The 121,896-nt window shown below is 38.2% G+C and overlaps 2 protein-coding genes across 4 annotated transcripts in view; both read right to left on the reverse strand.

The window, feature by feature from the left end:
• Window positions 1-1,780, reverse strand: part of SERTAD4 (SERTA domain containing 4) — a 5,158-nt gene extending 3,378 nt beyond the window's left edge. The window contains exons 1-3 of the mRNA XM_033056435.2: window positions 1,702-1,780; window positions 1,184-1,376; window positions 794-909 (exon numbers count right to left, since the gene is read on the reverse strand). Of these exons, the coding sequence (XP_032912326.1) occupies window positions 794-909; window positions 1,184-1,361 (294 nt within the window). The 5' untranslated portion in view covers window positions 1,362-1,376; window positions 1,702-1,780. The remainder of the gene's footprint in view (window positions 1-793; window positions 910-1,183; window positions 1,377-1,701) is intronic.
• A 25,706-nt stretch (window positions 1,781-27,486) lies between these two features.
• Window positions 27,487-110,311, reverse strand: SYT14 (synaptotagmin 14). Of its 3 annotated transcripts, XM_033055119.1 has the most exons (9): window positions 110,226-110,311; window positions 98,236-98,283; window positions 80,960-81,124; window positions 74,413-74,631; window positions 49,100-49,368; window positions 46,786-47,235; window positions 32,207-32,396; window positions 29,379-29,435; window positions 27,487-28,264 (listed from the first exon to the last, which is right to left on the reverse strand). In XM_033055119.1, exons 1-9 carry the CDS (start codon window positions 110,236-110,238, stop codon window positions 27,951-27,953), a joined length of 1,725 nt encoding a protein of 574 aa, XP_032911010.1. In that variant the 5' UTR covers window positions 110,239-110,311; the 3' UTR covers window positions 27,487-27,950. The 3 variants fall into 3 exon arrangements, with proteins under 3 accessions (XP_032911010.1, XP_032911012.1, XP_032911011.1); XM_033055121.1 differs by lacking the exon at window positions 74,413-74,631; XM_033055120.1 differs by lacking the exon at window positions 29,379-29,435.
• Between the last annotated feature and the right edge of the window lie 11,585 nt (window positions 110,312-121,896).

The following is a 121,896-nucleotide window of genomic DNA, read 5'->3' on the forward strand; positions in this document are numbered from 1 at the left end:
GCCTGCTTCTCCTCCACAGAAATCCCACTCCATTGCCAAGAGAACATGGGTTAGCACTGGACCTCCATGGGCCAGGTAGGATTCAACAAGGCAAACATGGTGTCTCAAGGCATGAGCTATCCTTATGCACTTCACCCCAGGCATTCAGTTCCATACAGAACTGAGCCCTTAATGAAGAGGAGCATAAAATCTCGCCAAAGAAGTCAGATTTCAATTTATGTATTCACTGGCCTGGGAAACGTTTCCTCTAATCTCTCCCCTGACAACTTTCATTAAAAAAAAAAAAAATCTTACATTTGTTAATCTGTTCTTTGGGAGTTATTAGCTTTTTAATAAACACGATTAAATACTGAAGGAACTTGTACTCTCTTTCCAAGTAAGTCTGTTTTTTTTAGAGGATCTGTAACCAGTCTGGGGTATGTGGAACATCTTACTATTTTCCCCCCTGGAAAACAAGTTTTATATGAGTGGGAAATCTTTTACTTTTGTTCTTCCCTTCTGTTGTTCAAATGCATGACATGAACTAGCTAAGAACAAAATAATCTGAAAAAAAACCTTATTCTCAGCATTTCCATTTGCAGTTGTTATAAATGCAGAAACGCCTTTGCTTCTTTTGCAATTGATGACAATACAACAATAAATGTGAAGAAGTGACAACTGTTTGTTTCTGAGCAAACAGCTGGATCATTCTCCTAATTTCAGCAGAGTATTTCAGCCTTGTGGAAATGGGTCAATCGAGTGTTACAAAGCATCTGAAACTCTGAGTAAAAATAATGACTATTAGAAAACATACTTTATGTGTACAGCTGCTGAGTGGCGGATGAAAATCCTCTTCTTCCACATATTTCCTTTTAAAGTATGTGATCTTGGATGTTGTTACAGGATTCGAAATTCCCCTGTAATGCGATCCTGTGGGTAATAAATCAGATATGACAAATGACATGCGGTTTGCCGGAGGTTCTCCAAACAAAATACTTTTCATTTCCCTTCGCGCTACAGGAGAACGCCGCCGCATATTTTCGCATCTATTCGCGGCGATCAGGACCAAACGCGGGGCCGGTGCGAGCCGCGGGGCGCTCGGCCCCGGACCCCTCGGCGCTCCGAGCGCGGCCCCGGCACCTGCGGCCCCGCCGAGCCCCCCGCCCCCCGCGGTGCCCGCAGCGGTGCCCGGAGCGGTGCCTACCTGCGGCGGGGGGGCCGGGGGCCGCCGGGGCCGGGGCCGGGGTCGGGGCCGGCGGGGCGGCGGGGCCGGGGCGGCCGCAGCAGGGCGGCTCCCAGAGGGCGCGGTAGGCGGCGAGGTCGGCGGCTCCCTCGGCGGCGATGGGGCGGCCCAGCCGCTGCATGGGCAGCACCAGGGTCATCGCGGGCGCCGGCACCTGGAAGCGAAGCAGCGCGGTGAGCGCCCGCCGCCCTCACCTGCCCCCCGCCCCGCCGCGTCCCGCCCCCCGCGGCCCCCGGCGGCCAGACCTCTGCGCACACGGATATTAAAAACATACGCGTATCGATCTCAGAGACACACGTTTGGGGTTCCCCCGCCCCCTTCTTGTGGCAGGAGAAAGAGCGGAGCCCTCTCCCACAAAGGGCGCGGGGTCCCCGGCTCCGGGAGTTGGGGCGCGCTGCCCCCAGGCCGCCCCCAGGCCGCCCCCAGCCCCGCTCCCGCCGCTCCCGCCGCCCTTCCCGGCCCCGGCGGCGCTCACACACCGGCACGGATCCGCTCACTGCCTTGCCATGTCCTCCCGGCGGCGGTGGCACGGCGCGCTCGGCACCGGCGGGTGCGAGTCTGCCTGTCTGGGTGCGTGTGTCTGCGGTGCGTGTGTGAGAGAGAGAGAGCGCGCCCAGCAGTCCGGGATCGCGTTCCTTTCTTCTTTCTTCCCTCCCAAACGACACAGACAGCGGAGACTTAGGTAGTTGTTTCCACTAGCCCCGATCGGACTGAACTGGATCTGCCTCCAGTCAAAACACTGCGAGACTAAGACAGAAAATTGGCTCCGGTTTCACGCCGTGAGTTGCGGTCCCACCGGAGCCAAGCACAACATCGGCGGAGCGGGCGGAATATTAAGCAGGAGCGGGGACTCCGGGGCCAGCGCCGGGCTGCGAGCTGCCTCCTGCCGCGCCAGCGGGCGGGAGGGGAGGGGAGCAGGGGGGGAAGGCGGCAAACTTTCTGCGAGGGGCGAGGGATGAGTTCATAGTCACCTACTTCTTGGCAGAGGAGCGCGGAACAATGCGCCCAGACACGGCCCGGCCCCTCCCTCGCCTTCCTCCTCCTCTCTCTAAGAAAGCGGGATGTAGTTTCCCCTCGGCGCAGCCCTCCCGGAGGAAGACGACGGCCCGAGCAGGCGGCTGGAAGGAGGGGCTGCAGGTGGGCAGGTGGAATTTCAGCAATTGTTTGTGTTAGCAGCTGAGCGCTCTCGAACAAGAGGAAAAAATAAACCGCAGCAGAAGAGGGAGGAAAAATAAATCGTTCACATCTGCCAGTTGTTTTCTTAAATCCTAGCACAAGGCTGCTACTTTATTGAGAAACGGCTTCCAGCGTGCGCTGTTTGCGTCTTGGATGCCTGCGTGCGTGGATCTGCCTTGCCTCCTCACCGGGGCAAAAACGGGAGCTGAAGGCACAGGCAGCAGAGCTCCCCGAGCAGTTTGCCTCAGTAAAGGCCACCAGCCTCGCTGCAGTCGGACTGACAGGTGCCTAAACCCCTTCCTCAGAGCCAATTTACTGCTAATGCACTGCATATGGCCCTCAGTCATTTTCCTTGCCATCTTGCTTTTCTTGGACCAAGAAACAGCCCAGGGAATGGCAAGCCACTGGAGTGCTCTGTTGAAAGTTATCCCTGACATGGCCAATATATATTACTTATTCACCACACCTTTTCTTAGCAGCTGAGTACCAACACATGGAAGGAGTGGTCAAAACAAGTGAGTCAGTCTGCTGACCCAACAGCAGGGCCAAGAAGTGATCCAAGAACCAGCTAAAAAGGCATATATTTTGTGTCTGAAAAGATTACACCGTCATTAGAAAGCAGCAATGGACTCTTCTCATTAATCCAGATGGAGGAATCATTCACAGGAGCACATCAATCTTCTCACATTGGCAAGATGTCAACACTCAGTGCTTGTCCTGAGAGAATAAAAGGTTGGAAGAAACTCATTGCTGCTTCTGGAAGTCAGGATTCCTTTGCTCATAATGAATTCTGCATCTCTGTATGAATTCATTTTTTTCTAATGAGAATCAGAGATTTCAAGTCTGCATCTTTTTCTTACCATATTTCATCACAAATAGGTCTTTCTAAGCTCAAGCAGAAACATGCAGGAAGGAAGGAAGGAAGTGTTGGGACGCCTTCTGCACAGTGCTGCTAATTTATCTTGAAAAACTGAGTTCTCTGGACAGCCATGAAAGTAAATGAACTGCTTCTGCTATTTACAACATGCAAAATTAATAGAGGCAGGCCAGTTCACTTCCATAAACAGCTACTGTCCGTGCACATTCTCCATGTTTCCAAACTGTATAAAAACAAGGCATAAATAATACAGCTTCCCTGGGAGGAAAAAAACCCCAATCACCAGAAAACCAAAGCCCCAAATAAAGCTCCTAGGTCTCAGCATGTGTTACAAAGACTTAGAGGTGGCTCTCAGCTACAAAATAAATCCTATTTTGTGGCAGAGGAATTGCTTCAGCACACAGAAGCCGAGAACCAGGCTTTTAAAAGGGCTCGTGTCTCTGGGCGGGTTGTTTGCTCCCCTTGGATGTTCAGGAGCGCTGATTTCCAGCTGCTGCAATTGAGTGGGAGGAGAGCTGCAAGCACCCAGCACATGGGGAAAGTCGGCCTCCTTGAAGGTAGAGCTGGACACGGCAGAGCTTAAGCCGGTGTTTACTGAGGAAGCACCACCGGACCCAGCTCTGCAAACAGCACCTCTGGCACTGCTCCCGAAGAGCCAGCCTACTGTTGTTCCCCGTTAAGGGTGGCAAAATCCATTCCTGAGTATCTTGCCAGAAGTCACACAGCAAATCAGTGTCAGCGCCAGAAATAGAACCAGATCTCATCGTCCTCCAGCCGTAAGCCCAACCCATTTATATTACATTATCTTATGCAATGGAGGGATTTCATCCAAAATCCCGTTGGTTTCAATGAGACTTTGCAGAATAGCACACACATTGTTACATTTCCATTAGCGCCTCTGGAAATAAAGGATGAAAGATGTACATTTGAGCATACAATACATTTACTATACAAAATTACAGAAAAAGGTTGACACTTAGGGCTGGATTCAATTTTGAAAAATCCATTTGGGAGCCTTGTGTGGGCTTCAGTGGCATGGAAGCCAGGCACAGTTCTTTATTGAACCCAGCCCTCCATCCTTAGGCTACCACAATTTTTCCATTTTGTCAGCCAAATGCATTGAGTGTGAGGACACCCCGAGGCATCTACAGCAGCCTGAAGGTTAAAATGTCAAACTTTTTCCGTGTTCAGTTTCACACAGTAAGACGACTATACATTGCCACGCTACTCCATTTGCTGGGGTTTTCACTCCCTATTCCTCCAGTGCCATTATGATGTTAATGAGAGAACTGTAATGATGCCATTCACATTACAAAAAGCCTGATGCGATGTCAGAGAAAGGGGCTTTTTATACAGTTCCAGAATGCCTCTAAAAACCCAAACTTAAATATAAAATGCCCATGACTATAAAACTGCAAGTCTCACTGAGACCAATAACAGCAAGGGGATAGACTTTGGATGGCTATTCCTTGTTTAGCCCTGGGTTTGTACCCAAGCACTGCAGCAGGTTCAGTCTCCATCACATAGTGCAGAGCATTTCCATTGCATAACAGCATGGCTTGGGGAGAGAACAGCGTTTCTTAGCTGTGCTATACCATTGTTAACATCTGGATTGCAGTGCTTAGAAAACAAAATTGCCATCGTTTTGGTGGCTGTTACCTTTCTGGCGTTTCAGGAAATTTGCAATGCAGAAGCAATAAGGAATTCCCCTGCACACAGGCTGTGCAGACCCACTGTCTAAGGAAGCAATGACAGCTGGCGAGAGGAAGGGGAAAGGCACAAACACATACTCAGACTGATGTACCTCCCTTAAAAACAAAAAACCCAACTGTATCACCTGTAATCTATTCCAGGCTAACCTCATTGCAAACTATCTGCTCTTTATGGTTGATGCAACAAAGTTTGGTGTCGCCAACTTAGCTGAGGGAGGCAGGGCATCCTGTGGAAAAGAGCGTCATGGAAAAGGGCATAAAGGCTCCCCTGGGAGCAGCAGATAAAGGCATGAGGACGCCAGCATCACTGGCAAAGAGAGCAGAGCCATGCTGTAGAGACAATGGTGGAGTGATGACAGCTATGGCAGAACTGTGACAACCTCACATGGGAAAATAAAAGAGTAGATGGAGGCAAAAAAGGAGGACAGGCAGGAGGTGGCTTGGCTCTGACCACAGCAGCGGACAGGGAAGAGGATGTTGGGAGCTTGTGTTTAAATAGATCAAACTGGCTGATATGTCACAGGTTCAAGGAGGAGGAAGTTCCAAAAAGAGATGGGAGATAACAAGGGCCTTGATTAAAATGTTTATTGTTTGGATAGATATGTATGGAGTTGCAGTAATGTTATGAATGAAGCAGTGGAAATGCAGGGGACACCTAATCACAGCACACTGGGGCAGCCCAGTCACAGGAAACGAAAGCAAAGGATCAAAGACAATCCCTGCACTCAGGGCTTTGGAGGCAAGCTGAGCAGCAAGGCTGCAAGAAGTGGAAAAGCCTCTAGAATTGGCCATGATGGATTTAAACTGAAAACTGGACTTCCAAGAGACAGCCCATGGTTGGGAGCAGACAGAGAGATTTCTTCCTTCTCTTACTGATATAAAATGGCTGAGGAGAGCTGCATCATGCCAGGGCAGAGCAGTCCCTGGTGTGTGGTGAGGGAGAGTCACCAAGCCAGAGTCATCAGAGAGGCAGCAGGGGGAAGAGGGGAATGAGGACAGGTGCAGCGAGATGGTCTGGGACTGAGGCAAGGATTATTTTCTGTTTCTTCAGCTGTACCGCTACCAGAAATGTATATAGCACCATCTAACAGAAGCAGGATCCAAGGTGAAATGAAAGGGTTAAGGCTGGATGAAATAACTAGACTGGTAGAACAACAGGTCTGTGTGCCAGCAGGGTCAATTCAGCTTTTCATCCTTTGGAGGTATAGATAAACTACAGACCTGCCAAGTCTAGTGTTTTTCCCTGTATTTCTTGGCCCTTGCTTCAGGGAATTTCAAGGAATCTACTGTGTTTTTTCCTTTTTGTTTCTTTTTTTTCCCCCTCTACTCTTCTTTTTCTAGAGCTGGACTTACTGTTTGGTAGAAAAGGAATTTAATCAGAAATTTATTTCGGTGTCAAGATACAGCCCTTTCACGGAAGTTTTTCAAAGGTATCTTCACTTAACTTCTACCCTAATTTAGATTTTACAACTCCAGATGCTTAAGTGTCTCTTTCTCCAGACAGCATTCAAAGCAAATATTTCTCTAACTTTTGTAATTCCCACATGCTATTTTTTTTCTTTACATACTTTTCAATTGAATTGTTTCCAGAAAGATTTTATGGAATTACTCTGGACCAGTATGTCGGAGACCCCTGGGTTTCACTGAATAAAAAGATTTAAAAGAAAATGTCCTTTTGGATTCTTAACACTTTTGCTTACTCCTGCTTTTGGTTTCTATGAGACAGAACAAGAGAAAGTTTCTGTTCTGACAGAAAAGATGTTTCCTCTGTTATTTCTTTGTAGGTATATGTCACCTATCAGAAATCTTGGTAGCCAATATGCAATGAACTCTTAGATGCTGGTTCTAACAGTTAAAGTTTTCCCCAGGATTTATGCAAATATATGAAAATGAAAGCAAAATTGCAATTTATTTTGCCACAGGGCTCTGGCAGATATGAGAAAAGGTGCCATCACATTTACTGCAGCCATCTCCCTAAGGCTGCTTTGCCTGCCTGGTCTGGGAGAACAATAAAGCCCCGTGGTATTCATTTCAGTAAGCATAAATATTTTTTCCAGCGTTCTTAGCCAAAATGTCTCATATGCTCTCTGCCTCCACCCCGCTGGTGGCTGCGTGGCCTTGCCCGACATAAAAAACTCCTTCCAGGATCCCTTAGCTCAGTGGGGGTTTAGTTTTCAAAACGCTTCAGTATCCTGAGGGCAAAAGGTGCTCCTCTTGCTGCAACCTGTGACCAGCAGCATTTCTGGTTAGTTAACCTTTGTGAGGGGCTTTAACGCTGAGTAGGTGCTCCCGGTGTTATTATTGGGACTCAAGTCGGAGAGAAAAAGGAGTCCCGGTAGCCAGGCGGGGCTGGGAAAAAGCAAAGCCCTGCTGTTACATAAGGAGACTTCCCAAATCACCAGGCAGCTCTCATCACTTGTTCTGGAAGAGAGGTACCAATTAAAACCGCTTCCCCGCTCAACTTTCACTCCGGTGCACAGCACATGCATGTCACTGGCACCGTAAATGAGATGGTTTATGGAGTTAATTATATTGCATTCTTCACTTTTTGTCTGCTGAGGAAAGTAAACAAAACAAACACAAAAGTGTTTTGGAACAAAGAGCGAGTTGTCTCCCACTTTGCTGTGTGCTACTTTCCACGAAGAATGAGAGCTATTGTTATTCTTTTACAAGTTTCCTTCTAAGGGAAATAAACACCAAAGGTAGGATTCCAAGGAAATGACTCACAAATATTGGCAACAGGCTCTGAAAATTGGATCCAGTCTTCGCAAAAGCCTTTAGCAGAATACTAAACCCTCTTATTGCAAAATAAACTTTTCCCAGATGAGCTCCACATCAGCTCTGCGAGTGTGTGAGTGAGTGTGTGAGTGTGTGAGTGTGTGTTAGCACTCGGAGACAGGAACAGAACCCATTTCTCACGTCTCCCCTTCTTCCCTCTGGGGCACGGCTGCTGATGCCATTTTTAGCTGGAAGCTGGAAATCTTTAATAACCGACTGAGTCATCCTCGGGAGAGGCAGGGAAGGGATGTGCCTCACCTTGCCGAGCAGCAGGCTGCCCGCCGGCCGTCCCCACCCAGAGACCCCCGGCAGAGAGGGCCGGCCGGGCGATCTCCTGCAAGAACTGGCAGGAACATTTATCCTACAGCTGGAAAAATGAAGGGCAGAGCAGAGAAGGGATTTTTTTTTCTCCCAATCCCTTGACATTGCATCGAATTCAGCAGGGCAAGATCAGCCTCTAATAATCTGTTTTCAGTCACTGAGTTAGCCTTTCAGATGCGCAGAAGGTAACCATGCACCGTGACTCATATTTTATTTCTTAATCAGGAATCCCAGGAACCAGGAATGCAGACACTGAAAAATCAGACAGCTGAGCAAAATCAGTGCGGCAGGATTACCATCTGCAAACAGAACAATCTACTTTGCATATTTATTTCTCAGCTGTTTAAAATTTTGAATCATAAATGCATATTCTGTATCACTTGTAAGGCATACAGACTAAATCGCTCGCGCTTGCTCATGTTGGTTTGGGGGGTTTGTTTGTTTGTTTTGTTTTTGATGATTTAAATCTGGTTAGACAAGAGCAACAGAAATTGCAAACCTTACACAGAATTCCTTTGTTGCTTGGTTCTACTTAGACAAGCCTATTAAATGAAAGAAGCTGGTCCCCTCATTCATTTCCTTTGCAAATTCCTATTTAACCACTCCAAATCGAGATGAAACAAACAGTGATGCTGGTCCAGAGTCAGATTTTTTTTTTTTTAGAAAGTCCCTTTACAGCGTGCCTGAAAGCAACTGGCAGCCAAGTACCTACTTAAGACTCTAAAGGTTGCATTAGTGGAAGTTTTGCGTCTGGTTCGAGGCATTGCCAGGTAGTTTCTAAAGCCTGTAATTCACCAAGTGTCCAACAGAAACAGCTTCCAACAGGACCTCTAAGTAAGGAACGATGTTTATATAGACTGTCTGAGACATTTGAATTGTGCTGAACTCCAGCCATCGCTCAACCAGTTATAACCAGCTGTCAGGGCTGGGAAGGAACCCAGGATAAACCAGTGTGGTGTCGCCTTCCCGAATCTGCTGGCAGGGTGGCACAGCAGGCTGGGAGGTAGGAGCTGCTCGGACCCCACCTCACTGCACTGCTAGTGGGTGAATTTTAATATTCATCACTGCGAGGCTGCTCATTTTAGTGACAGAAAGGAGGGATCGGCTGGGAAGCCAATGCAGAGGGATAAAGCCAAGCACATAATAGAAAACATTTCGAGATCCACAAGTCAAAAATCACTGTAATCACTTTGGCTGCCCCCTTTCTCAGCCTTTTGTTGTGCTCAGCTTTTTCCACTTTCCGGAATCCTCCTAAAGCAGCCAGAGCAGCCACAACCACAAGAGGCCAGCCAGGATCCAATCCTGCTCAGGCACCACTGCTTCTACCCCTCTGTGTTTGAAAATATCCCTGATCGTCTGCCTGGGCTGAGGCATCTGCAGGAACCACCTTCCAGGAATGACTCTCACATTTTTGTAAAGATTAGGCACAATTAAGTTTAGTTACAGGATAAAAACCTCTCAGCCACAACAATGTGGCAATACTGCAGTGAGGAGCTGGAAAGGAAAGAGAATGGAGAGAGCTCACCTTGCTATGGGACATGGGGGGTTGATTAAAAGCATATTTTAAAATTTTTTCAACCTGTAGTAAATACTTGCAATGCCCATAAAACACCTTAGAAAAAGAGCAATGTCTAAGTAATGAAAAGATTACTAAATTATTGTACCACTGCTGTTGATTATCCATTTTTTATGCTCAGTGTAGCTCATGAGGCAACCAGGCAGCACACATGACCTGTAATCAGCAGGAGATGCTTTTGGCAGGGATGGAATAGTCATTCACCCTGTGCTCTGGTGACATCTCCTCAGAGAAGAGTTTTCTGGGGTCGCCTCACAAGCTACAGTGCTAAGATGCAGAACTTCATATTTGACTGAATTTAATTTTTTTTAGAATTTCAGCATTTGAGTTGATTCTTACTTACATGACTTTGCCTATTCATTTCTCAGTCTCCTTGCCAGTGTCCCTGTTTTCAGACTTTAACTTTTACAACCTGTAAGAGCAAGCAAAAAAGGATCAAAATCTAACAGGCTTTTTTTAATGTTTCAATTTACACTGCAGACACAAAAATACTAAGATTTTTAAAAATCAAGCATTTTAAATTCAGTTTTGTTTTAAAGTCCAATCTATTGATTTAATTGCTAAGGGAAAAATAATCTCTAAATATTTATATTATATTAAATAATTATGCAACCACTGTCCTTGGATGGATAATATTCTGCTAAGATCTGCATTCAATTATTTAGCTGGTGCTACAGAAAGTGATTATTCCTTTTACTTGAGCAGTAGCTTAAAAAAACTCGAAGTTGTTCTGAGGATTAATTTTCAATTAGAGAACTGTTTTGAGGCCTCATGGAGGCTGGGAATCGTAGCTCTCTGATCCACACCAGTGGTTCTTCCTCCAGCACTCGCAGTCGGTTTCTGCTAACACCTCATTTTTTAGGACCACTCTTACTGCCATGAGCAGGGTCTGTCTATAAGGACAGTGCAGCCCAATGTGGATGACATTCCCAGGGACCAGGAAGGACCAGGTGTCCTGGCAGAGTCTCCAGTGCTTGTTATGGGCAGGAAGTGCAGATCCAGGTGTTTGAGGAGAGGGGGAGCACATGGGTGTGCTCCAGCTGGAGCAACCCAGCTCCCTGCAGGATACTCCCCCTGCTCCACACGGGTGAAAGGGGCTCAGGAAACCAAGTGAGGGCCCTGCACTGATGATGGGAATTTACTTTCCTCTGTCCCAGACTCGGGTAGTCTCCAGTGTCCAAAAGGAAGACAGTGTTATGTGTGGGAGGGACAGCATTTCCAGAGCAGGATCTGGTGCAATGGCAATTACCCAAAGCTGTTCCTGCTTGCCAGCTCCAAAACCTCCTCATAGCTCCTGCACAGCTGTGTCAACCCTCTTGTTTATCCACATGGTGTGTCCTGGACTACATCTAAGCTCCAGGGACTGGGAGATACCTAAGTCAAGTCCTGTGAAGTTTTCTCACTGCTATGAGTAATGGCTAGGGACAGGCAATTGCTTTGGTTTAAACAAACCTGTGCAGCAATAGTCATGGTTTCAGTGAAATGCACTGCTCTCCAAATTTTACAAAAAAACCAAAAAACCTAGAAAAAATAGAAGAGATGGAGAGGCAATTGTGTATTCCTTTATATTTTTAAGGTTTGTACAGTATATTGATACTCACTTCAGTGTCCATATCCACATTCACCTACATCTGCAGCATGAACAGCAAAGACACTGTATATCCAGTGTCTCTCAAGCATGCACTCTGGAGCAGAACAGTGACTCTTTATTTTTGCTAAAAGGAGAGAGATTTTCAAACTTCAGTATCAGTTCATCCATCAAACCACCAAGAAAAACTGAATAATGATCAGCTTCAGTTCAATTATTCAGTTTAATCATTTTTGTCATTTGCAATGAAATTGCAGTATGAACTCTAAAATAAAATTGAAATCTCATGTTAAATCTCTCAAGTATTTTTTGGCTCCAGCTTAGCTGCTGTTGGTGATAATGAAGATTCATTTCCTTCCCATGTCTACTTCTTCTTGACACATTCCTGCTCACCATCCCTCTCAGTTACACACGCTCTTTGCTTTTCACAAAAGGAGGAAAACACTTTCCTCTCTCTGCTTCCAAGGGCCAGGCAGTGCCAGCCCAGCTCCCATTGAGCAGTTCCTCAAGCTCACCTCGCTCCATGAATAGTTTCACTGAGCACAGTGGGAACGCTCAGCCCGAATAAAGCTGGCACAACCTGGCCTCCAGAGGAAGGAGCCAATCAGTCCAAAGATAAAAACAAGCTCACAGCAATGGTGCAGGGCACAGCTCCGAGAGGCGCCAGCCCAACTTGGGGACAGCCAGAGGAAGGTGCCAAATTTCTGTTACATCCCAGAAGTTTGCACAAGGTTGCTGGAGGATTATGCAAAACTCTAAGGGAGACTCTGGGCAATTCTGAGCTTGGGTAATAATTATCGTGAGCTTGGGAAATACATCCTAAGTTGTCTTCAACAGGAATGCGTTGCAACCTCTGAAGGATTTATCATCTTAAAAAAAAAATCTCAACAGCTAAAAATCTGGATGCTGAGAAATGTACCATTCAATGACAAAGCAAATTATATGGGTCTCCTATGTGTGGTTCTGCTCTCAAAAAGCATCAGCAGCTTTCTACTGCTTTACAGCCATGAGAGTAATTCCTTTACTTAGAGAAGCACATAGTACATCAGAAATAAAAGGTCCTCAAGAAAAATATCTCGGCAGCAAATCCAGATCTGAGGGGCACAAAAGGAGTTAAAAACCAGCAGAGCATAGCCAGCAGTTGAGAAATGAGTTGGTAGAAGTTATTCTGGGAGCCAGTGGGCTGCAGTAAGTTAAACTGTGTACTATATTTGTTGTCTGAAATTATTCCAAAAGCAAAATTATTCCAAGAGAGAAGGATAAATATTCTGGAATAATCCAAACCAAAAATCAAATATAAAGAATAATATTTCATTGGATTCCAAGTCCATGTCATCTTGAAGGAATTAACCACTTGCCCAGGTTTTGCTGTCTATTTGTTTCTAAGGACTGAGACTGGAGAGGAGAACATTAGGGGAATGAAGGGAATCTCAGGGCACTAAAACTGAGTTACTTATTCAGTTTACATACTGTGTATGTTTTAAAATAAAAGTTGATTTTGCCTTCCAAAATCTAATCCCGGTAATACAGAACATATACCGTGTTTCAAAGTATGCTTGTACAAAGGAAATACTCTCTTTAATAGAAGCCCAAAGTTAAATATATAAATTTTAATGAAGATTTTGGCATTGAGGTTCACTCTCAGGCCCACTATACTCTGTAGCAGGGCACTGGTTGGCCTGAGTATGATTCACCCAGTGCCACTGGAGGTGTAAATGTTACAGCTTGTAATAATTCCAGAGTTCCTGGAGATTCTTGGTACGTCAGGTCCTTCTCTGTCAGGGTGATGGGAACTACTACTACCCACTATGAGCTTTAAATGAAAATCAAATGCATACTTAAAGAAGACACAAATAAACCATTATCTCTGCTAGTTTAGCAATAATTTAGCTTTAGCAGGTAGCATCACAAAATCACTGCTGCTCTGGGGGGCTGTCCTGATGCAAGGCAGCAGAATATATCCAGCATTTCAAGTTCTATATTGAAAAATTTAAGCACCTATATAAAGTTTGACTTGCATGTTTTTTTAATCTCTGGAGTAAATACCTTCATAGGCATTTTAAAGGCTGTTGCTTTTAAAGGGACTTCTCTGATTCAGCTGATAAAGTATCCCACACTAGATGTGGTTTAAAATAACAAAATGCAACCCCCTCTGTGCACACAGTAACTTACATTTGGGCTTCAGCTGGCTGACACAATTCTTTTCACCCAGAGAGCTTCAAAGGCAAACAATTCTAGTGTCTGTAAGGCATCAATTTTCCCTCATGATTAGGCTGCCAAGGAGTTTTCCAGTCATGCCCCTTTTCCCAACCATTAGCTATATTTAGAAATACATATGTGTAAGAAATCCAGAAGAACTTATGGATATGAATATACCCATCTATAGAAAACAACAAGTCTGGAGACTTTCCTCTTGTCCAACCTAACTGAAGGGCTTAACAAATTTGTTTGAAATTATTCTGCAAACCAGCAGAATTTTTGAGACTAAAAAACAGCGAAGAAGTGTCCAATTAAGTTCAACCTAATGTAAGTCAATTCAAGTTAGTTAAGGATTTCTTTACTTGTTTAGTGGTTATTTTCCAATACTAATGTGAGGGTTATTACAAAAATACATGGGCCAGCTACTCCTCCTACAGGTCAACACACTGAGCTCTTCATTGGTAAGAAAATGGTTCTGGTATTTCAGAAGGTGGCATATTTTTCTTCAACGCCCCAGCCTGATTACAGGCACCAAACTATTTCTGGAGGCAAACCAGCATTTTCTGCTGCCCCTTGCAGAAGAGAAGAAACTGTGATCTCAATTGTTTGTACTAATTAAAGGTCCTCTAACACATTTCATAACGGTAGGTTCTTTAACCCCAAGGCTTTGGCCAAATTCCAACTCAATTACTGTCTACCTGAACATTCTCCCATTAAATTAGGATTGATGGGTTTGTCTCCTCCCTTAAACTGGTGAGCAGCCCCAGCTTGAACTGTGAAGAGCTTTCTAGGCTTCATCTTCAAACTGGCTGATTTCAGAGTTAGGTTAGGAACATCAATACACTCACCTGACCCAGGACTATAAACCAAAATTAGTACTTGTTATGTTTCAAAAGGATATAATTAATTAACGTGGAAAGCACAACTCCACACTGTGTCAAGAAAACAAACCAGGAAAGTTCATGTGCACTAAATTTGCTGAGAAATCCATTGGCAGATGGAGTCAGTGGATACAAGTGAAGGCTGAAGATCTAACTGCAGACCACCACGATGAGTTAACATTGTCTCAGATCCAACCCTGGCATAAACAAAAACATTCCCAGTTTTGGTACTAGGCAGAAATGTTTGTCATCCAGTGGTTACATGGACTACAAATTCATTGAATCACTTTACAGCTTTTGTTCTTTGATGGCAGCATTTGCTGGGGATGCTTAATTTGGTTTGTCCAGAATGACAGTGAGCAGTTGAAGTGCAGTCTGTATTTCAGGCTCTCTACACAGTCAATCTTACGGCACGTGTCTGCCTGAGAAAGCTTTCGGTGAAATGTTCTGCATAATTAGAGAGGGTGGGATATGAGCTCAGAGAACAATTCCTTGAAATATTTCTGGCAATGAAAGGTTTGCCTAAGGGTGGAACACTCCATTCCATGGAAAAGCCAATAAGGGAGGTCTGTGAGATGTGCAGTGATTTGGGTACCTGCATCCTTGGATCTTTACAGGTTGTCTGGAAACACCCGCTTCTGATTTACCTTCAGTAATTGCTCTCTCTCAGCTTCCTAGTGGTGCTGATGCTCCCACGTGGTCACACACAACCACCCTTCCTCCCAAAAGGCTCCCTGGGTCCAAGAACCAGCAGCAGCAATCCTGCTCTTGTGTCAGATAGCAAGGGCAACCTGTGACCTTGGAGGGGGTCCTGCTGTGGGGGTGTATTCTGGGGGTGGAAGATGAGGGGAAAAAAAGAGAGAGTGTTTTTGGAGGTTTAGGAGAACCCCCAAAATAACATCAACTATATTAAAAGGACTGAATTTTAAAATATGACATTTTCTAATTGATTTTTTAAAGGATGAATTATTATACTAGAAACAAGTAACCACTTCTGTCCCATCAAAATGACTCTCTGGTGTTCCAAAAGTATTTAGATCTGTTTCTGCCTGCACCTGTGGATTTAACTTCTTAACAACTTTTACAAGCCTTTTTTCAAAGTAAGATGAGAAGTGTTTGGTTATATTCCAACAGGCAACAGTCAGCAGTGTAAAATGCCTCCATGCTCAGAACAGCTTCCTCAGGTAGTGATTTCCATGTCGTATTTAGCTGAGATAAGCACAGACTGCCAGGCAAGGACAGCTCAGCTCCAGCTGTGCACTTCCAGCCCCCTCCCTGTGCTGGCACTCATTTAGGTTCCAATTCAGTCACATCAAGGAGCTGATCTCACTGAAAACTAAAAAAGTCTTTTCAGGTTTTATCCTGATCCTTCAGTGACTTGCTGATAGTAAGCATAACTGAAAGACTGCAGAACTGGGGTATTCAGCAAACATATTTGGCACGTTTCAGCATAAGCACAAAAGCATTCCCCTGTATAATACTACAGGCTGCAATTTCTATATAGCAATGCTTTACAAAATATTTCATATTATCTTTCAAAGATGTGCTTAAGTTTCACTGATTAATTTACTAGTATGACAGGTCATCCACTGCCTGGGTATATCAATGACATGGAAGAAAAAGGGAATTTTAGCAGTGAGAATAAGAATGGCAGTGCTGTGGGTGACAGTGCTTTGTATTTGCTGGCAAGCCCCATGTGAAGAAGTTCAGTTAAAAACCCAGATGAGGAGACACAGAACGACTCCATCAGAAGTGTCTGCTTGGCTGCACGGTGACAGATGGTGAAGGCTGAATGGTTAATGCCATTTCTCAGCCTACTGGCCTGGCTTGTGCTCCCAAGTGTTTTATTCGGTCTCAGGAAACTGCAGCAAGCGTGTGAGATGATTTGCCACTGAGGCTTACTAAGATCCAGCTACATATTCATGACCTTTAGCCTAGCTGACTGATTTGGAGCTTTATCAAACAGCTGATTATGTGACTTTTCCTATTCGTGCCTATTTTTTAAAAATATAAATATGAATGAATTCTGCATTCTGTATCTCCCTGATTTCCTAAGAATACCAGACATTTTCTGGTGAAAGCATTAATTAGCAAAGGCTTGTGTGACAGATGTTTTAGTCCATTGGTACTTTAGGTCTCTGCAGATGAAAATGCTGTGGTATCAGGGGAAAGGTGTACTTGACTCTTACAGCAAATGGAGTACAACTCCCGTCTCCTTTGGCATGTTTAAGCCTGTTCCTTTTCCAAACTGCTGAGCCACTGCAACAAGAACTGATATCACATGATATAACTTCAGATTTCATTACTATTATCTCTTAAATCCACATTCATTACATTTGTAAAGCTCAGTTAGCCTGGTATTCTGAATTTCTGTTTGCAGTTAGCCTTTAATTGCAAACAGTGGGCCACAGTGACTGGACTCTCTTCATCACAGTTCTTGAAACCAGGACTTTCTCAGACAGGAATGGAGGATGAAATTTTCTTACTTCACACTAGCAAAATTAAAAGCAGAATATAATTTTTGCATAATGCAATGAAATAATGAAAGGCTACAAGGGGAAATTTTATTCTGCCTCTAAAATATACATATTAGTTCAACATGATCTTACACAATTTGACAAGAGGATTTTCATTATTAATAAGATGAAATGTAAGGCTTCTAATTAAGTGGAAAACAAACCAGTGTAAACTACACTCAGAACACACAAACCTATTATGTTTTAAATTTAATAATAAATCATTTATCTAAAGCCCAGCTGATTTGTTGCATGATGTTACTTGATGAGGGTTTATTTCATTTCTGCCATTTTTCTTCCTTCTATCCTTACTATTCTTATTCCAAAACAACAGTAAGTTTAGGTTTTGAATCCCTATGCTGAAATGCAGCTACTCAATACGCTTATCAAGCAACAAAATGCCTTAGCAAGAGTCTCATTCATTTGGGAGGGCTAATTTACAAGTAAAATGAAATGTCTAATATGAACAGAACACTAAATTAGAACTGCACTGTTGGACTGTAAAAACAAAAATACTAGCGAAAAAATAATTAAAATACCACATGGAAAAATGCTAAATAGCCCTTGCCCACAGGAACCTTCAGAACCAAGTTAGTAGTGACTTCCAAAGGATTTTAAATACTATCTAATGAGGAATTTGCCACATGCAGATAATTACTCAGAGAAAACCTTTGACAGGTAAAGAGTATCTGCCTAAAAGTGATGTAAGTTGGCTCTACTTGTCTGAAGCAATTACTGTTTCATAACAAACTAATTACCAACCATGAGCATTACACATAATTCTGCTCAGTTACTTGTATGAAACATGGGTGACTGCACAGTACCCCACATGCAGCTGAAGCTGTGTAGTAACTCTCTTTTCTGTGACCTTTGAGTAGGAAATGGCTGTTCAGAATTGGTGACCAACTATCAATCAACAGATTCTATTTCACTTATTCTGCCATGCTTTCACAGCTCCACAAATCCTCATTTTAAAGTGAATATTTTTCATATTATCACCTGTTAACAGATCTTATACAATCTAGACACCCCAGGGTTGCTATTTTTTTCTGACAGACAGGGTTACCAAAGGTCTTGCAACATCTAGAGAATAAGGTAACAAGTGCTCCATTCAAAGTTTCTCAAACACTAAACATGTAGCCATCTGCACATGGAATGCCACGTTATTTTTAGCTGTACAGCCTTTGGAAAATGCTAGCCTTAACAGCAGAAAGTACCATTTTATCTTATTTGCAGGAGTTGTAGGATTTGCACAGATGGTGATGGTCCAGAGAGTCAGGATCATATGGCAAAGAAATGCACCCCTCTCTCCATTTCAATCTGGTAAAAGTCACCGGGCTATGCTCCTTTCATCTGCAGAAATGGGAAGAAATGATAAAAGCTTTTTATACTAAGTGCTCCCACATTTAGGATAGGAAAAAATGCTTTAATTGTTCCAACAATTATTTTTCATGCATGCTAGTAGGTATTAAAACATACATATATATTCACCTCCTAAAGCTGAGCTACCATGAAAGCCCAGAGAGCTTTTTTTTCCTAACAGGTACCACAAAAATCATCAGAGGATAGTACAGAAGATCTAAGTTGGGTCACAGTAAAATTATCATTGTTACTTACAGCAAGTGTTCTTTCATGTTTAAATCAAACCTCAATTACTTCATCCTACTTATTCTTTAGAAAGCAGAAGTTGAGCATAAATATGTTAGATGAGATCTTTTCTGAGAAATGCATTTGGGACAAAGAAGCAAAGAACCACAGATGACCCCAGAAGGAAACTGTATAAAGTCAAACAGAATGATCACCTGAGTGTGTCTTTATTTGCCAGTATACACATCATATTTGTTAGAACATTGTCACACTGGTTAATTTAAAGTTCTCTAAGCAGAAGGTTCATGACATCAACAAAGAGTGTGGGGAGCAGAAAGGGAATCAGGGAAACTTAGGAAATTTGTAAACAGAGCCAAAATGTATGTAAGGGCTAGGATTACCTGGCCAAAATTAAAAACTATTTTTTCTTTAATAGAGACAGCAGTTCCAATGGTTGACCAAGCGTAATCTTCTGAACAGTGAAGTCTGGTCTTGTTTACAAGATAATGAATTCCAAAGGAAAGTGACAACAACAGGTTTTAAAAGTGATTTTTCCTTTTTTTTTTTTCCAAATACTTTCCAGCAATTAAATTCACATGCAAAAAGCTGTTTTCACATACAGAAAATACTTTGAAATATCCAAAGTCCTCAAACTGACAAAAATACATTTCACAGAGATAGAGTAAACAAAATACAAATCCACAGCTGCAAAGTTTCAGATATGCAAAATGACTATTTTAATGTTGTGACACATCCAAGGTTTGAAAATATACTATAGCATGTTTCAATCAAACTAACATGGGATTGAAGTTACCTGTGCTGTACAGGTAAATATAACTAAAACCAGCTGGTGGCATTCTGGCTCTCCCCAGAACAGGAAAGGGATGTGTATGCTGAAAGTCCAAGGGTTTTTTACAGAAAGAGAACTGACAACATTAAACTGATCTTGCGCACTGGGAACCCTCAAGGTTAATATACAGTAGCACAAAAATGATAAAAGCAGTTTTTTGCTAGGTAATAAGAAAGAAAACAAAACAACAAGTATCTGACAACACACGACTGGAGATACTGTAGATACAAGGTGACACTTAATTATAAATCCCTCTGGGGATTCAGAGTCTGACACCATGTGCAGATCTGCACGTTCAGCCAGAGCTCCTGCTTTCACCTGATGTGGACTGAAATGCCATGAAATGTATGTCTTCATCTGGATTATAATGACAGTTTCAAACAAAGTTCTCAGGCTTTAATAAGCTGCATAAACAGCTGCAAACAGTCATTTGCTCTAATTATGTTACTGTCAAAATGTTAAAAAAAAAGGAAGTTTTTTTTAGGGGAATTTTAATTACTGCTGATTCAATTTAAGAATGGAACAAAAAAAGAAAAGCAGCTCAAGAAACATTGAAAATCTGTGTGAATTCAGTCACAGGTATTAGTTAAGGGCACCAAGGTTCTGTACAGAAATTAAAGTACGAAAACAAAAACAAACTCAGGAAAGGAAATGAGCACTGGTACTTCATCTCCAAAACATTTAGCAAAAACGATTTTTTCTTTTTAGTGCATATAATTAGGAGCATGGTTGATAACACAACTGCAGTGTACCCATTTTCTACAATCTCTGACTGATATAAAAATAATTCTATGACTTCTGAGACAAACAGGACTTGCAAATATAACCTATTCTTGTTAAAACTGTGCTTGGTGTCTTAGATGTTTAAGGCTATACATGCATTGAAATTTAAGGAATTTCAGGTTGAAACAGTAGTTGAAAACTGTGTTATATTACAGAAGTTGTACAATGAAGGGACACTGGTACATATGATGCAGCATCAGTCTGCCCCCGTGAGACCAGCATACACCAGATAATTATTGTACAACATCAGGACTTCAGACACAGGAAAGCCAAATCTGTTCTCAAAGCAGCACACTTCAGATATAGGGAGACCAAGCTAATCTGACAGCACTTACTGATATTTTTGTTTGTGATAGGATTTTGATTAAAATGCACCAAGAAACACAACCCATACACTTTGCTACAGATACAACAATGCACATCCAATCAGAAAAGAGGTATTTGTAATTCTCAGCTGGGAGTCACATTTACAGAAGCCTATTCTATATTTGTTAACAGAGATCCATCATAACATTTTTGTCTTTCAGTAATTGCAAGTCCAAACATTATTTATCCAAATAATTAGAAACAGGCTTGGTTCTTTGGTTAACACCATGTGACTTACATCAGACACAGGAATCAATTAAGAATAAACAGCCATACGAAGTTTTTTGGACAGGGGGTGGGGTGGGGGTGAGGAAGGAAAGGGGAAAACTTCAAATTCAAAGAAATGCATTGTGTTAAACTGAACTGCCCTTTGAAACCTCCTGGACTGGGAATAATCAGTTTAAGACATCTCTTCAGTTGCAGTGACATTGCTTACACACCATAACTTCAGTTTCTCTACATATTAAATTTTATACAAAAGAAGGAAGGCACCGAGTGCATCGGTGACGTACAGGCAGTATAAAAGTATGCAAGAAAATGCTACATACTGTATATTTCATACCTTTTAGAAATGTGGTGAATGTGTGCTATCTCTCTGCAACATAATGCTCCACAAATCCAACTCCTTATACCCCAATGAAAGAATGAATTAAAATGTGAAACACATTTTAATAATCTTGCTGGTAACAGCACAATTCAATATTTGTATTCACGAAGAACAGTTATTAGCTTATAGTCACCAGAAAAACAAGTTCAAAATCATTGAAGATCAAGGGAACTATAATCTAAAACTATACTTTGGGACAGAGCCAGCAGCCTTTACTCATGACAGATGTCCCACTAAGAATGGAGAGGAGGCTCAGTTTTACCACTGTTATTCATGTTAATAGTGCCTTTCTCTGAGACATCCCCAGAATAGATGGAAGTGCTTACAGGGAAAGGTCCTACACAGCATGAAAGACATCTGGTTAAACCAGGACCTGAGTAAAAGGCAGAAGGTTCAGGCCCTTAGTCATTATATTAGCACTTTTGATTGCGTTAACAGTGATATAGCTTGCTCATAGAGCATTTAATTTTACATTGTTAAATCATCTTATATAAAAATAGGTAAGAAAGCTCTGTAAGAAAGTATATATACTATATAAGGAGAAACCTCTCCTTAAAAAAAGCAAATAAAGGGAAAAATTGAATAAAAGGTTTCACTAATTACACTTTGTTATGAAAATCACATTAAAAATATTTATCGTAAACGGAACAGTACTGAGCACTAATGAACCTTGTGGTTTACTGGAAAGGACAGCAAACTAGCTGTATAGTAAAAAAAGATCATTGCTCTATCTCCTTTTTTGTAAATATTCCCTAATACATTCAACTGCTTAGAAATTTTCTTAAAATATCATAATAAGCCATTTGCAAAATTGACAATCTAAACTGGTTCAAAGCCCTGCTCCTTGCTTGTACTATGGCCTAGAGATTGCATCTCAAAGCTATGATAATGCTTCCAGTTAATTCTGCACATTCATTCAAATTCACACTCTGGAAATGAACCAAAAGTTAAAAAGCAATCCATTTTAGACCCTCAGCATGCAGTCAGTGTCCACAGGGTTTGCAAAACACAGAAAAAAAATTATATTGATACAATGGGCAAGACTCTTGTCCTCAGACACAAGAGAGAAAAGGATGACATTAATTACATCCCTGAATGTCCATGAGGTATTCCTTCAGCGGTATGGTATTACTGCTTCTGCTCTCCTGAGTAGGGCCTTTATCCCAGCTCAACCAGAAGATGCTTCCAAGGAAATGAATTAATCCTTCTAGCTATAAAACAGCTCTGCCCTTTTTCTGGGCAGAGCTGTCTCCTGATCTTCATTCCTACAGGAGCAGTACCACCCACATTCCTGACTCCTGGCACATTCCTCTGCATAAGGACCATGTTTCTATATTGATCCAGCATAAGCCTGAACAGCAAAACTTGATCCAGCAAAACCTGATCCAGCATGTACCAGGCCCATCCATTACTTCAGTCACTCCACATAAGAACTAAGCTTGCCAGCACTAATAATTGTGCCATATTCAGGTAGACATAATATAAGTAGATACTGGTGCATAAGATTTCTGCATAGTCTGCAGAAAGGAAGAAACCCTGCTTGAATTTAAGGAGGGGCAGTGATAAGTTCTTAAGGCTAAACTAATCCATGTCACTGTAGGCCAGTTGGCACTTGCCCCACTCACCCAAGGTAAACAAAAAACCATCTACCCTCTGTAAAATACATTGGTTTAGAAGCCACACAACGTCCACAGAGACCAGCACTGCTCTGAATGCATGAACTCCACAACTAACATGTCACAGTTTGTCTGAGCAGGGCCCTCCAAGGGCCACAAGGTTCCAAGAGAATATGAGTCACTGCTGCTGCTACTGTAAGAAGCCATCTCTTCTTTTAATGCTCTTGCTCTCAGATGGCATCTCTTCAATGGGTGTTGGTGATTTCACCAACAAGGAAATGCTCCTGGGACTTTTCCCTCAAGAATACCATCAGAACAAAGTAGTCTGAAATCCAGCTGTGATATACTACAAAGTCTAGTAGTTGAGTTAAAGACCAAAAAACCACAACATTCTTGATGGTTCCTTCTAATAATAAACATTGCTGCATGTTCCAGGTAAAACGACCAAGATGTTTAGGGACTGCTTTAACATTTTTAATAATAAGTTTTAAAAATATTTCAAAAGCTGAGGAAAAGAAGAAGGGAGAAAAAAATAGATAATGAACAAATAAGAAGTTTGTGACAGCATTTGGATGTTTGGTTTTTTGCCTCCATTCACAAATGAAATCATAATTGACTGTGTTGCAGGTGCCAGGCTGTACCACCCCTGTAACCTACCAATCCTATTGCTCTTCACACCTTCAGGGTGAGATCTGCTCTCCTCTTGAAGCCTGTGGGCTCCTCTCACTAACACTAATGGCAGGCAGGCATTCACATCAGTGGGAAAATTAAAAGGATGTTTAACTGTTACTGAAAATTCAGCTTCAGAAGGAAGTCAGTCTGCCTTACAAACAAGTGACAAGACTGATTTTAAAGGCAGCTATAAACAGGACAGCTTTTTTTCTCCAGAAAATGTCATAAGTAGAGGGCTCAATACAACTCTGAGTTTAATGAAAGGGCATTCTGTTATTAGTTTCAAACTGGAACAGCTCAGGCCAAAAGGCCTCCCCTCAAACCTCATTCCCTGATCTTACCCCAGACTTTTTGTTAGAATTGGGATGTGTAAGAGTGATCTGTACTCAATTTCTACATGAAAACGTCTCCCTCAAAGAAGTTTTCTTCTTCTGGTTCACTACATCAAAACTGATGGTTTGCACTTCAGAAATCTTTGGGAGTTGGAGAGGTCAAATAAAATTTGCACCAGTACCTTAAAGTACAATGTCCCTGACATCTAAGGTCCAGTGACTGCCACAGGCAGCTTTTCAGGGCCATGGGGAGTTTGCAGGAGTGAGCCACTAGGGAGAAGAGAGAATCAAGAACACAAACACAAATTTTAGACAACAAAAGAATTGCTCCAAAGGTGTGAAAATGGGAAGGCACTGATGCTGACACTGCATCTGCCATCAAAAGTAATCACAAAAATTTACAGGTAAAAATATTTCCAACAGTAAATGCCATAAAATCTTTTCAGCTCAAGCATTTTCTAAATTGATAATAATGTTTCGCTCCCACAAAAGCACATACCTTCTTTCCAAGGGCTCCCCAAATTTCCAAATCTAATTATTAATGACTTCAGTGGACTTCCATTTTATTTAGAAATTGTGTCATATTTCTCCCTTAGCAGAACTTACACCTTGCCTTGCTTCTGCCTTTGCAGTCAGACCTCCCAGTGCAGCTACAACGTGGACGTCTCACATCCTGAGGATGAGGCAGTGGCAGGGGACCCAGCTTTGCATCTTTCCAGTGCTCCCCTCATTCCCTGTGTCCCCTGGCAGAAGGGGAGCAGTAGGATGGCTCTGCTGCCTTCCTGCCTCCCATGGGTGCGGGCGACAGCGATGTCCTGCAGGCGCCGTGCAACCTCTCCTCCTTCGGTGCAGCGATTTCATGCTTGGCTGTCCTGCCCTTCACAACCCTGCCCTTAACAGAGAGGAACTGACAAACTTTTTCACATTTATGACACTTTAGGATGACCTATGGGAAATGTTCTAAGCGCTAAAACCAAATAGATCATATACAGAAAGGATGCAACACTTCCAAGACTAGAATCTGTAGGAACATCACTGTTCTACAATTATTTAAGGCTACACTGACAGGAAACAGATTCAATTCAAGATCTGCAATTTCTACATAGGTTTGCTGGCACACAGAAAAGTAATTAATTTGATACATTTTTTTCAAGTACTTACTGTACTTTTGAACAAAGGCAAACAACAAAAAGCTATGAAAAAAACACAGCCAACTCTGGGGAAAATACAAGTGCCTCTAATCTGTCACTGATACTTTGTTCTTCAGCAACTCTGTTCCATGCTTAAGACCTAACTGAATGCACAAAACTGTGTGTGCAAGCCCTTATGTAGGGTTAAAAAAACCCACAATAGCTGAAGGCAGATTTCAAATACAAAGGTGTAGATTTGCATAAGCAATGAAAAACAAAATTACAAACAAATCAAAGAGTAAGAATAGGTTCTAGGAAGAAAAAAAACCCAACATGACAGCTATTGCTACTACAATTAACTCACAAAAATCCCAAGATGAATCCAGTTATTGGTGTGACTGGTTTTGCATGGCAAATCCATATTCTACTGCAATCAAAATTAAACATTTCCAATCTTTACACATTCAGTTCCTAGCCTTTGTACAGCATAAATCCAAATAAACCAATCCTTCTTCTGTGAAGCACAGACTGGTCCCAGACACTTTAGGTAAAGTCCTAGACAGAGATTCCTCTTCCCAAATGAGCCCAGCACAGAGTACCATAAATCTCTGCTGTGTCTAAAGATTTCAGTGCCTTAGAAATCTAAATGCTGAAATGCAAAGCTGAAGCAATGTAACCTACAAACAGAAACCCAAATCGTGACACAGTTCAGTTTAGTTTGGTTCTGTAAGAGATTATTTGCTGCACCTTCCAAACTGACTGCTTCATTTGTTCAGTGATGATGTTAAGTATGTTCTCCACTGGAATTACCTGATCCAATTCTTGCTGTTCATTATTTTACATTATTGTACATTATTTTAAATAGCAAAATCTGTACAAAGAGACAACCATCAAGAGACAAATTTCAGTTTCAGAAAAGAGCATCTAAATATCCACAAACAGAATAGATAAAACCATCTCCACATCCAGTGAAAAGCTGCTTTACAACAGCTTCTACGTCATTGCTTATTTTATATGGAAAGCTGAAAAGACTGTGAAAATCTGAGCATTTTCCTTATGCATATAAAATTAATGCTGATTTTGTATTAAATTCTACACTCAACATTACATTTCTCAAACTGGACTAACAAATATGAATGAGAGACAACCTGCATTGTATTACTATAAGACCATTCTTGTTTAAAGAAAGTTTTTGCATTATTTATATTTAGTAAATAAATCTTCTGTAAATGAAGCAGCAGCACAATATCAGGAGAAAAAAAAAAACAAAACCAAAGGCCTGTAATAATGTTTAAATCTTTAAATCAACAAAAACTGAAAGCCTGGCTCTGCAAATAAATCCCTCAAAAAACACCAAATAAACCAAGATGTGGAATTACAAAATCCTTTAAAAAGGACTTAGTGAAATTGTTAAACAGTGTGAGAATTTGAGAACCATGTGAAATACCTTTATTACAGCATATGCATCATCACCAGTCTCACTGTACCTGACTGTATACTCCAAAGCCAGGATTGTTCAAAGGTATTATAAAGGAATTCAAGAGGAACACATCTGTCCTAATGAGAACACTTTAGACTAACACAAATTGTCTCAACAAGATCCAACTTCACTCTTCTACCCACCAAGTGCTACAACAGTCATTGAGGTCTCATATTAGTAAGACATCACCACCATTTATAAGAAAAAAGAAATTGTTTTCTTCACAGGAACAATAAAAAATAAACAAAATTTGTAATAACAGGCAAAAAAAGAATATTTAAAATGGGAAGCTTTTAAAAATACTTTTACTAAGTAATGCAACATTTTAGCAATATGAATTAGATTTAGCAGTCAGTAAATTAGCGTAAGTCCAGCTAAAGGCTTTGGGACAAATAGGAACCTCAGAAGCACTGATATTTCCCCAATTTTGGTGGATGCCATGAGAGTTTATCTGGTGATACTGCAGCTTCTCAACTGCATCATTAGAAAGCTGTGTTTCCCAACCTGAACACAAGCAAAGCAAACTTCTATTTTGTGTATGAACATTCGTTCAATTGCTGGCAAATCACTACAAAAATAACTTACTGATGTTCTCTTCTTCAAGAAGAAAGGTAAAAACTCCTGGTCTGCCCTCTACTTCCAACAAACAGCATGTGGTAATGCATAAAACAGCTCACAAGAGACCTGAATGGGTACCAAAAGCAAAGCCATAGTATTCACTCAGAGTAGTTCACCTCCTGCCACTTCCTTCATAGTCTTTCAACCTAACTTCCAACTGCTGACATTTTAAAGAAACCTGTATCAATTTGTCTAATGAAAATATATTTTAGTAAAGTCGTGCTCTATGAGCTTCCTACATTGGAATACATGAATAGAGGAAGTGCTTTCAACAGAAAGTTACATAGTTTTACAGTACAACCTGTCTAAGGAGTTTTGGAAGGGACCAAACTAATGATCTGGTCTCTTTGGATTAGGCAGAAGTACAGGCAAGAGGGAAAACCCCAATTTTTGCCATATATAGAGCTCGTTCCTGTCACAGATTGAAGAAACATTAGTTTGATGTCAAAGGTCACCTGATGCCCAAATGCTAGTATTTTTCAAACCAACTGCATATCAAAAAGTGAAAACTTACTTTACCAAGCTCCTGGAAAGAAACTCAGTGCAAAACAACAGTATAGTTCTATTTGCTATATTATTAAGTGTTCTTTCACCAGTGGTTTTTCTTTTTTTTTTTTTGCTTTTGCTTTACAGACCATTAACTTTTTCTCGAAGTGCAAACTATTGACCTTTAATCTGAATGCAGGCAGGTCAGAAGCTACAGTATTAAAGCAATACAAAAGGTACACAAGGAGGAGCTTACATTAATTTGGAGAACCTCGCACAAAATGTTTCTGAATTGAAAACCACAAAACAAACCCAAACAAATACAGCATCAGGTGGATGGGGAAGGGACCGCTATCTGTGTACAGCAAGGCTCCTCTGACACCAAGGAAGTCCATGACACCAAGTGAAGATTCCGTTTTAAATCCCACCATGTTGCAGGTTGTGCATCCTTTGTGATGGAATGTTGACCGCAGTTTCCATTTTTCACTCCCACAACGCGTCTGCTGGCTGCGACCAGGGATGATCTTCCCGGGAGAACAAGCTCCCTGAGAACCACAGCTGCACTTTCTACCATCCCTTAGGATTCCAGCAAAGTGTGCCATCTACAGACTTGCTGTCCTTTCGATTCCTTCATCTCAGTCCAATGATTGAGCTCGTCTTCTCCCGAGCTGTTGAGCCCTAAGGAGATCCAGCCGATCATCTCTTTCCGCTTCATGCTGCGCTTGTTGTACACGGACAGGATGAGCGTCACGTCCGACAGCTGGAACAGGGCCACCTGGAACACGAAGGTCTCCTTGTACACGGGGTTCGGCTGCCCTCGGCGGATGGAAGTTTTGCACTTGGACATCTCCTGCCCCATCGAGTTCAGCAGTGTTAGCTTCACATACGTGTCTGCAAAAGAAGTCACGTTGTGGAGCGGTCAGGTACCTTGGAACGGAAGATTTGGGGGATGAGGTGTTTACAGAGGACAAGGATATGGTGTATACCAGGATGGCTGAACACAGCACAGTTTAGACACGTGGAGAGATGACAAGTAAACAAAATATTGCAAACACACCAATAAATGAACTAGCTCCAGTACTATGGAGTTAAAGGTATACCTCATAATCCTCTTCCCCCTTGTTTAGTCTAAACAAACTTACATTGCATTAACACTTAGCAAGCTCCAACTAGCCACAACACTGTAAAGCATACCACTGAAATTTCAAAGAATATGGATAAATGAAATGCAATTAATAAAGGCAATTAATGAAGAGAAAAAAAAATGATGCCAATATGCATGATATCAAAACAGCCAGGAAAAAATGCTTAAGAATAATCTCTGCATGGATGCGGTTCTTGTTTTGGGCTTTTCAGTTTTATTTATTTTGAAAACCAAAATGTAGCAAAGTGCATTCAAAGATGTCAGTTGACACAATACAAAAAACCCTATTATTTCCTATATCCATGAAGGAATACATTTAGTGCATGTTTAAAGAAAAGCAAGTTTTTGCATAATTTGAGATGACTGTTCAAAGAGTAGCTTGTATGGTGCTTTTAAGCATACACTTAAGAAGCTGATGTAAGTAATGTAGTTAGCACACATTTTGTGTTAGCATTTGGGTAAAAACCCTTATTTTTAAACGTCTATTTTCATTGGATCAAAAGCACCAAACCATGCTCCCACAGAAGGATGCACATTTCATGAAGTTAACCAATTACAGAAAATATAAAATTGTATAAAACAATCCTGTATTTAATTTTTACTCCTGTCTTCATATTCATATCAATTAAAGGTCGGAGTTTATGTTAAAAAAAACACATTGAGTACTTTTACTTTGCAGGTACACTGAAACTCCAACATCCATAATCAGAGACAAATGCAACTTTTGCATTAGAGAGTGCCACAAAAAATAAACATATACTTTTATAAACTGGTATGGTAGGCAGCTGTGGATATTTTATTGCTGGCAGGTTTCTTTTGCATGAAAAAGACAACATCCAATTAATTTCTACAGGAACTCACCTCGGATTATATAAACCTGTCCACCTATCAAGTGTTTTAGACAACAGAACAGTCCGTCTGACAACAGGGGGTGGAAAGCAGTAAAAGAAATAATGACCAGATGTCAATAGTTGGGTGAGAGAGGATCAAAGGTTAAAGTTTAAGAGGAAACACTATTCACTGGAGTGGAAGAACATGAAACCTTAGCAGCACAGATCAGAAAAAGGACTGAACGAAAGGATTGATAGGTAAAATTTAATGAAATGAAAATTTTGTGCAGTTTTTGTGTAATCTTTAATAAAAATCACATTGCTTACATAATGGGTTATCTTAGGACTAAGAGACACTGGATTCTAAGCCACACTTACCATAGCAAGAATCATGCAAATGATTAAGTTATAGCAGATTGGGTAAAAATCACTATATCCTTATCAAACCTTATGCTTTTTCATGCAAACTCCAGCATATTTAGAAAAACTGCACATTAAAGTACTTAAACTTCATATATTAAAATCAATAAAATGAAAATTTATTGAACTGAAAACCAAGCTGGTTTTGCCCTTAGCTTTTCTAGTTACTGATATTTGATTGTAGTGCTTCAGTTCTTGAGTAGTGATGAACTTGGGCACAAGAATTAGTCTGATGTCATCTCTAAAAAGAGATGAGGGACACTTATTTCTAATATTCAGCAATGACTCTCTATTTAGGATGTAAAGATCTTGCTTATTAAAAATCCACATATTTATGGATTTAATGTGTGTGTGCATGCATACACACACATGCATTTAACATGCAAAAAGCTCATACCCTGTTTCAACTAAACTTTAAAGAAAACTGAGAAGCATCTTTTTCTCAGACAAAATATTAACTGTCACACAGAGAAACAAAGACACATCCACTGTTATTGCTGGCAGGATTTGGCCTATTTGCCTGTACTCAATTGCTAAATGAGTCACTATGTAACATAAATAAGCAGTAGAAGAGTTTGTACTAGACAAAAGTTGAAATTTAGTGTTCAGCTCATATTTGCTGCAGAAGCACTTCACAAAAATTCCTAAGTTCCCAAGCCCTAGACTACATCATCATCATCATCATCATCATCCCTACAGGCCTTAGTTTTCATTTTGTGGAAATGATGGCACAGAGAGAAATTCGGGTTCCACAATATTCTGTGCATGCTTTTACCAGACCCAGAAAATTCCTTAGTTTCTAGTTTCCAGCTTTCTAGAAACAACAGAATTCCAAATCCACATTTGCTTAAACAGAACCGGACTACTGTTATTACAAAGGTCAAATCTTTCTGCCCATCCTTCACAGGGACAAAAGGCAGCATGGAAGCTCTTCCCTTCAAAAAGGTTAGACAGTACATGGTTTTACAGGGCTATGTGCCATATTCTATGTTCCTTTCTTATAATCTGAAACAGATTTTTGACCCCAGTGACACAACTGTTAGCTACACAGCATGGGCCCACTGAGTACATTTTGGGAATTAACATACTAGGGAATGAGCATCTTTTTTCAAAGCAAGTGCAGAACCCCTCCTAACTTGCATATTCTAAATATTGAATAAAAACTGGCCATCTCTGAGATCCCAGAAAGATAAGCATCTGGTTTTGCTTTAAGGGAACACAAGGTCTCTTCTGTCCCTTTCATTTCTCCCCACACCCCAGTGTCCTTGGACCTCTTTGGCTATTCTGTCTCCAAATAGGTGCCTCTGAGGCAGCTACCCAAGTATATAAAAGCTTTAGAGATTCATCTATCACCTTGCTTCTCTGGCCATGTTAACAAAGTCTGGCTCTGTCAGTGTGAAAAGTATAGAGAAAGCAAAGCAGAGTAAGGTGAGCCAATTATGAATAGAATAAACATGGGTCAAGAAAATGAGAAAGAGGAGAGAACATCAGTATCAAGTCTGGCTTACTTCCCAAACTCTGAAGATGAAGTGAGATGTACAAACCACTCAAAAAATGTTGGCAGCCTAATACATAATCCAGTGGCAGATAATCTGCTAGTGCCATACTAATCTGGGGTTTAAAAAACAGAAAGAGTAGCTAAAACCTGAGCCTCCAGACAAAATCAAAAGGAACAGGTAGGTATTTCTTATTAACACTTATGTAAATCAGACACAACATCTTAAAAACCAATAAAAAATATATTTTTAAGAAGTTTGTTACTGAACTTTCTCAAGCTGTGTCAAAGAGCTAGAGACAGCAATAACATTCTCTCCCTGTGACATTCCATCTGGCTCCACTTAAGAAGTAGATAAAGCTCACAGATATTTCAGACATGTATTTTTGAACAAATGCTTGAAGACACAATTCAAGTCCTTTTTGACGGTGAACATTCCTCCTGTACAGTAAATATGCCAGAGGCCTCAAGTGGTTGCTCCTTGTCTTTACTGACACTCCCAAATTACATATATTACCACATATATACAGGCACATCAGCAATTAAAGACTGCAGTATCAACCCCTCTAGGAACAGTAATAACTGTTCAGAATGTTTATATTAATATTAACTGGCATGTACTTTCTCTTTAAACACTGACTTTTTTATTCTTGGCCTGTGATGTGAGGCATTAGTAATTTAGCAATTAATCATTATGATAAAGGTAATTTATTAGTCAGTCATCATGAAAAATTAAAACAGGCTTGTCAACTTACAATTAATATTTTGAATTTTAGATTTTTGCTATTTCCCAACTGACTAGAAATACAAAACATGAAACAGATTAGTTGATGATTGCTCTATTTCATTTTGATTGGGTAAGACTAAGTGGTAGGATTGAAGTCCTTGCTACCGAGAGCCCCACCAGTACAGAAGCATTAGGATGAAAAAAGATTTTCACTCACTGGGTGGTCTGTTCGCTGCCAAGTTTTTGAAGTGGCTGCCTTTTATCACTTCTGCTGATAATCTTCCAGTTGTAGCATTATAAAGGAGGCCAATAAGGATTTCTGGAGCTGAGCCATGTACCAGAGACTGACAAGAGGAGGTACTTTCGCTGCAGGACACTTCTGACATGCTCATTTGAGAGTCACAGCCCTATAAAACAGATAAAAAGTTCTGCATGTTATGGAATGATGTTACTGGGAAGTCAATTTTTAGAATAATGCATAGAAAATTCTGAAAGCAACTTAGTGACAATAACAAGTTCCATTCACTCACTGAAAAAGAAGTGTACATTCTTAATATATACTTAATTTGCACATGTTAGAGGTAACAATAAAGTGAAATTAAAACAATTTTTAGGTGCTTCCATTATTCATGATTAAGGAGAAATAACACCAGAAGATGAAGAACAGCCTTTATGGTCCTCAGTTACTTCAATTTTTAAGGTAAGACCTGTAACATAATTTGTCAGCATCCTGGAAAACATTAAACCTTGGATTTTTACGTTCCAAAAAATGGAAAACAGTAGTGGAACCTTGAAGATAATAAAATGGAGAAAATTCTTATTCATCCTTTGTAAAAGTTATTCTCTAGACTGAGAATTTATGAGCAGTAAAATAACAGAACACACGCAATCAGAAAAGTGCGCTCTGTCCAGCATAAATTGGCTTACAAGGAATTTAATTGATCCAAGGATACAGAATTGCAATGGTCCCTTTGTTTTGGGTGGGAAAGGAAGAATGTCATCCAATGATCCAGAAGCAAAGCTTTAATTTCCACCCCGAAAGCTTCCAAAAATTTAGATCTTTCAAGCATTCTCACTACATCACATCTTTAATGGGAATTTCTAATACTAATTTTTATCATTTTAACTCCTCATTATTGGCCTTAAAAAAATGAAAAATACACACTTTCTTTTCACTGCCACACTAATCACACCATGGTTGCTTCTATTTTCATTTGCACTGACACATAAAGAGTGGAACAACAGAAAACAAAAAACTGGATGGCAAGTAGCCAATGGAATGGTAAAGTACTTGGTAGCTGAGGAGAGACTTTTGAATTATCAGCACATCTCTTTATGATTCTCTCAGAAAAAAAATGTAAATTGGGTCCACAGATTTTTCAAACATGGCTTGACTCATTTGGGAATCTGGCATCAGTCTTTTAAAGAGTCATGATGATATTGTGGAGCTGATCCTTCCAGATTCCAAATGTCTCTATGATTTCCAGCAACAGCTGACACGGGTATAAGATCAGACCTAAAACCTAAATAGCACAAATCCTCATAAAGACAAATGTTAACCTTATAAGCAAATAACTTCAGCTGACATATAAAGCCCACATGCATTATAGAATCTCAAATTATAGAAGACATGATACTACAATAATATCCTTCTTATTGACATTTTAACTAGTTCTTTTCAACAGAACATTTCCCAAAAGTCTAGCAGAAGTTTCAAGTAGCAATCCAGTTCCTCATTAATAAACATTCACTGTTGTTAGCAAATGTATTCTTACTACTGAAGAAGGACCTCAACAAGTTTCTCTGACTTCCTCCTCCCAAGCTGCAAATTCAGAATTTTAAATCTTTGGTTATTTCTCCAAAAGCTTTTTATTCAATGCCAAGAATAAATTTCAAACTGCTTGCAAATTGTTAATTGCTGAAAATTAATTACAAGTATACATTCATTCTCTGATTCTTGTCATTCATAGAACAGGAAACTTTTGATTCCTAACTTCATCAGAAGGAACAAAATGGAAAGTTTAAAAGAAAGATGATTTGATTCAGCAGTCACAGTGCACACAGCACACTCGGAAAGCCTCAGCCTCACAACTGCAGCTATTATTTAAGTTTTCTGGCATTTTAAAACTGTAACACATTATCCCTGTGGTGCTTATTCACCTTATTATTTTCTTGAGCCAGGAATTTTAGCACAGTCCACCTGACACTGTTCAAAGCTTAGGTCTCAAATTTGATTGAGATCATGCTACAAGCCCACAAAAAACAAGATGTAACACAAAGCAGGCAGCTGAGTAACACTGACACAAATCCTCAAGGGGCTTTGACATGCTGAGAGAAGGTGGTGATAGTGTCTTTGCCTAATTGGGATTCATTTGTACAGTTTACTGATGTCCTAAGAGGGACTTGGAAAACCAGTACATGACAGAGCCAAACTCACTACAATGGGTATCAGAGTAAAGTTTAACCTTTAGAAATAGTGAATAGTAAGTAAGTGACTACTGAGTGGAAATGACTCCTGAAGTATCAGGAAAGAGAAGACAAGTAGCTTCTGTGTAGTAAAATAGAGAAGGAGGAAAACAAAACCAAAAAATTCAATATGCAGTACTACAAAGTTACATAAGCATGGGCTAGCAATACCATTCCTTTACAGCAGAATCCTGAGTGGAGAGAGAAGGACAAGACTTTCTCAAGGCCAGGCAAGAGGATCTCAAGAGATGAAAGGTGGGTTGAGAAAACCAACGTGATGCTTCAGAACTCAAAGTGGACGGAAATGCAACTAAATGACTGTTCCTTAGAAGTGTTGCACAGAAAGAACTGGTAGACGTAAGCTATATGAAAATCTGGAGAGAGCATCTAACTTAAATATTCTGCTACAATATTTTCTAGACCAAAATATCTTCACAGGTTTGAGAAAAACAAATGAATGTTGTTTAACCCTTATTTTGTAATAAACTTATGGATCTCCTTCCTATGAAACTATGGGGACATAGACAAAACATTAAAATAAAGCTATCAAATTTACTGAAGAAAAAATCTAAATAGTACATTGTTTTCCCTTTCATTCTAAAAGAACCTCAGCTTCAATTCACTTTGTTTCATACTGTCCCAAATGGACTAAAAAAATACATTGCTTTTTAGTTATAAACTGGAAAATCCTAATATAAGAGAAAGTGAAACGTTAAGAAGGAAAGTGAAGCAGATTAAAAGACACAATGATATTACTGGGTAGAAAAAGATTAAACAACATAAACCAAAGTATACTTTCAGTGGCTAAAACAAGGAAGAAAACAGAGGATTTAGCGACAAGTATGTGAAAGACCTGAGGAAAAGGGGAGAGCAAGGTTGCATTTTGTCAGTTTTCTTTTTAAGAAAACAAAAATTTTATGAGGAAGAGAAGAAACCAGAATCAGGGATTGTGAGAGACAGCTGAGATCAACTGGGCTCAGACCAACAACTGCACAAAGACTTTCCTTTGCAGGACAAAGTTAAAAGCAGAGATACTGAGCATTATTAGATGTCTTCTCAAAAGTATTTTCTCCAGCACAGAGTTAATTGTTCACATTGTGGAAATGCATTGTTTTAAGGAACATATTCCATGACAATGACATCTGTGGGTAAGTTACCTGACTGCACTAGAACCGGAAATAACAGCTTTAATAAAGTTTCTCTTTAGAGGGTTTTTTCTGTTTACACAAGTCAGAATTCCAGAAGAGCACAAACAAACTCATCAAGAAAAAAGCCAGACAAGAAGTTATAACCTTAAAAATCAAGTGCCAAACTGTAAAATATTAACACTGAAATTGCTCATTGGTACAAAATGAATGTAGATGGAGCCCCAATGTACAACATCACGGTGCAACCAGATGCTTTTCATCTCCACTGCATTTAATCTGTCTGTAAAGCTATCCCTAGCCCACTTTGATACTTCCCTGTGGGAAACCTAAGATTCAGACCAAAAGTTACTATTTGTTTGAAATCATGTCTATGTAAGTTTATTTTCATAAACCTTTCCTCTCATCCTCTATAAACACTGTGTGTAATTTAACAAGCAAGGAAAAGGACTAAGGTTCCATAAGAGCAAAGGCTTTTCAAGGTCAGTGAAGCACCAGAAGAGCCTAGTGAGAGCTGTCACAAAACCCTGTATGTGGATTTTTAAGAAGCTAGATGAACAGTCAAAGTGTTACTGATCTGTCCACAGTGCAACAAACTGTCTCTTGAGGTTGTCTCCAGTATATTAATATTAAATCCTGAACCTTTTTTGTCAATTTAGCCATAAATACATCATTAACAGTAAGCACTGCAAAAAAAAAAAAGGTGAAGTCTATTCCAAATATTTGGTTAATATATCTGTATTACTGCAGTAAATAAAAAATGTTCAGCTTTTGAGTTGTTTAACACAAAGCTGTGTGCAAAAGACCTAAACCTTTTCCATATACACCATAGGACAGTACTTTGTAGTAAAGTTAGTCTGATTTTATTCAATCAACACTTACAAGAATTGCTGCTTTCCACTGGATTGTGAAAGTAATATGTGTAATATTCTACAAAAACTTAATGACTAATTCAGCAAACTATTGTCCTTCATGACTTCTTTGTAGAATCTTGGGAAAAGACATTACTTCTTAATAAATACATATTAAAAAGATTCCCATTAAGCAGGATTTGTATTTTGTATGTTCCCATTGTACAACAGTTGGCAGTCAAAAAAAGAACTCTTTTTTCCTCCTCATACCAATGGGCACGAACACACAGAATGCATGATGGCAGACTTCAACCCCTGAGAAGCATTTGCAATAGGATTTTTCTCTCCCCTCTTACAACATAGAGAATCATCTATTTGCATCCATGGTAATGTATGTAAAATGTATTTATTTGTCTTCTTTCCCTACAATTCCATGGAAACACTGTATTTGTTACTTACATATTCATCTCCTACTGTTATTTTTCTATACCCTGAAGTTCTGCTTATAAATTCTTCTCTTAAGCCAACTGGAGTTAATGACAGGGAATAATGTGGCCATGCTCCGAAGGCAGTTAAAAGTTCATTTTCCTCAATGCACAGGTAAAAATCACGTCTCTGTAGGCTTACCAAACAAGAGCATCTGATTCTCTTGGCTTTTCAAAATATACACAGAAAAGATGAAACCTTGCTGACAATCCTTCAGCAACAAAAATCTGATTCACAGCATGTTACTTGTCAAAATGTCTCTCTCCAATTTTAAATGTTAATGTTATACCACTAATCTCCTAAAGAACTTTTCTGCACATGACTTTTTATATTCCAGATCAATACGACTGAGAGGTTAGGAAAGGAAATGTGAATCCCAGCAGGCAAAGGAGGGCCCTCAGCCCAGGTCTCCAACAGATTTTAGATGAAAGCATTCATCTCTCAATCACCACCTCAGGGTTGAACCCTGAAGCTCCTGTTCCCTTCTGAGCTTGCTGAGGTGAGGAGAGCACCCAAGCCCCACAGGGGCTCCAGACCAGCTCTCAAGAGGAGAAAACCAAACTTAGGGGCTCCACATCCTTCAATAGTGGCTTCATTAGCACAAGATACTTTATAAAAACATGTTTCCAAGCAAAAATGCTGTTGACAAAATAGCAAGATCATTCTTGGGAAAGATAACTTAAACCACCTGAAGAACTCAGTCCTGAAAACAGAGTGATGTAAAATAATTAGGAATATCAAAGTTTAAAGCCAGCTGACCTGTACTGTAAAGCTAGGAAAACACACAGTTATCAGTATTTTGCTTTAAATTTATAACCTGAACTTTCAAACATTTAAGCATCTCACAAAGACTCAAGTTTAGGAAAGTATCATTATCTATGACAGGTAATTATTTGGGTTTTTGCTTAATAGCTTCCTTGAAGCATGTTCCAATTAAGTATAATGTGCATTTTTATTCATGTACTTAACACTTTACAGCATTACTAAGTCAACTTAAATCACAAACATGAAACTAAATAGTCTAATAATCTTTCCATTATGCAACTTGATCTTAGGGAAAAAAACCATTTATTTTGGGTAAAATGGCATGCTTTAAATATTATCAGGACTTCCTAGTCTAAGATTCCAATTTTAGCAAATAAATCCACTCAACATTAATGGTATTCACATCAAATATGGATTGTTTTGATTATTAAATAATATTAATGTAGTTGAAAATCAGATTATCTGAAGTGATAATGTTCCCATTTCTCATCAAAAGTTTCTGCTCTACCCTATTTTTTACTCTCAAGAGAGAAAAACTTCTAGATGCAGAATTCTAAAAAACACATTGTTTTCACACAGATGGAACACTGAAAATCTGAGATCAAATTAAAATTCTTTGAATCACTACATTCAAAGGACGAAAACTTTAAAAATTCTATACACACTACAACAAACTTCCTAAGACATGTTATGATAATACACAAATTTCCATTTCAAAATAATTTAAAATAATTAGTTTAAAAAAATAAAAATCTTTGCAGGATTTGTAATAAGAATACTGTATTGATAAAGAAAGGCTTGGGTTCAAATTTAAGATACTATAACTTAGCAGTAATATTAAAATAACAAAACAAAATGTACATATTCTTAATAATGGCAAATCAACACTCAACTTTCCTGAAAAATCTTGAACAAGTTCACAGAGAGATTTCCGTGTTGTTTTTCCTGCTTCATAAGAATTTGCTATCAGTACTTTGTGTCTAATTTTTTTTTTTACATTATCAGCTCTACAGAACAAAACATTAATTTTCTACTGAAAGGGAAACATTTTCTGTAACTTCTATTAGTCTGTACGGAAATAACACCCTTGGCAGATGACAAAAGGTGACCTGGTTGTTCCACAGACATAATGGGCTTGAAATTTGCAGAGCAAACCCAAGCAGCAGTTGGAGGAGGCAATTGGAAATGAACCTACAATGGAATTTACAGCATTTGCAAAAGTACTGTTTTTACACTGCAGAAGTCTAGCTGCTTTTTATGCAGCCATGGGCCAGGGGAGAAAAAGAGGCAAGAGGCCTTTCATTATCAAATTCTGTTTTCTGTGATAAGACAGGCGCATAAAGAAATATTCAAGCACTAAAAGCTGTTAGAGATTTGTGTTAGCAATTTAGGTAAGAACATCTGACACAAAACGCAGACATTTTACCTGCATTCCTGATGAAGCTATGCTAACAGCTCCCACCCAGATCCACTCACACATTCCCCTCCCTTTACTCCCTGTCAAATATGTAAGAGCATGGAGATGTGACTGTGGGACAGCTTCCAAGACCACAGACTTCTTTAAATGACAATGCTCTGTCCAGCTGGATTGAGTCTATGCTCATTGGGGAGATCAATGGCAAATAATTTCATTTTTCTCTTGATTACACCCTTTCAGTCTGGGAAAAGGGAACTATTCAGCAATCAAACAGTAAGCACAATTTATGAGTAGTCAATCTATAGATTAGTATTTGATTACGCAAACATACATGCAATTATTTTTCACAATGAACAAACTCATATCATTAACTGTACATTTAGAAAGTATTTGTCAGGTAAACTCTGTGATTAACAATTGCTAGTGGTGCCCTTTTGATTTGCTCAGGTCACGTTTAATCTCATGATCAGAGGACCACCAGGTGTTTCCAGTCAGAAGGGATCTGCTTCAGTTCCTAGAGCTGTCCTACACACAAAAAAGAAAGGGAAAAGATAAACTGGATTCTCCTGGGGCCAGCTGACAGCTGATTAAGCCCAATAGAAAGACAGGAACTGTGAAAGATTCAGCTCAAGGTCAAATGATCTAAAGGGCAAACCTGACAAGAGGCTGACACACTACAACTAAAAGGATCCCTTGCTAAAGGCACTCTATGAACAGAAATGCTTTTCTGATACCAAATACAGGCTGTTTGAATATACAAAAGAAGTGATTACCTGAAGCTCCTGAAGTCTGAAATGAAGAATGCTAATGAAGAAGATTTATATTATACTGCAAAGCCCACCAGAGTAATATGAAGAATCATCCAGTAAATAAATCAAAAACTAATTCAAAAGTTCCACAACCATGTACGTTATGAATTTGCAGACTAGGTGACTTCATCTGTTTGTGCAAAACCTTTGATTAGGATGTCCCTCAATGGAAATAAATCTAAGGAAAATGGTGCACATGCTTTTGCTGAAGGGTGCTCAAAACTGCAAATAGAACTACCTCTGTGTTTTAACCTTTCCTAGTTTTCTTGAAAGACAGAAAAAAATGTGAGAAGATATTTGTTTGTACATATAGACGCAAAGAAGAATATTCAAAAATTAAAGAAAAACAAAATATTTGGGAAATTTAGCATCTCTAATGGAACCAGAAATTTCTCTTGGATTGATAAGTTATAGAATGTATCTCTACTGAAAACTTGATTGAGGAAGATTTAAGCAGCAGCTCATAGTCTTCAAAGTGGAAATTTCATATGAGGGACAACCTTGATACTCTTAACTTTTAACTTCTAAAAAGTCTCTCCTGGGAAACTTACAGAATGATTATTTTCCTCACTGCCCTTAGAGATCACAATCCAGGTTGGAAGACCAGACTTTCACTACAGAGAATGATAGAATCTCACAGTTTCCTCACTTTTTTAGCTTTATGTATTGATAAGGTATCTCTATTTTATTTTTTAAAGGTGATCAAAAGGAGACATAGAATCCTGCACGTACGCTTACCACTGACGGACTGGCTTTTCTGACTAAGAGTATTGCTCAAGAGGATTATTTTGAGTTGATCTGCAACAGTCATTCACAGCCTGTCATCTGACTGGAAGCAGTTGAGAGACTGAAAAGCATCATTGTACACTCAAAATAGTAATACTATGTCTGAAACATAGCTTCCATTATTTGCAAATATCAAAGACTGTAGGGACCAAGTTGAGTAAGTAACTTCTTTGAAGCAACTCATTAACTGAAGGCAAAGCATGCCTGTTTTTGTATTGTTATTTTACTCCATGTGACCAAGTGATGACATTGACCACTAGATGAAATTGTTTACGTTGCTGACTTCAAAAAACCAGTATCCTACATTCAGGGTTATAGTAATAGATCTGGCTACCCGTAGGAGCTTGCTTCCCACCTGTGTATCGGCAAGAGAGTTGAAAGCCAACATTTTTACCCCCAGCCACAACACTGAGAAGACAATGGCTGCTTGCTGATACTGCCATGAAATGCTACAAGCAGCCACACACAGGGAGAATGCTTTGTTTGCCAAGTACTGTCAAGTTCTCCTGCAGCCTCACCAACATTATCATCTTCTTCCAATCTTCACTTCACTTTAATAACTTTCTTCAAAGAAATCAACAAGAGTCATCTTTCTTATTGCAGCAAAGGATCAATTCTGATTTTCTGGGTATTGCTATCACTAACTCAGAAGAATTAAATTATTCCTGAGATAAAATGTGCTCAGGGTTTAAACATAATTGCCCCTTACTTTGATAGACATAATTTATACAAGCTAACCAAGAGCATTTATACATCATCACAAAGGAAGTCTTCGTTTTAGGTAGAATTCCAGTTACAATACTAAAAACAAAATATTTTGTCTTTTTGTTTCTTCCCTAGACAAGACTGAATAATTTTTCTTATTAGCAGCTTAAGGTATCGTTCTTTTAATTTTAACAAATAATTTTATTTATTTAACAAAGCTCTGTTTATACATATGAATGTTTTAGCCTTCCAAATATAATCCTGGATAGATCATGCTGTAAGAACACAGTAGTAAAGTCACTAGTAGTGACTCTTCTACTTTGTTTGCACAAAACCTAACAGATTGACTCCATAATGGACCAGAATTCCCAAAAAAGAAATGCCACTCTGAAAGCTTTTATTCCTGCAAAGTTTATGAGCTGATAAACATTACAAGGAACACTGAAGACACACCACACATAAAGGGCAACATGAAATAAAGATCTTAAGCACAGTGTCTAAACCAGTGCACACTAAATGATTAACCACTGTCCTCAGAGTGGAGAGAGTGCATGTGTGTGTGTGCAAGGGTGAGCATCTTTATATACTGCATGCATAAATGTTTTCGCTCAAAAAAAAAATTTAAAATAATTATCCAGACACTCTGGAACTTTACTATAAAGATGTAAAAATTAATCTTTTAAACACCTATGATTCCCTACATCACCAGTTCTTTGTTATGAGGATCACACTGGGAGTTCAAGATGTTAGAAATAGAGAATGCTACAGAAAGAAAGAAAAATAAATTGAATTCTTCCCAGTAAATACCTTGTAATTTGATGATACATAATGAATGATTACTAGATTTACTTAACAGCAAGAGGTATGTTTTGGTCACCTAAACAGTACTTCCCAAATCAATTACAAAATAAAAACCACGATTGTTGTTATTCTACACCAAAAAGTAAACTATGGGATGGTGAAGGGGATTAAGCATGTTTCTTTGATCTTTTCCAAACAGATTTCACTCAATAAACTGCTTATATGTTTTTATAATCACATCATACTAGAGGCTGTTTTTCACTGTCAGGAAAATTTCTCTGGGTGAGAACGAAGAGTAACTAAAAACAGGTCCACAGGGATTTCCTGAAGAGGAATAAACAGCTTTCTAAACACCAAGATGGGTGAAGAAAAATTTGTCTTCTGCTGTACTAAAGGGAAAATTTCTCTGAAAGCATCAACAAATATCTTCCTACACAAACTACACTCTGACAAAACCACAGTGTACATCCCTGCTATTCAACAATTGATGCAATGGACAATTTCTATTAAATCCGAAAGGACACAGTCTCAGATAACAGTGACAACTGCACGCTGCCCAACTCATATTAGTTTCACTGCTTCCACCTCATTCAAACATATGCTGAATTTGGGAGAAAACGTGTGATAAATAAGGGGGCTGAGGAGGAATTCCCTGTTACGTGGGAGAACTGCAGCAACACAGGGCTGCTAAATACAAATGGCAACGGGACTGGGATAATAGCTGCTAATGCAAGTCATACACCATGTGGGAAGGAGAGAAACGGGGTGAAATCTTGGGTGAAAATGATATTTTGTGAATATATTTGTAAATTTGAAGGCATGTGTAGTTTTGAAACCTATTTAAGGAACATACAAGTATAATGTCTTCACCACAATATGCACTTGTTCACATTTTAACAATAACCAGAGACTTGCAGGCCCCACTCATGTCAACATTTGAAAGGCACTGAACTTGCTGATCTACCTTTAGCCAGATTCCCTTGTGTACAGCTTTAAGGTATCACTGAAAAAATACTGAACTTCACAGGATACAAACTGCTCTTAAACAACCAGAAGGCATATGATTAGCTAATAAAATACATTAATATAATATCAGGCACAGACAGAAGGAAATAAAATACATTTCTGCAGAAGAGATTAGCATAGATATTTCAATGGATTAGAAGTTTCAGTGACAGAAGGTATATTTAATATATAAAATCCATATAATGAGAAGCAGTTGAAAAAATAAGACAACTGTCATGTGTCCAAGAAATATCTTCATTAAAAAGCTGTCACATATAAACACTTCTCAGCAACAAAACCCTCTACAACTGAACAAGGCAAATTTAATTCTGAATGTACAATGTGCCTCATCATGGATTTTATAATTATGAATATCCTTGAGCAACTGGATATCTCCAAATTCAAACACTACTTACCTTTTCCTGTTAAATAACTCCTGCTTGACATTTATGATTAGTTGTACATAAAGATCATTGGTTTATTCTAGAAAAAGTACAGTTAAAAAGGAATACAATCAATGTGTATAAATATACCCAGAGGCAAACACCTGAGAAGGGTAGGAACTAATTAAGATCAAGGCCAATACTGGCAGAAGAACAAATGGTAATAACTTGGCCATGAAGAAATTCAGGATGCAAACAAAACAAAATGATGTTTTCAGACGAAAATTCACAACTTTGTGATCAAGATGACTTGGCTGTTTTGAGTAACCAGGGCTTGAGCTCAAGAGCCCAAGTATGCCACTCACTTCCAGAAATGCATCCTAAAAACACACTGAATTTTTAACACTTTTGCAAAACAAATAGATGTTAAATCCTGCAATAAATCTGCTCACTGAAAAAAATAATAGATTGGTTATAAATGATAAGATAAAAATACATATAAACTCAGCAGTGAATGAATTCCCAAAGGTTTAAAAACTGATTTGCATAGTTCCAGACGACCACAGATCCTCATTCAAGCTATCATGACTCTGAAGGATCCTTTCCAGTAACAGGTAGAGCTGCTTAAATGCTGTTACAACAAACAACTCTGGAAGATCCCTTCACTTTCTACCAATATTCCTTATTCTTGTTCCAACCCTCAAAAACTGAGCCAAAAAATGCTGGCACACCATGCCTTACCATAAAAGAAAATAATTATCATCTTTCATGCCTAATGGAACTTGGTTTTATTCTGCCTATCACAAAAATTCAAGAAAATAATACTGAAGAATAACCAGTGTACATAGAGGACACACCAATCAATCACAAACTTGGCCCATTCACTGCCCTTTTTCAATGACTACTACATTTTATACACAAACTTATTGAAAACACGCAAATTAAGCAAGTACCTTGAGAATATTCAATGTTTCGGGTCATGGGGTGCTTTTTTCCAAGCTGTGAAACTAGCAAACTTCTCACTAAGGAATTATACTCTATAGAGGTGAACCATTTCATCCTTAGATTATACTGATTTGTGCTTCTTAAGGAACCATGAGAAACCTGCTCTATTGTCAGTTGATCCTCTACCAGATCCATGATTTAAACTCAGCTTTTACTAATAATTATATTTTCAATCATTAAATACAACAGCCTTTGAATATTTGGCAATACTCATGTTCACCAGAAACACCATTTTGACTGATCCAAACTTTTTTTTTCCCAAAGTGCAGAAAAAATTAATTGCTTTGCTTCACCTAAAAAAAAAAAAAAAAGATCTTTCTTTCCCTGCTCCCTCTCCTTTTATTTTATTGATTGTTTAAAAAAAAATTCCCACAAAATAAATACAACAAATATGGATGTCCTTGATAATCATGATTTTTTCCCCAAAAATATATCTGCAATATAACACACATGCAACTCTTTAGCAAGGAAATCTCAAGCACTCCTAGTCTAAGATGCCCAGATCACATGACAGACATTCTCTTTCTGGACAAAAGCATACTTAAATTCTTACAGAAACAAAAAGAAGATGGTGTTCACTGCCAGTTTAGTGAACTTCTGTGTTTATTGATAATGATACCTATGTTTATCCTTAATGTTTATCCGTTGCTTTGCTTTATTAGAAATATTATTTGAGGGACAAATAATTTTGTTCATCAGACAGGTAGTTGTTTGTTCAGAAAAATCCTTTTCAGTTTCAATTACAGTAGTTTCACGAATACAAGCCGCACGGAGTATAAGCCGCACTTCCGGTGCCTCGACAATGTTGCTGTCTTTGTCAATAGATAAGCCGCACCCCGAATATTAGCCGCACTTTCGTTCGTCGCGAGAATCCGTGCGCAGCTTTCACAAATTGGCCAATTAGTAACAGGATCGCGGCATAGCGGGCTTTACTGGCTCGGGGCGGGGCCAGGCAGGCTCGGCCCGCTCATGGTTGCCGACAGGGCCGGGTAGCCCAGCTCAGCGCCACGGCTCGGCGGGGCTGGCCAGGTGGTGCTGCCGCCGCCGCCGGGCTCGCTGGCCCCCCTCTCCCGTCAGCACCGCCCCACTGCTGCGTTCGCTAGCCCTGCCGGCGGGCTGCCGCCGCCGCCGCCCGGTTCGCCGGCCGCCCCCTCCCGTCTGCACCGCCGCCGCGTTTCCTCGCCCTGACCGGCACTGCAGGCCCCCGCACCGCCGGGCTCCCCCACGCTGCTGGCCCCGATTCTGCTGGGCTTCCCCCGCTGCCAGGCAGCCCCACCCGCCGGCCTTCCTGCTTCTGCCATGCTCCCCTGCACTGCTAGCCCCAGTTCTCCCGGGCTCCCCCGCCCTGCTGGCCCGGGCTCTGCCGCCCCCCTGCCCCGCCCTGCTGGCTCAGGCTCAGCCGCCCGCCCCCCACACTGCTGGTCCCGCCTCTGCCAGGCTTTCCCACCTCTGCCGGGGCCGGCCGGGCTCCAGCTTGGCTTGGGGCTGCCGCGGGCTCTCACTTCCGTGTTGGCAGCTTTTAGAATTTTGTTAATGTATTAGCCGCCCCGGAATATTGGCCGCACTTCCGGGTTTCCACCAAAATTTTAGTCAAATTGGTGCGGCTTGTATTCGTGAAATTACTGTACTTTTCACTTCAGACTGAACCAGAAATCAATCATTTCCAAGGTTCTAATGTGGAGTTATTAAAAATGGCTTTATACTTTCAAAATTCCTCTTTCCTGTCTTTCTTTCTTGCAAGGAAAATACCTATTTGCAACCAAGACTTAATTGCAACAGATGGAGGACATTTGCTAGTATAGCTTCTTTTTTCTTCCACTCTGGTGTGTTTTTTCTCTTTCAATTGAAGTGCTGTAGGTGGTAAAGATAATACTATTACATACATATACATACACATATCTGTATGCATGGATACATACATTCACCACTATATTCCTATTTATGGACTGGAAATTTCTAAGTAATTAAAAGAAAAAATATGGCCAGTTTTTGCAGGTGGAAAGTGAATGTACTCACAGAAGCTCTAAGGAAATTTTATTGTGCTAAAGCAGTGCTATGAATGTTCAAAAGCTGAGTGGATGTGATGACTCTATAAATATACACACTATTCTTATTCAGAATTCAGGACACTGTATCTCACTGCATTCTTATTCTGCCTCATTTAATACTCACAGGCAGACTGTAAGAAGGTTCCAGTATCACTGGCACTGACATCTTCCCTTGAAGATTCAATTTTGTCAAGTAAAAAATCTTTTCTCCCACAATCCTCTCTTTTTTCATGCGCCGTACGCTGTAGAGTCGAAAGCGAACCGCATAATTCCCAATCATCTCCGACTCGACGTGATTAAATTTGAATGTCTCTGTGAAGACAGGGCACGGTCCCCGCTGGATGCTGGTTTTTGCTCTCTGCTTCTTTATAGGGAGAAGAACTAGGTGTACTTGCCACGAGCTTCCACCTGTCCTGCTGTATGTTGGAATGTCTGTGACAGCTGTCACTGTCACCAAAAGCTTCTGTTCCTGTGAGTCATAGTCAAAAGTCACATCCAGTGTGCCATATTTAGCTACTGGCTCAGGATCAAAAGGTTTAGGAAGCTGTGAAGATGATCCTCGAGCTGACATATCCTGAAGAAGAAGGGGAAAAAACCCAATTATTTATTTATTTATTGCATTCTATTATTAAATCTAGCATGGAAATACACGGTTTACTCGAGACAATATGAAGGCACTATGATCTTTTTGTTCATTTCGTAAACAAGGTTATTAAGCACTGAAAACCCAAGGAGATGGCTGACTGGTAGTCAAGATGAAATCAAGACTTTACCTGGCCAATACCACCAAAAGCCAGGAGCCAATCAGTCTGAGCTCAGATTGAATTAAGCTGTAATGATCTCTTCTACTATGCCCCCCAACACTTGAAAGTATATATATTTTTTACAAGATAAAACCACCTTATTTCACATATTTTACACATGTATTTTAAAGTTCACCTATTACGTTGCTTGAAGAGACAGCCAATGATTGAGAGCAGAGTGAGATGCCAGCAAAGAATAAAGGAATTACAAACCTACTTGCACACACAGCTCCTGTTGCAGTCCAAAAGAGTTATATGAATATGCCAAAAATTATAATGGAAACATAAAACACAGAAGATTTTGGGTTGGAAGGAACCTTAAGGATCTTTTAGTTCCAACCCCTCTGCTATGGCAAAGGATGTCACTATGGTGGCTTTATTAAAGTAATTTTACTGGAAGTGTAGAAGATACATCTGTTCTGAACTCATCTTCTGAACTCTCTGTAAACCACATCAGTCCTAACTGTATTGTAAACTTAAAATCCAAACGGTTTATTGTCACTTCAAGTTTTGAATAAAATACTGATCCCCTATAAAGTTACAACAGCCAGTTTGCTAGGGATACTGAAACAGAAAATATTTACAAGTACAGGTTAACCTACTGCTCATACAATAAATTATTCAAAGCACGTAAAACAAAGGTATTTCAAGTGCGTCTTCACATTACAAAAAATAAGCCTGTTCACATGAACAAATGGATGCCAAAACAAAGCCTTCTGGGCTAAGAAATGTTCTTATTTTAACCTGGCTGCCACATAGCTGTGGGAATGCATTCCTCTAAAGGCTTCACTCCCGAAGCTTTGAATGGCTATAAAAAAAGCTGGCAGCATTCTCAGTTCTTACCAAACATGCTTACATTAATGAGTGACACAAAATGGGAAGGTCTGGCAGCTGGGCCTTCCAGACCTTGCACCAACACCTCAGGTACACAACATCAGCTTACCAACAGGGCTACTTAGACAGATACATCAGGACTGAGCTCCAACACGCACTTCAAAACTTCAGGTAGCAACAAAAGATGAATCTGTACCGAAAGAGCTTTTTCTGCACATGGCATCACTAATTAGACCTACCCATAGATGTCAGTGCAGTAACTGGTTGTTAAAGGCACTTCAATGAAATACATGTCAGAAAAGATGGTTTCTTCACAGAAAAAAAAATACATATATATAATTACAATTTGTAGTGGAAAAACAAGAACATTAAGTGGCCCAAATCACTATACCACATCAATAACTGAAAAAAAACCCTTGGTAATCTTTTTTTTCCTCATGAAACTTGTTTTACATTATGGGGTGTTCAGTTTGAAAAAAGCATTAACAGAACTTTTATTTGGGGCTGTCTGAAAAATCATGTGAAAGAATTTTGACTACAGTCCTTACAGTGTGACGAAATTTTCTGACTGGTTTAAAATGTTTTAAAAAATAATTCACTCATACTGGGAGCTGGTTTGAAAGTTAAGGTACCATAAAGGTAACTACAGCAATACGAACAATCTGAAATCCTATTGTCATATATGCTGACAATGTTTTTTTTTTTTTAAATGAACTGAGCTGCAGTATTAGTGCCCATGTAACTGTGCATTCATCTTTAGTTTAAAAAAGTGCTTCACCACACTCAGGCATTTTCATTTACCTCTGGGCTAAGAACCGCTGTGCTATCACTCGGAACATCCTCTTCGTATCCTTTGTTATGAAAGCTTTCTATTTCATGTCCCGTGCTTCCCTCACTTGGGCACTTATAGGAGCACCTTGGGCTGTTGCTACACTGGGAATATTCACATTTGCTGTCTCCCACTTCGGAAGGCGTGCAGGAAAGATGAGGAGAGCCACTGTCATCCTGGTATGGAGGCGGCTGCAGTTCATCCAGCGGAGGCGTTCTTCTCATCCTCTGAATGCAGTTTGCTGAGAATAAGTGAAAATGCTTTACTTACTTTCTAATTATTCACTGTTCAAACAGCTCTGTGGAAAATGTAAATCTAAATGCCTGGACAGAGAATTTTAAAATCTATGTATTTTTTTTTTAAGTTTTAAATTTCAAATCAGATGAAAAATACTACTAAAAAAAATTGTTAAAAACGGAAATGAGTGATCTCTCAGATGAAAGAAATTTAGATAAAAGCAAAGTTTTAAGTGTATAGTCAGAATGGATTGTGCAAACCCCATGTAAATAAATATAGCACAGATATGACATGACAAAAATTCTAGGTTTGAATTTCAGGGATGCTTACCTTGCAAAAACCTTGGGAAATCTTAAGTCAGATTCTGTGCAGATGGAATGTAGGCCAATTATGGAAACAAAATGCACTCCCTAAAGCCATGATATCAAGCTGATTACCTCCCATGCAGTTGTCCACCAGGGAGATACTAAACCAACTCAAGACAAGTCAGGTACTAAAAAAGACAACCTTTCACAGAAGTGAACTCTGCTCACTAGAGAATTTAAAAAGTGAAGCAGTGTCTCAGATTCTTTATTACTCATTAAGGAAAACAAAGGGGTACATATCCAGTGTCTGGAAGTTACACACTACCTCTAGTCACTAAAGACAGTGGAAAAAGGATCATGGGCAATCTTGTGCTTGGGATGAATACTTGATGCTGACCATCTTTGCTTTTCACACTAGATAGATAGATAGAAATGTGGTTATACATCTCAGAAATTAAACCTGATGCATGGTTACAGACACAGAAAGTTAATTCAAAATAACTACACTTCAATTTTTTATCTCATATTTTGCTATGCAGCATTACACAGTTGAATAGAATTGGGAAAAAGCAAGGTGTGCAGCAGCTGAAATGAAAGGAATATCAAGGAGAGGTAAAGAACTGTCTCATATTTCGTTTACATTTTCTGTAGAGGTTTCAATGAAGATTTCAATGCCCCTGACATAAGGAATTACCTTATACATAAAAATTTCAAAGCAAAAATGTTTTTTGGTGTCAAACATACCATTTTGCTCACAGAAAAACCTATCAAACAAGCAAGTTAAAGAAAGTCTTAACTGGGGAATGCAGGGCTCTTCTCTATTTCAACAGCTCCTAAAAGAACCATGGCAAACAAGTAATTAAAACACTCCAACAAGATGAAACCACTGTCAGGAGCCCTCTCATCTCTGATAAACCCTTCAGAGCCAGCCTGCCATACAGTGTGATTCCAAAATACTGTTCTAGCACTCCTGCAAAAGATGGTCTGCTGTTAGTGAGCCAGTTCTATTAACTCCTGAAAATCCAGTTCCAAAGGGCTGGAAAACAATACAGACAGCAGGCAATCCTACACTTGGATTGTAGTCATCTGTCTAGCAGATAAACATGAAACCTTACCTATGAATATTAGACAACTTGTGCCCATGAAACTAGATAGACATAATTTTAGATTCTAGACTCCTATTTCAATAATAATAAAATAATAATATATATAATTTGACTGTCTATACCATGAAAACTGGAGTTCTTTGTCATAATGCATATAATTAAATATTCCAGAAAATTCAGAAAAACAGCATTTCTGCTCATTGTTGCCAAAGACAAACAGCACAGCAGCCCTGAGTTTCCGTTCACTTGTCACCAAGTCTGCTAAGAATTTTTAAGACCCAGCTTTTCCATTGTCTAACGAAATGAAAGTGTGTCCAGGTAACTATCAACACCATTATTGGCTTACATCAGTAAATAAATGACTGTGTGACTCACTTTTTTCACTTTGATGAACTCCATTATATGTCCCTATGGGAAAACTGTACGGGTTGTGTGATAGAAAAGATGCTTTTAATGTAGGCATGCAAGAAGTGAAGACAAAATTCTTATTAACCAGCTGTGATGCAAAAATCTCAGAAAAAGCTAAAACACCGGGGCAGGTTTTAACTACATGTTTTTCCAACTGCAGTTTAACAAACTAAAATAGCATGTAAATTCTTAAAACTAATATCTGGGATTAAAATCTAGGGATAAATCTGTCTAGAGAACAACAGCTTTTTCTACATAAAAAGATATCTAAGTTTTCAAATTAATTCTCAAGGTGAAAATGTATTATTTTAATTTTCCCCTTCCCACAGTAAATGATGCAACAAAATGATTTTTTTTTGTTACAGTTCTTTGAAAACCATGAAGATTTGAATTCCATTGAGACATTCTAATGACTGATGATATCAAAGCCAAATGATATCACAGACAGCAGTGAATACAGCAATACTAAATATCTGATCCTGGGAATTTTCCTTAAAAATTGCTCAGAAGTAGCGACTAACTTTGACAATCTGTCTAATAAGATTTTGCATATGCATCAAAGTTTAAAATACAAAACCACTGCTAGTGTTTGCGGGCTTATCACTAACTGCATTGGAGAAAACATTTGGAGCTGAAAAGCAAGCATGATCTGAGGTGTGTGCATATTTACACATGAACCCCCTGTTACATACCTTGTACTTTTTACTTAAGGTATAAATTTCATACACAGCTATGTGTACTTCTGTACTGTGACAAAGCCAAAGAACACCTCTCTGAAGAAGACCACTGAATGTGGCTAATAACATCTGCTAAAGAGTTACAAGCAAATGGTTACACTGAAAATCTAAAATTAATAATTGCATTGCTCCTATGCAAATTTCAAATCACATAGAAAATATTTTTTGTAAATTCATTTGTAAATGAGATTAATCACATTAAATAACCACATCACCTTGGGCTAGAAAGACAGGGTAAAAAACAAGCCAACATATGTCCTAAAAGTGGAAGTAAGATACAATCATGGAGAAAACAAATCACGTTTAGTCTGAGGTTCCTACCAGCCAGAAAATGTCGTAACAGAAAAAAGACAAACAGAAAGAAAAACCTCACCTTCAGTTCTCCACCCAAAGTATGAGAAAATACTTGGCATTCTCGTAATATGAGTGAAATTAAATTTGTTTAGTTATGAGTATTTGGTAAATTCTAAATTGAGAATACAGTGTATTGGTGTCAATAGAAAGATTTGAATAAATACTTTTTAAAGGGTTAACTATTTCAAAAAAAGTTTTAATCCTCCCTTAGTCAGCTGGGAAAACACTCACTCCGTGGTGATAGTAAGCACCTTGCTTAATAGCTGAAGAAGCCAGAACCATAAATGAAATACCTGACAAACCTGAGCAGATCAGCATTTTGCTGGTACACTCAGAAATTACAGCATGTAAACTGTCATTAGCACATTTAAGGCAGAAGTAAACAAATATCCTCTTTTCAGTGCTGTTTATTAAACAGTGAAGGTTCATCTGTTTCAGAAGCCCCTGTAGGACAGATTGCAGGTCTAAGTGGGGTGATACATACCTTGCCATCAACCTCAAGAGACTCACAAGTTAAATCTGACACAACAACCTAGGCCAAACTGAGCATTCCTGGAACATACAGTTGATAACTATGAGAAAATCCAGAAAAAATTTCAGTCATTTTGCTGGGGGGAATCAAAGTCTAAAGATGCAGAAGTTTATAATAAGAAATGCTTTAGGTTTTCAGTTACCATTTGAAATTGCTTCTTCCAATGCTGCTCATTTCTCCTCTCTGTTCTGGTCTTTCATGGACCATGCTAGGCTGCACATTTCACCACACAGCTGCTGATGTCCTTTTCCCATGTTTACAGCATTTAGACTTTCCTGTCCTAATTATTTTTCCCAGAGGTTCACAGTAGCAGTACCAACCCAGCCTCCCTTAGCCCATATTTCCTGGGCAATTCCAAGAATGCACATCCCTTAACAAGGGAAAAGAAACTAACCTTGTGCCTTTAATTCCCCTGTCTCATAAGCCATCATTAACTACACTGCCGCAGCTTTGAGTTTCTCATGTACAGTATTTCTTTAAAAATTCATATTGTTGTGGGAGGCAATGGTACCACAACACCCCTATTGGAATCTGACATCCAGTTCCTTTAAAATAAATAATTGCTTCATAAATCAGTAATTTTTGCAAGTCATATTTTGTAATTGTCAGAATATCTTCATACTCAAATGCTACCTTTCCTTTCTCTAATATATCTCTGCTCACACTCTGCTACATAATTACTTATTTTTTAATCAAACGTAAATTTCAAGTTTTCAAGCCTTCAAGGGGTTCTATGTAAATGTTAAGACAATTTAAATAAAACATAAAATGAAATACATGTTTAAAAATTAAAGAAACCTTTCTTATTCTGAATGATTAAATACCCGTAGAGATTTCTGATAGGCAGCACAGACAGTCCAAATGGAATTTTCATGTTTGAACTTTTCTACCATCCAAAAATATTATGTTGACTGAATTACCCCACATTACAGGGAGTATAAAATATAAACATTAAATATTGAATGAAACCTCAGGCCTCTCCTTCCTTTAAAATGGAAAGTTTACATGCATTTTTGTGAGGACAAAACTCAAATTATTTCACAGAACAACAAATTATCTCGGCATTATTCTACTTCTTTCCCAAAAGAATTATGGCATGAGTCATACTTAATGAAAAAAGGGGAATATAGGAGTGATATGGGATCATTATGGACAACTGAAAAAAAATTCTTTCTTTTTGCATTTGCTACATTTTAGACTTCTATTAACAGTCGAACTATCATCTACATTAGGTAATTCACCACAAACAAGAAAAAGCATAATATCTGTTTGACTGTTTTGTTGATTTTTTTCAATAATAGATAACTCTGCTTCCTAATTTTTAGAAAATTCCATCACTATGAGCTTAACCGCAGACCTATGGAAATCAAAACAGCACTGCAATTATTTACACCTGATGTCACATGATGCTCTTAGCACTGCATGTCCCTCACTCTCTCAAGCTAATGCTAACGGTCATTCATGTAATAATAAGGTTCTCTTTTGCTTTTTAAATAAAAGTAATTCAAAATGATAGAATTATCTTTCTGTCCAGTCCTTAAAACTTTAATTTTCTTCCACAGGAAAAGTCTAAGACCAACTGAAATAGCTGAAACACACATAGTATTTTTTTTACTGTGTCTGTTTACATCTTGAGCCTGTGAATCTACAGCTCGGTTTTGTTTCCCTAAAAAAGAAATTTATTCTTTTGCTCCTTGCTCTCTGTACTTACTAGAGCACTTCTTGTTTGTAAGAATTTATGTTCTGTTTTACAGAGCAATACAGAAAATCCCAGTACTACTGAAAAAAAAATCTCTTTACAAAATTAGTCCCATTTATAACATTTTAACTACAAATACATTATTAAAAGCATTGTTGCAAACTGGCTGTCAACGGCATTCTTTTGTTTCCTTCCCAAATATTTTTGTTACCTTTCAATGAAAATTATACATTGCCATCTATTGAATTAATTTGTTTTTAATTTAAGTATCACTCTCTCATTTGTTTTACAGCATTGATAAAAATTGGAATGGGAAGGAGTTCTGTTACCTGGTTCTGTATTTATACTTTTCAGTTGTCCAGAATACATCTAAATAATGCTTAAATCTAATGGTTCAATATTTTTAATCTTTTATTGATGTGACTATCAATATCAAGCTCCAGAACACTTTTTTTTTTCTTTTAAAACCTCCTATTTTCTGAGACCCTGTCCAGCTCTAAAGCTTTTTGACAGCTGTGATCTTTAAGAAGTGAAATTGTTTGCTTTCCCTTCTGTAATTATATTTCCTTAGGCAAAGCATTCGTACTAAGTATACTACTAAGTATGCCCATCCAGGTAGAAAAATGTATCTTCTGTTCCATTTAGATGCTGGTTACACTTTTGCTATTTTTATAAGCAGACAACTCTCCTTTACACTACTTTTCAGATCACTATGTTGGCTAACTTAATAAATGAACAGGTATTCCTATCCACTCTGCTCATTGTTTGTTTCTTCCAAGTTATCAAAACTGTTAGAAAAACATCACTTCCAAAAAGGTAATAAGTTAAATAAATGCATAGAATCTTCCTTTTATTTATCCTTCCCTCTTTTAAAATATGCTGGAAGTCCTGCTTGCTGAGTGTGATTGACAACCAGCTTTGAAATCTTAGGAATATCTTTGTGACAAGGAAATGCCTTTCATCATCTCTGTGAAAATTCTCCCAAATTCATCTCTCTCACCAGCATTTATGGATGCTTAAGGGAAATTCAGAGCTTAACAGCTAAAAGCTTTGAAAACTCCCCCCACTATAAAGCATCCCAGACCCCTGAGAATCCCAATTTCTCACCAGTGTGTGCACAGTAGCATCTCCCTCATACCTCTAAACAGTAGCAGTAGGATTTGGGCTTAGGAAATATTTTCCTGTCTTTGTTGTGTTTCTTTTGAGAACAGTTATCACCTTAAATTAAAGCTCAAATTCTAGTCCAGTTTAATTCTACTACAGCTGTGGTGGTAAGCACAGGAGTTGAGCAGCAATGAAGTGCTGAAAAGGTGAAAAAAATCCCACAGAGGTCTAAAATTAATTCCCAGTGAAGTGTTGTAACACACAGCTAATACTCCTGTAATATTCCTGTTCTGATTCTGTTCAGTCTCAAATGACGAAACAAAGCATGATTAGAAAGCAAGATTAATATCTTGTATGGATAATTTTCTTGAGCATTTTAAAGTTTTTGTAGCTCATTTCAGGCACATTTGGTTATATATTTGACAAAAATTTAAAAATACAAAAGTTTTCTAAGCGATACAAGAACATTCAAGATCTTAATTAATTTACTGGCATAAACAAGATCAATTCAGTAGCATATGCACTACTTACAGTACTTACCTACCACAATTCCATCATTCTTTTTTTTTCCATACTTTTATTTTAAGTAAAATAAAATTACCTCTTATTGAGAACTCCTCCTGCAACTTAAATGCAGTAACTTCATGGTTTCTTAAAAATACCTTTACCCTGGTAGCTACATTTTGCAATTAAAAAAAAAAAACCAACATAAAGTCCCCCACCATTTAAGCTTTCTATTTATTAACCCTAACAGGTGAAAATGAACCATAAAAGATAGCTCCATCAAGAATTGCTTAGAGAATAGGAACAAAGCTTGATTCCTTTGCCTTATTTTCACAGCAATTTTGACTGCAGAGGATGCTTTGTTGGAGTGAGTCACTAACAAAGCAGCACTGTAAGGATTATGCCTGAACCATCTCAGTAGGGCATGAGTTAAACTTTCTGCCCATCTACTTCAGCTAGCTATAAGATCACAATTTGGCTATCTCACAGCTGTTAATATAGATATAAGTAAAATATGTATTATGGTGGATAATGGTAGTATTATAATAGTAGAAGTCAACATATTTGGCATTTTAGGGATGGAGAATTGAAGTACAGGGTGAAAACAAGATAATAACGACTGCTGTGAATCTAGCTCAGAAGTGCTCCTCATTTCAGAAAGCTTTCAGAGAACTGTGGAACAGAAAAACAGAAACCAAGTATTTTACAACTAGTACTCTAGCCATTTCTTCTGTTGGTTTTTGAAGGTTTGGTTTTGTTTGTTTGTTTTTTAGTTTTTATTTATTTATACTTCAGGCTTTTAAATTATTATTGATCTAAAATTCACTTCAAAGGAATACCATCACCAGCATGAAATACTCCCCACATATATATATACCCACAGAATTTTCCAATATCATCAGCTTTGCAGTGGAAGAGAAGGAACAGAAAATGAAAAATAAATCACGCGGACAGTAAAAAAAAAAAAGTACAGAGAATGAGGGAAAAAAAGGCAAAAGGAGAAAGTAGTGCAATGATTCAGAAAAAAAAAAGTGGTTTGTTGTCAATTGAACAAAGAAAAGAAATAAAGGGAGAGAAGTTTAGTAGATCTGTATAGAAAATGATAAAAAGTGCAAAGAGAGAAATAAAAAACAGAAAATGCAAGCAGGAATGAAAAATTACAAACAGGTAAAATAACAAAGCAAAAGAGACAGAGGAAGAGAGGTGGTGGAACGGGAAAAGAAAACAACATATGACATGCAAAAAAGTAGTTCAGATCTGAGAAAAAAAACAGTGTCAACAGAGCAAAGAGATAAAAGAGAAATCAGTGATGTCTGATGGGTGGGAATATCCATATTTGTAGGGGAAAATCTGCACAACCTAGAGAACACAGCTAGTTACATTCCAGAAGAGGCAAGACACTTCCCACGATAAGCATTTATTTTTGCATTTATAATTTAGATTTATTGTTATTTTTCCTTTAGGTGGGAAGACAGTGGTAATTATTTATTCAGATCCTCTAATTCCAAAGGACCTCGATTCCTCTCATCTATTCAGGCACTTTCTCTCCTTCCCTCCTTGACACACTGGCCCAGTGACTTGCTCTAGTAAAATGGACTGCCTATCCTGCAGTATATTAAAGTATGTCTGGAAAAACCATTCTAGAAAAATTAGAGCTTTTTGCTTTGTTTTGAAACAGCTCTCATAACTTTACCAAATAAAAAGCAGCTGGAATCCAGAAACAAAAAGCTAGTAGGGTCTTAGTCTGCAGGAGCAGCTAACAGGCCAACAATAGAAGAAAATTGTCTATGAGTGGTCAAGAATTGCTCTAAAACCTTTTAGCTATTATTGTCTGCAGAAAGTATGCTTAGGAATGGTTCTGGTATCATTTACAGAGCCAACTCTCCAGAAAAAGAAAGGCAAATTAGATTCTGTGAAATCACAGGAAATGGATACGCTTCGAAACCAAGGTATCTTTCCTTCACACACCCAGTAAGAGGGTGAAGAATTCACAGAAAAGGCACAGATTAAGCAGCAGGGAGCATGTCAGTCTGTTCTGCTCACTCCAGCAAGGCCTCAAACAAGTTTCTCCAGGCATAAAGAAACACAATTATTCAAAACTAAATTTCTTGCACTTCTTTGCAGTGCTTCTGAGACCTCCCACTGTCACAGATGAGCTGCTTTACTAGGTTTACATATAATGTATGATGTAGGTGTTGCTATGTTTCCATAGTTGTCATACAATTTGTAAAATAGGTAATTTTCTGCATTTTGACAAGACTAAATGCATACAAGTCTGGCTGGTAAAGATATTTTCAATCTGCCACACCACCATCCATCAGAGTTAAGCAAGAGTTTATGAGGATGAGAAAACAGTGGCCAAGCTACATAAGGGCTGGTAAGACCTAGAGCATGATGTTTCAGCCCACAACAAACAGGAGAGGAACTGCTCCTCCATGCCATCCACCCAAACCAACAACAGCACTGAACAATTAGGAACAGTCATTTTTCAACACACTGAACTTCCCAAAACACTATCTGGAAAATTGTGTTGTCCTGGTCTTACACTCGCAATAATAAACCTACTAGCCACTGGCACGGAGTGAAAACATGCCTATCCATCAAACTTTTTTTTTTCTCATAGACCTTTCTTATACTAGAAAAAATTTATATACCTAATTTGAAATTACTGTTTGATACTGCTTACCGAATGAGAGACTTAAAGGTGGTGCACAGCAGTTAATTAGCAATCAAAGTCTGACAGCTACAGCTGCAAAATGTTTGTATGATAATTTCAAATTTGAAAATTATTTATTTCACTGTACATGAAATTAGTGTATGCTCATTAGAAAGTCAGTGATTATCCTGAAAAGTACTACAGGAACATTTCAGTAGCTGTGCTATGGCAGCACAAAGTATACCACACATGACTCTAGGCCAATTACCATCACACCCTTCCTCGTAATTTGGTGTCAGCAAAGTTTTCAAGATCTTAGCCTTGCAGTCGAAAACATAATCAGCAGGAAGATGTTTAACATGGGTCACAATTACAACGTTGCTGCATCCTGCAGAATTAAATATATATGACCTACCAGAGTGGTGCTTCCATTGTTAGAAATGAACAGACAAAACCACCAACTAGCCAAAAAAAACCCCAAAACACCAAAAAAACCCCAAAACCCACCACTACCAACACTAAAAAACAAACCCAATTATAAGGAAACAAATAATACAAGGAGCAAAAGAGATCCGGAATACTTTGCTAACTGGGGCCATTCTACTGTAGTATCGTTGAAAATTTCATTTCAATGAAACAAAAATGTCAAGACATATACTTTCAGGTTCAAAGCATCCTAAAATAGTTCACACACATATATGTAAACATACACATAAACATATACACACACCCCCATGGCCACATACCAGTAACAGGAACCATTTAAGGTTTATTAAATATTAAATATAAATTAGGCTACAGTGGGGAAGTAATGTGCATTACAAAATGCTGATTTAGACAGCAAATATTGACCTTTAAATTTTAACAAGTGAAAAGAGCCTTAATTTGCTTGTTATTCAAACTTTAACAGTAAGTATGATAGCTTAGATAGCAAAAAGGGAAAAAAACCCCAAACCACAACCCCACAGCATTTGCCATCACTTTGCATTAACATTTTGACCAGTCAACGATTCAGCAGTGATGAAATGTGCAGTTTGATTCAAAGTAAGACAAGGCTATTTAAATAACTCAAAATAAGAAATGGTTATTGAAACATTAGAATTTTGATAAGCGATCACAGCTGCACTAGAATTAGTTTCTATAGCAACAGAGGAAATAATGTGGAGAATTGCACTGCAATACAAGATGGATTCCTTACAAACACTGATGTTCAAATAGAAAACTTCAAAATTATTCACTGTATTAAAATATTTTTATTAAAATGGTTATTCAAATATCCTATATCTCGTACTTCATATATTGCACTATTTTTGTTCTCTGGTATTCAATTCTAGTCCATCCATTCAAGTTTTTCCACTTTTCCCCATTGCTTACCTTCCTATTTTAAAATTAATCAAAATTACTTATTCTGAACTATATGGGATCTTTAACCTCAAATTAAACTTCATTTTCAATGACTTGTTTGTTATCCCTACACAGAAGCACACATTACATTTACTTTTCCAGCAGTGCCCTTGTGAGACAGGAGAGAATGCTTTGCACATACTATTCATAAGAAGATGCATTACAGCCACAAGAATTACCATCACTATGGAACTTCAGAAACTCACAGTCATATGAGACTTGCAGGAGCTTTTATCAGTGTGCACTCTCATGTCCTAAGCATGATTAAGAAACCATTACAAACCTTTTAGTATTCATGGACTGAATACCCATAAGATGGTAAGATAAAGCCTTTCATCTGAGCACATCTTTTAGATTTCAAGTGTTGCTCATTTCTAACACCACGAATTATTGTTTCATTGCATCATCCCTGATTCCAGCTATTTTTGGCAACTAATTAAAAGCATATGCCTGAACCTTTTATGTATTTTGCCCTTATAATGAGACCTATTACTCTGGCTTATTCCATCCTTTTGAGTTCCAAAGTATCTTTCGAGTTACCATGGATACAAGTGATATGCTTTCTCCCACAACTGCTTTGTGTGCCTTATCGAACACCAGAAAACTGGCACAGTAGGAATCTAAGCCATCTATACAGGATGAATATCTAACCCCTTCAAGTGCTTGTCTTCCTCTCTCTCCCCACTGCCACCCCCCCACCCCCCCCAAAAAAAAAAAAAATTCAAGTATGCCATATACTACCATTTGTAAACAAACAGGTTCATTTCTGTCTGAAATCCAGGAATTTTGCTCAAGAAAAATATAAGGATAAAAAGGTACAGACATAAATTAATTTAATCTGACCAACACTGAAACAGTGTTGAAATGAAAATGGGACTACACAATCATTCTGAGTTTGCTGCTTATTTTGAGTAGGCAGAGTTTAAGTGTTTCTACATCAATATATCCAGAGAAGATGTAAAACACGGCAAATCTCGATGAGCATTTCTGAAAGGAGTCGCAGAAACATTGCATGTAACATTGAGATTATGCATAAACTACAGTAAATAGAACTCCTCTAAACTCCCTCTTTATACCAATTTCTTATGGACATTTTCAAGTGCAGATTGCTTTCCAACAAGCTGGGAATAATTTGTACTTATTCAGTGTAGAAGAGGGCAGTTAACAGATTTTTCCCATTATGCTTTTTGTGTTCTGACCTCTTCTTAAAAACAAAAGACTTGCACTGAGACAGCAAAATTTACACAGTATTCAAAAACCAAGTGCTGATGGCATAATCTGAATTTATGTGTGAAAAGTAAAGGGGAATAACCAGAAGGAAAACCAATGAACTTGATAGAGACTCAGAACTGTCTCCCAATTTTCAATGCATTAAATCATTGGAAAGACACAAACTGCATAAACGAGTGTCATGATGGCAACTAAGAGCAAAAAAGACAGTGAAGATTGAGTAGACAAATGCCACTCTTGCCTCTTTCCCTCAGTTCTCTAAACTTCCCTAATTATTACAAGAAAACACTCAACAAAAAAAACCATACTTGGCTTCTTCTCATCCATAGGCTCAACCCTGCTTTAAAATACAGAGAATTTGAAGTATAATATCTAAGCCAGAGACACTGATGCATAAAGCCCAGACTCTAACTTTTGCTTGTATTATGAAATAACTGCATCATCATTCTGCAAGTTTTCCATAAAGTTCTTTATTTCATGAAGGAAAAAAAAAAAATTTCATTTTTGTAACAGTGTCAATGTAAGCTAGACTTATATTTCCCTGGATTTATTTTAACCTTCAAATTTAACTTCTAACTGTCTCAAACTTCCTTTTGGGGACAAAAAAAGCCACATAATGTTTTTACTTTGAACTTTCAACTAGAATTAAATCTCACTTCTTTTTTTTTGTCCTCTGAAAATTCCTTTTAAAAGTAACTGAAAGCTAGAGAACAAGGAAAAAGAACTCAAAATTGACTGCTATATTGTGGCATTTATACCAAAATATTACCGTTCTGCAGTTTTATCTCAGAACCACTCACAAAAAAAAAAAAAAGAGCATCTGGAACAGTGGAGATATTTACAGAATAGCTCAGTATTCAGGCCATTACATTCACTGTTACACATGCTATTGTTTCCCCTCTGTGTAATATTCTCCTGGATTATCTTCACTGGGCACAAAAACACACAAGAGATTCCCCCAGTCCCCTCTGAAAAGAGTAAAAGTGCAAAGCAGTCTTTTTTAAAGAAATCACACCATTGTTATCATCCCTCTAAAGTTCTTCCTTTTTAAAATATTGAAGTTCTCTGAAAATTGCCACTGCAGTTCCCTAGACTTATGTGGCCAACAGATTGCCTTTAGCACTTACGACAACTACTGTTGCTATTTCAAAAGATTTTCTTCATCTAAAGTGCCTTCTCTTAACAGGAAAGAAATGGTAGCAGGACAAGCAGCTGATTGAGAGCACTTCTTCTTATTGCCAGTGAAAGGAATCTCACTCTGAAAACAGTCAAGATAGCAGCTATTATCAAATAGCAGGAGGATGAGTTTCTCTGAAGGGGAGCATTAGATGCCTGTCTCTTCACAGATTAACAATTCCTCAGTAAAGAGGGAAAGTGACCATCAACACCAAGCACCTTTTCAAATTTTACCAATACTACCCAAGAATTATCCCTTGGCCAAATTTTGGTGTGGATATACATTTCATGAACCAAGAGTTTAGAGGAAAAGAAAAAAAAAAGTATCAGAGCAGTATAATCAACTTTATCATCAAGAGCAGCTTTAAAGTCGTATGTATACTTGCAAATTTTCATGGGATTATTGCTATATTAAGATGTAAGTAAATGAAAATTGTAAAGTCCAAGGAAAAGACATCATTATACTCTCTCACTCTAACAATCTAAAAATAGTTCCATTCTGGCATTATGTATAGCATTTAACAAAGCCAAATACAAAGGATTCCAAGCAAGAGAGTTTTGAGAAGATGGGTAAAAATTAACGCAAAATTAGAGTAGTTTTCTGCTTTGTATCCATAAGATGTTGAAAATAAGTGCAACAGCATTTTTTTGATTTTCATTTAACTCATCAAATTGCCACAAATGCTACAGATGCAACAGAAACACCTGGTAACACAGATGACTTTTCACTCCAGAGTAGCGGATCTTTTTCTATTAAAATTCACAGGAACTTGGGCAAAATTCTAAAAAGATACTATTTTTAAATCCTACTAGTACAGTGCTGAGGATTTAAAAACAAAGTTTCAGAAGTCATTATTGCTACTACCAAACTACTGGCTGAGCAAAACACAGGGATAACCAAACAACTGATCAGATATAACTATGAACAGAAAGCCACAGAAAGTTTGAGCAAAATCAAATACCATTATAAATCATATCTTCCTTGAAGAGATGAAGAAATTAGCCTTATCCCTAGAGTAAATCTTCACCAATTTAAACCAGAACAGATACAACTCCTCTTTTTTGCCAAAAGTCACAGAGTTGTTCCTGGCCTTTTGGTTGTGAGTGTGTTTTCTGGTACAGATGTCAGTGTTTTGCAGCAGCCAACAGCAATGGGGTCACCTGTTCAAATCACACACATCAGCTGTACTTGTTTGGGCTGAGCAGTTTCTAAGGAAAGACATTCACACCTGAAGTCAGCCTCTTGAAGACATGAACCTTTTGTAGTTTCATTCTCCAAGATTTGGATTTTTTCAGATACACATGCTCTTATCAGCTCTATTTTTAACCTGCCGCTCATATAGGATACTTAAAATTCTGAACATGTTTACATTATCCATCCAGCAGGCTAATGGAACTGCATACCAGACAGTCATGCATAATTCAAATCAATATCCTCAGGCTTGCAACTCTAAGTCAAAGCTGCCTTTAAATAAGCTGGGTGTGACTTTAACATGAATAAAATGTATCTAATTTTTAACCTTTATCTGACAAATTGATGTATTTGCAAAGGAATGTAATAAAACTTCTTTAAAAATTAAAACAATTAGGAAATCACGATAATTGAAAAATTTTTACAATATACTTTTAAGGACAAATTTAGAATAGTTCAACAAGACTGAAACCAAAGGTCAAAATAGAGAACTGGGTTATTAGATTTTTTTTTCCCAAGCAAATTGTACAGATATATACACAAAAACACATGCTGCTGCACTGCTAAGTGGTGAGAAGGTGAATGCAGCAAGATTTCCTATTTACAAATTTAGAGATCAAGCTTTAATTGAATTGGGCATAGGTGACCACACAGAAAATCTTATACCCTGTTAAGCATGTCTTCTAACTTCTCTCAAAGGACCAGAATCAGAATTTCCATAATAAAATAGTTTTCCCTTTAAGTTTTCCTATGTGCTTTCATGAGATCATGATTCCTTCAGAGCAGATAATCTTCAGCTGCACCGAAATGACCAGAAGCATGGCAATGACATTAGCTAAGGATCTATTTCCAGCTTGTAAATACAGTGGAGGAAAGGTAATTGCAAAAAACCAACCTCACCCCCCCAAAAAAACAAAACCAAAGGCTCACCCCAAACTAAAAGGACAGAAACCAAAAAAAAAAATTATTTCAAGTTGGATAACCTATCATGCTTACAACTTTTCCCAAGGAAAATATCCCAATAATTCCTAAAATTTAGGATAACTTTATAAGACAAAAGTTTTCCATATAGCAAATAAGAACTCATTTTGCAAGAAAACAAATTACAGATCTGTGCCTTCACAGAAGCTAAGGCACAATTTTATATTGTTTATTCAGATACAATACAGTATCCAATAATATACACGAAGTAGCTATGAAAATAGTTATCCTAACAATAAAATACCTGTTATCAGATTAAAATGGTAACATTGTTCAACTTGTGTAAGGACAAAACATTCATTAAACCATTTCAAGAGAATACTTACAAGATAGTTATAGCATGTCTATGAAACTGATACATATGCATAAGGAAAATAATCTACATTAGGTAACAAAACAGAAAAATAGTTCCATTACAAAAAACCCCTAATGTTCTTCTTTTACCAAAGAGAAGGTTAAAATGCAATGTGCTCAAAATAAAAACAAACAATCCAAATGGTAACCTGTCCTTAACCTACAGGGAAAAGGCATAACTGGGAGGCAAACTTTAGTTTCGGACTAGAGTTGAAAATCCTTCGGTTTTAACTTTTAGATGTAAGAAAAATGCTCCGTTTATCCACAGCTGCTACAGCAGAAGAATTTGTAAGCCATTCTTTTGTAATACTCTTACGTAAAGTTCAAGGTCAGGTTGGGTGGGGCCTTGGGCAACCTGATCTAGTGGGTGGAATCCTTGTCCATGGCAGGGGTTCACAACTAGATGATCTTTAAGACCCCTTCCAATCCAAAGTGTTCTATCATTCCATTCTATGAAAGCTGTTCTAGTTTTTAGTTCTCATATTTACCTAAACTGCTCCATTGTGCTAAAAAAGCAGCATGACTATTCTCAGGAGGTAAATAGAGTACTGGGTAAAATTCTCTTTTCCAATGTACACAGAGATTTCCAGTCTACTGTTCAATCTTTCTTCTTAGTCACTCCTTCCATGATAGAGCCATGAACCCTCAGAATCAGCAAAAGCATTTGGTCCATCAAGGAAATTATCTTTACTGCTGATATAGTACTCTCTCTTCTATTTATATTACAAAACAGTTCTACATTTTATGAATGTAGAGTATCTATTTTAAATAGAAACTATTTCAGTCACTATTTCAGTCTGTGAACTTTTCCAAATTAATGATCTTCTCATAAATTCCAGATTCAAATTGATAAGACAGCTATTAAAAGAGTAAGTTTACAATAAAATGGAAACTCTTCTGTTATCATTAATGTATGATTTACATCACTTCAGAGATATAACACTGCTAAGGGTGACTTTCTTCAAAGCCTCCACATCAATGCAAAGGGTATTTCTTCAAAGACTTCAAGATGCTGGCAGGAGGAATTTAATTTGAGAGACTGCTTTGCTCACTAGTGCACATTATGAAAAAAAGCTCTTTCCCATTGGAAGACAGTTTTCCCTCCTCCTTGGAGTTGGTCTAGCTGGAAAAGGAATTTTTCTGAGGAAAATCTTGTCATCATCCCTAACTCTGAGTTTTGTTACTAGGTTTCTTCTCTGAGCAGTAGATGACACACATACTTTAACAGCATCTTTTTTTTTCCCAGCATCTCTGCTGCTCATCATAGGGTAAACCCATGATTTCAGAACTACCCAAATTCATTCTATCAAGCACTTTCATATGCTTCTTTTGGTTGAAAAGACAGTGCACAACTTTTATGCCATCTATCTGGCTTTTAAACTCACAAGCCCTCAATGTAAATCCATTCTCTTCCAAACTGTGTTTCAACCCAGACATGGATCTCCTTTGCATTTAAATCCCCTGTTTATGTCTTGCCTGCTCCATAATATTCCTCAAGAAAACTACATGAGTAATACTGGATTGCACATGTACTTTCTACCCCCATCTGTGAATTCAGTCTATTCCAGGACTCAAGAATTTGTAAACATTATGCATATTTGCTATTCATGCACATAAAGAAGCTAACCTAACATGATCATAGCCCAATTACTTGTAAGAAAAGTTCCTTTCTATCAGGAATTTCTCACAAGACAAAGGGTTACACTTCCTTGGGAAGGAAAAAAAGACAAATTCTGCAAAACTGAATAAAAGACAGAGCGAGAGTTAATCTTTAAATCATCTTAGTTGCTGCAATGCTCAGTTGAGTATATTTTGTGGAAACACGCATCATAATTTCAAGCACTTAAGAGAACTGTCTTCCACTATTACAGAAGAACAATAGAGGTCTGTCATAATGCACTAGGAAGCTACTTTGGAACTCAAAAAAATCTCACTAAACCGCAAGTAAAAACCTGACTAAAGAAAAAACACAAGAAAACCCAAACCCACAGCATCAGAGACACTAAGTAGAAAGCATTGCAAATCAGGTTAGTTCTAGACACTATTCTGCAGGTCCTTGAATAACAAAAGTACATTTTTACAAAACTATCCTTAAATATTCCCTCGATATAGCAATGGATTCAACAGCCACACTCCCCAGAAGCTTCAAAATCAGAAGATATCATTATTCTTCAATTTTTAAGGGATTGGAGCCAATGAAGACTCATTTCAATTAACCAGAGGAGGCAGACACACATGATCAGGAATCAGAACTTTGTATCATTAGTATTGCATCACTGCACTCTCCTGTACTACAGAAAGATTTCTAATTAATCCTAGAATAACAAAATGTCAGGGGTAGATGCTCACATAACAGAAAAACAAGAATAAGGAAGCTGGACCAATCAAAGAAATACTGTAACTAAAATATACCCAAAATCTCCAAAAAGTACATCAATAACATCAATTGATGGTACACAAGTACTATCAGATAAGATATATGAGTATGAATATCTGGAGTATCCACAGCTGTTACATGACTCAGCCTTCAAAATACTCTAAAGCATTTAGAAATACTGCTCTGAAGGTATCTCAAGACTTGTCTTAAATCTCTTAACTAAAAACCCTTTTAAAGTACCTTATGTACTATTTGAGGCCCTAAGCCTATCCAAAGCTGCAGGACAAAAAGAGTATTTACTTCCAATCGGAGTTACACCAGAGAAATCTCACAGGTAGTCTGATAAAGACACATTAGAAAACACTCTTTCAAGGAATTTATTCATTTATTTAAGGCCCATTAGAGGAAAAAGAAGAGAAATAACAATGAGTATTCAACTGAGCTTTCAGTCCTCAGTGTGTACACAGTTCTTTTCCATGTTAGACAACTTTTTTGCCTGTAATTCTTAATATCTGAAATTTACAGCGAGACCAATTCTGAGAGAACTTTGTGGCCTTATTTTGCTGAGCACAGTACAGCCATACAGAGACCCTCACTAAATAATTTCAGAACAGTAAGTTTTCATTCACACTTGGCCTGAAAATGGATCTACTTACATTCAAGGAGTAGTGATAAAAAATAAACTGCAAAAATTATGGTTATCATGGAATTCACTGAGTGATCCGTTTTTCCTCTCTGTCCAAAGGCTTTCAAAGGTATTTTTCCTCTGATTCTGTCCAAAGGCTTTCACCTCAGCTTGGTAAGTCTGAATTAGTAGGATCCTGCTTCACAGAATGTATTTACTATTGAAAACTCACCAGGTTACTTAAACAGACTGGGGAGATTCACCTCCATAGCACTTCTGAGATGCTTATGAAAGAGTTTTTAGTGTTTACATTGGAAAGTCACTGAGAGGAAATCTCTATATATACTTTAAGCAATTCAATGAGGAGACTTTTCCTGAGACATGGAAACTAAGAAGAGAGAAAGAAAAGGCAGAAAGCCGCATACAGAATTAGATCCAAGAGATTCCAGAAGAACAGTCGCCTTCACGTGCAAAGATTGACACTGAGGAACAAGGCAAACATATGTCCACAGACACATCAACATAAAGTGCCGAAAGCCTAGAGAAGAATAGAAGGGCAGAAGATAAACTTCAAAAATAACCATATTCTACCTTCACAATATGGAAAAGATGGATAAAATCCAGTAGCATATGCCTGCTAGAGCAGCAGATTCTCATTTAAGAGAACTTATGTTTTCTCGCTGCAGTCTTTTAGTGCTTCCATATGTTTCAAAAAAACCTTGTGAAATGTAAGGCACTTGGGCCAATCTCAGAAATAACATGTCTTCAGCCAGGGGGCTTTACAACTGAGAAGCTAGAAAAAGATTTTAAAACAGGCTGGAGATGGAACCTGTGGTTGTACTGAACTAGTAAACTATAGCTAAATAAAGTACATCTAAGCATGCTAAATAAGCAAGTGAGTTTACTACTTTTTCCTTCATGATGTGACTTATTTTGCCTCAAATGGGATCCATTCTCCTTGCTTCCTCCTAATCAGGAATTTTGCACAGCTGTTAAAGAGGTAATGCTTTAAGGATATCACAAATTAACTATGAAAAATCCCAAACTGTTTTCTTCTCCTCTTCTACCTATCTCATCTTGGGGGATTGAGAGAATCTTTATTTCAGAAGCAAAGAACCATCTATAGTTTTTGACAACTACCTGCAAAATTGTAATTTCAATATATTTATCCTAACATTCTAAGTTTAAAAACTTCAGTTTTTAGGAATTTAAGCAACCGTTTCCTTAGAGAAAATACATTGCTATGAAACTTATGGAGATAATAAAATCACAACAACTTGTCAGTATAATGCTTGACTTTTCAAAGTTGAGGAAGCAGCCACTACTGGAGACAGAGGCCAATTCAATATAATAATTTTTTTTTTAATTCAAGTTTTCAAGAAGGCATGGTTCATTTAAGATCCCAATATAGATATTAAAAACTATTTCTATTATCAAATACAAATATTTCCAATTTTCATTTTAATATCAATTTTAAATATAAAATTTTTACACTTCCTTATTTAGATACCTATTTCAATCCATAAATTGTGTTAGCAGAAATATCTTATGGCACTGTTTTTGCTTGCTTCCCCCCTCCCTTATTTTTTATTCTTTATTTTCTGAAATAAATGTGTAATATTACAACCTATATTAATTGCCTCTTCCAAAATACTACAAATACTTGGAGGACATAAAGACAATACTACATATTCAACAGTGAAATGGTAGGAAATAATATAAGAAGTAGATGCACATTATAAAACCCTAAAAGGAAGTTTTGTCAGGAAAACAGGGAAAAGAGGTCACTTCAGTAAATATCCGTACTTTGTTGGATATTACAAAGTACAAAAATAATATTATTGGCAAAATTAAGATTTCAAAGGTCAAGCCGTCCCTGGAACTCTGGACTTAAGCACAGAGATTGAGCCACACATGCTGTAGTTAAACATTTCTCTTTTCTTAGATAGAAAACTTGTGGTCTTTTGTGCAAGAGTTGAAAATTTCAGGTGTAAACCTCAGTACCATTTTACTTTTAATGTTGACATTTGTCATCAACTTATTTTTCTGCTGAATTAGGTTTTCCTTTAGTGATACTCTGGAATTCAGCCTGTCCATGAGGAGTACACCGCAGAAGTTTTATATTTACAATGGCTTACAGTTCATAAAAGTACTTGCATCCATGCACAGTAGTAATTTATGTTTCATTTTGTGATTTATATGTAAAACATGCAAGAATCTAAATGCATCAAATGTGCTATATAAATGTATAAAGCACGTCAGATCCTGACCATAAACAGGTATTTGTGAATGAAAATTTAGATCCCTGAATTGCACAGAATTACCAAAAGTGCCTCTAGAACATTCCATCACGAAAAATACACCAACAAAGCCGGCAGAACATACTGCTTTCTTCATTTCAGTATTAAAAACGTTATACAAAATGCCATGTGAGTTCTATACAAATATGCTGAAAAGAAAGATTAATATGGCCATCTAGAGGAGAAAAGAATGCTATGAAAACATACAACACAATTTTTCAGGCTTCAGAATATGATGCTTTTAGAGGCATGCAGCCAGAAAATGGATGCAATAAACTAAGTACAGAATTGATTATAAGTACAACTTAAAATAATATGTTCAGACATTTTGGTGGTCTGAATGATGCTAACATATTAATGTTTTTAGCAAGGCAAGCAAAACATACAGGGTGTATTAATAAAGACAAGATTCTATTTTTGTCTCTTTGTTAAATTTTGTGTATGCAGAGTTATGTACACACACATCTAAACAAACAAGTTTAAAAAGAGAAGTTCAGAGTAAACAGTTATCAGTAAAACTGTTTCTTGACTCCTTTGAAAACACACAGCTCACCACTGCAAAATAGAACGTGAGAGAGATCCAAATTTTTAAATATAATTTTCATTACTCATACTACTCTATCTCTGATGGAATGCATAGAGTCATGGAACCATGGAATGGTTTGTGTTAGAAGGGGTCTTACAGAATACCTCATTCCAACCTCCCTGCCCTGGGCAGAGACACTTTCCACCAGGCCAGGTTGCTCAGAAATCCATCCAGCCTGGTCTGGAACACTGCTAGAGATGTGGCATCCACAGTTTCTCTGGACAACCTGTTCCAGTGCCTTGCTACCCTCACAAAGACTTTTTTCCTTATACCTAATCTAAACCTACCCTCTTTTCAGTAGATCTTCCAGATCTCCTTAACACCACAGCCCCTTGTCCTTATCCTTCATGATCAGGGGCTGCTTTACTGGCAAAGAGCAGGAGAAAAACAGTGGTGAGACAAAAATTAATTCTGTCCTCTCATCACTTCACTTTAACACTATCAAGTGTTATATGATCAACATATGGAGTGATCAGTGCCTTACAACAGAAGCACAGCCAAAATGTTAAAGACTCAGAAGTAGAAATTAAAAACCACATATGAGAAAACAGAGGCACACAAAATCAAAGGCACTGACAATTTTTTCTTATATTAAACAAAGCACACAGGAACACACTGCTTGTTCCACGAAAGAGTCAAGAAATGCTTCTGTCTTCACACTTTTTATAAAAAGTAATTCAATGCCCACAACAACTAATTATTTAAAAAAAAAATATCAGCATTCCTATGGCATCAAATCTTCTACAGATTCTTCTTCCAAGTTTAAGCAACAGTAAAGCTTTGCATTTTAAAAAAATCACACTGAAACATCTGGAATGCTGATGCTTCCCCCTCAGAATCAGAGATTTTTAACATCATCTGCTAGGTGAACTGCTTCTCTGAACACATATGAACAGCTTGATAGTTATAATGTCTCCTTTATTTCTGATTGCAGGTGTTCTTCATGAGGTTTTCACTTCTTTTCATCAAAGTTCTATGTTGGGCAGCTTTCCCTCTGTAATGATCATTACATAAGGCATACATTGTCTCTTCCTCTATTCTACAGCATTTTTATCATTGTGCAAAGATTCTTTGAAGTAATTTAGGAAGAACATAAAAAGTAGTAACACTAATTATTCCAGTATGCCACCTTCAGGTCACTGAGAAGTGAAAAATGTTAGATTGCTAATCTGCTACCACATCCAAAACTTTTTTTTTAAAATAGCATTGAACATAATTTTGTTGAGAATAATGGATTAACAAAATGAGACAAACTCCTCATTCTAATTTGCAACTATTTTGCCAAACATACAGTGTAGAATGCTTGCAGGCTCTCAAAAAAATAAGTTTATTCTCCATTCTTTGCAAAATGAAGGAAGAGAATGCTCTCATAAGCAGCAGCAAAATACTGACATTATTAAAGTTTCTGTGCAAGTAGAAGTATGTGGTTAAAAATCTGCATTTTAAAGTTAGAATGTTTTGATAGACTTTGTTTTAGAAGTTTTTTTGCTTCCAAACCCTGCATGTTGTTTCCTTACAACAAACTTTAAAATGGCATTTATATTCAGCCTGCTTCCAGAATGGAGAGAGCATTAAAAAGGAATAGCAAAGGAATAACAAGTGACAGATATATTCAGCAATAGAAGAATAACCAAAAAAAAGGAGGGGTTAATAACTGTAACTTTCCAGATGCAATATTTAGACTTGCCACAAAAGTTCTTTTGTCTTAGATTGTAATCCTGACGCAGATTTCCGGACTGGAAACTATCATCCCCAGACAAAAATCAGAAACTATAAATTCTGATTAATTAAAAGGATGATAAGGACAACAATCATAATTTATTTTTTTTAAATGGATACAGGTTAGCAGAATGCCTTTGAAGCTTAAATCCTATAGGGTCAAAGTAAAAAGCTCAGATGAACTCAGGACATTTCACTGAGAAGATGAACTAGATTGCATAAAAATATCTGAGCACTTGCAAAATAAAAAGAGGAATATCATATAACTATGGCTATTTCAACAGCTAGCCTCAGTAGTCTGCAGGGAGAGAAACATCTTATTCTAGATATCTGAAAGGAGTCTTCCTGTGTAACTCTTGTATGATTCATATTTGCTAATAATTTTTCCATCTCCTGTTAATATGCATCATCATTCTTTCCCAGCAGTGAAGAAGCCATAAAAGACCCTGAGTATCTTATCTTTCTTATTCCCCCCACCAACACTGTTGAAAGATCTCAGTAGATATCAATACCAAACATGCTTTTACTATCCCTATTCCTTCTCCATCACAGTGTTCCAAGATCAGTTTTTACCACCTGACCTCACTTCTGCATCTCCTTCACTATTTGCTGGAACTCAGATTACCTGCCTTCCTACAATTTAACAGTAAAGGAAAGAAACTAATTTTCTGGTGCTCAAAAGAGAATCCTTTTCCTCTGCAACTTACTTGAAATATGGCTTTCATGTCCTTCAAGTCTTAGCTTGGAATCATGAACGACCATGTACTAATTCCAAATTTCAACAGCAAACAGACTTTTACATAATTTAATTATACCAAATTGTAGAAATCCTAGAATTTTTCAAGCCCTTCTGGACTGTATAGGTGAAATATATTTTAATTACATGTATCCACTTCTTACTAGAAAACATCGAACACTAAAAAACTTCTGCATTTTAACATACTAAAGACCAAAAATATCTGACTATAATCCAGCACCTGTACCAGAATCTGACTTTTACCTAACTCCCAGAAAAGTTCACTTTTCATGCTTGAAACTGGCTACAGACACAGTTCTCACACAACTATTTTCAAATACAAAAAGCATATTGACAAAATATCAAGCTGTCACCCCAACTTAAAATCAAGAAATATATAGCATGTAAGAAAACATCCACTGTTTAAATCCAACTTTTAGCACCATTAAAAAAACACATTAATCTAATCTCTGTAGTAATTTCTTTTTGTTATTTCAAGACACAAAAAGATACAGAACATTCCAGAAATGCACACTGCAATGACCACATGCACTGTAGCCAATAACCAATTCCATTTACTTTGCTGTTAAAACAGCTTATCAATACAGGAAAAACGTTTCTTCTTCATATTTAAAATACCACAAATTCAACAAGAGTTGCCATGTTTCCTTCCTAAATCAAAACAGCTTAAATTGCCCCAAAAATGAAATGAATAATGATAAAATTAAATGAAACTTAATATAACAAGATATTGTATCATTTGTAGTATTTCTGGAAGAATGTATACAAGTGTGTGCTTTTCTTTTTTTTTTTTTTTTGAGCATGCACTAATATAAGAGGTGTCTGGATATTTTTTGCAGACATTGACTATTTGCTAGCCAAGCTGCTTTTGTCTTGGACTTACTTATCCAGAACACAATTCTGAAATTTGGAATAAAAGGAAGGCTTTTAAATCACTCTTACCTTCATCTATTGAGGCTTCACTACTGTATCCATCATATTCTGCAGACAGGGGACTATATTTCTGTCTGGTTTCCCATATATAGTTTTTTTGCTGTCTGCCATCCACCACTGGCAGCCTGGAACTCTGGGTTCTAGACAAGGCCTCATGATATTTACCCAGTGCTTCATCTTCGCTCTCAGATGATGAACCATGCTGGTCTTTACTCATATAAGAATTGTCTGTTTGAATAAAATAAAGCAAATCGACTACAGCTCAAAATAGAATACAAGAAAATAACCATAAGAGGTTATAATTGAAGATATTTAAGCCATTTCAGTTAAAATTTCTGTAATATTTTAAAAATATCTTGCTGTAATTACAAGCATTATGATTTTGTAATTGCTGAGAGCTGTTCTCATTTCCTAGAAGACCTGAAAGATCATTAAGCCCCCAAAAAACCATACTAACACTTATTCAACAGAAAACAGATCAATTCAAGTAAGGCGGCACACAGACATTCTTTAAACCCTTCATTAAATAGGAAAATGCTTAAAATAATTTATGTGAATTAAATCCAACACTGCTGCAATATTACATTTGGATACCTAACATATCAAGCAAGCAGCTCCTGATCCTACATTCCCAGGTGATTTTTTCTGTGAGCATGCAGCATAGCACAGAAACGAAACTGATTTACAAAAAGAAGCCTACAACAAAATCATCTTTAAGATAGTTATGCCAGCAGTGCTTAAACTCACAAATGAGAAAATGTTAGTGAAAGATGTTCCCATGAACAATTTTATTTAACTTACAATAAAGAGCTTCTTGTTCAATAACTGAAATTAATGCAGATTTTTACTGCAAACATCTGCCAACAGCAAAAATTACATGGCAAAAAAATTTATCTAGTTAATTCTTTTGTAGCAGTTCTGTAGTGCCCACTCCTGTGGCTGCTTTCTGATTACATCTCAAACATGACTTCCTCCCACAAATCAAAGATCAGCTGTATTTTTATTTCTGTAAAGGGAAAATTTCCTCCTCCCTTTTACCAAAGTTCAAATGGATTCTGCCCAAATTTTACACATGTTGCAGAGGTTCTGTAGATCTCAGACTTTAATACGAGTTAAGAGTTCATGTAAACTCAGAAGTCAGGCTTATCACTACTCTGAGAGCAAACCATGGTATACGATTTGTCAGTGCATTTCCATTACCAGCAGAGCTTTGAGCCTGTAAGGCTGTTTCTCAGGTCCTGAATCTGAGGGAATGTTGTCTAACATGCTATCCAGCCACACAGCTGCTTTTCCCTTCCTTTCTTTTAGGCCCTCAGCTCCAGATCTGCATTTCCACTCCCATTAGAGTCTCTTTTCGTGCCCAGCTAGTCTCAGTTCTCTGGCTGGGTATCCCAACTTAAAGAGAGATTCAGCTTGTTCAAAATTCAGCCAGTTAAAACCAAACTAACTCAATGTATGCCATCCATCTAGGTCTCTTTTACAGTCAAGTGTTTGCCTCTTAGTATTACAGAGGTCCACCCTTCCTACCTTTAGGAATCACTTCCCATAGAGGTCTTTTTCTCCCTGGTACTCATACAGAAAAACCTCCTCTGCAAGTTTACATAAGAAATCTTTTGGAAAGTTACATTTATACAAGTAGAATCCTATGCCAAGTTCCTGCCTCCCAGTCCCATACTCCACGTTCTTGCTCCAAGCACCCACTTTTGGTTTCTTATGGTGATTTTCTCTATTCTCTTTGGCTATTCAATCCCAAATTTGCTTTACTTGCACCCAACCAACTACTCATATAACCTTGGTCTTTCACCTTTAGTCTCTCCATCTTCATATGAAGTTATCAGTTCCCTCCACAGCTGTCACCCTTCCTAGTTCAAATCCCAATCTACCATGTACATCAGGTCCTGTTTGTACAGGAAGTGTGTATCCTCACACAGAATACGTTTATTCTCAATTCTTCTGTTCAAACTCCCAGTGTCCCTCAGTAACCATAAGCATCAAAGGCAGGGTAAGACCTGCTCTGTTCTTCAATCCCCCACAATGAAGCATATGAGTGCAAATGGGATGGTCAGTGAATTTAACAAGCAAAATATAAGAAGTGTTTACCATGTCTTTTTAAAAAGCAAAGTTCTCAGAAATTTACAACTTTGTAAAACTTAGGTGTTTTTTCATAGAACATGAGCATCTCTGACATGGGAGAAGTGCCCTCCCACATTTCAAGCACATACTCCAATACACAATAGTGCCACAGCATCTTTGTTATACCCAGCATGTTTTTCCCATAACCTATTTTTGGAAACAGTTCAAGATTTTAAACTATAACTTAAGGGAAAAACACAAACAATAGGATTTCAGACAGAAAGAATGCCTAATTTCTTCACAATTCTTTCAAATTTGGCACACAATTTAGGAAACTCATAATAAGGTCTTGAAATGAAAATTGTCAGAAAACCTTAACTGGATGTGGGGCTACCAGCTCTACACACAATGTGTACATCAACTTTATTTACTTTTTGTAGGAAAAATGGTGCCCTAAAAGATTTCTAAGGAGCAACTAAATCTTTCAACTCTAGACTATTAATTAAAGTCTAGCAGATATGGTTCTTCCCATTTATGGATGGCTATAAAGCAAGTTCAATTTTAGTGATCATTTACTGAAAATATCACACCAAGTAGGATATATTCTGGCTAACAGGTTAACTGCAAAAGGCTGGCCAGAAAAACGAACACAGAGTAAAATTTTCTATCTCATAAAGCCCTCCAGGGGTTGAAACCTGCCACATTGAAACTTCTACAGATTTCCACAACTATAATTAAAGCAGAGCATACCAGGCCTAAAATACAGTGCTAGAAATCAGTATTAGGTGCATCCCTTAAGAAAATATATTCACAAATATGAAATCAGGTTCATTAATCAGCCTGCATAAAGAATGGAACAGTATAAAACATGGTAGCAACATGTTGGAAAGAAGAGTTGAAAGTTATGTCTCTAATAATACACCAACTTTTGTAATCACCCAGAAGTTCTCAATTATAGCAGTTTGTTGTTGTTTTTTTTTCCAAGTTCCTATCATAAAAAAATGAGAATGTATACCATTATTGTAAGTCATGGAAGCAAGACCTCTTCAGAGGACTTAAAAACCTCCTCAAACCTAACATAAGTTATCCATGCTTTTTTTTAATTACAAAACAGATCAGTTTCAGTTTCTTGAGAAAAAATAGCTTCCTGCACATTAAAAAAAAAATAATCTCAAGAGTTGTATGCCTTTGCTTGCCACTTCTCATTTGATTTTTATACCTTATTTGGAAACTTGCCTAAAAGAATTTATGTTCTTTATGTTTATGTATGTTTATTTATTTAGCAAAACCTTTCCTTTATTTCACAGGTAATGAGCAATTATTAACCTACTGAAAGCTATTAATTTGCTTATTATGGGACCTAAATGCCATTTTTGAGAGAATAACTTACAAATATATTATTATGTAAAGAAATAGAGAAGATCATAGTTAATCATACAAACATGGAAAACACTCCTAATCGAAACTTAAAAAAAACCAAACAAACAAAACCAAACCAAAACTCAACAAAGAAGATAACTGAAAGTTTCAGATAAGGAAAACACACAGAACTGAAGAAAAAAAATGGTTTCTATTAGGAAATAATTAATTTCTTTACAGAATCAGCACCTCTGGAAAAGCATGTCTTGCTTTCTAGAAATTTACTATGCAGCCTGCAAAAGTATGTATAATGGCAAGGTTTTACTTCTTACTCACAAACTATTACTGCAATTCCCTTATCACACTAAGACTGGATGTTGAAGACGGCACACAAAGTATCCATAACAACACAGGTTTTCTTTTAAGACTTCCACTTTAAGACAAGCCTCATTCACGTCTTTCTATACTTAAAATCACCTAATTGCCATTTCTTATTGAGTTTCTCATTTCTCAGTGTGTCTTGAAATCACTATCTTAAGTATCCTAGAAACATTCTGAAGATCTACTGTAATGTAAATGCAAAAGAAGTTATTCTTTTTATCGTCATACCACACATTATGCAATGCTTTTAAAAGAAACAAAAATCACTTTCACAGAACAAGTATTAATTTCCAGTATTAATTAATTCATAGTTTTCAGAAGAAACCACACAAGGCTTACAAGGCAAGAAAAACTGTATAGAGAAAGAATAAAGTTAGAACATAGAAAAGGCACTTATTAATCAGTTCCTTTAAGTAATACTTTGGAAAGTAATTAACTTCCAAGAAATATCAACATAATTAGAAAATGAAGCACTGAAACAAACCTACTTTCACTCACAGGAAACCCTATTATTAAATGTGTAAATTAGGTGAAAAAAGTAGGAAATATCATAAGTTTCAGGAAAGGCTGAAGAATGCAGTTTGCTGACAGACTCCTCACCTTTTCCTGCTGTCTTCTTATTACATAGCTCTCTTTCTAATTTCTTTGAGTTTTTCCTTTTACCCTCATTTGCAGTTGCAGTTGTAGCACTGTCTTCATCCTTTGAGATGGGTTTTCTTTTTCTCTCAAAGGCAGCTTCAGATTTCTTTTCTTTGATTTCATTGAGGCAATTGGGATGGTCATTGTGCATCTTCTTCAAGTTGGAGTCTGATAATTTCTCCTTCTGCTTTGTTTCTAAATCTTGGGGGACATTCATGCTGTCCACTTTATCAGAATCTTTAAAATCAACTCCAGGTGACTGTGGTTTGACTTTTTTATGCTCACGATTCTTCGAATTATCTGACACTGCATATACACAATTATCTTGCCCCTCAATTGATTGCTCCACTGTAAGTTTTTTACTTTTCAAGTTACTATCCTTCAATAACTTATCATTTACAAAACACTCATTTCCCCCTACTACTTCCCTTTTAAAAGGTCCTCCTACAGTCTTCAAATCCTGAGGTACTTCTGTATCACTGAGAGGATTATTATGACCTGTGTCTCTTAACTGCTTTTTGTTCAAGACATGGTCAGATACTCCAACTTGACTTGTACCTTTTTTTACAAAATCTAACGAATTAGAATTTTGAGTCTCTTTATGTTCTGCAGCACCTCTCTTTGTTTTCATATTAATTTCCTGGGAATGAGTAAATGACGGTGTGTGTTCCTCTCTGCCTTCCACGTGTTTATCACCCTGCGTTTTGGAGCTCTCATCTTCTGCCCTCAGGCCATTGATCATGCTAGTGACTTGCTCTGTCACTGAGTCAGCTACTGAGTAGCCCACCTCACCAACAGCACTGGCCAGGTCATCCACAGCACTGCTGAGCGTGTCCACCAGGGAAGACACCGAGGGGAGGTTCAGATTTTGGTGAAGGTTTCTAAAAAACGCCATTTGTCCAGCCTATTCAGCAACAGCTCTTAATACTGAGAGGTCCTCTGGTTCACAAACTGATCATCTCTGTTTCTCCAGCTTCAATTTCAGAGCTATTTGCCCTTGCTGTATCAAAAATCAATACATTTACCAGGGGAAGTTGCAGCTTTCCCCTTTTCATTCAATAATCATTGACTATAATAAGAAAACAGCTAAATAAATATCTTGAAATGAAGCCACAATCAACCAACAAAACCATAGTCTTTCATCAACTGTAGCATCAACTAGCCATAATAAAATTCATTATTTTCAAAAACAAGACAACTGTGTGAGGTGGATTTTTTTTTTATTCTAACCTGCAAAGAAGAAGTTGTGAGACATTTAAATTTTCAGCAATGCCACACTAAAACAAGTTTTTAACATAACACAACACACATCATGGAGACTTCTTCACCCCAAAATATTTGTTGTCGTTGACATACGGTAAGATACTTTGGCATATCAATATCACTTTTGTTTAGTAGCAAAAAAGAAAGTTGGTATGACAGACAATTTCTGGGGAGAAATTTTTTTTTTTGCTTCCTGGAAAATTGAAAATAAAAATTTAGCTCCATCTTTTAGAGAGGTAGAGGGGAAGAAGGCCTCTTCAATTTCACATTCTGTTCTCTGGTGCCTGTCTCTTTCTCTCAAGTCAGCTAACAAAGCCTGTTCAATTTTCTCACTACAAAACTAGAAAGAGGTTGTTTTACCAACCCTCAATATCTTTTTCAAAGTTTAATTTTCTTTCATTACACATGATCCTTAAAGACTTTGTTGTATTAAAAGATATTTAATAACGTGTTAGTCAGATATAAGACACCACTAAAATTATTCCTTAAAATTATTTTCCAGGCAAATAAAAGCAAGGCCTTGTCCAAAAGTATGGCAAAGTATTTTAACAGGTTGAGTGAAAATCCAATAACATCATTCACAAGATTTAATTACACAAAATTATGGAATGTTTAAATTAAGTTCAAGAGTATTCTCAGAGTGCAAGAGAAGTACCTCCCCATAAGTAAATCCATCTCTTTGGTTATACAGCTGTTGAATTTCTGTGGTTTGTGCATACAAAGGTTTGCTCCTTTCAAGTACTGCAGTCATAGGAAAAGCCAATGTTGTTGTGTTGCTACATCCTTGAAAAAATGTGTATTCTTACAATTAAATTCAGTACACTCTATGTTGGATACTTACAAAGTTTATCTTGTGAATTCTTTCTTGTAGTGTATCCTGAATCGAGATCTGGGAAACCACTAACATTTTCAATACACATCTTCTTATTAATATATAGGAAAAGTAGCAACATGAGAATAATGAACACCCCAACTGCAGACAGGAATCCAATTGCTTCCGGAGATACTAAAAGAAACAGAAAGAAACACATTTTTAAAGTTGTAATATTAGCAGAAATCATCCCTTAAAAATACCTTGAAAGATGCAAACATATAAGCAAGATGCAATCAAACCCCCACCATTATTTCACGATTATAAGCCGCACCTGATTATAAGCCGCACATCCAGGTGTCGGCAACTGTCTTGGGTTACAATACAGAGTGTGATAAAAGGTATCTATTCTATCACCATTTGTTGAGGGTGGGGACAGTGATCCTTATCTCAACAGCAGATATTCTGCTAATGGGCCATCCATTGAAACCAGGCAGGGCATTGTTCTTTATCTTTTCACAACCCATCCTTCCTCCAGCGAGTCATTTTCTGCTAATGGCCATTGAGTCCCACTGTGGGACTGATAAAATTACTGCATCCCATTGGAAGTTGCTCCAGTCAGGGGGAAGAGCCCAACATTTCTTACCAAGATAAAAACAGAGGTTTTGGGACACTAAGGGAGCCCTTTTCTCCACTGGACTCCAGAGGAAAACTGGATTTCTCCACATCACCACTGGACCTTTAGAGGGAAACTGCACCTTGTACAGGAGCACTGCTTCAACTGAATCACATCTGTCACTGCAGGAGGATGCAGCCACCATTTAACGGGACTGTTACCAACACCCTGCCTGACAGGGTGTCACAGGTTGTACTCTGACTGTGTCAGGGTCTGGAGTTTGTTTCTTTGTAGTACTGTATTTCTATTTTAATTTCCCTAGTAAAGAACTGTTATTCCTAATTCCCATATCTTTGCCTGAAAGACCCTTGATTTCAAAATTATAATAATTTGGAGAGAGGGGGTTTACATTCTCCATTCAAAGAGAAGCTCCTGCTTTTCTCAGCAGACACCTGTCCTCCAAACTAAAACAGCAACTTCTCATTCTTTGTACACATATAAGCTGCACCTGATTATAAGCTGGACTTTGGGTTCGGACCAAAATTTTAGTCAAAATGGTGCGGCTTATAATCATGAAATTGCTGTAACTAAAATCCCACCATTTAAATCTGAGTTAATATTTAACCATCTTTTCAAAGAACAAAGAAGCATCTGGTCCCAGTCTGAGAGGGACTGACACTGCAAGCAAGAGATTCTGATGGAGCACTGGACGATCTCTGCAGAAGAATGGAGAGATCATCAGAAGTTGCCAAAACCAATGATTTCTGATGGAACACAGCACTGGAGACCCAGTACTGGAAAGGAGCTAAGAGCACCCCATCTTCTTGAAGTTTGGCTACCTCTGCTCAGGGCCAGCTCTGAGACAGTGCTGCTGAGGAGGGACTAAGCCCTTGCCCTGTCCACCTTGTTCTGTTCAGCACCCGGCTCCTCTTTCCTCAGGGACCAGCTGGCCCACCCTGCTCTCTGGTAAGCAGGATACTCAATGAGCAAAAAACAGAGTGAGAAAATCCATGTACGTCCACTTGCATACGAACCAAGAAAGAGCTAATAGTAAGTGGAATAGAAATATAGCACACTTAAAACCAGGTAGAGAGGAAAAAAGGCCAAAATGGACTGACATGTCTTAGAGACTATGTAAAATAAAGAATATGTTATTGCTATTAAGCAGGTAACTGCAAGGCAGTGTTGGGGATCTTTGAAAGGCATAGCATCTTTGACATCCACAAACATCTAACAACATCAATTACACCATTTAAGACCAAGATTATCAAGGAGCAGGTTTCAGACGTATGAAATCTGCAAATGGATGTGGCAAATTGAAGCAAGGGGGAAATAGCATTTAAAGGGCAGCTTGTTTATTTGAAAGGAGAGTGGGCAGAGAAAGGGATATAGAACAGCGGCAAAAACAAAAGTCTAGAAATGTGAGAAGTAAGTAACAACTTATAAAGGCAGTTCAAGAACAAGAGTGGGAAGATCTTTTGGAAGGAGTGCAGATGCCCACAGACTATAATGAAACTGAGCTGCTTCCTTAATAAAGGCTGCCAGGATGTCAGAGGGAAGGATTCCTAAGGTTCCCTTAGGAAACCTGGTGGACTTTCCACAAGGTCTAAAAAACTTGAAGCAGTAAGTTAAAATGGTGACAGGATTGCAAATTTATTATGAAGTAGAGTGGGAGGTTAAAGTGAAGGGTTATAAAACTGCAATTCAATAATATTTGGGTGCAATTTATAGGCAAATATGTGATAGAACTCAATAACTATGCAATTAACAACCATGTAAAGCATTACAGAACTGTGAATCATAGTGATATGTAACAGATTAATTAATCTATTAACTGGTTTATCAGTAATGTACTGATAATTAAGAAACATTACAGGTTCAGTTACGTCTCAAACCTGCATTCTACACTGGAAGAATAATACCTAAGTGTGGGTTTTGTGGCCATTACACACAGACAACACATCTTTCAGAGCTGAACACAACTGCTTTAATCTGGATGAAAGCTGGGATTTCACTCATCCCTTTTCTTCCTGCTGACTTTGCAAGACTCTACACTCAACTCCATAAATTCTGTTCTTGGGGGTTGATTTTTTTTTTCCTATTCAATAAAGATTTATGAAGTTTTATCAGATTTACAAATCCTGTTTGCCAAGATCTTGGCACTTCACTTTAGGACTATAATGCTGCATGGTAACATCTTTCACTATTTTAAAAGGAGTGGGATTAAAGAAAAGTTGGCAACAGACACAGTATTCTCAGAATTGCAATACAAAAAGGACAAGACGCAAGAGTCCGAAATAACTACCAAAAAAATTACAATTGAAGATGAGGCGGGAAAAATACACAATGAGAGGAGTTTATCACCAGAACAGATTGCCTAGATCAGTTATAGAATCCAACTTCAATGTTATCCCTGCTCTGAGCAGGGGACTGAACTGCAAATTACTTTCCCAGGAGCCTTCCAAATGAAATCATTCTCTGATTCGACATATGCCCTTTGTAAATCTGGGCTCATACATCTATGTAAAAGTACTGACTGAGAAACACATGCAGTTCCACAAACTCCTCAGTTCGTTTTGCATGATGACAGGGAACATTTGTGTCTGTGGTGCTGTTCCTAAATTGTTATACAGGTGTCTTTTAAATCTGACAAAGAAAGAACGATTCAAAGAAATGTGCCTTCCACCATGAAAAATAAATTGGACAGATTTGCACTTCTGTTTTGAGCTGGACGTCCAGACCTATCTAAAACTGACAATTATTTTTGCTTTACTTCTTACCTCTGACCAGAAGAGATCATGGAATATTTTGCCTAAACCATCCCTGAAAATTTTCCCATTAAAAGGAATTTGCCAACAACTTCAAATGAGATATCCTGCTGCATCAAGAGGGGCAACAAGGTGACAAAAGTGGATTTCTATTCTGGAACAGAGAGAAAATGCAGCTTTTGCTTTTTTTCTAATTATCATGATATTTGGCTTGTTTTATTGTTTGTCAGGTGTCTATTTACCATTTCCATGGAATCTTCCCACACAAGGGAATACTCTGAGATTTGACAAAAGCCTCAGTTCATATATATTAATTTTTGACCTCAAAGCTTAACAGATGAAAGTTCTGCTGGCAGCAGGCATGCTCCCACCTCTTCCAAGGCTGCATATGGATAACTGAGAATATCTGAGGTTATTGGAACAACACCTAGTTTTCTCTGAATTATTGATCCTGACCCAAATGAGACTAGAGACTGGCCCAGAACAGAAAATCTTCGTTTTCAGTAATTTCCAGCCATAACACCTATCAAACACAGAGGCAGTGGCAGAAAAGGCAGCAGGAGGGAACTGCCATTCACCAGAACACAGGCACCAGCAGAAGTGAAAGAGCAGTAGAAGGTGACACAGGTTAATGATGTTCAGGGAGGAAGTCAGTGTGAGATATGAAGAAGGTGTGACACCAATCTGGGGTACACAGAACAAGCCAGAAAGTGATGAGAAGGCAAAAATGAAGACAGATCAGAAGGCAGATAAAGATCATGGGACCTTTGAATGAACTGTGAGAATGATTGCCTTATTATTGGAGCAGGCTGCCCTAAGCAACCTTGCCTGAATTCAGTGTTCATTGAACTCAGTGTCCACTGCTTTGAGGAGGAGATTTAACTGAATTCCAGCCATGGAATGATTCTCAACAGAGGGCAGTGACAGTCTCCTGTTAATAGGATACATTAACTGCACAACATCTTCAGGGAAAAACACCCTCACATATGTCACATTTTATCTTTTAAAACTGTAGGTTTAAATTGCAATTTTCACTCATACTAACATTGCTCAGCACTCAGACTGCTTTGATCCATCAAAATACATGCTTAAGGAATTTAACCACAACCTAAGAGGAACTGAAAGCTGAATACATTGTGGTTTTTTTCTCTAGTACTTCCAGGATACTAAGTAGTTAAAAAGGCACTGTCTGAAAGCCTTATAGTTCTCTATGGAAACACAGTATCTGATGACATTTTTCTGGAGTGAAAAAAGAAACATTGGCTGATACCTTACAAAAAGAATGAAACTTTAGCTGCAGCAAAACTAATTAATTATTTATGTAATTCAGTGTGAACATAGGACATGAAAATTATATTTCTGTATCAATTTGCACTCATGTAAAGAGTCTTAGAATACTTGTTCACAGATTAGGTAAATTATCAAGCTGAAATCCTGTAAAGTATTACCATTATAAAGCCAAGGGGAAAAAATCCACTTCAATTTTCCACATGCAATGTATACAGATTCCCCTCTATGAATACAGGTTTTATACATCACATTAAACCTTCAGTTAATTTCTCAGTTTAAGAGTCCAGCAGGTACACTTCATGGACAGAAAAAAATTTTAAAGTTCTTTTTTGCATAAAACATACTTCTATGCTGCATTCACCACCAGAATTCTTTTTATTCAAAACAGACTGTAATAAATTCTGAGTTGTCTGGGAATTAACTGCACTATGAAAAGCATTCTAAAAACTCTCAGAGGTTCCCAGTGCTTTCTTCTTTTATCAGAAACCAGTAGAAAAGCAGTATTTTTCAAAGTCATACTTTAAATTCAAAGGTCCTACTTGTATAAACTTAATAATTATTTTTATTTCTTAAGAAAAACAACGAAATTCTGAATTTATGTTTGAAATTCATTACAATAGAATGAAGTTTTAGAAATACCAAAAAAACAAACATCTTTCTTACAAAGTTCCCAAGACTAACTAAATTGCTGGCTATGGAAGTGGCATAGAAAGTTACAGTCATTACAAACCTTAACAGCACTTTAATTCATTTTTGTTGCTATCATCACTAAATCAGAAGTATTAGAACACAGTAACTTACCATCTCTTCATCATAAATATCAAATTAGCACCTCTTTCTCAAATAATAACTTCCTTGTTATGACATAATTTTTCATTACCAAAAGTTGTTTCAAACTCTTCAGGAAACAGTGACTTCTTCAATTATATACCACCAAAACAACAAAAATCCTCAGACATTTTAAAAAATTAAACTTTTTTATTAATAGGAAATTTAAAACCATTTAATATTTTAATATGTAACTAGTCCCAAACTTTATTTAATACCTAGTTAATTATTTTTGGAGCTTTCACATTCTACATCAAACCACTCACTTAGCTAGTAATGTACAAAGTCACACAGTGATATTTCAATTATTCATTTACAAATGCAATATTATCTCTTCTGTACACAAAGTCAGTAACTAGGGGTTATGAACTGAAAAATGCCAATTACCTTCACGATCCTAGCACACAAAGATTTGAAATTTAATATATAAGCTTGTTTTTAATTATAACTTGGGGTTGGGGGGGGTAGTTTTAAAACTTGATGTAAGATACTTTAGCCCCTTAAATTCTTTTAAATATACATTTTGTTTTGCATTTAGTCCTGAAGAATAATGATTTACTATTATTCATTTTTTACCCCATTACATCTTGACATTTCATGAAAATAATCTGTGCAGTCCACCTCAAAACATTTTCATCCAAACGCCATCACTGCTGCTTGTCACTTCTTTCCAACTTTGTCACTTGCAGAAAAAATTAACCCATTAATTTCTGTTATGTTAATTAACATAACATAAAGCTGAGCAGGTTACTGAACAAAACAAGATTTTTACCTTGATTGCCTTTTCTTCATGCTTGAATCAATTATCTCCAAACAGGATATATTTATTCCTCACACACAACTCATAACAGAAAAAAAACAAATCCCTCTACACCTGAGTCTGCTCACAAGTCAAATACTTTGATCTGATTACTCAACAGGGGTAGGGACTGTACTTTCATAAGCACCCATTTACATATAAATTTTTTTTTACTAATTACATGGGATTGTCTTTTCTTTAAAAGTAAGTAGTTGAACTTGAAGTGTATTTCTAAACAGCTTTTCTTTGACAATGGAAACTCAATACATAACGTTTCACAGCAATTTGTGAATTAGTACATGATTAGTAACTTTCTGTTTGCTGGAATACAGTAATTTCACGATTACAAGCCGCACCGTTTTGACTAAAATTTTGCTCCCACATCGTAAATGCAGTTTACACTCAGGAGCGGCTAATATTTGAATAATTTTCTGACATTTCCAATCCCAGAAGTGCAAACCGAGGTGCCGAGTCGAGCACCTGTCAGTAAAACCCAGTTTTACGCAACTGTTACACATTGGTTACCCTGTTGCGCTGGGGTGGAGCCCGGCTCCATGCAGGCAGCACGGGGAGGTTGGGAAGGCAGGGAACTCCCTCCTTCAGGCAATGCAGCCCAGGGGAGGTGGAGGCTCCCTCCTGCTGGCCCCGCGGCTCACGGGGAGGCAGGAGGTTCCCATCCCTCCTGCCGCCACCGCCGCCATGGGTGCCAGCGGGTTCCATCCCCGCCTCCCACCACCGCTGCGGGTGCCGGTGCGCTCCATGCCCCCCTGCCACCGCAGCGCCAGACCAAGGCGAGTGAGCCCAGTGGCAGCGGCGGCCGGTCCCGAGCGGCCCCACTGAGCTGGGCGACCTGGCCCCGTCGGCAGCCCCAAGCCCTCACGGCTGGAGCCGAGCCAGGAAACCCCGCCATGCCACGATTCTGTTACTATTTGGCAACTTTGTTGCACGCGGGTCCTCGCTGCGAATGACAGAGCGGCTTATACTCGGGTGTGGCTTGTGTAGGGACAAAGAACGAAATGTTTGCCAACACCCGGAGATGCGGCTTATAGTCAGTGCGGCTTGTATTCGTGAAATTACTGTAGTTGAAGAAGCAACAAGTGAATAGAACCTTTTTTACCAAAACAGGAGATAATAGTTTATACACTGTTGCCTTAGAATTCCGACTTAAAACATTAAATTCTTGACTACCTGCACTGTTTCACAAACATTAACTATATATGGAAGCATCACTACTAGAATGCTTTCCCATATTAAAAAAAACCAAAAAGCAAGTGTATGGTAAAAATTGACTAGCTGATGTTGCTGCTAAAAATCAGTGATAGACAATAAACTCTAAACATTTTATTGAACACATCAAAAGACAAAATATCAAACATATATCCCATGGTTCCTGTTTTATTTTTTCTTCTGTCTCCTATATAAAACACTGGACTATGTAATTCCCTCTTAAAAATTTACCTATTTATTCTATATTTCCCCAAAAAAAGCATCAGCAAGTCTTTTAGCTCAACTTAAAACACACAATCACATCTCATACATCAATACTTTTAATTTTTTAGTTAAATTTAGGTAACATTAAAACTGAAGCTTTTCTGTATAAAGATGTTGCCCCCTCCAATTCAAACTCACATTTTGCCTTTCCTCATGCAGCACAGACTTCTTACCTTCGCCCTGATGGTTACATCTCCCAGCATACTATGCTAAATATATTTTATTCTGCCAGTGTTATGATGCTCCTTCCCTCGGGTTTGTAGTTCCTGCATGGTGCATTTGGTTGTACAGGAAGTTTACACACTCTCCAGTACCAGTACAAACTACAAGCCCCTGCAACATGAGCAACCTCTACTTCAACACTTTAAGTACTGACATCCAGGATATGACCCTAAATTACAGAAATTTCAAATGAGCATGAACTTGAAATGACAATTCAATTTCAATGGAAAACTGAAAAGAGTGCCACATTTCCTAAATAAGAAAACTGTAAACGATATAAGCAACATGAATGTCTCAGAAGTTTTTTGAGTCTGGCAAGAATGAAACGAGGATGAAAGTGGTTCTACTTGGAATAACAATGCCCCTTAAACAGACCTTTCAAAGAAACACTGAGGAATACACAAAACTTACATTATCTAAAATGATACACGATGTCACTTTTCAGTTAATTTCTAAAAAAGGTCATATTAAGCAAAAAATAAATGTGTTTGTTTACATGAAAAGTCAACTGGAATTAGTGCATCACGAAAGCTATACTGGTTTAACTCCACTGCCACTCCTATTCCAGTGGAAATTTACCAGAAATAATAACAATTTTTATATCATTCAGTTTATGCCACTTTACCCTGACTGAGGGATATTATGGACTGCTACCAAGACAAAGTAGGACTTCTTTTTCCCTTGTTTCTTTAATATCCAATTACAAGGACTAATAAGAAAAGTACACTTTAACATCAAGATTCCAGGAATTCTTACACACAGGAAGAAATTCTAGAATGCATTTTAATTACCAAATTCAGTTTATTTGATTTTATTAGGATCCATTAAGTTACTTGACAAAATAATGACATCAGATAGAGTTCATTTACTTCATAAAATACAATTCTAGAGCTATAGAATATCCTGTGTTGGAACGGACCAACAAAAGACCAAAGTCCAACTCTCAGCCCCACACAGCACCATCCCAAAGAAGTGCATTGTCCAAATGCCCCAGGTTGGAACTCTGAAGCCTGGGAGTTTTGAACTTTCTGTGTTTTCTGACACTGATCCCCAGGAGAACACTGCTTTTGATTGAGGCCTTGAAGAAGTCTTCCAAATTTGAAAAGTGGAGTTAGAATTCTACTGGTGTGTAGTTAGAATAGAAATGTGTAATTTCACATCGTTAAGGGTTTGAAATTTGGGGTTTTTAGAATATAGCAATAGGTATGGGACAAGATGGAGGCTCTTGGGAGTTGTCTCTTTCTCCTTTCCATTCTTCTTCATGATTTCAGGTAGTAGTTTTTGGTTGGATAGTTAGTGCTGCACTGTGGGTCACAGGGTTATTGGGTCAAAAGCATAAATAACACAGGTGTTAGCTTTTTGTTGAACTGTTTAGCTTTAAAAAATCCTTGTAACTAGTTAGATTCGCCTCCATTTTGCTTGCTTTTAGCTGGTAGCTAGAAGTGCTGAAGAACTCCCTGTACTTCAGATAAGATTTAAGAAACAACCAAGTCCAAACAAGAAATCTGCCTCTTTCGTGTTTTAATCCTGACTCTGAGTGAAGGCAGAAGAAAATGAAGACAAGCCACTAATTGAGTGGAGCCAACCCATTACACTCCTTGAGCTCTGTCAGGCTGGTGCTGTGACCACTGCTCTGGGGACACTGAGCCCGTGTCCAACCATCCTCTGGGTGAAGAGCCTTTTCCTGATATTCATCCTAAACCTCCCCGACACAGCTCAGGCCATTCCCTCAAGTCCTGTCACTGTCACCACAGAGCAGAGATCAGTGCCTGCCCCTCCTCTTCCTCTCATGGAGAAGCTGTAACTGCAGTGAGATCTCCCCTCAGTCTCCCAGGCTGAACAACCAAGTGACCTCAGCCACTTGCAGCTTACAGGTTGTGATAAAACCAGCTTGGTTCATTACCTAATCACATCCATAACCACACAAAAATACCTGTGGCAGTTCTAGTGCTGCCTCTACAGATTGTCTTTTCCATGATTCGTTCCCCTTTTTTATAAAATACCATGCTGAAACTGTCTTTTACTGATAAATTTAATTACAGGAGAAAGAGCACCCTTGGCACCAAAACATCACTGATCTAAGAAAGAATTTAGGAATAACTGAAACCATACTCTAAGATGGAGATTTAAACTTTTGACAGAAATCTTTTAATTCCTAAATCCTTATGTGCTGAAAATGTTGTCTGCTTGCCATCCCTGCTGATTTATCAGTCTCTCAATGCCTTTTCTCTCTTACATGGAATTCATCTCTGATTAAGTAGTATCTCCAAACAGAAATCTCTGAAAAGAAACAGTGAAGGAGGCATCACATTTGCCACTTGGAATAGACACTGATCACGGAATCATCTTGATTACCTCCAAATCCCAATAATCTGTTGCAATTACATAGCATATTACATGACTATTATCCACACAGTGGGTAAGAGAACAGCAGTGATTATAATTTTTAATGGTATTCTCAAATAATCCTCCCAAAGCAAAAGTATTAAAGGCCCACAGGGGTCTAGAGACTTGTGGTTTGAAAGTTCATACCCATCACAAAGTAGTTCTCTACGACAGGGAAAGAAAAATAATCTGAGTAATAAAAGTATTTTAAAACCTCAATTTTCCCTATCAGACACTATAATTAGCAACAAAGCATGAGACAATCCATGTAATCCAACAGTAATTAACCAGGATATACAGCAAAGTATTGCATTGTGAAAATGATTATATGAACATGAGAACTTGAGTGAAGAAATGCCAGGGTTTGGATATAGCGAAGTTTTTACACACAAAACTTGCCACGGAGGAAAAGATACTGCCATAGCTGGAATTAAGTGACCCCAGTAGGTGCTGCTTTCCAGAAGACTCCAAACACAGGAGAACACACAGAAATAATATTCTGCTTCCTGTATGGCATCAGTAAGCTCTAAGAAAAGTATTTACTTTGTATTGAAATTCTCTCATCCAACACATGTACATACAGATTACTTTCCCAACAGAGTGCAAATTCAGAATATATATTCTGCTGGTGGTTATTTCAACATTATTACTTTTTTTAAAAAAAACCATGTAGCAATATGTCTAAATATCTCCCAAGTCTTTGAAGTTTAGTATCCATGGGATAAAATATCTTTTCAAGCCTTGAAAGAAGGTATTAATTAATATTTTCTTCATATATTATAAAAGTAGCTTAATTGTTTATACTTTCTAAATGAAGATTTTTTAACCCTCTTTGTAAAAAGAGAAGGGGCACTTTACTTTGTACTGTGCAAATTTGAACCTCTAAATGAGTATAGAAGCAAGATACATTTACATTTTACATTAATGTGAGGTTATCTAATTTAAAGAAATTTGCTATCATCTGTGGCATCACCCTTCTCTTGATGAAGAACAAGTAGTTCTTCCAACTGGATGACAGCAGGAAGAAAAGGGAAAATTATTTTATTTCTTTTTCAGAGGAACTTAATGTAGACTATCACGAATAGTGTACGATTACTTGAGTATCAGATGCAGTTGACTTTCAACATAATAACGTTTCTACTGTAAAATGAAAGTAATGAATAAATGTTACTTTTTTCCATTTGGATTAAATGCAGTCGGCAGCTTATCCATTTGTGTGCGTCTGAATGTTAAGGATAGTTGACCAGAACATTAAAGAGGAATAGTTCTACTTAAAACTTACTTCTGACAAAGCAAAAATTCACACCTTCTTATCTTTTCAAAATTATTATTACAAGTGACATTTTTCATCGTCAAACAAAGACATTGTCTTTTTGCAACTTCTCTTTTGCATATTAAAGAGAGCACTTCTGTTCCATTCTTAGTCACAAAGTCAGTTTGCTGAATAATTTCTTTTGTTTGCAAGACTTCCACAACAATAGAAAGGAAAGAACATCTTGCAAAAGGAAAAAAGGGCTTAAAAATAATTTTTAAACCTCTGTGCAACTCAGCCCTTACTTGGATACTCAATCTACATTTCAATGAATTAAATACAAAACATACTGCTGAGTTATAAGCATCATTTTGCACTACTTCAAAAATAAACAAGTGAAAAATGTTGGGTGAAAGAAACCTAAAAATAATATGGCCATATATTTTCTCCTTTTCAGTCACTTCCATGTCACACAGTGAATAAATAGCAGAATATATTAAAGAGGAGTTTCTTCAGTTACAGCTCAATATCGTAAACACTCATCACCAACCTGTCTTGTTTGTACAAACAGAACCTGAAACAGCCTTAATTAAAATATTACTAAATCTAACAACGGCTAATTCCAAGTTAGACTTGCAGCTGCATTATACAGCTAAAAAAAGAGATATTTTTTCTCAAGTGTAACTCTCGGGTTCCCTGAATCCAAAGGAACAACTCAACACAAATATCCTGACTCTCTCAAAACCAGCTGGATATTAGGAATACCCAGCAAAAAGACAAACTGTTATCTGAGTAGTTTCAGAGAAACTCTGACACCTTCTGCTGTCAAAAACTAAGTAGGACTCTTCTTTCCACAGCCAAGTCTTCAATTTGTATTGTCAGACACTGAATAAATGTGTGAACACAAACTTGCATTAAATAACAGAAGTAAACAAGAAGTTAATTTATAATAAAAGAATCTATTTTTCTTTTTTTTCCAATGTCCAGATTTCAACAATGTGTAAATATAAAACCGCACAAACCCTTCAACTACTTAACTGTGTTAAACAGAGGAGACACATTTCAGTAATTCCCTATAGCTGATCCTACATCTTTCAAGTTCTTTTTACAAGCTGGGAAGTGACTTGTTCAGTATTTTGTAGTTATTAGATGTTATATAACAGCCACAAAAATACTCCCATTTTCAGGACACACTCTATACTTATGCATTTAGAAGAAGCCTCTTTAAAAATACATAAGAATTAGTTTTTAAGGTTGTCCAGAAAAGCCTATTAGTCTCCTTACTCCTGATCAGCTCTTTGCAGATTCTTCTCAAAAATGTATGAATCTGCTAAAAGGAAACCATGTAAAAAGCCCCTATAAAAGTACTGCAATCCCTGTTATGCAGCCTAGAGGAGGACCCACCACACTCTCTTGGGCAACTACAAGACTACAACAAATTAATGTGATACTGGAGGAGGCCTCTGCCAGAAAATTGCTACATCTTTGGGTAGCAAATCTGAGTCCTGTATTGATACCATATTCGGATCATATTTACACTAGAACTAACAATCTCATATTCAATGAACATTATAATTGGTATTTGCAAATCTTTGAGTCTATCATTTTGACTAGTCTGAGAAATACAAAACCTAAAAAACAGGAAAAGTGAGGTTTTAAGTTATTTTCATTTTTACAGCTGAATAATCTTAGAGCAGACTCTTCCTTTTTAAGGCTTAGGTTTCGCTTTTACAGCTATGCCTTCAACTACAGTTAAGAAGTTTTCATTATGTTATTTGAGCTAAATGGTGTAGTCACATACAGCTTTGAAGAGTTTTCTGGTCCCTTTCCACATTTCATCATCTGATACCCCAAGGTTCCTATTTTCCTAGCAAAAAATGAAAGGGCAGGCAAGAAAAATACAATTTAGGAATGTGTTACTTTGCTGACTAGAAAGAAAAATTAACCACCAGCAATAGGTGTTCTTCAAGTCATATAATCCCCATATAAATTGTAATTACATTCCATCACTTGAAACCGGAAAGTTTTCCCATGCATTATTCATAGAAGACACATGCTTGCTTGCTTGCATGCTTTACTTTTCCCTTTTCCCTATTCAGTGCAGGAAAAATAAGATGGAACATCACTATTTATCCCATTAGTTGCTTCCCAAAACCCACATACTTGGAAGGACTGTAAGAAAGATGGACAGACAAGCAAAGCACAAGTGTGCACTGGAAGAACTCAAGTTATTTAACGCAGGCTATTTATTACCAATGTTTCCTTCAGACATTCCACATGGGCATTACAACTCCAGTTACAGGGCAGTCACAGTTACCATCCCCTGGAGAAAGCACAAGAGGCTTTCAGGCAAACAGCAAAGGGATAACCATTTTGTCAAACACCACCAGCTCTCAATGCCTCACAGACAGTATTCAATGAAAATAAAGGAGTGGATGAATGTCAGAGTGCTGGAATGGGAATGTACTCTCCTGGTGCCACAGGCACAGAGACATCAGAGAAAAAGGAGAAGGGCACACTGCAACCTTACCCAGCACCAGACAAGACTGCAGGAATTACCCATGTGTCAATGTGAACACTTAATCTGTCCATTCAACTTCTACTGTGAGCTCACAGATGAAAAAATGGTTTGGTTTTCAGGGCACAGCCAAGAGATGGGAAATTCCATCCTGTATAAGTTTGACATGAGCACTCAGTGACATTAAGGACAAAGCTAATTTGACCAGCTTGAGACTGCTGGCAGCCAGGAATTCTCAGCTTGGAAATGCCTTCCTATTCTGAGGATGGCAGTAGAGATCTTGAGTCTGCACTCTCATCCTGGAAAGCAAGAGCTGGAAAACTGGCTAATAAACTAATCCTTAGGAGCCTGGCCTTGGTCAGACAATAAAAGGATCTTGAATGTGCATGAGAAGATGTAAAGTCTTAGATACTAAGTAACCAAAACTCCATGTGACTGGAAGATTTGCAGGACAATGGCAAGCACCTGCTTTAAAGGTACACGTCGAGTAGGGAGCGCAGAGAGACAAGAATGCACCAAATCCACGCACCACAAGGAGAAATTCGTCAGCAACAAAGGGACACACAAGGTTAAAATATACATGGAAACTCGTATGAACTAAAAAGAAACCCAACATAATGCAAGTAGAAATGGCACTAAGAAGATCATTCTCTTTTAAACACACTTACCCCTAGGCTAATTTATAACCACCAATGCTAAAACACAAGTTCCATGCTATTGTTATTTAATTTATTGTATCAATGGCTAACAGAGCTTAGAATTCAATGCTTAAATATAACACAGAATCCTAAAAAAATCCTCCACATCTTTTCAATTTAACTTCCCAGCAATTAACATTAAAACCATACAGCACTGTCTTCAAGAATGCAGAAAATTTGTTTTTCAGAAAATCAGTACAGCATCCTAAAATAAATAAGGATTAGCAAGATTAACAGCTCTTGAAAATTTATCAGAGGGCTTTCTGAAATTCCAATGAGTTTCACAATTCAGAAAGATAAACAGGACCTATTACAGAAAGAATACAGAGTACTATGTGTACCAACTTATCCATCAATGGAAAAACAGAGACAGCAATAAAAAGAGAAAATTCACCTCCCCTCCAAAATAAGAAAGAATTTTTAAAAAGCGAGATCTAAATGATCCACAGTTTAGAATGTTCTTAATTACAGTACTGTAACACATACACACTCAAAAATTCTTTCAACAGATACTTGGAAAAGATGACTTGTGACCATAAAGCTGTTTTGACCTTAACTAATTGAACTAATTCTGAGATTAGGCATTGTTAAACAAATGTTTCAATAAACCCAAACAATTTTACCAAAATGTCTCAGTGGACGCAATGGAAACTAAGAGGATAAACAAAATTTCTTCCCACAGAGTATGATGTGGTTTGAGAACATTATTGAGCCATTCTAACACTAAGTTGCTGTCCAAAGAGCTTTGTAGTTTTACTCCTCTCCCCCACACTTTCCTATTCCTTCCTTTTGAAAGCACTGAGACTCTTCTGACCTAACAGAGACTCAATTCAAGGAACTAATCCTTGAAGTTTGCTCGTTTTTTTTTTATTATCCTCCAGATGAGAAGACAGAAATTCAACAGCAATGCTGCAAGGAGCATAGGATTGCCACAAGGGACAGAAAACAGAACAGTATCTAGCCTTTACACCAGCTGGGCTGCTCTGCCAAGCTCCTACTTCAGTCACTGTAGCTCAGCTTTAAGCTGTAACAGCCCTCCCTGGAGCACAGCTCTGCTCTGTGCTCTGTCTCACTATTGCTGCAGCTGTTTTCAAAGAAGCTTGAGTCATTAGGATCTCACCTGAAATCAGAGGCAGAGATTGCCAGATCATTACATCAGTTTTTTAAAAACATCCTCACAACTTTCTACTACTATGACTACTAAAAATCATATCATCCTACAAATAACTGGATAGAACAAAGATAGAAGTTTTCGTGGGTACCCATCACAAGTTAACATTACAAATTCCATGTACAGTAATTTCACAATTATAAGCCGCACTGAGTATAAGCCGCACTTCCGGGTGCCAGCAACTTTTCATTCTTTGTCCATACATAAGCTACACCTGATTATAAGCCACACGTTACAATACAGAGTGTGCTAAAAGGTATCTATTCTATCACCGTCTGTTGAGGGTGGGGGCAGTGATCCTTATCTCAATGGCAGATATTCTGCTAATGGGCCATCCATTGAAACCAGGCAGGGCATTGTTCTTTATCTTTTCACAACCCATCCTTCCTCCAGCAAGTCATTTTCTGCTAATGGCCATTGAGTCCCACTGTGTGACTGATAAAATTACTGCATCCCATTGGAAGTTGCTCCAGCCAGGGGGAAGAGCCCAGCATTTCTTACCAAGATAAAAACAGAGGCTTTGGGACACTAAGGGAGCCCCTTTCTCCACTGGACTCCAGAGGAAAACCGGATTTCTCCACATCACCACTGGACCTCCAGAGGGAAACTGCACCTTCTACAGGAGCACTGCTCCAACTGAACCACATCTGTCACTGCAAGGGGACTGCAATCACCATTTAATGGGACTGCTGCCAACACCCTGCCTGACGGGGTGTCAGGTTGTACTCTGACTGTGTCAGGGTTTGGAGTTTGTTTCTTTGTAGTACTGTATTTCTATTTTAATTTCCCTAGAAAAGAACTGCTATTCCTAATTCCCATATCTTTGCCTGAAAGCCCCTTGATTTCAAAATTATAATAATTTGGAGGGAGGGGGTTTACATTCTCCATTTCAAAGAGAAGCTCCTGCCTTTCTCAGCAGACACCTGTCCTCCAAACTAAAACAGCAACTTTTTGTTCTTTGTCTGTATATAACCCCCACCTGATTATAAGCCGCACTTTGGGTTTGGACCAAAATTTTAGTCAAAATGGTGCTGCTTATAATTGTGAAGTTACTGTAACTGTATTTTTTCCCTCTTGTGAAAACTCAAATTTAATTTTACAATTTCACTCTCTTTTCCCATTGATATTGCCAACATCGAAAGATTCTGCAACACAAAGATGCAACACTAAGATCCACAAAAAGCCAGACCACAACACTGGGACATTTCACCATATTCACAAGGAATATTCACAAGCTAAGGAGTTCACTTTCACAAATCATAGCTTACCTTTTCTAATGCAGATCAGTTCATGTACACCACAAGTTCGTTCTCCACCTGTATGGAAATACACCATTAGAAAACAGTAATAAATAAAATGTATTTCACTTCTTAATAATGCTTATAAATAGTAAAAAAGAAAGTTCACTACTCAGTCAATTAATAAAAATGCAGAAAATTGACTTAACAAATTTTCAAATTATACATTAAATGCTTTGGAGAAAACAATAAATGTACCTTTGGCTTAATATTGCTAATGGTGGTATGGTATGAAGAGCTTTACACTTAATTTATACAGATAAAATTACAAAACCAAGCACCTTAACTGAAGCCACACTGATGTTTCCCAAGTATAATTTCCTGTTCAGAGAGAACTACCCTATAGAACGGCATTTACAGAAGAATTGTGAAAATATATTTTTAAAAATCCAATCCAATAAATATAATAGAATGCCAAAATAACATTATTATTAACTTCCATGGTAAAAAAAAAAAAAAAAGCAAATCAAACCACCAAAAAACCCTCAAAAATCAGTCCTATTAACAAAGACTTGGTTTGCCTAGAATTTCTCCTTTAGATTTTTTTTTAATTAAAAAAGCAGCTGTATAGAATTTTATATATTTATTCGAGAATACTAAAATTGTTGCTAGAAATACTACACTTCTTAAAAACATTTTAATAAAAACCATTTTATTTGGAATTACAGTTTGTAAACCAAATACCAAAATAAAATTTATGGTAAAAAATTACCAACACATAATATCTAAACTAAAAATATTTTGGAATGATATGCCCCATGATCAAACCTTAAAATTCCAAACTACATCAAGCTTTGGCGTCTCTTAAGTACGCCCTAACTCACTCAGCCTTTTTCCACTGACAACAAAAGAGTGCATGGATATGAACACAGAACTGAGGGAAACTGCCTGGGTTTTCATACCCAGTTCTCTGCAAACCCATGAAAATACAAAACAGAGTTCCAAAAATTCACAAAACATCTATTTCATATGCATTAATCACTTCAAAATGCACTAAAACAAGCTTTAGTTAACAAAATTCTCCCCATCTCAAAAATATGGAAATACATTATATAGCACTTACTACTCTCCTCCATTCCATAATAAATTATGAAATACAGCATGCAATGATATATAATGTATATAATTATATAATTATATATATATCAACCAACACTTCAAACTCTTAATTGGTAACACTAGCAGATGGTACTGCAAAGCTTTAAGTAAATACCTGTATTTCCTACTTGAATTTACCCTTTAAAGAAATAACTGTAGGAAATCCATATATTGGAGTGAGAAAGGATAAAAGGGATCAAATAAATGGAATAAAACATAACTCTTCTAGAATGAAATTAAATGTCTGTGAAAGTAAAAAGAATCCTCGTTTTATGTCAGCACACTCAGAAATACGAAATACAAGGTTCAAATATACTCTTGAATGGGAAATCAAGTATCAGTGAGTCTGAAGATCCCAGGAGTTTTTAGAGCCATCACCCTTCCAAAAGCCAGTTGTGATAGCAATATCATTTCCTCTTTTCAGTGCATTCTAGAAGCTGGGCAACATCATTTTCATTCAGAAAGGATTTTGGAAGGAAAATGTAAGGAAAGTTAAATTAAAAATATAATCTGCTTTTACAATAACAAGGCATTAAAGAACAAACAAAACCCAAAACCAGACAGAGGGAGAAGATGACAATCTTCTTTAAAGTCATTCCAATCATCTTCAGGGTACAAAAGATAAACAAGAAGAGTGACTGAAAGTCTTCTCCCTAGCATTTTTCCCCTGCTAGTTTTAAATTCAGCAGTAAAGAAAAAATAAAATTTATGGCAAAAAATAAAAGGATTTTTCATTACACAGATGCCAGAGAGTTAAAAATAAAGATTCACCTAGAACTGACTGAGGGAAGAGAGCAGCAATAGATTTTAATTATATTCACTGCTCTCAGTGAAATCAACCAGTTTGAAACCGTATCACAAAACACTAATTCTAGATTTGGATTCTGCATTGTTACCTATGGTTTCATAATGCAAGAGATCTTTACTTACATTAACTTCTAATACAAGATGGTGTTCCACCAAATAAAGCCTTTATATTAATCAACATGTTACTTTTTATTGACCACAAGGTTACAAAATAAATTTATACCATTTAACAGGCATTATTCCTTTACATTTTCCTAGAAAATTCTAGAATGTTATTTCTTTTTTTTAATAGGTGATTCATTTATTACTTTTTTTTTAATCTGCTTTTGGATGGAAATCAACTGTTAAATAAAAATACATCAAGTGATATAAAAGTTTAAGAAAGTATCTTTTATATTTTAAATTAACCAATGTATTAAAGACGTGAAATTTTATCCTCAATTGACCTGGACAGATTATTCTTTTCCCTGTGGTACTCAAAACTGTGGAACTAATATATTTATTCACACCTTGCTTTTATTTGTGGATTAACAAATGAACCCAAGTTTTTCCATCTTTATAGCTCCCAATAATTCTCTCAGCTTCTAATAGACTAGTTACTGAAAGAAACCAAACTGAAAATATGGAAACATTTTGCACAACAGCAAGATGGTAACCATTAATTTAGCATTTCAGCCTGAAAATAGTGGCTTTGTGTTGGTTAGCCCACAGATCCCAAAGGCTCAGTGGCATGACACACTTAAGTTTTTTCCTTTAAATATTATTTTTAGGTAATTTATCATAGTATAGTTTTAGTTCACCATAACATTATGGTTAATTAAAATTTAAGTTTGATTTAGACAAATTATTATTAGTTCCATTCCATCTTGACTATGAACACAATCTCCTATTTCAGATTTTAAGGTTTTAAGTCAGTTTGCATATAAAACACAATCCACTGTCCAAAATATAATCTGAGAACAGAAACAAACCCACTTAGGGTATGCAGAGCTTTTCAAAATGTCAGACAATGGAAGTAAAATGAAAAATAATGAAAGCTCAAATAATTTTAGAACTGCACATTCAACAAAACATTTTCATGAGTAAGAAGAACCACCTTGTGGTCCTAAAAATCTAAAACATTCAACACAAAAAGAATGGCCAGATGTTTTCCAGAGGCAGCTGAAACACATGGCAAAGTTTAATTTTCTCGATTTAAGAAAAAAGGTTTTGTATACCAAGTCTCTATTTGCCAAGACGACTATGGAAGCAACAAGATGAAAAGATGTACATCAAAGAAGATGAATACTGAATTTTGTATTAATTGAAAATTTTATGTCTTTCTAAACTAGCATAATTCAAAATTCTAAGTTCTACCACGTTGAGAGTTTAGCAGGAACTTCACCACTAGATGCTGATAATAATTGTCAAGGAAATTTAGCACAGGCATTACCACAGAGTGGTTCGGGTTGGGAATCAATGACATCTGGTGTTCTCAAAGACTTCAGAGCAGGACTAGGACTAGCATTCCAGAAAGTTCCTCTGAGCCTCAACCAAGCACGTTCTGCAATCACCACGATTCCAAGAGCTCTCCGGACACCAGTGGTTCTCAGCGGGGAGATGTCACCTCTGTCACTGGCAGTTTAAGAACCCATGTCTACTCTTGCACAGTGAGAGTCTGTAAGACTATACAAATGTATTTCCTAAGCCTCTCCCCATGTGCCAGGCACTCTAAATTCCCTCCCAGCCTAGTGGCCCTCTGCTGAGGCCCCTCCAGTTTGTCAGCCTCTCATGCTGGATTAACACAGCTGGATACAGGTCATGGACACATGGCTGGTCCATGTTCAGTTTCTGTTTGCCAGCATCCTCAGGGTCTTTTGTTCAGAGGTGCTCCTGCCAGCCTGCCTGCAGCTGGACGTGCGTGGCTTGGACTTCACCTGTCCTTCTGGAAATTTCTGAGGATCCTTCAGCCCACCCTGAGCTTGCTGACTGCTTGCAAGGTAGCAGCCCTGCCCTCCATCTTATTAACTACTCCTTCCCTGGCATCATCCATAAACTCAGCCAGGGTACATTCCATCCCACCAACAAACAGTGCATAGTCCCAGTTCCAGTACCAAAACTGTGATGCAACTTAGGCTGCTGCATACAAAATTCATTATTCTTCAGTCCAGGAAAAAAATCCATGTTTGTAGCTGCAGCAGAACATTACACTGAATCACAAAAACCTTTTGTCAGCAGGTGTAATTTTTCGGATGCACTTTTTACATGATAAATTACTTTCCTGCTGAGAATTGTTTTTTAATTAGCATTTTCATAAGTTTGGATCACATTCAACAAACGTTTACTTAACATTTTATTCAACAATAGACAACTATTTTTTCCCTTGGCAAACCTACAACATTCCAGTGTAGAACGACAACACTGAGCAGGTGGAGTAGCAGGAACAGGGTGCTAAGTGCAGAAACATAAAACAGAATACAAGAGACAAAGCCTAACACAATGTTAATGTTACCATGTCTAAGTGCGTGGAAATGCTAATGCTTTGCTAGGAATGCAAGAGACCCAGGAAAGCCTTCTTATGTTAAAAGTTTCATAAACATGCTACAAATTTATTTTAAAAGACAACTATAATGAAATACTTTTGGGTTCCATTACCAACAAATCTACTTGAAAAACTGCCTCAACCATGAACTGAATTTAAGGAAGAATCTGGGCTTGGATGAATGGAGAGCCAACTGTAATGGAAAATAAACAAAGCTGAAGACTTTTGCACAACAGCAACCCTACAGCTGCTATCAGTGTTTTGCCTGAAAAGGTTACATACAGTCATTAGCCCGTCCTCACTCATAGTGTAAAATCACCTCTGCATTCCTTTAGCATCCTTTTTCACAAGTTTAGTCTACAAATAATACTGCATATATAAAAATTGAAATGTTTAAAGTTGAATGCTGAGCACTAGTCAAAAAGGAAACTAAAAAGCAAACAACATTTGAATTTATATGGAGAGAGACAACAAAGTTAAAAATAATTGCTATTTTATATACTTATTTATACATTTACATCTTTCACATTTTGTGTAGTTTTGGTCTCCTCTCGGTCCCGCAACCTCAAATAATAAAATAGAACCACAGAAGACACAGAGAAAGACCAAAGAAAAAGTCAATAAAAATGGTTAAAACACAAATGGTTTCCCTAGGAGGAGTGACTTAATAGACTAAGACTCTTAGATCTGAAAAAAACCCCACAACAGATGGTGGACATAAACAGGTGAATATAGAACAATTATTCACTGTCTAACCCACTAATAAGAGAAATAACTATCAGACTAAATTAGCAGCAGACATGCTCAAGACCAGAATAATAAAAGTCACAAATCTATGCTCTGATTTTATGATACAAACTCCTACTGTAAAGACTGTTTCCTTTGCTTGCACCATTTAAAAAGATCCATATCTAGTAATTTCTTAGCCTAAGGATAGGTTATCTACCAGTCCTAAGAATATTTTGGGTTTTATTGTCCAACCACAAAAGTAATGACAATTTTTTTTCAGGAAAAGTATTTTCTTTTTAATTATGCATTCATTAATGAATTAGTAATCAGTGACAATTGATCAAGAACAGTATAGCCATTTCTGTTTGTCAAACAAATTATGCATCCAATCCTACCTACCCTGAAATAAACTGAAGCATCTACATGGACTGAAAGCAGCTAAAAAGATGGAATTGCTAAGTTAAGTCATAAAGTAGAGAGGTTATTTGGGACCTTCTCCTCTCATCATGAAAATAGCATTATCTCTGCTTCCTTTCTATCCAGAATAACCACAAACTTCTCCTTCCTTGCTCTTCTGACAACTGAAATATAATTAGCACTAAAAAAAAATATTAGTAAGTTCTTTATTTTACCTTGTTCTCAGTCAATTACTTCTTCAGAAAAGTCTTACTGGTGGAAATGAAGAAATACAGTAAATGTAACTAGCAATAGCAACATCCAGTATAAATGGTTTAAATCTGATCTAAAACCTATAATTCTTTTGTACTAAAAACAGAAAGAAAACCAGAAAACAACTTCACTGAAAATGACAAAAAGATTAAACATACATTGCCAAGCAATGTACTATGCTATCTAATGTTCAGGAAATAAAAAAGAAGATGTTAACAACAAAAACTGACATTAAAAAAAAGATTAAAAATTAGTATGACTTTTAGCAAATTCCTACCGTTTTTTAATTAACACCACTAATCACTACTCTAGAGCAAAGTTTCACATGAGAAAGTAAACTGAGAAACATTTTTTCTTTTAAAACGACTCTATGTTCTATAGAGAAAAACATATAGTCATAGAAATTGTTTCAAATATATCAGATAATGCAGTAAGCTTGTGATACAAAGGGAAATTACTATGAATGATTTGTATTGCAGAAGATTCCACTTAGTAGGAAAATTGCTTATTTTAGCCTACAGAACAAAAGTACCTGCAAGATGTGTCAGCCATTCTGAATTTACCCCTTTTCACATCCAAGATTATTCTCCTCTGCAGAATGGGACCTGTTAGTTCACAAACTCAGCACTCATTTGCTCTCTTAGAATTAACTTTCAGAATACTCCCAAAACTTCCCCTTCTTATTCTACAAACAGATTTACACAGAAATCAGGAAACATCTCCCATCTCCAAGAGTGAAATGCACAAAATTAGGAGGTTCAGTGATTAATTGCTGACTTGAAATCCACTTCAACTTTTACATGCAACATGGACACTTGGCCTCATGCAGTTCACAACCTGACAATATGCAGGAAAAGGTTTGAGAGTATCAGCTGCAAATCCCTTGCATCATTCACTACAAAAGCTGGAAAAGGTATAACTCAATCATGCTGAAAAGAAAATAAGACCTAATGGGTAAAACAGTTGGAAGTTCTATGGAAGACAGCAAAACTCTTTCCAAGAGCCTCCCTGTATTTGGATGTTAACAAAGACAAACATTTTTAATCAGGTAGTGACCGTGTGTTTACTTTCCAGCATGCCCATCTTGAAAGCCAAGAATTCCAATTTGCAGAAGTGCTAAGCATTAAAAATTAGGAGAATTCAAGAAAAATTCATTCTGAACACATCAACTATTCTTATATTAAGTATGATAGCTTCATCTCAGCCCACGGGGAACTTGTCAAAAAGAAGTCTGTAAAACATTAGAGATTGGGTGGGGTTTTTTTTAAAAAAAGTTCCCCTTTTGTTATCTAAAAGATAAGAGATTTCAATAGATTCAATACTACAGTGATGATGGTGTAAGACAATCCAACCAGGAAACTGGTGATTTTGCCTATGGCACAAGGTTTCACTGTCATCAGCAAGTAATGCAGGAAATCATCCTTACAATGACAACACCAGGCAACATTCACTGAATAGTTTCCACAGTCAATGAATAGGCATAAGGCAGCATTAAACCAATTCTGTGTGGCTGATCCAATATGATACCTTGACATGTGATCCACCACACAAGCTAACAAATGTGTTTAAAAGAGGGCCTAAGTTTTATAAAATATGTCTTCTTCTATTTAGGCTTCATTAAATACTGATGATGCTGCTCTGATGTGCCCTGCCCTGGCCACACCAACTTGGATTCAGAAGCACTATTGTCATTTCAGGTCAGCACTAACCTGAGGATCTCCATGTCATCTTACACCCTCCTAGTGAACGTGCAGTGACACCTGCATAGCCCAGGTAATCAGGAAATCAAGATAAAACTGTTCCCCAGGCCAGATTCAACCCACAAGCTACACATGATACTCCTACTTAAACTCTGTGAGCAGCTCATTGCTCTGTTGTTTCCTTTTCTAGATTCTGGAAATTTGCAGCTAGGCATAGTTTTCATGTGACCTATATGAAGCAGTGTTCTAAATACTCTTTTTGTATCCATAAACAAAAAGTAGATTAATTCCCTACTTTTTGTCTTTGTTTCCCAAGAAAATGAGGGTTATATGATTAAACAGTTCACTTTCTGCCTCATCCTTGTATTGTTTACAAATTCTCTGGCTAATTTAAGACAAAATTGTCAGAAAGTTTTAAGAACCTAATAAAATGTTTCATAAAAATCAGCAGTCAAATACAATACAAGGACAGCCCACCAGCTAATAAACCCCTGCACAGCACACACAGGTGCAGCTGCCTGCTCTGAACCAAGCAGCTGGAAGATGGGGAAAAAGAAGGAGACAATCTTCACAGAAACCTCAGAGAGATCAGGACACCTCACAGACATTCAGGAACAAAATGATCAGAAAGGTATGTACTTGGTAAAGACCTTGACCTCTATATCAGGAAGGAGAAGTGTTCAACTGATAGGAGCACAGGGGGGAAAACAGGGGAAGCCATGTTCATTAGTCTCATTACTCTATCAATAACTTATTAGAAGACAACACCAACATCACACTCGAGTTCTTTCTCCTCTACTAGACTCCTTTTATCTGTAGAGCTCATTATTCTCTTTAATACTACTAATTTCTTAGCACTAAACTTCTCACAATGGAGCCATATGAAAGAGTTTAAAATCAAAAAGGTTTAGCTCAGTCTGAGAAGGTTCATCTCCAGATGTATTCCCCTCCTTGAGAAATGTAAACATGTATAGCATGCAGTAGATTACAGCATGTTCAAGTGTGGCCCAAAAATCTGGTAAAAGTAGATTCATGAGGATATACAAGCCTTAGTTATAAAACATTCTACCTGTAACCTCTAACATTTGAATCCCCCTCCCCTTCATGCAATGCAACGTGGTTTCCATTGCTGGCTCCTCACCCAGACCTCAATTCAACAGACTTCTCTTAAGGTAGGCACCAAAGCCTTGCTCTTGCTCAAAAGCAGCACAGAGCAACCAAGTTACTGCTGCCATGAGGAGCACTATCTCAGTGGTGCTGAAGGAGTCTCAGAAGCCACTCCTCAACTTTCTTCCCCACTCCCAGCAAACTGCCACAAGACCCCAGGCTTGGGCAGCAGTAGATGGGAGGATTTTAATCTCAGACTGCCCACCAATCTTGGTTTTACTTCTGCTTGTCGTACAGTTTGTCCCTACTCTCTACCACATTTAACAGCTCCCTGTTCTGATACTTTCCATATTAATCCTGCCCTATGAAAAAGTGGAAACATTAAGCAATAAATAATCCTGCATCATAAAACAGAGCTCCTAGTAAATACTAATTGTGTTTTGGAAGATAACTATACAGAAAATAAGAACTGCAAATATAATTCTTTAAACTCATTTGAGCGAGAATTTTTCCAATAGAGTTGCTCTGTGTTGTTTACTCACAAATCTGAGATTGCCTGACCTATGCAAACTCTAAGTAGATGACTTTATAAAGATATACAAATGGACCATGTTTTAACATGACATGAACTTTCTAAAGAAAAACATGTAATTGTTCCTGCAATCTCTAGATTAAGGCTTTGAACTCTCTTACATGAAGAATACTTGTGTTTTAAACATCTGTCAGTGAGCGTAAAAAAGCACTGACATTGATCAAAAGGGTCACTGGCCATGGCCAATGGCACCTTGGCTCTCTGTAACACTTCGTGCAAAATGCTTCATTTTTACAAAAACTTTGGGGTTTAGTGTTAGAACTAAAGTGTTAGCTACTGGAAGCTAAAAGTGTTAGAACACTGGAAGCTGGTATGCTGAAAAAGTGACACTGGAAATGTTTTTAAAAATCTAAAAAAATGTCTAAATGTCTGGAAATGTCTAAAAAAATCTTAAAAAGATTTTTAAGAACAGGCAAAAGGAGCTAACAAATTCTATATCAACTTGAGCTCTTGTAATTTTGTGCACTCTTCACATCTATGTCCTGCTTTGAAGGAGTTTTTAACTATTTTAGATTTAATCTTCAAAGAGAAGTTTTCAATCTTGCTTATTTTCTCTGTCTCTACCAAAAAAAAAAAAAAAAGAAAAAAAAATTCTAAAATCTGGCTAAATGCAGTGCCCTTAAAACTGAGCAAAGTATTTTCTCTGCATACTTCAATACATATAAAAATTTACTTTGACATGATGCAAATTCTGTATTTTGACAGTTCAGACTAGAAACCCCATGGTTTGATGCTGCCTTCAGTAGCTAACATTCAAACCAGTCAAGCTCATATTTTTAAACACTGCTGGCCAGAATGCCAGAACTGCTAAAAAGTACAGTCAAGGCAAGGCACTGTTGCATAAACAGGAGGGAGATCATCAAGGTAAGGAATAACAATTGTAACACCTATCAACAACTCTACAGCAATCAGCCAGTCAGTTGAAAACAAAGAGGAGGAGGATGCCTGCTACAGGCTACAGCAGAAAAATACATTGTATTTGCTGTCTTCAGAAAGTGTCCTAAATCAAAACCTAGCAGACCACTTTCATGACTGGAATGTTTTTTAATCCCACCTCACATTTAAATGTAAACTATGCACCCAATTCTCTCAAGAGCTTAAGTCCCATTTTGGATATTTCAAATAAGCATCTACAAGACAGTTGAGCTATTTCTGAAGTCTGGCCATAATAAGAAGTGTTGCATTCCTTTCAAAGGCTAGATTGCTTTATACATCCATGGCTATTTGCTTTAACTTTAAAGAAATAATACCCTAAATCCTCTGAAAATATTACACGCGAATTTCACATATTGTGAATATTTTCAGATCTAACAGATCCTCACAGATTTCTGGGATAATGCTGCCTAAAATGAAAACAGAGACAGATTTTGAAGGATTTTTTTTTTCTGAGCTCAAGTTATGTAAAATGTCCAGACCCAGCACAATTTTTTTGCTATCTTCTTGATAATATTAAGAGGACTTTTCAGCAGGAAAGAACCCAGCCAACACAAAGCTGGCCAGCTCAGACTCCTGGTGAGCGCAGCTTCCAAGACAGGGTGAACACGCAGCTTTGCTTGATCAGTGCAACTTCTCCTTACAGAGGCCTGAATTACTAATCCAGGGGAACTGACAGCAGAGAAGCATCCCACATGCGAAACAAACCAGAACAGTTTGTTTCCCCCACATACACACTGTTTTCCTAAACCCCTGAAGTTATAAAAACAGATGCTTTCAGAAATAAACACCTCGATTGAAGAAGCTGTATACCATAGGTCCTTGTCTGGCTAGAAACAAAGTTCTGTGATTTTTTGATTTTTTAATGGATTTTTAGCGAGGTGTAAAATTACTCTCAGAGTCGAGAGGAGAGGTTTCAAAGCAAAGCCCAGAAGCCCTGCCTTTGAAGACGAGCATCTCCAAACAAACCCAACAAGTGTCTAGTACATCTCTCTCCTTTGTTGTTGTTGTTGTTTCTAAGTGATGACTAGAAAGATCTGCGGACAGCAGCTCCTGTGCAGCCTGTTAGCGCCCAGCAACCGGCGGAGAGCAGGGAGCATCCCTCGCCTGGGGACTCAGCTTTCAGAGACTCCGGGGCCAGCAGAGTGACAACGACTTTTGGAGCAGTTGGCAAAGTCCCTGCGGGAAGGGGGGACGGGGCTGCGCGCCTCCGGCACCGACCTTCGCGGCCCGGGTGCGGGGGCCCGGCGGTCCGGAGCCGGCGGCGGGCAGGGGCGGCAGAGCCCGGCCCGGGGGGCGCAGAGCCCGGCCCCGCTCCCCGCCGGAGCCAGGGCGGCTCACGGTACGGGGGAGGGATGCCTCCGTCCTCCCCGGGTCCCCTCCGCGACGCCCACGGGCGCACGCCCGGCATCCCCGGGGCAGGCGGCGGAGGAGGAGGAGGAGGAGAAGGAAGGATGCCGGCCACCGTGCCAGCGATTTCTTTACCCCGCCCGGCTCCTGGGCACGGAGACGGGAGGAGGGAGCACCACACTCACCTCTCCCCCATCACCAGAGAGCCCTTGACCCGTAGCCCCCGCGGCCGGGCCGAGGGGGACGGGGAGCAGAGGAGGCGCTCCCCCGCCGCCCCGCTCGGCTGGGGTCCCGCTCGGCTTCGGCGCGCCCCCACCTCCCGCCGCGGTGGGAGCCCTCCCTCCCCCCGGAGCCGCCCCTCTCCCCCTGCCCGGGGGAGGAGAGGGAGAGGAGGGGGCTGGGGGAGGGGAGCGGTTCGGGGCGAGAGAGAGGAGCCCGTTATTGGCCTACTTACCATCAATCGCCATGATCCCCGGCGGGGTGGGCCGTACCAAGCGGAGGGAGCGCACGCAGCAGAGGCGCTGCCGGGCGCCGCGGCTGCCAGGCGGGAGCGGCGGGAGGGGCGGGGCGGGGCGCGAGGTGAGCGGGGCGGGGCCGGGGCGCGCCCCTCCCCCCGCCGCCGCCCGGCCCCGCCCGGCCCCGCCCTCAGCCCCTCACGGCCCCACGGAGCTGTTCCCTGGGTGTCTTTCCCGAAGCGAGTGGCTGAAATAAAACCCGAAGCTCTGAGGGACAAAGTGTCAGCAGAGCCGTGCTTCACAGAATCACAGAACAGCCTGAGTTGGAAGCAGCCCAAAAGGATAATCAAGTCCGAGTCCAAATCCTGGCCCTGCACAGGACACACCAAGAGTCACACCCTGTGCCTGAGAGCAGTGTCCAAAAGCTGTCTGAGCTCTGCTGTGGCCACTTACCTAGCGAAGCTGTTCCAGTTCCCAGTTGGAAACCTCTGTGTTTCCAACCTAATTCCAAGCTAAACCTGCCTTGACACAGCTTCAGGCCATTCCCTCGGGCCCTGTCACTGGGCACCACAGAGCAGAGATCAGTGCACATCCCTCCTCTTCCCTACACAAAGAAGTTGTAGAATGCAATGAGATCTCCCCTGAGTCTCCTCCAGGGCTGAGCAGACCAAGTGACCTCAAACACACACAGGTTGTGATAAAACCAGCTTGGTTCACTGAATTAACTAATCACATCCATAACTGCACAAAACTGCTTGTGGCAGCTCTAGTACTGACTCTACAGATTGTCTTATCCAGGATTCTTCCCCCTTTAAAATACCATGCTGAAATTGCCTTTTGGAGGTAAGTTTAAAGGCAGTGGATTCTCCCCTCTGTTCCACTCTCATGAGAACACACCTAGAATAGCACAAAAGAACACCAGTATAAGAAGGCTGTGGACCTGTTGGAGCAGGTCAAGAGGTGTTGGAGCCTCTGTTGCTACTCCTTCTCTATCCCACCCGCCACAGTTTCTTCCTCTCCCTCCCATGCCTTTTCCTCAGCTCTCTTGCACCGGTACCAGCCTTTCTTTCCCTGGAGTTCTGCAGTTGTTGCCCCAGCCAGGACATCCTTCTACACTCTCTTCCTCACCTCCCAGAAGTGGCAAGAGGATCATCAGTGAGCAAAGAGGACAGGGTTTTGCAATGCCCTGCAGCATTTACCACAAGGATCCAGAAGGACATCTGAGGCAAACCATGCACGGCTCCTGCAACTGAGAGAACAGCCGAGCAGATAGCCTGTACTATGGATTTCATATGGTAATCTTTTACAGGATGTAGGATGTACATAAAATTCTGTTATTGTGACAGAGAGTCCTGGTCGCATTTGGAGCTATAAAAAAACACGTTACTACATGCAAGCAGGTTTTTCATACGTGGCTAGACTGGCCAAACATAGGAAAAATTTCACAAGACGGTAAGAAGGAATACCTTTTGCACCCGTGTTCTCTTTCTGCCAAATGTTTAGTCAATGTTCAAATCGTGGAAGCATTAATCCTCTCCAAGCCTCACAGCCTTCAGAAATCTTTTGTCATATAGAAAAATCAATGTGTTTTCTCAAATTTGTTCTCAGGAAAAAGAAAACTTAAAAGTGAGGCATTTAAAAGCACAGTCAGCCTGAGCAAAATGGCTGTCTTGAAAAACACAAGTCCCAAATGACAGACATATGTCCAGACCAGAGCCAACTGTAAAAAAGATCTTCAAAGAGAAAATGTCAGCAAAGCTTAATGGCAAATATATTTCTCTGTACCAGCACTGACATTTACCTCAAATACTCTGAGGATTTGCTGTTCTTCCTCTTCCTTCCATGTCTTTTCCTCAGCTCTCCTGCTCTTAGAAAGTGTTCCAGCCCTGAAGCTTTCCGTACAATTTGTGTTGATGGCCATCTTTCTGATGACATCGCTGTATGGAGTATGGGGATGAAGATTCCTGTGGGATCAAGCACATAGAGTTATTATTCTTCTCTGATCTGTTTTTTATTTCTCCCCTTGCTTTTGGAAGCATCCCTAGCATGAAGGAACTACCAGTCAAATATCATCAAATCTTTCCAGGGTACAGACATCCACCCATACAGAATCCAGCATATAGCTTTTGAGATGTTTAAAAAGTCATCCAAAATTTTTGGAGAGCCTCACATGTCATCATGATTCCATGATTCATGTATGCAATTACATAGGATATATATATATCCTATATAATAGGATGCAGAAGTTCATGTCATTGGACAAACTCTTTTTGAGGGTGAGAAATGAACCTATGTTTGTGAATTAGCAACACTAATGATTCTAACTCTTGGTTCAGGGGGTTGGTTTACAAAACATAAAAGAAATACATAATTTCCACAAAAGTAATGAAAGCTCAGTTTGGAAAAACAGTTTCAGGACAAACATGATTCCACATCAACAAAGAGATGGTGTGAAATGTATGTGCAAGGAACCAAAACACGACTTTTTGGAGCTATGCTGAATCAAATTTGTTCTATTTGTGCTTAAGTTTCACAAGTACATGTTTAAAATTTCTAAGCTTTATTCAAACAGCAGATACTCCTGCCCACCACTATAACAGTCTCTTTTTTTTTTTTCCAACATTACCAGGAGGGAAAAATCTTGAACAAACTTCCAAAATTCAACTATTTTAGTTTTGCTCCTATGCTGTAATTGAGACTGTGTAAGCCGTAGTTTCATCTGTTCCCTGCACAAAAGGAGCACGGCTGGTCAGTTTGGATGTGTCAGAAGTTTTCTACTGAATCCAGTGGGCAAGTCATTCTGCTGGAAGCATTTGCATGTGATCCCACAGGCATGCCCTTTGCAGAATAGCACAGCTGCACACAAACATGACTACAGCTCAACTCCAGACCTTAAGTAAAGGCAATAAATCCTTAATGAACAAGCAATTTACAGGTTATCAAGAGTTCCCTGTCAAAGGGAAGAACCTATGGTGACAACAGATGTGCTGACAGCAATGCAACTATCAGACAGATACATGATAAATTTAATCCCATAAGCCCTAAACTTTTCAACAAACTACCTACACAGGAGAAGCTTCTCTCACTGCACTAATGTGAAGCCACTTTGGCAATTAAAGCCAAAAGCTGCTGGAAATTTTGGCATGAGTGCCTTAGGAGGAGAAATACATTAAAGATCCATTTAAGGCCTGATCCTTGCCAGACCTTTTTGGATTTTCTCTTCTATCTTAGCCATAATCATAGTATTAAAGCAGATATAATTTAAGAGTCTGTGCTTCATGAAAACTTAGAACATATGTAAACCATGGTATATGTGAATAAAAAGACTAACTGAAGTGTTAGAAAACACAGCCTATCAGTAACCAGAAAGGTTGAAGCCCCAGATTAGTAATCTGCTAATTAAGATGCCAGACAGATAAGGGATCTATAATTGTCACGATGAGAACAGAGTTCACGATTGAACAAATAGTGGAAGAAAATTTCCAAGAGCTGGATGTAAATTTTCCAGTGGAATGTTACCATTTCATTCAGCTGTAGGTACTCTGCAGAAACACAGTGATTTCACTGGAATGCCATTGAGAAAGGGGGTGAAATATCCAAATTCTTCCATTTCAGACAAAAACTTTTAATTTCAAGACTTAAAATAACTTCATATTATATTTTAACATAATAATGACATTAAAATGATCTTGTTTATATAAAATCTTTCCGTTATAAAACTCAGTCTTTTGTTGATATTTCCCTTAATGGGATGTTCCAAAACTGAGTGCATGCAGCCACACCTCCCTGTGTATTTCTCTCTGGCTGCATTTCAATCTGGAAAGAGAACAGATTTTTAAAGAAGGGATCAAAACTCCCACAAAACTGAAATTCTGTTTTTTTGACCAGGAGCCCTAAAAAAGTCCCAGCAAGAAGCACAATGATATGCAGCTCCAGGGTGTTCTCTTTTTGATAGATTATTTATAGCAGTGCAAAAACCCCTCGTGCAGCAATGTTGAAGTGAAGAAACAAATAGGAAAAATCTCTAACCCATAATGTTGAAGTTAAAACACGACCTCTGAAACATCTTCAAGGAAGATCTCCAAAGAAATTATTACTCCAGCAGATGAAAAGATTGCTAAGAATTATAATACAGTGCTATGTCCTAATTGATTTGGAATATCAGTTTACAACTTCCCGTAAGGATTTTTGGCAGCAATTTCATGAACACTGCCAATCAGATTTGCAATCAGATTAGTTTTGCATGCACGATGTTCTTTATTAGAACATTAAATACCTGACCTTTCAATATTAAGGTTTGCATTATCAAGTTTTTTGGCACTAAGTAAATAACCTGTGACTCCTATTTAGCTTCTCATAGTTTTTGAAAGATAGGAAAGACAACCTTAGCCCTCTGGAATTGCAGAGCTACATGTGGTAAGAGTGACACACCAGATACACTCAAATCTCCACTTCTTGGGAAAGAAACATAAACCTGACTATTGGAGCAAATGGTTTGGCCAAATAATACTCAATGTGTAACTTCATATTCAAGAATATATTGAGAAACTGGAAAATAGTGTTTCCAGCAGCGCCTTCCTTCTGCCAAATTTGGGACTCCACAAGGTCAGATTTCCAACTGGGATACAGTTGGAAAAGGTCCTATGAGCTAAATCAAAATGGAAAGATTTTTGTTCAGATTCATGCTGTTAATCCATGGGTAATGCATCTGCTACAGAAATAAAAATTGAAAACATAAACAAAAATGTGATTTCTGATGTCTGTTCATTCCTAGTGGATGTTCAGTACTCCATAAGTCTGCAAACTTATGGAGCCATGCAAACTTCAGAGCTGGATGAATAACATAATGACTCTTACTGATGTACTTGTAAAAATCTTAACTGGCTCAAGAAACCAAAGTTAATATTATTCCACTGTGTTGCCTTGCACTGTTCCAGAACAAAAAACTCGTGAAGATCCAGTTAGGACTATTAAATGCAATTCCAAAGAAATGTGCCAATCATTGAGCACATGTGCTCACACAAACTACAGAAATGGTAAACCAAAAGTGTGCAAAATAAAGTCACATGCCAAATTCATGCACAATCCATTCAGACATGCCAGCTTTTCCATCAGAAGCTGAACTAATGAAGTGGGTGTCCTGCAGTTGTAGGTCTGTACCACTTACCTCCGTCCCTCCCCAGTGGGACATCTCTAGGTTATCCCCATGTTATCCTCTGCTACATTCCCAGTGTTAACAGGATGTTATTGCAATTATTCCAGAGTTTTGCACAGGCTGTTTGAATGGCTGAGAAGCTGTCAAATGAAAAGTAGAAATGTTGAATTGTCATAAATGTACAATTCTCCTGACCTTTTCTACAATGAGGCTACTAGTTTCATTCTCTTCCCTCTACACAGAAGTTAGTCTCCCCAAAACTGGAAGGAACCTAAACATTTCTGGGGTCTTGATGAATTTGACCAGCTGTTCCTAAACTGAGGCTTCCCTCAGCCTTCCCAGGTAGAAGTATTTGACAAAGAGAACACGTTCACATAAGCCTAATCTGCTTGGGAAATAACATTAGAAATCTCAAAGCCCAGCAAATGGCCTTCACAACTCCAGCAAAATATGAAAAATGAACCATTCAGCTACACTTAGAAAACAAAGCAGACATTTAAATGCAAATTTCCAACAAAAAAAACCCTGTTCTTGCAAAGACAGGTATTGCATATGAATATCCTAACACACAAGTGGATGAGGGTTACTGTGCTTTCTTATAGAAGAGCCACATGAATATCTAATTAGAGAAGCCATAGTATAAAATGGTCGCATGAAAACAGGCACATATATAGTATGAACAGACAGCCATTCAGAAAGTCACACTTAAGTTTCTGATGGAAAAAATCTTCTTCATCAAAAAGCCATCAGAGGTAATACCATGGAACAAAATCAAATTCAATCGCCGTTATTCATACTTAAAATATTAAAAGGGGATTGAAAGATATGATCTAGTTCTCCTGAAGGGCTATTTTTAGAAAGAACAAGGTCCTGGATGCTAACAGCCTATTGGCCTGGTTCATGCCAGCATAAAATGAATGACCTTGCTGTCACAACCTCATCTGATAGAGAGGAGAGACTGCAAATGGTGTGAACAGAGACTCAGCTGCGACAAGCTGTAAAACCACAGCAGACATAGAGGCAGAGTTAAAGCTGTCACAGTGTTGGTTATTAAAACATTTAAATCTCAGATTGCTTGAACAGTACAGAAGTTTTCCTGTCAGGGTGTTCTTAAAGCTGGTTGCTCACCAACTGGCACTGCAAATCCAAGAGTGGGAGAGATTCTCCTCCCTGTGGCCCAGGCAGCTCGGAAAAGTGGCGCATGCATAGGTGGTGGTGTCAGCACAGGGAGTTAATCACGCTCCCGAGGAAGGGGAAGTGATAAGAGATTCACAAGGTGGTTTACAGTGTTAGTTACCCACAGCATGTATGCCAGTCCTGGTTTATTGACTAGCCCTGGCCAAACCTACCCACAGTTGCTGTTCTTGGCTAACCTTGACAAAGTCACTCCTGTTGCCATGAAACAGCTTCCTTCGCTCTCACTCTTCATTTCCCTCTAATTGCCTTTAGTGCACTCTCTGCTTCCGTGCTTTGCTGCTCTGCCCTCCCACCTGTAACCTGGTTCGCTCAAGCCGCCGCTCCTGGGTTGCGCTGAGTGCTTTTGTGCAGCTGCTCTGCATGTAAAGGAGGCGAAGCTGATCTCTGTAGAGGAGGGCGACAGTGTCTAGCGACAAAAGAAAGTGCTTGACAAACACTGTCCCCTTAGCAACGATAAGGCTGTAGCTGCAGCCAGACCTCTTAGGGTCTCTCTGGAACAAAATTATATCCTTAACCATTCCTGCTGAGAGGCTTGTGCTAAGGATATAATCTGCATTTCATTTCTCTCTAATTGCAGAAACTTGTTTTGTATATGTTCCTGCACGGCTGAGAGCTCAAGCCTGTGGAGTACCTGCTACTTCCTTACCCACTGAACTTAGTCCCCAGGAGCAGTATTGTAAAAATATTTTTAAAAGAAATAAGGGTTCAAAAGGCTGCATCCATCTAATTTCTTGTTTCTTTTTACTGATAAAAGCTTTAGTCTGCCTTGTAATTATTTAAAATATTTAAAAGTCACACAGCAACATATGATCATATCTGATTTTTGGACTTAGAGCTGTTCTTAATGCTGTTTCTGAACATACGTTCTGTTCTTACATTTAAAATAACTACCAGAATATGTCATTCATTCTGATGGCACCACAAATATTCTATTGATGCATTAATGACATTTCTGAATCTAAAGAAAAAATTTTACTAAAAATGTATGAGACTTGCAGAATTGTTAAAGCCACTGTTAAATGCAGGAACCTATTTAAATGCTTTTTTTGATTTACATTTCTATTGCCGTATTAAAAGACTTCCTTCCATGAAAAAAATCAAATTACACATTAACTGGAAGTATAGTGGTGATTTTTTAAGGGTTGCTCTTCTATACAACTACATCAAGATTAAGAATTCTGCAGAAGAGTTGCAGAATCACAAAGTTTAAGTGTTATGTATGTGAAATACTCAGGCTTAATCTACATTTTTAAGGTAATTAATAAAAAGCTACTGAATTAGTTCATTAAAACCATTTTATATTTGCTAGCTTAAGCATGTGCTTTCAAAAATTGCCTAATTTCCAGTCTGGAATTCAGCTGTGATTTAGCAGAAACTTCCACAAAGATTTCTGAAATACAAATACTTACAAATGAGGAACTTAACAGAGGCAGAAATTATTTAAAAAAAAAAAGACTAGCTAACAAACTAAACTGAAGTTAGTTTGCCACTCAAGTACATAAAAAACCTGTTTTAAAGCAAATCAACCTACTTTCTCCTTCTCTAAGACCCAGTTTCTTCCATTAGAAAAAATAAAATGATGTATATATTCCAATCTGACCTCCTTAATTCTCTTACTAATCCTACTGATACCCCATAGTAATAAAGGGTTTGAATACTGAAAACTTACATTTAGATGAGGAGGTTGTCCATGGAGAAATATCTCCTATCCTAGAAGAGCAGATAAGTAAACATGATTCCTCCAGGGCATGATGGCACTAGAGCAGGACTGGTGTGATAGGGGAATGAGTTGTGTTTGCAGAGTAGGGAACCATATGAAGGGGCAGTAAGGTATTAGTCATATGGCTTTAAAACCTCTATTTCTGTTTGGTGTGAGTTTGACTTAGTCATAAACTTAGTTCAGCTATCCAAATGTTTTTCCCAAAAAGATGTATCCTAACTTCTCTGCTTTTCAGAAAGCTGAATGCAGACATCTTAAAATAAAACTGTTTCATTTCAGATGTGTTAAATGACCTTCTAGTACTCATGGCTTTTCTAAGAGAGGTAGATACACAAGTAGCTTTGGGAAAAAATGTAATGGAAAATGCAAAGGATATGTGAAAAACATTCACAAACCCACCACAAAACTTAAAAAATATTTATCCTAAATCCCAAGTTACTGAGCTGGATTTATCATTATAATATTTTTTAAACTGTGAGGCAACAGCTGTCTAGAACGGTGCTTTCTAACTTTCTGCCTTCTTTGTCCCTTTCCAATATTAAACTTATTTTTCATTCTTTCCAGCTACATGTTACCCGCGTCTGGAGCCCCTCCACTGCTGATTCCAATCTATACAATTACTTTGCCTTGGCAGTTCTTGCTGGCTCCCAAAAATTATTTCAGTCCAAGTGAAAGCAGTATTCTCTACCACCATTTTCTTTGCCAATTCTCCCAAAGTCATTGGTTCTTTGTTGCTGGTTATCATCTGTGTGCTCCTTTCCCTCTCCTCTACATGCATTTTTGCCCTTGGTAGGTCATTCTTTGGCTCTGTGTTTCATTTGAACCTGCTCCCAAATATTCTTTCAATGGCAGCCTATGTGACTCTCCAAAAGAGAAAAGTACTCCCCTGCAATTATATCACTATAGTTTAGCACAGATCTGGCCCTCCTTTAAGTTATTTAACGAGATTAATCACTTGTTGCATAATAGAACATTTTAGTCAAAGAGAAGTCAAATCCCTTGGTTACATCTTCATTGTATCAATCCACACAATACTATTGCAAGGCAATGAAATGAAGTTTCTCTTATTTTAAAGACAAATTACAGTGATATAGAAGCTGTAACCACACTGCTCAATAAAACAGGACCAGGGACCATCCCATGTGGATGTCTCCCCACTGTGCATGGTCCTGGTTCTTTTTTTGTCTCATGAACTGCTCCTGTGGTCCAATGACCACACTGTATCCATGATTTTTTTTCCTACTCTGATATCTCAGATAATATAAGAGGTACATACAGTTCACCAGAGTGTGTGTTCATGGCATTTATTGAAATATGGGCAGCTGTTGCATGCCATTGGGCAGGTTATGGTGGTACAAGAGGTAGTTAAGGGTGACAAGTCTGCTGGGAATGTGTTGGAGAACTATACCTGTTACAACTTGGAGGCAATTTGGGTGTGACTAATGTCTTACAAGCATTTTATAAGGCTAAGGATCAGTATTCCCTGAAGCAGGGCTCTGTGCTTATTGGGTGGGCGACGTGTACTATGGTCACTTTGCCCAGCCATGAATATCCAATAGAGTAGATTTTTCTTATACTAACTAAATGATGTAAAGTTACACATTACAAGTTGTATTTCAGGGTATAGATAACACAGCGACACTGATACCAGGCAATTCAGAACATGGAAGTTGACACCATTGTAAAACAATTTGCCTTTGTTCATTCTCTCTGTGGAAAAGTTGATTCCATAAGCCATTAGGGAATTTATTTTCAAACAGATGTCATATTCAGCAATGTTTTTCCGGTGGCTGAGTTCCCTTGAGTTAATATTTTTTTTATGAAAAGTGTGCTGGTATTTCTGTTACATGTCTCTAGCCTAAAGTATGGTTTGAAGCAAGTACTTACTCATTTAGCTGGTAAAGTCGGTAAGATTCACAATTCATGAGCTGTCAATTAATAAACAAACTGAATTAATTAACTTCCACAAATTCACAGACTTACATTAAATGAACTACTATGCACACTGTAAGAGGTGATGGCACATGGGGCCTGATGTTGCATGGAAACTCTGCCACTAAACTCTGAGTTAACATTGCCATCAGGCACTGACAAACAGAAACCCAGCACATTCGATCTAGCAGACCAGTGCCATCATTTAATCCATCCAAAAGGCTACTCCTGTTGGAGCTTTTCCTTGGCACAGAGCACAGTTCTCTTAGGTGAGGCACACCTGCCCAAGGCTGGAGAGCCAGCATGTACATGGAAGTTTTTTTGCTGCCATGACAGCACAGCCAACAGAGTTCAGAGCTTATCTTCTGACAATCACAAAATATTCTTGGTTGATGAGAATAATAGTATGTAGCTAGGGTACCTGATGATTATTGAACCATAAAAGCAGTGAGGGATTTTTGTCTTCTCATCCTCTCTCACTTATAAAACATGCCCATTAGGATTATTTCCTCCCATTGTCACCAGTTTTATAAAATTAACCTGCTTCTTTTTGTCAGCATACTAAAACTTCAGCTCACTGGAGACAATGCTGTTGCACCAAATGAGAATTAGGTAACCAATTGTCTTTTGAAATAGTGACACAATAGAGGACAAATGACCACAACAAAATCACGACATAGCCTCCTGCAACTCATAATTAACTTTTCCTTGGAATGAGAGGAACATGCTGTCCTGTTTCAAAAATAACAGTGTGTTTGGTTGTGAGCCAGTGATAAATACATTTCTGATTACAGTCAGCAACTTAATTTACAAGCATCTGATTAGAAGGAAAAAAAAACAAACCAACCTTTCAGAAATATGGTGATATAAACAAGTCATCTGTGATCTAGTGCACTGAGCACAAGGTTGGAGTCATAAGACTTGGTGTTCCCCCTGCTGCCACTGATCTGCTGTCCAACCATGAGCAAGACATTGGATGTCTCTATCTCAGTTTCTTTGAGCTGGTAATTAGCTATCTGTGGGCACACCTTAGAGATCAAGGCTTCAACTATGGTCTGCAAATAAAACATCCTTTATATAGAAAAAGGTTCCAGAATTATGAGGACAGGTTTCCACTTTCAACAGTTGAAAGTCCTTAACTGCATTATACCTTGTCTGCAGGCATTTGTACTGAGGAATTTTAGCAGAAATATATGCCTACATGACATGATTAAAGTCACAGGAGTGGAGATAAACCAGCTTTGTGCAGAATAAGATCCATGCTGTACATGTCCCACTCACAGGCTTTGCCACAAACTATACTGGTCTTCCAAAAGTCTGCATTTGTTCCAAGCCAGCATATTACAGCTACATCAGACGAGCCAGATCAGAAAAATGGATATCATTTATCTTCCAAGTTAATGATCAGACATTTATATTTAAAGATAATATACTGCTCTGTGTCCCAAATGAGCAGCAATATGTGATTGAGCAGAGAGTATGCAATTACATGCTGATGTTCAGTCGGCAAAGAATAGTCCTGAGTGACTCCAGTGATGAATGCCTCGTTGTATTAAAAAAATACACTGAGTTGTAACTCAGTGCTAACTGCTAACCCTCTAAAACTTTGTGCTTCTGGAAGGGAAATAAACATTTGCCATTGCTGCCTGTGGATGACCATACAGCC

Source organism: Catharus ustulatus, chromosome 3 (assembly GCF_009819885.2).
Source record: "Catharus ustulatus isolate bCatUst1 chromosome 3, bCatUst1.pri.v2, whole genome shotgun sequence".
Taxonomy (NCBI): Eukaryota; Metazoa; Chordata; class Aves; order Passeriformes; family Turdidae; genus Catharus; species Catharus ustulatus.

Bases quoted from the DNA above. Each gene is read 5' to 3' on its own strand.
- SYT14 (XM_033055119.1), bottom strand. The intron at 49,369-74,412 runs GTAAGAGTGATT...ACTTATTCTCAG, and splicing joins TGAAGCCTCAATAGATGAAG to CAAACTGCATTCAGAGGATG. The intron at 47,236-49,099 runs GTAAATGAAAAT...CTTCTTCTTCAG, and splicing joins CAGCGGTTCTTAGCCCAGAG to GATATGTCAGCTCGAGGATC.